This window comes from Siphateles boraxobius, unplaced genomic scaffold (genome assembly GCF_051911475.1).
Source record: "Siphateles boraxobius isolate OS27281-9 unplaced genomic scaffold, OSU_SipBor_1 24, whole genome shotgun sequence".
In the NCBI taxonomy this organism is placed as follows: Eukaryota; Metazoa; Chordata; class Actinopteri; order Cypriniformes; family Leuciscidae; genus Siphateles; species Siphateles boraxobius.
The window spans coordinates 3313456-3436498 of record NW_027508855.1 but is presented as its reverse complement, the minus strand read 5'-3'; the positions used below and the strand labels follow the sequence as shown (position 1 = coordinate 3436498).

Genomic DNA, 123043 nt, shown 5'->3' with positions numbered 1-123043 from the left:
TGTGTAAATGTGTTTATATGTTTCTTTTTTCCCCTAATGATCTTTTTAATTTCAGAGGAAAAATAAACCGCGCGCGCATCTATCAGGGGATTGGCTGTTCGCGGCAAACGTGACACGTTTATGTGCACGAGGCACGAGCAAGAGACGAGAGTAGTGGTGGAAAACGTGGCCAGGTGAGGTAGTGCATTTTGATTCAGCTTTCCTGAAGTCTGGAACCAGTAACGCTTGCAATGCAATGTTAATTTGTCAACAAAACTTTACCATGACAAGTTAGTAAATTTATAAAAAGAGCCCATCGTTGAAGTCCGTAGTTTACCAATATTAGCCTATAGCAAGTTGTGGAAAAGTTAAAAAGGGCATCGACTGACGGATAGCATCCAATTTTTTTCCCATTTAAATTTTCCCTATTAAAAGAATTTTGACTGGACCTGATAATTCATTTTTGTCATAACCCTAACAGGTAAACTCTACTTTTCGAATAGATTACACACAGAAACATGTATGATGAAATCATCTAATGTTTAAATTATGCTGTTGTGTCAAGCTTAATGTTAAATGCATTAATGTTGAATGGAAGCCCATTATATTTGTACTGCCAAGTGCACGTTTCTTTGCACATTTGCAGTGAGTTGGTATGTACTTTCTCTACCTCGTAGAGAGTTTTGTTTTTTGCACTTCTGGTTGGATTCTAACTGCATTTCCTTGGGCCTGTACTTGAACTCTGCACACTGACAATAACGTCGAATCTAATCTAAAAACAAAAAAACAACTGAACGGTTGAGATGCAGCTGGGCAAGTATGCCTCGAAAGATGTACTGCACCTGTTTTCATACCCGTATTTGTGCATTTTGTTGAAGTCTGCTATAAACTTTTTTTGGGGGTGTTCAGACTTCAGTCTTTAGTACTTTGGGTCTTTGTGCCTCAGCAATGAGGACTTGTTTGCTGTGTCCTTGCAGAGGAGAAAGTGTGCTGCATGATTGCATCCGTGACACTAATGGAAGACTTGACATTGAAGATGACGCTGGAAAGAAGTCCTCTCTCAAGTTAGTGTATTTATGCACCACATTGTTATGGATACATGCATTTGAGATTGCATATGAACGGAATGAAAATTTTCTCGGGGAGCACAAAACCTTTGTGAGAGAAGCAAAAGCATTGAAATTAAAATGTTTTCCTTCCATCTCATATTTTTTCAATCACCATGGCCCTTGGGTCTCCGTGTGTTAGACTATATTGCCTTATTCAAAGCAGTTTGTTGGTTTAGGTTAAAATAAATATATAATAAAATAAATGTGCCTCAAGTGTCTCTGAAAGTGATAGTTAACCCAAAACGTTGTGGTTTACTAGCTCTTTTTCTAAACCACATCTTTTTTTCTGTCATTTCCCATTAAGGTTCAGAAAACTTACATGGCTCATATGGACTGCTTTTATTGTATGTTTATGTAAATAATCTTTTCTTGGGTGTGTGGGCTTATTTTGTTCTTTTTGGACCATGTGTGAAAATCATTAAAATATTTTTATTTGTGTGTTTCATGGGAATAAATACAAGCATAAGGGTTTGAACAATGAGTGTCAGTAAATAATGACAGAATTTCCATTTTAATGAACCATTCATTTACTATGGCAGATGGATGAAATACTCTTTTTAGCTACTAGAAGTAAATGAAATTAGCCACTAGATGGCAGGATGTGACTCTAAAAGACATCTAAATCTAAATTTACACAACAATGAGGGACATTGAGTCAACTGCATAATCCAAAACTATTGTAATGAATATCAGGGACAAAAAAAAATATATATACAATTTTTTTTATTACTTTTTTACCAACAAAATTACTTTTAATAACCAAAATACTGAGTGCACCTTTAATGTTTCAGGTCAAAAGATGAATATAAAGATGGAAGGTGTGCCCGCTAGAAGCGTTCTTTGAAGTATTATAGCCCCTCTTGGCATTACCCACAGTGACCTCCAAACCAGTAGACTAAACCAGTAGACTGTAATAGGTCAAAGAATTCAGGGGACCCTGTGATGCTGTCTTATTGGTGATCACAGTACAAAATACGCCCTGCTTAATTCCATAATTCATTGAACTGACAAAAAGAACAGCTACTTATAATTCATTCAATATTAAGAAGTACTGATAAAATAGTGATATAATAGAACTTGTTTTTGTTAGTGTTTATGTGTCACAAAAAAAAACTATTTTAAAATCGTTTTAAAATATCGCGATAGGTGAATCGATTTTTTTCTTCCAGCCCTAGAGGGAAGGTGTTGGGCTGGTGCAGAGAGATGACATACTTAAAGCTACAATATGTAATTTTTTTCACGCTAGGAGTTCGCTAACCTCTTACAATAACAAAGGCGTAGATTGATGACGCAGTGATTAGCGAAATCATGGCACTTGTCGTCATGCTGATGGATCTAATAATGTTTATGGATGAGTGAAAACATTCATGTTTTTAACATGACTGTGGAATGAAGCAGTAAATACTTAATTTACGCAAGTCCGGCGGATATTAAAGGAATGAGGACATTTCATTCTACCAAACTACCCGGAAGTGCTGAACTGAACTAATACTCACACAGGTCAGTTTATTTGACGAATTAAACTTGTGAGGTAACACAGCGCTGTTTAATTTGATCTAACGTTACACTATCATACTAAACAGCATTTGAATGTGTTGAAAGTTATGTTTTTCTATGTGTTAGTTTGTTGGCTGTATGAGACTAGCAGTAAGCTAGATCAACATTAGAATAACATACTGATCATATTCTAACATTTCATCATGGTGAGCTATATAACATTGATTTGTTTTATGTACATTTGCTCACCCGTCTAATAAAGTACATACAAGAGTGGCGTTTCTGTCAAGTCGTGAAGCTTTGTCAAGTCCAAGTTTGCCGCAAAGCTCTCGGCATCACCACAATATCCGATTTTTAGTTCTCCTTTTGTCCCAAAGTCTGCTTGCCATGATCCATAATGTTTGAACGAAACAACAACAGCGTGCCACTAAGCAATATGCAGTTGTCCACATCTGTCGCCATGGTTACTATGGCAGTACAAGCGGAAACCAGGGATAACGCAGATATTACGTCATTGACAGGCAACACGTGACAAGGGACGGGCACGATTTAAAGCTGCAGTCGGCAAGATTTTTTTTGATCATATTCATTGAAACCAACACTATGCTCCGACAGAACAACATAAATCTGCCGGTTTTAGAAAAAAACCTAGGTCCCCTCAATCTGCCAGACTTGCCGACTGCAACTTTAAAATTGTGAATCTCTGAATTGTGAAATGTAAATGTTTCTCTGAAATGTAAGTACATTTTTGGAAAAAATATAACACTGTACAACTGGTTCTTGGATATTTTGATACAAAATTCTTACATATTGAACCTTTAACCATTTCCTGTTATGCCCAGTACAAATTGTATGATTTTGGGCTGTCCCAGACGAAAGATGACCAATAGTGGCGATTTCTGTGGTCATGGCTCCTAAACTGTGGTCCAACTGTACGTCGTACAGTGAAAGCGGGTTCAAAGTCGGCTGTTGTCACGGTTTTGCGACCAAAGATAGCCTGCCATAATTTTGTGAGTGTCAGAAATTTAGAATGAACATCTCACAGTGTGTTTGCTGCTACAACCAACATCTAGTGACTACCCAGTAAAAATGCAACATAGAATGGCGTATTGATCAACACGACGGTGCTAAAACATAAAACGACTTACCTCAAGCTCCACTTTACAAATTGGCGTGTCAGGTTGGCCTCTTATCCTTAGCCATCGTCACGTCCATATTCTCCTCTTTTGCTTCCTCTATTTTTCAGCGCACATAAATACCACAATTGCCATAGTGTGATTCATCTTGCTCTATTTGTTTACCACTAGTGCATTCTGATGACGTTTTATTCTTCTATACTAACTTGTGTTGTAGCCTACGATTTAATAGGAGTCTTCATCGTACAGTCTACATGCATGTTGTAGTACCCAAGTTTATTGGATCCATGTCGTACAGTGTGATTTGTAATGATCTTTTAGGATTGACGAAATCGCACAGTCTGTGGCACGAATCTCAACTTTACAAGTGCATCAGGTGACGCTGATTGAATGACTATAGGTAGCTTAGCCATCAAAGGTGAACATCTTTCAATTCGACCCCCATGGCTATGAGACAACTCAGGGTCACATGCCATACGCAGTGTATGCCTCTGTTCTCAGGCTGAATGAATGTGTGTGCTTATAATTGTAAGATAGAAAAGTAATGGTAAAGAAAAATGTAATACAGCTTTGGCTCTGTATTTTGGGAACAGAAAAAACTCCTAGCTTCTAGTGGTAAGATGAAATTCTTTGTGAATATGGTCCCTGGTCTTCTCCGCGGTTTCTGTCTTTTAGGTCTTGTGTTCACTACACCAGCACTGTCTGTTGTTCTGTTGCTTAGGGTTCTCTTCAAAAACAAAGCAATCCTGCAAAAGTCATGGAAATTAATAAAAGCTCATGAAATGTATCAAATTTAATATTTTTCTAGGTATTCTTTGCTCTAAAAATTTTAATTGGTTAAAATTGCTCTTGGGTACAGTATATGTCTACTGTATATGATTGTTTTTTTCAGTTATTTTCTGTGATTAGTTTGAACTGATTTACAAATCAGTCTGAATTAATTAAAAAATCAAACATTTAGATCGATTCGCTATAAATTAATCATTCAGACTGATTTGTGAATCAGTGCAAATTATTCACAGAAAATAACTGGAAAAACACTCATAAATCATAAGTTTGAAAGATTAAGTTGGGAATTGGTCGTAATATGAATGATTTTGAAAAACATATTCAAGCTAATAATCTATTCAATAATACTAATAATTGATTCAATAACACTAATAATAATAAAAAACCATTCAAATGGACTCAAAATGAACCAGTTAAACCAATTTGTGTTAATCTTATCCAGTAATCATAAATGTATGGAAAAGTCATGAAAGTTTATGGGTCAAAATTGTGGGGACTAATTAAATGGTGGAATGGGGAAATTATTAAATTGTGATTTTTTTTGTTTATGTGTGTGGGTCAATGGCCTGAGGGTGACCGGATATTGTTACCTTGAGAAAATTGTTCCTTGCCTTTGTCCTCCTTTGCCACTTTTCATTGGTTCAACCTTTCATTCAAAGTGAACATGTCTAGGTCCCTGTCTCTGTGCACAAACTCTGTCAATCCTCTTTCTCTAGTACCACACACACATACTTACACACTGCGAGCGCTCACTTGTCTCTCACTGCGCACAAGTGCTCTTTTGTTCTGTATGTTTCTCATGACCTTTGACCTTAGGTATCAGTCGGGTGCCCATTGGGGTCTAAGAGGTGTTCCCTACTGTGTGTGTCTCTCACTCGCACACACAAACCCTGACAAAGAACTGGAGCAACTGCAAGGACAGATAGCAAACTCTGTGAAAAGAATTATTGATGCTAATCTTCTTTTACCTTTATTGTCTGCATATGAAACACGGTTTTGAACAATTCAGCAACTCAAAAAAAGGGTTTGTGGGGAAAGAAACTAAAGTATCCGTAATTTAAATCAAAGTGACATTTTAGTGAGCTGGAACATTGTGCGTGGGCTGTGGTTTACACAGCAGACAGACTATCCTCAAGTGAGGATCTTATTGACCTGGATCTGTCCGACCTTGTCTAGCTGCAAACATCACCAAGCAAGTGTTTTCCAGAACGACAGCATTTCTTTCCTTCACTATTACTGTATTATCCTCGAATTCCCTCATGGTTTACAAGAAAAGTGAAAAATTGGGGTTTGCTGTCTAAAGGCCGGGACACACAGAACAGTTGGCCGTCTGGCCATTTGTTTCAGTAAGGAATTTGATCAAAAGTCATATTTTTTTTTTTTTTTTTTTTACATTTTATCTGACGCTTTTATCCAAAGCGACTTACAATTGCTATATATGTCAGAGGTCGCACGCCTCTGGAGCAACTAGGGGTTAAGTATCTTGCTCAGGGACACATTGGTGTCTCACAGTGGATTCGAACCCGGGTCTCTCACACCAAAGGCATGTGTCTTATCCACTGCGCCATCACCACCCTGGTTTAAAATTTAAAATTTTCTATTTAAAAAATCCTGATATAAAGTCCACAAAAATATTGAAAATATTAACCAGTGTGTGTATATATTGCTTTACTTTACTTTGGGGCACTTTCCATAAGATCATCTCTGACCAGCTATTAGCCTAACTGAAATAACACCATGCCAATCTGTAGGTATGGTGAAGGGTATGTGATGATGTGGGGCTTTTTTAATTCCAAAGGCCAAGGGAATTTTATTAGGATGCATATTATCCTGGATCCATGAAATAACTGGCCTTTTAAAATAAAAATCTGCCTGCCTCTATGGGAATTTAACATACGGGTGTCCTGACTTATGCAACCTGTATTTTAAGGAAGAACATTTATTCATTTACGATACATTATTCATTCACAAAGAAAATTGGTGTCCTTAAAGGTTGGATTTTTCCTCATTTTTAAATTAAGGCATTATTTTTATTCCTTTTATTAGTCAACTTTAGCATGGGTGTGTTCACTCATGCTATCCACTGTATATATATATAGTCCTTGGCAGTGATGCATGCGACAGTCAGGGTGGTAAGCTTTTTTGGGGCTTATCTACACTAGCTGTTTCCTTCCACCTTTTTTTATGCGCATTTTGGTATATTGCATCAAAAACTACTGGATGGAAACCAAACGCCAAGATGTGCACATATCTTAATGCACATAAAAAACTGCGGGAAAGAAACGCTCATTTGAGTCGGATACATTTTTTATCCGAAAAGAAAATGTGCGCATAAACTACCATGGGAACACATTTACCAAATAAATTCCTCCAATGTGAATTAAAAAAAAAAATCATATAACTTTGCGATGGGGCGGCATAACTGGACCAACCAGCGGACCAATCTCGTAGCACAGAATCTGAAAAGCTGTTTTGGTTGTTCTGAAATGACTGAGCAAAGTCTGTCATTAATTGATTTGGTATAATTGCCTCCCAGAACTGTCTTACATGACTGCGTTCCCAAAAAGCAGGCATCCGCCTCTGAAAGCAAGATAACACGTTTATTGTGTTTTGTCTGTGCGCTCTGAGATGCAAGAAATGTATTATATTTGAAAAATGTATATATACAGTGAATATATACTAGGGCTGCAACAACTAATCGATAAAATCGATTATAATCGATTATGAAAATCGTTGTCAACGAATGTCATTATCGATTAGTTGGTCTGCTTACGTCACGGGGAGCGTTTACGGGTACGCACACACACGCAAGGTCTCTCTCCCTCAGGCGCTCTGCCGAGCGCGCGCGCTACACGGTTTGGAGCAGTCTCTTCTGTCTCGCATGCGCGCTCTTGCTTGCGCGCTCTAGATTTCGGGAGTTTGAACTAATTCGCGGGCATCAGGGAGCCGCAATCAATATGCGGGAGACTCCCGGGACTTCCGGGATCTTGGGATGTCTGTATTTTGTCTCGAGCATCAGGTTGCGCAATCAGTTCGCTCGCAACGTAAGTGATGGATTAAAATAGCGCTACCGCAGAAATAGGTTAAATTAAAACGGTCTTTACAAAGCGAAGCACTAAATATAAAGGCAGTTAATAACAGCAGCAGTAAAATATTGTTTTTTAGTCACTGTACTCAGTGGTTTTCAGCGAATGCTTGTGCACTAATGCATAATTTCTCCTTTCCTTTACTCAAGCCTGTTAGCTTGCTGGGTAACGTTACCTCCATTCCGTTCTCTTTTTATAGCATTTGTCTACTAAGTTTTAATTGTTTTTCAAACGCGATCTACTGCGGCTCTACGTTCACACAATTGTTTTCAGTCTTTCTATATTTATTTAATCAATTTATCCTTATATTATTCTTTTATATATTATATATAATATATATTATATTCTTTATCCTTATATTCCTTATATATAATTAATTTTAAATAAAAATTAAATGAATTATATATTTTAGATGTTTTTAGTTTGTTTTTAGTTCAGATATTCACATCTGAACAACATGTCTGTGTAAATTTGTTTTAACAAAAATTGTGTTAAAACATAATATGTTGGATATCATTTTTTTAACAATAATCATGTTTGTCAACTTGCCATCAGCAATTATCATTAAAAACAATGCAAATATTGATATTAGTAAAAGTCAATGTGTGGCTTTTGCACTTTTTAAAGTACACTTTTACACATAAATACCCTGATTTACGGTTTTATTTAGTTATAATAAAAAAAAATCTAATTTAATTTCTATCCGATTAATCGATTAATCGAAAAAATAATCGTCCGATTAATCGATTATCAAAATAATCGTTAGTTGCAGCCCTAATATATACATATTCTCTTACTTTTCTTAGTGATATTTAGCACCAGTTTATCAGGAAGTGACGATTTTTGTTCTCTTCAACTGGAAATGGTGCTTTATTTTCAAATGTTTGATGTGATGTTCCAATTTTGCGCATAAGTTAAATTTGCAATTTTGGATGGAAACATATAGTGTAACTCTCGGATGTGGGAAAGACAGTGAAGGTGGCCTCGTCACAGAACAATACATGTTTTACATTGTCCACAGTCCAAGATTTCCACTGCTGGCACTATTGAAATTTATATTTGGCATTGGCACGATTGATCAAAGGTTTGACCATGAATATTGACCCTGTGGAGCTCCAAACAAAAAAAAAAGGTGGAAACAGGAGAGTCGTGGTGTGCATTTAATTCTGTAGTGATTTGGGCAGCTTTGTTTTTTGTATACAATACGGGTTAGTATCTTGCATCTCGGGATGCACGATATGTCCATTTTGGCAGATACCAATAACCACTAATTCTTTATATTTGAAAGCCGATAACCGATATATTGGCCGATAAATCTATATCCAAATTTTAATATAATTTTTGAGAGCCAACAAAAGCATCACCTAAAAGCCATGTCTCAAGCACTTCAGCATAAATCAAACATATACTGTACAGCACTGTAGCCTAGTTTGAACCAGTGTTTTAAAATTAATTTTACACTCATCTGGACAACTTTCTTTATCAAAAAATAAAAAAAGATTGCCTTACAAATAAATAAAATAATGCAAACAGGTCATTGGACAACATTACTTGCGTATAAAGAATCATTATTGCTTGACACAAATTTCATGATTTTAATTCAAATCTTGTGATTTGATTCCGATCTGCAAACAGCTCTCAGAAAGAATGGGTTGTCTGTAACGATAAGGCTGAGGCGGTCGGATCCATTTGCAGTATTTTATTGATACAGGTAAGCCAACAAAGGAAAGCAGTCATAAAACTCAAAAGCCCGTGGCAAGGGCGGCAGCAAACTCAAACACAGCATACTGGTTAGGGCAATCCAAGAATCGTACATCAAACAGGCAAAGGTCAGGGGCTGGCAGCATAGGTTAAAAAACGAGTTAGGAGTCCAAGTCAAGATATCAGAGCAGTACGAGAAAAACGAGCTAGAGAAAGCGTGTAGGTAAAACAAGACTTCACAAATGAACAATGAACAGAGCAATCCAGATAAAGGGGAGCTAAGGGTACACAGGTGATACTGATGCAATGAAGGGGCGATTAATCCGGAGATAATGAGCAGGGAAGGATAGTGGGAAATGAAGTCCTAATACACAGGAGAGAGGGATCTGGTGAAACCAGGAGGAGGCGTCGTCGAGCGTTCTGTGACAGAGCCCCCCCCCCTGCGAGCGGCTCCGGAAGCGAGGACCGGGTCGACGGCGGGGTCTACCACGGGGTCTTGGAGCAGGGCGATCTGTATGGTCCCGGTGAAAAGCAGCCGTTAATGTGGGGTCCAGGATATCCTGAGACCTGACCCAGGAGCGCTCCTCGGGACCGTATCCCTCCCAGTCGATAAGGTATTGTAACTCCCCGCCGTGACGTCTGGAGTTCAGGACCTCTCGCACCCGGAAAGCCTCCGCACCGTCCACCTCAATGGGGGGAGTCTGCACAGGAGCGGCCTCCTCCCGGCTCCTCTCTCTCCTGGGGGCGACAGCGGGTCTGAAAAGGGACACATGAAATGTAGGTGAGATCTTGTAATGAGCAGGGAGAGCCAAACGAAAAGAAACTGGTGTAATTTGACGAAGTATTTTAAACGGTCCGACGAAACTAGGAGACAGTTTCCTGCTCGGGAGCTTGAGACGGAGATCTCGCACAGAAAGCCACACCCACTGGCCGGGTCGATACCTGGGACCCCCGCGCCTCCTCTGGTCTGCCTGATGCTGATAACGGCGGACGGCGCGCTGCAGGTGAACGTGAGCAGCATCCCAGGTGGCCTCGCTGCGCCGGAGCCAGGCATCTACTGCTGGGAGGTCGGACGGCTCCCCGGCCCACGGGAAGAGGGGAGGCTGGAAACCTAAAACACATTTAAAAGGAGTTAGACCAGTGGCAGGCTTTAACAGAGAATTCTGGGCATATTCCGCCCAGGCCAGAAAGCGACTCCAGTCCTGCTGATTCTGGTGGCAGTACGTTCTCAGAAAACGAATCAGATCTTGGTTCAGACGTTCAACCTGCCCATTGGCCTGAGGATGGTAACCAGACGTTAGACTGACATTGATATTGAGCTTGGCACACAACTCTCTCCAGACACGGGAGGTGAACTGGGGACCGCGGTCAGTGACAATGTCCTCGGGCAAACCAAAGAGAAGAAACACGTGGTTGAAAAGAGCCTCAGCAGTTTGTAAGGCCGTGGGCAGGCCGGTCAGGGGTATGAAACGGCAGGACTTAGAGAAACGGTCTACCACGGAGAGAATAGTAGTAAATCCCTGTGAGGGAGGCAGATCCGTAACAAAATCCACTGCGATGTGCGACCAGGGGCGCTGTGGTACTGGCAGAGGTTGTAACAGTCCAGCGGGTTTGAGATGGGAGGATTTAACAGTGTTACAAACATAACATTGATGGATAAACTTTATGACATCAGACTGGAGTGACACCCACCAAAAGTGATTGGTGACTAGCTGTATAGTAGCTGCGATACCTGGATGACCCGCGCTGGGGGTGCAGTGAACCCACTGAAGCACACGGTGGAACGAAGAGACGGCCAGCGGGACATTCAGGTGGAGCGGGATGACTACAGAGACGCAGTGATTTCAGAGATGATGTCCCATTGGACCGGAGCCACGATTAGAGAATTGGGAACAATGGGTTCAGGTTTAGATTTCTCACAAGGATCGCCAAACTGGCGGGACAGGGCGTCAGCTTTGCCGTTCTGGGAGCCCGGCCTGTAGGTGATCTTAAAATTGAATCTTGAAAAGAACAGGGACCAGCGAGCCTGGCGAGCATTCAGACGTTTAGCTGACCTGATGTACTCAAGATTCCGGTGATCAGTGAGCACGGTGAAAGGCTGACGAGCTCCCTCCAGCCAGTGCCTCCACTCCTCAATGGCGGACTTCATGCCCAAAAGTTCGCGATCTCCCACGTCGTAGTTGCGCTCAGCAGAGTTAAGCTTACGAGAGTAGAAAGCACATGGGAACATTTTCGCCGGATCCCCATACCGCTGAGACAGGATAGCCCCCACTCCTGTGTTCGATGCATCCACTTCAATGATGAATTCCCTCCCAGGATCCGGGTGACGGAGAATAGGAGCGGAAGTGAATCTCTCCTTGAGCTGAGCAAAGGCCGCAGTACAATCCGCTGTCCACTTAAAATATTTCCCCCCCCCTCGAAGCAGAGATGTGAGAGGGGCCGCAATTACACTGAAATTGCGGATGAATCTGCGGTAAAAATTAGCAAAGCCCAAAAAGCGCTGCAGCTCCTTAACTGAAGATGGTTGGGGCCAATTCACCACGGCACTGACCTTGCTGTCATCCATTAGGACTCCGTCCGCGTTGATGATATAGCCCAGAAAGGAGATACGTGTCTGATGAAACTCGCACTTGGAGAGCTTGGCATAGAGCTGATTATCGATCAGGCGCTGGAGGACCGCACGGACATCCTGGACATGCTCTTCAAGGGAATTAGAATAAATCAAAATATCATCAATGTAGACGATAACTCCCTGATGTAACATATCCCGGAAAATGTCATTTACAAAAGCCTGAAAAACGGAGGGACTGTTTGAAAGGCCGAACGGCATTACCCGATATTCGTAGTGCCCGGATGTAGTAGAAAACGCCGTTTTCCACTCGTCACCACTCCGTATGCGAATCAAGTTGTAAGCGTTCCTTAAGTCCAGCTTGGTGAAGTAGTGGGCAGTACGGAGCATCTCTAGGGCTGCTGGGACCAGCGGGAGAGGATAGCGGTATTTGACCGTCACTTCATTAAGACCACGATAGTCAATACATGGCCGAAGACCCCCATCCTTCTTCTTAACGAAGAAGAATCCGGCGGAGACCGGAGATGTAGAGGTAGTGATAAAACCTTTAGCCAGCTGTTCGTCAATGTAAGCCCTCATGGCCTCTGTTTCAGGTTGTGACAGCGGGTAAACTCTTCCGCGTGGAGGTACGGCCCCAGGCAAAAGTTCAATAGCACAGTTGCCAGCACGATGAGCGGGAAGGTGAGAAGCTTCAGTTTCGCTGAAGGCCAGGGCTAGATCGTGGTATTCGGAGGGAATTTCCAGAAAATCCACTCCCTTGACTGCAGCGCTGTGGAGCTCAGTACCTTGGACAGCAGTCGTGCAGTTTATCTGACAGAATTCGGACCACCTGGATATTCTCTTGTCAGACCAGGAAATTTGGGGGTTATGTCTCACTAGCCAAGGAAGCCCCAAGATTACAGGATGCATAGGTGAGTGAATCGTGAAGAATTGGATAGTTTCTGAATGCTGTGTCCCGAAGCTGAGCGTGAGGGGTTGCGTGGTGTATTGCACCTCTTCAGACCCCAGGGGGCGACCATCCAGCGCTACAACAGTCACACCAGACTCACATGCGAGGAGACAAACACGATGAGTTTTGGCAAATGCAAGGTCGATAAAATTTCCAGCAGCTCCAGAATCGATCAAGGCTCTTATGTTTAAAGTCTGTCCTTTACATTTCAAAGAACTGTCCACAGAGAATAATTTAGAAGACTGATTAAAACTCACTGCAGCAGAATTCTTGAGCGCTGGATTAACCGGACAGGTGGCCCTCAGATGACCCGCCTCTCGGCAATACATGCAGAGATGATTACGGCGTCTCCTCTCCCGTTCCGCTGTAGAGAGGCGTGTGTAACCAATCTGCATGGGTTCTGACTCCGCGTTGGGGAAGGCACACTCGAAGAGACTGAATCTGATGGGTGTGCGTCGGGCGCGAATCAGGTTGTCCAAGCGGATGGCGAGCTCCATAATTTGGTTCAAAGATTTACCGTCGTCGCGGCACGCCAGATCTCCCTGGAGATCCTGGAAGTCCCTTGCGATACAGGAGCTTTAAAGGTTCTTCCTCCCATCCCGCTTGGGCTGCCAGAGTCCGAAACGAGAGTGTGTAGTCCGCTGCGGTAGAATTCCTTTGGCGTAACGTGAGCAGTAATTCTCCCGGATCCTTTCCTCCCGCAGAATGTTCAAACACCTCTCTAAATTGGGTTAGAAACTCATCATAAGAGGGTAAAGAGAGCTGACCTCCATACCAGACTGCAGTAGCCCACTCCAAAGCCCGGCCGGTGAGTAGAGAACACATGAAGGAAACGCGGCTCTCGTCAGTGGAGAAGGACTGTGTCTGCTGGTCAAAATACAAGCTGCACTGCAGCAAGAATCCCTTACAGGTAGAGGGTGAGCCATCAAATTTCTCAGGAAGGGATAATTTAGGGTGGTTTGAATTATTACTCACGGCAGGAGGAACGGGAGCAGGTGCAGCTGGACTCGGAGCTTGATTATCAGCCACGCTCGGCGGGGATAGCGCTCGGACGGATCTCACGAGCTCCTCGGTGAGATTTGTCAATTTTACCAACTGTTGCTGATGGGCGGTCAGCACATTCGCTTGAGAGGATACCTCGGAGGCCAATCGATGGAAATCTGCTGGATCCTGTTGTGGTGAAGTCTTCTGTAACGAAGAGGCTGAGGCGGTCGGATCCATTTGCAGTATTTTATTGATACAGGTAAGCCAACAAAGGAAAGCAGTCATAAAACTCAAAAGCCCGTGGCAAGGGCGGCAGACGGCAGAGCAAACTCAAACACAGCACACTGGTTAGGGCAATCCAAGAATCGTACATCAAACAGGCAAAGGTCAGGGGCTGGCAGCATAGGTTCAAAAACGAGTTAGGAGTCCAAGTCAAGATATCAGAGCAGTACGAGAAAAACGAGCTAGAGAAAGCGTGTAGGTAAAACAAGACTTCACAAATGAACAATGAACAGAGCAGTACAGATAAAGGGGAGCTAAGGGTACACAGGTGATACTGATGCAATGAAGGGCCGATTAATCAGGATATAATGAGCAGGGAAGGATAGTGGGAAATGAAGTCCTAATACACAGGAGAGAGGGATCTGGTGAAACCAGGAGGAGGCGTCGTCGAGCGTTCTGTGACATTGTCATGTCCACACATGCATTTTTTTTATTTCATGAAATCGCAGCATTTTGCGTCATATAATCGCATAGGCTTGACATCGTGATTGCGATATGAATAATCGTGCAACTAGCTGTTATTTCTTAAGATTCGAAAGCAACATAAGCTCGGGAACACTTCCCATAAATCCTGATGTACTTTGTACATCAAAAGAAGGATGGCGTCTACGCTAATATTTGTCTGTCTGTTTATCCTGAGGTTTACCGCAGTCTGCCGGATCCAGGCCCTATCCGGATCTGATGAATGACTTGCGCCTGGACACAACGACAACGCAGTCCTGAAGTGTCAACTAGTCTCTCCCCTGTGAAAGCCTCCTTCCCTTTACCATTCCGATACACGGAAGCGATAAAAAATTCTCAGAGCCACCAGGCACTGTCTTATGCAAATGAGCGGCCGGATCGCATTAAAGATTTTTCTGTTAGAACGGTGTCGTGTTAGCAGCCCCTAAGTTAATCACTAATGATCGTTGTGACGGAAGTGAAACATTCAAAACTAACTTTAGCTGGACAATAACTTTATTCTAGAGCTGCTGTAAAGCCAAAACAATCTCTGTTACTTTAATTTCCTATTATCACTGTAAAGCTGCTTTGAAACAGTCCATATTGTTAAAAGTTCTATATAAATTAAGGTGACTTGACTTGACTCGTCTTTCAAACATTTCATACATAAAATATAAAATAATTTACTTCCAAAGATTAAGTCAATGACATCCACGCTTGTTTCTTCAGGGGAGGTGTGACTTGGGTGTAATTTGCATGGGTGTGGTTTGTAGTACTGCGGGACGCAGACAGACCCTTCTCATTTGAGCCTTTCTTTTACTGTCTATGATTTGAGCTGATGCGCTATTGCTAAACATGATCACAGGTAAACTGAAGTGCTTTATTACAGTGTTAATTAACTTAACCAAACACATCCTATATGAGATAAATCAGATATATAGACACAAAATAAACATAATACTACAACTTACAATTGCACAAAACAAAAGGCTGCGAAAGCACTAGCGAATTCACAACATTATATTACAGTAGTGTTTTGTTTAGCCTATATGACAGATTTGGTTTGCACTTAACTGCGTTTTCTTTTTCGAAGTTATTTCAAATCGTATTTAAAGCAATTGAAATCCATCAATGGCGAACAGGGCGCAACTGAAGTGATACGTTTTCTTATCAGCCAATAAGCATAACATTAAAAATCAACATAGCCAATACCAATGTCGTGCATCCCTAAAGACTTCCCTTTCAGACAGCTTTCTCTTCCGTCGACAGTTACCTGTTGGATGTGGTTCATCCTTCATGGCGGTATGCCGACATTACCCTGGGTACCGTGCAAAAAAAATTTCCCTCTATTTTTTTTCTTCTAATTGAGCAAAAATGTTCTCCATTGGGCAGACATTTTGGCCAACTGAGTAAAAACATTATTTATACCAGACCTGTACAGCGTACGTAAACGCACAAAAACATAATTTAATGTGCCATTTCTAATTTATTTGACCCTTGATGCAACTTAATGATATATTAAAACATATTTTTTTAAACAAGCAGTCAATTCAGAAGTCTTTAATTAAGCACATTTTAGGTTAGTTTTTTTTCTTTCTTTTTTTTACAGTTCTGTTTTAACTGTACAGGTCTTTACCAAGAAATTTAATTTAATTTAAAAATCCCCCACAGGACAGTTGTTCAATTCTTTATAATAATTTAATATAATATGAAAAATTAAGAGGTCAGTCCGAGATGGTTTGGGACAACCATAATGTGTTTTTGTGCAGTCAAGTATATGCTACAGGCAGCATTAAACCATCAAAATTAAATGTTTGTTTATTGCTTATGAATTTCCAAGATTTTCTTTATCAGGGGTTTTCAAACTTTTTAATAGCAAGGATCCCTAAACAATACCCTTGTGAGATCAATTCTTTATTAGGCTTACAATATAATATAATAAAATATAATATAAACAACTAATATTATATCAGTTTAAATGCTTCAATTTGTTTTAATATTATATTATTACAATATGAAGTCAAACTGAAGCATTTCAAAATATATAATAGCTAAATATTTTCTCAAAAAGTGAACATGTGAATTTTATAGTTATCCAAACATCCCCGAAACCCATAACACACACAAAAAGTTTTTAAACTGATGTATGTAACTGAGGTATTTTGAGTTTGAATGCTACACCTGTGGTTGGTGTGCAATTTTTAATGTCTGAGTTTTGCTACTATTCTGTGCCCATCATTCGTTATTTCCCCCACATATAACAGGTATAGCGGAGGATCTTTCCGAATTTTAGAGAAGACCCGCCCTCTCCAATTTTTTTAAAAATGCACATGCGCAACACTATTTTCTCCCGAGAGGAAACGCCTATTAAACGTGTTGAGTGACCGAGGACTCAAGACATGATATGCAATGGAGAAGTAGCTTGTTGTATTTGTGTAATAAATACTATGGTGAACACATTGTAATTATCGAAAATGAACACACAAGGTTTTAGAATATTTCAGCGTGATACCATTTACCATTTGGTCACAAGGCTACTTTAGACAAATTGAGATGTTTAACGTGTCTACGGGGTGCATGACTTGTGCCAGGGCTAGCATCGCTAATCATAGCTTACATTAACTTTTACTAGCTGTGATTTTAAATGGATTTCTCGAAATAGTATGACAAACTTTACCTGTCTAGTAGAATCTTCGCGACTGCGCCATCAGTGGGAAGCCCAACCTGTGCTTTTAGCGCACGCCAGCGTGTGAAATATTCACCCAAAATCACTCTGGCCTTGTTTCTATATTCTGCGGCCTTTCTCTTCTTATCATACACTTTGTATACATTTTTTCTCTTTCGACCCTCAGCCATTTTCAAAGGAATGGCTGAAACCGTAACTCATCACACATAATACATCTGAAAGTGCGCATGCGCAGAAGGGACGAGCACTTACGACGGCCTTACGTAAACATATCACCAGAATGATTGACACTTAGGTGGACCAATAGTATAGGATACCCACCCGGAAAAAGAAAATCCTCCGCTATACCTTTAATCAAGCCGCTCTTCTTTAAAACATATACTTTTTATTTCACGTCTTTGTGTTGAGTTATCTGGTCCCCAAACGACAGTATTCTTACCATGACTTGCTTACTGCCGCTCACATCATTCTCTTTCTATAAAACCTGTAAAAATGTAAAACATTTTATGTGTTTTGGCCATTCATTTACAAGACAGCAGCGTTTTTTGGGTGGGTGAAAACGCAAACTTTTGAAAACGGGTTTCAAAGGGCAAGCTTTTGAAAACAGTCTCAGTGTAAACAACAAAAACGCAAATCTCTGAACATGCGTATTATTTGTTCAATCTATAGTGTTTCATTGGATCTAGTGGCCTGGCAGCAGAATACAGCATTTTTAGTCGTTATGCGGATCCATGTGAATGGGGATCATTTTGACAATGGTGTCGTTTGTACCCAGAAAGCTCAAAGGAAAAACGACTCCGTTTTAAGCGTATCGTTGTTGTGTAAACATACATACCCTTAGAGGGAACATTGATGCCGTTGCTCTCGATACACCACAAAGACTTGCTTTCCTCCTGGTCACATGTGCTCCAGTGAGATGCGCAGTTGCGCACCAACAATTTGTCCTCTTTTTGAACTATATGATACGTCTCCCATTATGTTGTGTGAATTGCAATGTTTTATGTGCAGCTGTGCTATTGCTCTGCTAATTCAATCTCCACACTTTGCTCTTACTGATGGAATGTGCAATCAGTGGAGATTGGCCACCAGACCACGTATATTAGTGCTGTCAAATCGATTAAACTTGATTAATCACATCTAAACATAAATGTTTGTGTATTTATATGTGTATGTTCTATATAATATATTTACAATAGATTTTATGTTAAATATGATTATCGCAATTAATCTATTTGACAGCACCAGTGTGTGTGTGTGTGTGTGTGTGTGTGTGTGTGCGCACACACACACACATACAAACCCATACCTCATCTATATATACCCAAATCATCAGATTACACTGCTCAGGCTGACCATGGTTTAGCGTTACCCATAGAGCCACTATGTCATCCAAGCTGCACTAGTCACAGTCTGCATGTAGCTGTCCTCAGTGTTATGCTTATTGCTATGATTCAGCAAAGCCAGCAGAGTGTACAAAACACAGACAGAATGTTCTGTCTGCTCGCTGGATTACTGGAGCTATTTCCAGATAGCACTCTGTAGTTTTCTTTCTGCCACACATACACACACATACAAGGTTTTTAAGGGTGGCCTGCCTCTGGGGACAGCTTTGATCTCTCTGAGTTAGGCTCACTGAGCCATGGCTCCTATACATTCAAAGCAACGATGGCTATATGTCTATAAGCCCAGAAGAGTTCTGTACAGTTTTTGGAATCATGAATTCTTAGAGCCTAGAATTCTCTAATATTTGGATGCTGGACTCCTTATGCCTTATACATATAGCAAACATGAAACATTCAGACTGATGAAAGACCCTGTCAGATCAAAAGCACTGTGAATAGCAGCACTGTTTTCAGAGATGGATCCAGGTTCTTGACAAGCTCTGGGTTTGACCAGCCCGACCGTGTTTGACTGTGGGACATGCTATATGTATATATAGACTCGTATACCGTATGAGTAAATGTGGGTCAGGAAAAAAAGAGGAGATTATGTACAGACAGATCTGCTGTTGGTGTCACTGCTGTGAGATATATTAGATTGAGGGATTTCTAGGACAGACATCAGAGAACATTTAGATTGCCCTAAAACACATACACACTGAATGTCCTCATTTATTTGCCATACACGACACACTTCCATTGCTATATGTGTAAAGCTTCTGACAATAATGCTAGGACAGTTTAGATATATACAGTATTATATAAATGTTGGACTAACTCTACATTATGACTGCATTTTAGAATAATAGTACAGTCATCAAAACTGAAATAACACAAAGTGAAGAAGGCTGGGAATTATGTAGTGACCAAAAGGTCAAAAACAGATCAAAGCTATCTCATGATTTTGTTGCCTGAAAGTAGTTACTTTTTTATAATTTAACTTTTGACTGGTGTTAACTGTTGTAGTGTAGAGTAACACAATTTGCGCACTTTTTTTCTCTTTTAGGCAAAACTGGTTTTATAATTTGGATCAGAGAGGGAGTGATAGGAAGGTGATAATGCTATTTGAAGACGTAGATGACCGTGGTTATGAAATCTCTAACATATGAAGGCATATACAGTATAGGTTCTCTTTGATTAGTTGTGTTGACACAGTAAGTTTGGTTTTGATCTGAAAACTTGATAAGTGAAATTCTTTGATAAGAGGATTGAAAAAACAACAGGTTTTTGAGAACTTACCGTTGCATTCCATACGTATATTAAGAGATAACATTTTCTATTGGCAAGTTCTCTTTTGTTGCACCTTTTTTCATTGTGAATGTGCATGTTAATCATGCTTATCAGTCGCAGATTCGAATCTCATATTCAATTCATCGGATATAAATGACTTTTGGGAATCAGAATGTGTTCAGAACATGAATATGTGATATATTTCTGTGATATTTCTTGTGAGATATATATATATATATATATATATATATATATATATATATATATATATACACACACACACACACACACACACACACACAGTATATTGTACTATATATACTGATGTATTATATAGTCATTGTAATAAATATCACTGTGTACAAGTGCAGAGGAAGCCTCCAGAGCTGAAATTCAGAAATGTTAATTAGCGGTGGGAATCTCTAGACACACCACGATTCGATTACGATTCAGAGGGCTGCAATGCTAAAACGATTATCAATGCAGCCCTTTTGTGTGCGACTACTTGGTACTTTTAAAGCAAAGTATTTATAATGACCCATAAAGAATTTACTTCCAATATATTTTATTAATAAAACAAATGGAAGTGATTTGGCAAGTCAACTGTAAAGTTACATTTGCCAGCATATGTCCCAACATCACAAAGAACCAACAGGTTCATAGACAACATAATAGAACATAATAACAACATAATAGAATTATGTACCAGCAGCTTTCATACAAAAATAATGCTTGTGGACATATTCTGAATAATTAGTAACATACAAAGCTGCTCTTATACACAACAAAATAATAAAGAGTCTAAGACGTATGACTTAAAATCAAAAACAGCTTATACAAAAAAAGTAAATGAACATCTGCAGAGAGCACAGTCAAAATGTAACTTTTTGTGACTTGCATTGCACTTATACACACTGTGACTGTGGAGGGCAGTACAGTAAACTAACGTATTACATACGTATAACAGATCTCTTTACAGCATATTGATGTGAAAAAAATAATAATACAGAAAGCAGCTCTCATTCAAAAATAGAAAAAAGGCCACAATGAAATTATGCCAATTTTCCATATGTTAGCTTTTAGCGAAGAGGGTGCCATTGGGATTGCGCGCTCAGCCATCATGTGTCTCTGTGATGCAATATTTGAAATGTACACAGTAGATTTCTCGCATCAAGTGTTCTCAGAAGTGAATTTAGTGATGAAATAGCATACGAAATTGTAGAAAAACGACTTACTGTTGTTCTGCCTTTCTGCTCCCCGCTCCTTCCTTGAATGCCGAAATGAATGCTGGGATATTTCTGCCGTCAAGTTCACACAAGTTACCAACCGATGCATCCTCGGTAAAATGAGTGTGTCAAGAACACTTCCAGGATTTTTAACCGTTCTTGCCAAAATGCAAACTTGTGTATTGAGACAGTACTTGGGCAGCGACTGATGACGTTTCACAATTCCACAAGAACACAAGTACAGACAAGAACGCATATTGAGAAACGGCCACTGTCTGGGAGCTGCACTTCCGCGTTTCAGAGTCCCGCCTTTTGAGTTCCGTCAATATTACGTTATTAGAATTTCTTTCTTTTTTTTTTTAGAAAATAAATTTTTGACATTTGTGAATCGATTCAGAATCGTCCACGTCCGTATCATGATGCATCTTCGAATCGAAATTTCCCCCAAGCCTTAAGCACTGACACACCGCCAGCGACACGCAGCGACAAAGCGACATGATCCCATTCATTTCAATGGAGCGCTGGCGACTTCCGGCGACACGAGCGACATTGACCGTTTGCGAATGACTGTGGGCGTGTCAAGCGACAAGAGACAAGCGACAAAAGTTGAGAAATTTCAACTTTATGCAAATGAGAAGCGACAACCAATAGGAAAGAAGCCTTTCAGTGGAGCTCACGTCAACGTCTCGAGTGCAGGCAAGACAGAAGAGTTCGAGAACGACTTCACTGTTTTATATGATTTGACTGTAACCACATATATGGATATAATAAAATGATGAATGGAAAAGAAACTGTCGACATCTCAGTGAGTTTAATTCATACATTTATAGTTCGAGTGATGTAATTTTATGATGCAAGTTTAGCACTGCTGCAGTTCATTTTACAGTTTCCCCTGCATTATGTTGACTATTAGGGACAAGAAAATTGATTATTTGTCAAATTCGAATGACGTTTTAGTAATTTATGACAGTATGAGTGAGTTTAATTTGTTGATTGATCGATCGTTAATCTAGTAAATTAATTTAATCCACTGAACACTGTTGTGGTAATATAAAAACACTCTCCCAACAGCATACTGTTTCTTTTGAGCCTAATTCCTAGTCAAATTAAAATTATATAGTTATATATATCACTTGTGATGGTATTTTGTATAGATATGGCCAGACGTGCAGTCTACCAATAACATTAGAGCGACAGCACTACGAACGCCCACAAGCGACTTCACAGAACAGAGCCGAGTGACATACAGCGACAAAGTCACTGGCGGTGTGAACGGAGCTTTAATGATAATGGCTGTTTAATTTCCGTTACGCGCTGTATCTCACGGAGTCAATAGAACCATCAATCCAACCATCAACACCAGATCACTACACTCCGCCCACTCGATCACTATCCCCTGAATTCTGATCACCTGCACCTCATCATCACACATCATTTATATTCCACCGATCCCTTCTCCTCAGTGTATGGTCTCGACAAGCGCCACAGACTGCTCACTTGAGTTACCTTCTTCTAGATTCTACTTACCTGTAGTCCCGATCTTCTCACCATCGCTGATCTTCATCATCCTGGTTCCTCTCATCCTCATCTGCCTGCAAAGATATTCTTCATTACTGTCAGCTAAGTCTTCACCAGATCTACTATGAGTATTCATCGCTCTGCCATTCTTCCCTCTGCACTTCTAATAAACTTGTTATATTCACTAATACCTTGTCTGTCCTCTTCTGATTGTGACACTGTAAGTGGTAGACCAACCACAACAGACTGAGCCATCTGACCAATCAGAGCAGAGTAGGCTATCGGAAAGCAGGGGTTTAGAGAGACTGAATCCTTTATTGAAACGTTTCAGACACTGAGAAATTAGGTGAACCTGCAATGTATATTATGAGGAATTTAAAGTGTGTTTTTTGACCTTGAATCCATGTAAACATATTGAAGGAGACATCCAAAACAAAGTTAGGGACCTTTAAAATAGAATAATAGGGGCACTTTAATGGTAAGTTTTATGTTATTTTCATACTGTTTTATGTCTGTCAATTGCATCTTAAAAGAAAACTAACACATAATAGACAAATAAATATATGCAGCAGCTTCATGCCCCATGCACGTTAATTGAAAGCTGTACTGTACCACTAAACTAACACATGTATAGAACTGCTAAGTTATTAAAAAGTGTTTTTATTTTTTTATTTTCCCCCATGTATTTTCTTGCCAATGGCACCAAGTATGCTGCCATGACTTCCATTGGTCCTTTCTCAAAAACACACAGACACACTGTATGCTTACATAACTTCACACGCTGTGGGGATGCAAACTCAATACAGTGCAAACAGTAAATTTTAATTCTTCCTCTCTCTCTCACTCACACACACGCATTGCATTTGCAGTGGACTTTGGCCTGTACCAGATGGCTTCTGCTCTGCTACAGGACTGAGTCTCTGAAAGGGGAGGGCAGGAGAGCAGAGCAGAGGAGGGTGGGGGGTGGAAGAGTATGCAGAAAAGTGGCAGTGGTCTTTTCACTGAGCGTTTGTGTCTGGAGCGTTCACTAGCTTCTACCGCTCTCTCTCACTCTTTCTCTCTCTCTCTCTCTCTCGCTCTTTTTACTCAGGGAAGAGGTTGAAACTGGATTTAACTGACTGAGGAAAGAAAGTAAAGTGAAAAAGAGGAGCAGAGCAGAACGTGTGTTGTACATGTTTTTCAGATATCTCTGCATGAATATAAAGAACGGTCCCCAAACGGAACGGACGGCTGAAGTTGTGGAGTAGTGGGTAAGTATATTTCTGGAGTCTGTCTGAGTGTTGTGTGTGTGTGAGTGAGTCCGTTTGTGAGGTTAGGTTTTGATACCATGAGCATGTTTTTCTCAGTACAGTTTTTCACTTCATGGCAATGGGAGGGTCTAAAGTTAGCACACAGGTTTTCTTCATTTAAACACGTGGCTTAAACGTGATTTAAATGTAACAGTATTTCACTTTGGGAGGCTTATGATCAGTTTTGAAGGGTAAAAAGACTATATTTTTGCAGACAAGAATGTTTGATTTGCACGCACATACTTGATAAAAGTACTGTTGACATTATGTCTACTCTGTGAAATCTGTAAAAGTGTGAAATATTGTGATCCGTGTGCATGTGCTATATGCGAGTTATGCTAAATATTGAATGAATGTCATACGAATTTGTATGCATGCGTGCGTGTGTCGTATACTCATCTGTAGTGTTTGCATGTGTGTTGTGGATGTGTATTAATCCTAACGGAGTGGTTGCTCACTGCTGCAGTGTATGATGGACTCAGCTGCCGTCTTTTCCTCGTTTGTCTCGTCTGTCTCCTTTGTTCAGACGTCCAGACATCTACTGCATCCAGAAATAGAGACTCTCTCGCTTTCTCTCCCTAGTGTTTTGAGGGGGCACACGCAGAGACATAGTTTCAGACGGCATCAAAGCAGTCCTCACAGCTGTCTGCATATGCCGTCGACTGATTGATAAGCCAAGCGACGCAAGAAAAAGCTCGGATTCGTTCTTACCGCTCCCTAATCCATACAATCGCTCCTCAGTTACTTGCTAAAGGGCTCCGAATTTTTTATGCTTATGCTGCATTAGCAATGTGTGCGTATGCACATAGCCTGCAAAAGTTGTTGGGTAACTTTTCTGGTTCAGGGGTGGTTGGGTGGTAATCTGCATGAGAGTTTGAAAATATACAGCATGTCCAAAAGGATATCCTGAGGGGAAACTGCCTAAAATAGCCATACTTTTTGAACTTCATTTCAAACTCTTATCGCAAGTTTTGTGCTTATGGAGAACGAAAGAATCTGTGGCAGAGAAACTGATAAAAGACAGAAGGAAAACAGAGTGAACAAGCAGAAAGGGAGGTAGAGATACAGACTGCGAAAGAGGGAGAGAAAAGGGCTTACTAGGAAGAGAGACACATGCGGTCTTTGCATGCCGTGCATTCTTAGTGGCTGACCCCTATGGAAAATAACAACAGGCACATGTGAAGGTCATTCAGTCATCATCCTCCCCTCTGACCACTTGCACACACACACTGGTCATGTAGTGGACTTTTAACACTTGCTTCGCTCACAAACCTTTCTGTCAGCACTTGATAAAACCTCCTAATTCAAGTCTTCATTGCTTTATTCGGTTACACAGAGACAATGAGAAAAGTAGGACAAAATCAAACAGAGGGGAAAAAAAGTGTTTCTTATTGTGTCTGATTCAGTCTGATCTCATCCCTTTCCTCCTCTTTTTAATCTGATTAGTTCTCAGGTTTTTGCTCAGCTGGCTCATACCAAGGAGCGAGAGGTCACGATGACTCCCATTGTGTTTGTGAAAGGAGACGATGAGGTCATGAGGGACTTTGGTCGTTCACAGGTCAAAGTTCAGATTACGGGCAGGCTGTGTTCTTGGTTGGATGCTGTTTTGAGTGGCTAAACTGAATAAGATGACGACTGGAGAACCCATTAGATTATATATATATATGTAAATGTACTTATACATATTTATTTATTACCATTTGTTAGAACGTGAATAAACTAAATGTTCTAAGTTTTTCTTTATGAATGGACGATGATGCAAATTTTTTATTTGTTATTAGCATCCGTGGGATTTTTGTGAATAGTCTACTCCCCTCCTTACCTTTGCTCTACTTATGTCTTCCAGCGCTGTTACGCAATGTCTGAAGATTTCACACTCTGCCTTGTAAAAAATGAATTATTTAAACCACAGTGATCATAAATAATTAATGAGAAACCATCTGCATATATGATCTATATGAACTATTGCTATTTAAAAAGAACCATGTGATCTTCTGCTGAGATGTATGAACTCAGTTATGTCAGTTTCACAATATTGAGAAAATTGAATTCTGATCATTTCATGGCATTTAGTTAAATTATTTTAATTTTACATTTCAGGCTCCGTGAGCTGATTTGGAAGCACTGCTGGGTTCACCACAAGATTTCAAAATAGTTGTTGATAGTGTAACTTGACCTCAGCCAATGGCGTCGCTCAGAGCTGCTTTAATCCCTCCCACATGTAAACAATGGCATGTTGCCCAGAGCAACTGCCAAAACTGCCATGCCTCATATGAACTGACCGAAAGTGCCTTTTCCCACCCCTCTCTCTCTCTTTGCCATATTCTATTACTCTCTTTCTGCTTGCTTTCTGTTATTAGTTCAGAGGAAGAGAAAGAAAAGAGTTGCACCTGTAGTCAATGTGCTTTTGTTCGGGCACATGTATTCCCAGTTGTATTTGCTTTGATTAAACAACTACAACATTTTTTATTCTTATTATTCTTATTATTCTTATTAGCTCAATTGATTGATGTTATCCAATTTTTAATCTTTTCAGGGGTTTTATAGCATGTTTAGTATAATAAAAGTAAAATTAGGCTATATTATTATCTAGCAAAAAAAAGGTAGACTATAATTGCTTACAGTATCATAATTACTTTTATCTCATGTGGCCTCATCTTATTTGTTGGGATACAAAGCAGTAGCTTCACTACTTGTGATTGCCTTTATGAAGAAAAATAAACAAGCATCATATTGCTCAATCCAATTAGCAAGTGCTTTGCTTTTTGCTTGCTATATTCAGAAGAGAAGAATGTGCCGACTGAAGCTCGACTATCAGCACGTGTTAAGTTGACTGTCCTGTGCATTACATTTTGTTCTCAGCTTATAAATGCAAAGGAGCGAAAGAGACTGTTTGAGCTAGATGATGTCTGACAGGCTGTATTTAAATTTAGTGTGTGGCAGCTAGAAGGGCAGCAATGCTGAAAATACATTGAGGACTATATCTGGTTTTCGATTTGCCATTATGACAGATCCCAGATGTTTTTAGTTTCTATATGTTCAGAAACTTAACAGAGCATACAGCTTAAAAGTTAGGAGTTGGAATGTTTTTTAAGATGTTTTTGAAAGAACTCTTTTTTGATAAATTTACAGTAAAAACAGTAATATTTTTACATTTAAATAACTTCATTTTATACTTTTAAAATGTAATTGTCAAAGCCAAATCGTTCATTTCAGCAGTTAAGCATCATTTCAGCATCATCTTTAGTGTCTATCCCTCAGAAATCATTCTAATATGCCGATTTGGAGCTCAAGAAACATATCTTTTTATTGCTAATGTTGAAATCAGTTGTGCTTTTTCAGGATTCTTTGAATAGAAGTTTAAAAGAACAGTAATTTGTTTACCATTATAAATGTCTTTACTTTTCTGATCAATTCATCCAAAGTGTTATCTATAGGGAATTTTTTTTTTTTTTACTGAACCCAAACTTTTGAACAGTAGTGTGTCTTACATTTGTACTGTTAATCTAAGATAGTTAACAAAAGTAAAATGACACAACATACCACAATAACATAATGTAAAATATATTGCTCGAGGAACTCTCCGGAGATCTCTCTGCACACTCGGTTACATTTGACGCACTAAACAGAAGTAGACTTTGTGACCTCACTATAATTGGCTAAACACAAACATTAATGATGCTAGCTGACAGATGTAAGAGCTGTAAGATCAGGAGGAGAATTCGGAAGAAAACAGGACAGATAAAAAAAGCGAGACTTTGAATCTGACACGGTTAGTCGTGTTGTAGATGAAGAAAGAGAGAGTGAGACAGATGCCTTGGGCTAAGTCTGACCCAGCTGTGTAAAAATACCATCTATACACTCTCAAACACTCTCATCAACTGTAGATTCTGTTTATCTCCCTGTGCCTCCAACCAAAACAGGGACACAACTCCCCATCCAGAAATAGATCTGACATAGTGTGCTGTAAATTACACTATAGAGTCCTGACAGTGTTCATATAGGTTTGGTTGTTGTTGTTGTATTTCTATTAGAATATTATCGGTATTGAGAGGAAGGCTGCTTACTACTACTAGATTTTTTCTCTTACTACAACTATTCTAGAGTTTATGGTTGTGAATGGTGCTACAGAGATTAGATTAGTCTACTGTACATGTATCCCAGAATAGTCCAAAGAATGACAGGAAGTGGGTTGCCACAGTTGCAGGGGTCAGGCAGGGTCAACTGTGCTGTATGTGTGACTGGATGAGACTGGAGGAACAGAATTTGAGCCGCTTATACTGTACACGCATGTAGCTTCTTGTGGAAATTTGACAAATGGTGTGACAAGGACAGTTCTTCACTACACCTTTATTCACAGAGCTCAGGCATATGTATATTTATAGTTGTGCATTATAAGCTTAAGTGATGCAAATTCTCACATATGAAAATATGTTCTGATAGTCATGCAAATGAGTATTTTGTATTGTAAAACGTTTTTTTTTTTCAATACTCAATGACAGCAATTTAAAGAAACATCAAGAAATTGCTCTTTCATAGCTCAGGAAAATATTCTGTAATTAGATAAATTGGTACCATATGCGTTACTGGAAAATATAAAATTTTCATTTAATTGTGATACATTTTTCGTATCATTTTTTGTACGGTATTTCCCCTATTTTTACATAACAATTAGCTGCGCTGTCATCTTACAATCAAAGTTCTTTAATCTTTAAAAACACTATTTTTTACACTGTGCATTGTAGTGTTGTGATGCCTAAATTAACTTTAAAAATTATTGATTGTAGTTTTTAGTGTTTCATTTTTAATTTATTCAGACAAACAGAATATTGTCCTTAACAAGAAAATTATTATTTTATCGTATTGACCAAAGTTTTAATGTGTGCTTTTGTTTTATTAGTCCCAATGAAATATAAGCTTTCAAAACTTAGTCTCTCATTTCCACCAAAATGGATCAATGATTTTGATGACATCACTCTACATTCTACTCTCAAATTTTCAGTCCAATCAAATGATCCTTAAGGGCCACACACACCGGGACGAATATCGGCGCGCGTTATTCGCCAGTGTTTTTCAACGCGCTTTTTTGTGTTCACACCCAAGCGATTTTCGTTGACGATGAGCCGAGTGAACATGCAAATTCATTCCCTGATCCTTTTTATTGTGCTCTCAAGGGTTTTTTGAACCAAGAACACGAGCTGTGTGAATGACTCCTTACCAAGAGCAGTAGTACAGAATGAGTACAGGCCTAAGTGTTGTTTGGTGAGTCGCGTTACCTGTAGTAGCAGCTGGGACTCATTTCGATGGGCAAAAACATGAAGGTGGGATGTCAAAGCTTTACATTTTACATTTACATTTATTCATTTAGCTGACGCTTTTATCCAAAGCGACTTACAATTGCTATATTTCAGAGGTCGCACGCCTCTGGAGCAACTAGGGGTTAAGTGTCTTGCTCAGGGACACATTGGTGTCTCACAGTGGATTCAAACCCAGGTCTCTCACACCAAAGGCATGTGTCTTATCCACTGCGCCATCACCACCCCACACACAACTTGGGGGGGCTCAAACACAAAATGGTCTTGCCGAGCACACATACGTAATGGCGAAGAAGATTTGTTCCAAAGCTTATGTTCCGACATCAACGAGACCAGCACCTCTACATTTATCTTGGCTTGCATCTTCTTCGTCTTCTTACTGGCAGTGTAGACACTACTTGGCGTATATCTTCTTCGCCATTACGTATGTGTGCTCGGCAAGACCGTTTTGTGTTTGAGCCCCCCCAAGTTGTGTTTTACTGTAACTTCAGAAGCTCCCGACACGTGAGCAAAAGCGCCATTCTCAATGGTCGGATAGTTTTTGACGAGGCGTGTCAAACCAAAAAAAACGAACCCGAGGCGTTTTTTTAACAAAATGACGCTTTTATGCGTGCCGTTTTTCGCATCGGTGTGCACACTCACATTGGCGCCCTTTGTTTAATCACAAGGCGTTAAACGTCGGCAAATATCGCGTGCGAAATTCGTCCCGGTGCGAACGGATCTTTACCAAGCGGCAACATTCCAATCTAAAAAATGAAGCCTACCCGGAAGTGCGAAAAACTGTAATACATTGAATATTCGCTAGGGGCAGGTCCCAAAAGGGAGCAAATGTCCATAGACTCCCATGTTAAAATGTCCGTTAAAATGTCACAGCATAAATTCATGTTTTTACAGGTTGGTCCCATGGACTTTTATTGTATTTTTCGATAGGTTCCGAGTGCCTGACAACTGTGAGGGGGGTGAATTGTTTTCTAACTCGTTAGTTTAGATCATATTTAGATATAAATTGTTTGACAAATAAGGGCATGGTTAACTTTGATTGACAGCGTGATTGACAGCTGATAACTGGCTGCGCCGAGTGGAATTCTTGAAATTTGACGTCTCAGCCATGATCTGACACAACACATCATACCACCTCTGTATCCTTTCTGAAAAGATTTTCCGAGATGGCGCCGCCCATACCCCCCATGAACGTCCTCAAAACCGTTCTTCAGAAAGTCTATGGGTGACGTCACAGACACTTTGTCCATATTTTTTTTACAGTCTATGGCCTTTACACTATAAATAGACGCTAAAGGCACTTCAGTGGGCCTTTAAAGCCTCAGTTTTTTCTTAGTTGTTTAGATGTTTCTACTAAAAGATCTTTCCTTAGGAGAAGATAATCGAAATAACTGACTTTTAATATTTTGATAAATCTTTGCAGTGTGTGAACATTATATGCAATTTATGAGGATAGAAACAGCAAACTTAAGCAAACAAAAAACTATTCTATAGGCTATAGATAATGAAGAGATCTAATTTCTTTTTTTCTTTTTTTTAATGAGAAACACACAGACAGCAGCGAAACAATTTGGAAATAGCACACTCCTGGTTTTTCCAGCTTCCTGCTGCACTGGGAGGTGCCAAAGAACACGTTCCAGTCGTTCTTCTGTGCAGTAAATCCAACCACAGAGAAAAATCACATTCCAGCGTTAATTCATGGATTAATTTCTGTAAATTTAACATCAGAGCACAGCACATGTTTCAGAAACATCTGTTTATGGCATTCTTGTTAAAGTCTTTTGTGTTTTTTGTGTATTTTGCAGATCTGAAACAATCACCTTGTCTTTGTTTACTCTATCCAGCAGAAATGTCTCTTAACACATCGTTAGAGTTTCAGCATTTCTTAGCAAAACATGAGTGCCTCTCTGTGTACATTACACATGACAAAATGAGACTGTGTATGAAAGTTAGCCAAAGAAGTTGAAGAAAGCTAAGTGACCGCTGTGTTTATTATACTGTCATATGTAGAAGTCCAGAGAAGCATGTGGCAAATCATGAAGCTGTACGCGCACAAAACACACACTGTACTCAACCGTTAGTCAACATGAAGTGCTGTTCACAACACATTAAATATATAATGTACGTCATTATTAACAGGCATTCATGTTGATGTTAACAGTGTCTATTTCTGTGGGAAACATAATATTAATTGAGAAAAAAAAGTAGAGTGGGACTTTTTGTCCATTGGGAATTGATTGTATGATAAAAAGTGTGTTACAGACCTGAATAAACGTTTGCAATACCCAAGCAGCTATTTTTCTGTTTGTTGACAGTATCCAATAGCCTGCAAGGCCTTAGTGACGTGGAGAAAAGGGAAAGTTGTTTTAGGAGGAAAAAAGTTAATGTTTTTATTTATTACATATTACTTAAAGCGGCACTATGCAGGATTTCTGTTTTTGTCAAACAGCGATCCCTAGAGTCGCTGTAGAGTACTTGTATTTAACGTTACTGTCGTAAACACCACTCACGCAGAGCGTATCTGCACTCACGGCCTTTGTCTGCACTTCATAATAATAAAGTAGCCTACCGCGTTAGGCTTACCTGAGCCTAAATGCCAGATGACACCAATAAAGTGTATCATGTACGTCGCATTATTTCGTAACAATGTCCGTTATGATGTTGTTAGTCATGATTATTGCAATTTATCATAATAGTTTGCAAATTGCGCTCATTTACACTATTTACAACGTGTAGGCTTATTTATGTCCTGATAATTATGTGAGATATTGAACACTGTTCTCATGATAATCGCAGGAATCAACTTTAACAATGAAAGCCTGAGCGAGTGGAACTCTTGTCCGGTTTCTCGCGCTGTTGGATTCTCGTTACCTTTTTGTAGACTCTTCCGACCGCGCTTTCTTCGTTTTTTTTCCGCCATTCTGAAAGGCCAGGTCCGATGTTTACTCGTGTCTGACTCCTCGCTCGGTCAGTCTGCCGTTTCCTCTTTCTCTGTACCTCCGACAATGCTTTTTTAGCTTTCTGCTTCTTATATGCCGGCTTTGCCATGGGACGACAGTTGTTCTTATAGCTAGCCGGATCCTGGATGGGGGCGTGTATGCGTGTAATGTGTGCAGTGCCGTAAAGCAATTCGTTACATCTCGAGAGCTGAAATCACGCGATACTTCCTGACGGCGGTCCGCCGGCCCACAGTTGCAAGTACGGTTTTTCCACTCACAGGCACCAGGGGGGCGAGACGACCACCATTCAACCCGAAAAGAGTCATATAACCATTCCAATAACTCCGAAGATGTTCAGTTAAGCTAAAATAACTGTATAGTGGTGCTTTAAGCCCTAGATTGCACTGGATTAGTATTATCTGGGGACCTCGTGTGACCGTCCCACATCTGAATTTCGTGTTGCGCATTTGCACGGGATAAGCGAAGACTGTGATTTTACTCAAATTTACTGACTTATCTCCCGGATATGATGTCAATAGGCTATTGCTTGGAAATGTCTTGTCTTTATAGGTCTAGCTGTATGATATATCATAAGCAGAATAATGTTCTTTACCGCATGCTGCTATACATGTCATCCATCTCCATCTAATCATTCATTTTGTTTTTGCTCTTCTGATGGTTTTCAGCTTCCTCTTTCTAAAAATTTTATAGTTGTATGGTGTATAGCGATATTACCCAGCACCCAAAATACTATCAAAACACTCCAACGCAACCTCCATTCTTCGCGAAAGATGGATAAAAAAAAAATATTATATAGGCCTGCCAAATCTTAGAGATGCCGGTTCGCTTTTCTTTTTTTTCTTTTTCAATAATAACATGCTCTGATAAATCATTCATAAGAAGACCAGGAGCATGCATTAAAAAACTATATAATACATTTTGATTGACTTTAGATGCTATTCTGCCCATATTTAGACCTCTCTGGTTGAAGAGACATTTGGTATAGCCTGTTTCTCAAAAGGTTTCTATTTTCAGGTAGAAAATATGACAAAATGTAAGACTGGAAACCCAACTCCCCTTATGACATCAATTTCAGTGGTAACTGAGAAGCCAGAATGCCAGTAACTATGAAAGAGCTGTGGGTTCTCTTAAACAGGTAAATGACTGAGGTGTCCATTCTAAACCCAGAAAGAGAAAGAACCGGTCTGGAATGTAGTTTGACAGGCAACATGAATGTCGATACAGTTTCAGGACATCTGGCCACAGTTCAAAAGAGGATTCATTGAGCAACTCTTTGAGGGATATTTTTCTTCATTCCTTTTAATTTTTTTTTTTAATTTACCATAAACATCTAGAGCCACAGAATATGTCTCTTATTTGACCAAAAGATAGTTTAGACTAAGAAGTGTCTAGGACGGTTTCCCTTTAGAACTGTTTTCATGTGTTTGTTCTAAATTCAAACCTAGTCCATTTTCAGCATGATCATTGTATGTAGAATGGACACATGACTTCACCCTAATGGATAGAAATTATGTTTTTACTAGCGCAATAATCAACAAGGGGTCCATGTTTTCCCTGCATTTGTCTGCCGCTCAGGAAAGGAAGGAGCCAGACATATGCGCGTATGTGTGTGTGTGTGTGTGCTGGCAGTGTCACATGGAGAAGGCATGTGTGTTTCCTCCCAGAGAGGCCTCCGCTGAGTGTATGTGTACGCATGTATATGAATGAACTTGTTGCACTGCAGCAGTTTCCAGGGTCACAGGGTGCAGCGCTTTCAGAGCGGCACTGAATGTTTACAGTGCTCACGCACATACATTCAAAGATATACATTAACCTACTCACCTACCCAGAGAGGCCTCTTAGGGTGGAAACCCAGTTCGTTCTCTCTAAAAACACACAGCTGTTTTCTACAATTTGATTCTTTGTGTTGTCCAGTTAAATAAATATTCTAAGTTAATCTAAATCCGGCGTTTGTTGCATAATGTTGATTACCACTAAAAATAATGTAAACCTTTTTTTTCTTTTATTACACTTTTACATTTAGACACTTACAATTGAAGTAAATGGGGTAAATTTGTTTGTTTTAAAAGCAAAACAAAGTGTTGCTTAATTTTATAAAAGCAATTCTTTAGCTAAGACTTGTGCATTATTTGAGCTATAAGGTGTTTGTTGTGGTGTTTACAGTCCTGTTTACTGTACGTTCACACCGCCGCCGATTTGAGCGACAAAGAAGGTCTGGCCGCCCAAGGACGCTTGTCAAAAAGTACGGGGAAGCTTGTTGACGCTTTCGCCGCTCTGACGTAGCAGGGTGAAGAGAAGTGTCACAACATTAAATGTAATAAACAGAAAAAACAAGCAATACATTGAAGAAACCTTTTATAATGACAGCATTTTTATAACCGTTTTGGTCACATTTGATCGGGGAAAAAAATAATAATTAGCTATTATTATTATTATCTGCATTAGTGCAATTGGTCAAATCGGTGTTACCGTGAGCAAATGAATTGCATTCCCGCTTGAAACCAGCGTTCGTAAATATTTCAATTAAAAGTTGCGCTCATTCTCAAACGTGTATCACTGGATCATCGTTAATTGCGAAGTTGTTGTGTTTGGTGCTGCTGTATTGTATTTTCGGTTCATGAATTATGACCATAAATGATAGGAAACCCAGCAACGGTGATGATTAGCTTATCCTCCATTTTCTCGGAACTAATGTTTTGGTAGGAACGAAAGTTTATGTTTCTCTGGAATCAGCCAGCGCGAAGGACGTCTATATTCCGATTGGTTGCTGGCTTTTGCCGCTGCTTGCCGCCATGCTTGCCGCAGAACTGCGTCATAGCTCATTACCATAAAGTTGAGCTATTTTTAACTTTCTGATTGACGTTCAAAACGCGACAACGATGGATTTGACGCTCCTTGCAGCTGAGAGAAGCCAGCTTCCATTGAAAATGAATGACTTCCGGTAGCTTTGGAAGCTCAAGTCGGTGGCGGTGTGAATGTACAGTTACTCTACGTTCACACCACCGCCGACTAATTATCATAAGATAAATTATATGAAAGTTTGAGACCAAAGAGAAAAAGGAATGACAACTACAGGAAAAATTGGAGACATGAGAGATAGACATTTAGACTGTAGTGAAATACAGAAACAGTCAGACTGTCAAAGACTCTATTGTCTTTATTTTGCTCTGGGCTCAAGACATCCGCATAGTTGTACCTCTCCATGGGGCCTTTGCACAGCTGTGTGTGTGTGCATGCACGGGCGTCCTCTTACGCAGTATGGGTTACAGTGTAACTGTCAGTGTTTTCTCTAGGAAGAGTGTTTGTCTTACAGGCCGCTGGATTGCCCTTCTGTTTAACTTGGTGAAGAAGATCATCCTCAAAGCGAAGGCCTTCAACAATACTGTACTGTAGTTTAGCTGTAGTTTAGCCAGTGTATGTGCTTGTAGAGTATGCGCGCGCGCGTGTGTGTGTGTGTGTGTGTGTGTGTGTGTGTGTGTGTGTGTGTGTGTGTGTGTGTTTGAATGTCTCTGCAAGTTTGTTTAGTGCCTATGCTCCAAGGAAACAGCAAGCGGTGGCCTTGCTCAGTTATCACAGTTATTATCTGTATTTACATCCAAGTTACGAAATTAATTTAGGTGAGAAAAATTTATGTCGCATAAAACGTTTCCAAAGGGAAAAAGTGACATTTCAAACCCCATGCTCGAGAGAAAATCATCACTTCTGTGGAAATTGGCTACTTCCTCTCAGATGTTGGCAAACATTTTATGGACTGGCTTTGGCTCCAACATTTCTAAATGACCTGAGAAACATCTTTTCTTTTTGTTCTCAGGGCAAATTATTCAGTTACACAAACTTGTTGAGGCAAAGACACATGACTTTTGTGATGCTTATCTAGGAATTTATTCGGTAAATGTGTTGTCATTGTGGTCAATATGCATGTCTTCTTACTGAAAAATACTTTAACCACCTGAAGCAAGCATATTTTATGTACGTTTTTTGCATTTTGGTATTTCCAAACACTATTTTTTTTATGTAGTGTCCATCAGTATTATTCACAAATTCATATGAAAACCAGACTGACGTGTTATTTCCTGTTTCTTACCCCAGCGTTTTAAAATTTGTTTATGCTAAATATGGATCCCATTAAGAGTTTTTCATTGTTTGTTTTTTTTCCCCAAAAGACAAAAACAATTGAATGAACCATATGAACTTGTATTTTATTGTATGGTATTTTATATGGTATTTTTAAATAGTATATTTATGTAATGTGTACTCCCCACATTAGCAAAAATATATGGAAACACATAAACATATGGATGTTTTTTTTTCTCTAGTAGTTTCCCATTCTTAAAATTTATGCTAAATGTGGATCCCATGAAGAGTTTTTCAGTGTTAGTTGTTTCTCTGGAAAATCTGTCCTATAACTGCTTGTTTTCCTGTAAAGACTTGATCACACATCAGTATCCACATGCTTGTTTAGTTTCTCACTGTTATAATCACTCTCAGCTCACAGTGCCAAGGGCTACATGATCAATAACGCTGAACTTGAAGACCTCAGATCCGTGGTCATAGGTCAGAATTCTGTGTAAGGGGAGTCTGTAAAACAATAGTGCCCTCTTCTGGGGAGAGAGGAGAGAAGAGAAGAGAAAAGGCCAGAATAAGGCCAGCAACAGATCAGAGACACTGCTCTAAGGGAAATAGACAGCTTTGCAGCAGATGTGCTCTTATAATAGTCCCCAATGGAAGCGAAACACCAAACCAAAATAGTGAAATCCAAACAGGTTAAATCCATCTTCAGAAAAGTAACATGACATTGAGATGAACACACTTGCTTGGCTTGTAGGCAAGTTTTGATTGCCTCTTTTTAATGTCAATGAACTTTTGATGTTTTAGGAAACAAAAAACTAAATGTAGCTCATAGTCACAGTATAGCTGAATGATAAACTAAGACACAGACATTCACAATTTGCACAGCGTCTCACACACACACACACACACACACACACACACACACACACACACACACACACACACACACACACACACACACACACACACACACTTTACTCATGTGCATTGGTAGAAATGGAGCTGTCTGGTGCCATGGCAACCAATGCGGATATCCACCCCAATTTCCCACCGCCTTCCTCATCAGAAAGAGAGAGAGGGCGATACAACGTTAATTAAAATGGAAGCAGGGAATTACCAGAGATTGAGGGAAAAAAAGAGAAAAGCATAGCTTCTACAAGATAAAAAGGTTACACTTTGCCTGCAATGCAAATAAAAAGGAAATGAGACGAATCTGGATTTCTGTTCTGTATACGAGAAGTTGAATGAAGAATGTGAAATGAAGTCCAACATAATTAAACAGGTTTTTCACAAATTTGACACAATTCCAAATAATGAAAAACTGCAATTTACAAGTATGGAAATATATTACCTACGTTATATATTTTTTCTTCCTTTTATATTCTTTCATTTTAATATGATTAAGTGGCCTTAGCCACTTTTGCTTGGGCAATAAAAACGTGTAAATATTAGTCATGCCGAGAAGCACAAGGAAAAACTGAAACATTAAGACGCACACACACACAGACAGGAAAAGCACCAACATGAGCTAAACAGGGCGCCAGGCCGGGGCATTTGAGGACAACGTGGGAGGAAGGAAAGCAGGGGGGAGGGACTAAGGTAGATTTAGAACAGGAGAAAAGAATAATTCCAGGGTGCACAGAGAAATAAATGAAGAGATGGAGATAGATTGTGGCTGAGTGAGAGATGGGGTGGGGGGGGGGGGGGGGGGTAGAGTAAATATCTGTTTCTGAGACACTCCTGAGACATAGTTTAAAACATTTATTTGAAGGTTTGACTGTAATTCTTTCACAAAATTGAGTTTTTTTTTGTTTGTCCCTTACAGATGAACCTGCAAATTCAACATGGAATTGAATATTTCCCACATAAGAGGTAAGAGCAATGTGAAATGTCCCTTGAAATGCATGGTTGCAGAACTGTAGTGAACCTGCAGGTGGCAGACTGTCACACCAGCGTCCTGTTGGAGCTGTCTTTTCAACTGTCTTAGAAACATTACCCAGCAGAATAGTGTTATAAAAAGGGAGTGGCTGGTGGTACCGCCCCTCTATAGTCACAATTCATGAGTCAACCAGATATGATCATCATAATTTGGTTAGATGGACAGCAGTTGTGCATGTGTGAGTCCCCTGTGTGCTCCTATAGTTGGAAAGGTATTCCACATAATACAATCTCTCTTTTATGTGTACTGTCCAGCTCTTACAGACTATGTGGAAAGCACAAACGTCTATTCAATCGTTGTACATAATTAACTAAATATTATAGAAGCCTTTTTCCATCTGAGAGTAAAAAATAAAAATGTAATTGTGGGAAAGTTACATATCAAGATACAGTTACATTGTGAGATAGTTACATAACAGAAAATGTCACAAAATACATTGACAATATATCTTGTAACTGTGACTTTCTTTCTCTCTAAATTTTTATTATCCCACAAAGTTGCAATTGCAAGATGTAAAGTCGAAAGACGTCATATGGGGAATCACATTGCGATAAAGTTGCATTAATGAGAAACACAAGATACAGTATGTTGTATTGGGAGATATTAAGTCAATCGTGAAATATAATGTTGCAATAATGAGAAAGTCAGAGTTGCGACACTGATTAAGAAAAATCACAATTTGTAGAAATAAAGATACATTTTGAAATGCAAAATTATGAATTATGAGAAACAAAGCTGTCAAAATTCTGAAAAAAATCAAGTTGCATTTGCAAAATGTAGAGTCACATTTTGAAAAATAAAGTTGCATTAATGAGAAACAAAGTTGCAATTGTGAGATGTAGCAAAAGTGAGAAATAAAAGTCTCATTTTGAAATGAAAAATTATTAAAATGAGAATAAGGTTGCAATTTACTCTGATACGAAAACAGGCATCCGTTAAATACTAAGGTCTTAGAAAACCTGCAAAAGTATTTTCTTTCTGAATCAACAGTAATTGTATCAGGATTCGATACATCTGTGCATTAAGCAAGAGAGTGAAAACATGACTCATAAGTCTCCTGGCACCCTCTTAGGGCCCATCTTTGCTGTGGGATAGCTGCCCATGGATGTGCCCAATCAAATAAACCTTAATCTCTAAAAGCCTCCAGGCCAAACAGGCCGATCCGGCTCCATCTAGTCCTATACAGGCAGGCCACAAGTCTGCCTGGGCCTCGCTTGCGAAGTCATGCCCACTGCGCCCTCCCTGCAGCGGGTACGGGACTGAGGGGAAATGTCCCCCTCCCTCCCTTCTTTCTCTCTCTCACCCAGGCCTGTTCGAGATAGCCAATAGTATATCCAACTCGGACAAAGTTAAAGTGGTTCGAGACAAGCTTTCATCCAATCAGAGCACACTGCAGTAGAGCAAGCAGGTGGGTGTGGGGGGGGGGGGGTGGGGGGGAAAGGAGAGAGACAAGGGGAAAGACAAAGGAAACGGAAGATGGAGGGATTGACTTGGCACAAGGGAGAAGAATAGAAATGGAGATAGATGGAGGAGAAAAGAACATGTTGTTTGACGGAGAGGAAGCAACGAGTATCGACTGTTGCTGCACTTATTGATCGTTCTCAAATGCTGTTTGTCCAGCACAGTCACAGAGACATTTATCTTCACGTGTGCACACACCCAGATGTTGTGCGGATTTTGTAACATTTGTGCAATTGTTGTAACAACCGTAACTTCCTGTGTTCTTTGAATAGTAACACCCACATTGTGAATTCTGGACCTCAGGGCAGGAGACAGACACACTCCATGCGTTTTCCTGCCAAGATTCGCCAAGTTCACTCACCAGTGAGAAATTGGTTAGTGTAGCAGACTGACTCCTCCGCCTCATATCGTTCCTCCTTTTCCAGCCATCAAAAGACGGATGACCCAGGCGGACCAGAGTTGATGGAGGAATGGGCAGAGAGCAGAGCTCCCACACACACTGAGAGTCTATCTATCCTTCTGTCTGTTTCAATAGATGAAGTGAAGAGAGGTGATTGAATGAATTCAGCTGCATTGCTTTGCATTCTGCTTCAGGACTGCAGAATCCTTCTGTCTGTTCATATCTCCATCTTTTCATCTTTTCTGTCTTCCTTCCATTTCCTGACTGATGTTTGTCTTCTCAAGAGTCCTCTCAGATACCACACACAACACATACAGGACACAGACGAAAAATACACAAAATCCAGTGGGGTAACATTATCTAAAGAAGAAGGTCATGTAAATTGGTGTTTTACAGATAAACTTAATTGAAAATTACAGAGAAAATTAACCTCTGAGAAACGCAGTCTTGCCCAAATAGGAATTTATTTATAGTCAAGTTTCAAGGTACTGCTTATTGTCTTCCATGGGAGAAATTGAATGAGAGAACTGCTGCAACATTAGCCAACGTATTATTCAGCGCGCTATTATTAGCCTATGTTTGAGACATCAACCACTGGTCGATGGCCATAATGTTATAAACAATTGTCCGTGAGCGAAATCTCTTCCCATCTGTTGTCTGATTGGCCTTTTGCACGGTTTCCTGGGTAGTTAAAGTGTGTGGAGCCTGCATCCATGTGATTTTCGTGGAAGATCGTTTCAAGGGTACAAAGAGCGTAAAAATGATGAATGGAACGGCCTACGGACTCGTAGACTCAGCAAGCATGCGCAATTTAAGTCCACGAGAACGAAAGTCCACATGAAGTGCGCCATTTGGGACAGGGCCAAACAAGAGTTCGGATGGCACGCAAGAGCTTGCTAGTAGCCTAACTTGACGGAAAGGAAAATCAGGACGGCAGAAAGCAACATTCTTTTTGTTTTCTTTATTTTACAAAAGCACAATGATTTGTTTTTATTGTGAGTGTACACAAATAGACAAAATAGACCCTTTAGACCTAGTTTCGAATGATGTCTTAGACTTATCCGTATGAGCATAAATAACATTTATTAAATATTTTAAGTTGTTTTCGCTGTTATAATCAGACAAAATCATTTGGTATTGTGCCGTTTGTGTCGTGGAAGTCTCACTGAAGTGTCCTGGAAATGGGAAGCCTCAGGTGCAGGTTCACTCGCTGTCTCCTTGTGGAAAGGTGAAGTAGGCTTAGATAATACCACTTTTTCTCCTCACTCATCTTTTTCGTGATTTCTTGAAAAGAACGGATTTTGTGCATCCGCCATTGTCACCTACCTCTACCTCAGGGGGGACTAAATTAATTAATTAATAAGACCTGTTCAAAATGAATGAAAAGAAACCTAACATTGGGGAGTTGTTACTTTTTCCTGTTGTACCAAAATCGCATTGAACCGTGACGCCAAAACCGAGGTACTGTATGTACCAAACCATGACTTCTGTGTACTGTTACTCCACTAATATTTACACATACAAAGAATTTGTCTTTGTGAGAGAAGCTTCCACAAAGTATTTTATTTAATAAAATATATTTAAAAAATATACAAAATAGACAATGTTATGTACAGGTATGTTATATACAAATTTAAGGAAATGTAAATAAGAGGTATGATGTGGTAAATAAATATTATAAATAGTGTTTTGTATTGCATGTTTATTGCCCAGTGGGGGCATTTAACTTTTCATAAGGTAGATGGCCTAAGGAAAGAAACTTTTATTGTACCTGGCTGTTCTGGTGCTCAGTGCTCTGTAGTGCCAACCAGACAGCAACAGTTCAAGTGGCCCGGATGTGAGGGGTCCAGTATGATTTTTGCAAGCCCTTTTACTCACTCTGGATGAGTACAGTGTTTGGAGGGTGGGGAGGTGTGTTCCAATGATTCTCAAAGCAATCCGGACTATCGGCTGTAGTCTTCTGAGGCCTGATTTGGTAGCTGAGCTGAACCAGACCTTTATAGAAGTGTAGAGGACATACTCAATGACTGCAGAGTAGAACTGCATCAGCAGCTCCTGTAGCAGGTTGAACTTCCTCAGCTGGCGAAGGAAGTACAACCTCTGCTGGACCTTTGGAGTCAATAGCCGCGTTTCCACTGCCGGGCCAGGGCCGAGCCTTGCTAGTGCGTGCCAGGGCCAGTCGCGTTTCCACTGACACTTCCGGTGCTTGAGCGGGGCTTACTTGGGGCCAACGGCCAGGATTTCTGGCCTGTCGAATACCTTGGGCCAAAGCGGGCCAGCTCGGGCTAGAGGCGTGGTCAAGGTAAAAGGCGTAGTTTATCGGTGTAGGGGAAAGTTATGGTCTGCGGCAAGAAGATGCACATTTCACTTTTTTGTATAGCGCAAAATAATCGCTGCTCGAAATGGGGAATCGCCTGTAACGTTACTGCCTGTCGAAGATACCAAAGCTCTTCTGAGCATTTGGGCAGAAGAAAGGGTACAACGTCAATTTGACGGCGTGTGCAGAAACGAGGACGTTATAAAATACATCGTTGCTGAAGCTAAGCATTCAGCTAACAAAGCTTTAAGTTCGGGAAAAAATAAAAAAGTTGCGGGCGCAGTACGAGGTGATTAAAATGCACAATTGACAAAGCGAAGCCGAGAGAAGGAACTTTCCATGGTTCGACTTAATGAACAGTGTGCTGGGTCACCGTCCTTCTGTTAGTGGCGAGACATGTCGGGACACTATGGCAGCCATGGCCGGTGATTTAATATACATGCTATCTTCCTAACTAAAAAAAATAATAAATTCATAATACCCGCTGAAATGGGTTAGGTTGTATGACGTATGATCCAGAAAGGCAGTTAAGGGCGGAGTTTAGGGCAGCGCTGCGGGGCTACTGGCCCGGCAGTGGAAACGCAAGCCCGGTGCTTGAGGCCCGAGGCCACTGGCCCGGCTCGGCTCGCTGTTAGCCCTGGCCCGGCCCTGGCCCGACAGTGGAAACGCGGCTAATGTGATTGTGCCACTTCAGGTCCTGAGAGATGGTAGTGCCCAGGAACCTGAATGACTCCACTGTCGCTACAGTGCTGTTCATTATGGTGAGTGGGGGGAGTGCTGTGGTGTTTCTCCTGATGAAGTTCACAATCATCTCTACTGTTTTGTGCATGTTCAGCTCCAGGTTGTTATGACTGCACCAGACAGAAAAAATGGAATCACTTAAAAATGGTAAAATACAGTTACAAGGTCTGTCCATGCTTGATCCACTAAATTATGTCTAACTAAATCATCCATCAAAGGTTTATGAGATGGAGTTGGTATAAACAAAAACAGAAAATGGCAAATGCAATATAATTATGCATTTTTTTTTTCATTATTTTATTAATTGCATTATTTTTGGTTACATGCCAATCTCATTATATCAGTGTTGGGATACTACTTAGAAATAGTACTAATAATTTGTTACATTTATATAGCGCTTTTCTGGGTACCGAAGCGCTTGACATGGAAGGGGGGAATCTCCTCAACCACCACCAATGTGCAGCATCCAACTGTATGATGCGACGGCAGCCATATTGCGCCAGAACGCCGACCACACACCAGTTTACTGGTGGAGAGGAGACAGTGATGAAGCCAATCAGTATATGGGGATGATTAGGAGGCCACGATGGACAGAGGCCAAGGGGCAAATTTGGACAGGATGCCGGGGTCAAACCCCTACTCTTTTTCGAAGGACATCCTATGATTTTTAATGACCACAGAGAGTCAGGACCTCGGTTTAACGTCTCATCCGAAGGACGGTGCTCTTTGACAGTATAGTGTCCCCGTCACTGTACTGGGGCGTTAGGACCCACACAGACCACAGGGTGAGCGCCCCCTGCTGGCCTCACTAACACCTCTTCCAGCAGCAACTTGGTTTTCTCAGGAGCTCTCCCATCCAAGTAGCTTGCCAAGATATAATCAACTCGTAATTTGTGAGTAGTGATTGTCTCAAGGTTACAAATAAGATCAGTGGATCTCAACCTTTTTGACTTGAATGCCCCACTTTGTCCAACAAAATATTCAAAAGCCCCTCATGTTGGCTAAGATATTTCCTCAGGAGTTTCTGCAGTAATTATGACAATGCTGCTTGTTTAAAAAAAATGCATTAACAGAAACTGTGAGTGTTGATTTATTAATTTTCAAGATTCGAATTCTGTATGTTCTTCAATAAAATCGATAGTTATTGAGGGGGAAAATTCTGTTTATTTTTTATTTTCATTAAGTTCTTTTTAATAGAATTAATTTTAAGTCACCCTGGGAATCTGTGGAAGTTTGCTGAGGCACTCAGGTTGAGAACCACACCCTTGGATGGTATTTTTAAGGCTTCTGAACTTAAACTAGGCAGGCATGAATGTGATTTTTTTGGATAGTTCTGCATTTCTATAGACTTAAAATCTTTGTTCCATCTGGATCAGAGTTTTTATTATTACTTTATGATTCTTTTAAAGCAGCACTGGAAGCCACTTGGGCAGATCGCCACATACTGCTCATACCAACACATTATCCCACTGAATGCCTGCCGAAGAATGCAGCACATCCCTCACCCTCCACCCCGCTATATCCCTCTGACCGACTTTCTACCATCTCTTTCTCACCAACTGCGAAGGAAAGATGAAGATAGAAATTGAGAAAAGGATGCAAGATTATAAATTCGAGCATAAAGTCTGTGAGTGGGAAGATATGTGGTTTGAGTGATGAATGACAGGTGTGTGCTGAATTTGATGAGTTATGATTCTGCAAAAGTATATGTATGAGTTGCGCATTACTCTTTAACCGTTCTGTGTGTGTGTGTGTAGGGGGTTCAGCTCGCCAAGATCTATTCTTCCTAATATGTGTTTGTGCTACAGGTATGACTCAGTGACGGATATGAGCAGGCATGAGGTATGTGTGCGGGTTTGTGTAGAGGATGTGACTCAGGAGGCATGCACTGGTTGTTCAGCTTAAATCATTCGATATAATGACATCTGGACTAATAACATTGTTCAGTAGTCTGAGCTAGCAGAGAAAGTGCTGTGACTCATACAGAAAGGCAGGGTGAAGCTCACACAGGCAAACAATATAACCCCAAGGGCCGTCATTCGCTAAACGTGAGATAATTTGCTATAAACATGAGATAATTCAGGGGGAAAACGCCTTGCATTGTTTTGTTATTTTCTAGATAGTTTATTTCATCTGTAAAATGTGTTAGTTGAAGTTAAGGCCACACACTCCTAAGAGACAATAACATAAACCTACTCATGTAATGTACACAAAATGTTACAACAAAATGATGAAAACGTTTTTGGCTGTGTATACGCATACTCAACAGTAGGAAAGCAGTATACTCAATAGGACTTTTCCAGTGTTTTGGTCAGTGCCGAAGTATTTAATATACTTCATATATAATTATTTTGGGAACGCTGAAGGAAATGACTTCAACTCAAATCTCATATATTAGTAAGCACAATCCCTGTGGTTTAAAACTGCCCTTCAGGCCATTCGTATTATGGTATTATATTCATAAAATAAATCCATGAAATTTCAATGAAATTAGTTTAATTATCTTGAGGTGTATAAGCAGGGTTTTTTTTGTGTGTGTTTTTTTTTCAGTATACACGATTATGTAGTGAGCTTCAGTGTTTTTGACAACAATACTGGTGTAATTTGATAACTACTTTCCAGGCGTGATCCTTTGAAAATAAGCAAATTTGCACCGAAATTGTACTATAAAAGAACATTTTTGAAAATTTGAATAGAAACTGATCTGAAAACAGAAACTTTAAACTGGAAAAAGCAGCATGCATATACATTTTAACTTAATGTCAAGTTTTATCATATTTGTGATATCTTGCCAGAAAGAGCCTGCTTTTACAGTTGATGAGACATGTACAACTGCTCTATATGTGTGATGAGATGCACAGAGAAATCCAGACGGGCAATAAAAGCACTCAGGCTGAAGATCAACGGTATTAGCATATTGTCAAAATTCAGATGTGATTGCAAACTCATTTTGCATTTGCGTTGCCTAATTGTGCACACACAAAGTGTGACAATTCAAATACTTAAATTTAACGCAAATAACATTTGCATTTCCCAAGATAGTCCTTTTGGATACTGGCTGATTAAAAAAGAGTGTTTCCCGTTCTTGAACAGATTGCAGGCTTGCGTTTGTCTGCCTTTTGCATTATATAAAGGGACTAACCAAAATGTAATGTAATACATGCAGGGCACAGAAGGACTTGTATTTGAAATTACAGTTTTATTGAAATAGTATTCATTTGGCACATGCATAACTGTTGTGTATACAAACATCTTTTTTTCTATACGGTTGTTAATTTATTTAAATGGAAAAATGTTGTCTTTTTTATTATAAAATCACACCAATGAAGGTAGTGACTGTGTTGATTGAATTGCTCTTTAATCAAAGCTAAAGCTAATTGGAAATGAGCATTTTTGCTATTGTTTTTTTAGCCCAGTGAGTTCAGATTTTTTTTAGATTTGGCTAAGAATGTTTTTACTGCATTACAATTAATAGGGCCTAAGTATGCTGAAGGTTTTAAAAAATGCCAAGGGCGTCATTACCATTTTTGTTTCATCTAATGATGTTCACAATTGTTATAGAAAAAGCATTTTACAGTTGGCATTAAATAGGTGACAGTTATATTAAGTGATGGGGAATAATGATGCCTAAATAATAGTACTGAAGTCTCTTGGCTGGATTAGTTGTTGTTTTTTTGAGTTCCCAAAATGTGGAACCTTGAAACATTTCTTGACTACATATCTTGTAAGCTTTAAAGGGAAAACAAACACAAGTGGCTTTTAGACATAACATTCATGCCAAGATATGATGAAAACTGGACAGGCCATCTGTGAAGTGATGGAATATCTCTTGCTTAATGATTTTGAAGTGTTCTACATTCAGGGGCGTATTGGCCATCGGAAATACCGGGAACAATCCCGAACGGCCGGTCCTTTTCAGGCCGAAGACCGGCCGGTGGTCAAAGATTTTTAATGATACGCGACCGGCCTAACCGGCCACTCAGCTGCAGCGGAACTGTGTGTGTGTGTGTGTGTGTGTGTGTGTGTGTGTGTGTTTCAGACCGGGCCAAGCCAATACTTTCAATCTGAGGGGGGGATACGAGCGGCCCCTCCCATCTTGGACTGATCCTCGTTTTTCCTGACATCCGATTGGCTCAAACTAGGCGCCGATCAAAGGAGTTTACGTTTGGTCATGTTTGGCGGGTTTGTGTGAATGCAACAGAGACGGATGGTAAAAATGGTGAAAAGAAGGAAAGAAGAGAAAGAAATGGGTGGGGCCGAAAAAATAATAATTAGAAAGAAAAAAATGTTGGCAGAAGAGGCAGCTAAATGCTGCAGTCATATTGATGAGTAGGGAGAGAAGGATGAGGAGGAGGAGAAGGGGGAGGAAGGAAAGCAGCAAGAGAAAGAAGAGCAGGAGGATGAGGAGAATGGAACCAGTACAAAAACAGTGACAGGTACAGGGGCAGTGTGCAGGGCTGGGTTGCCAATCATATTAGGCATATCAATCAATCAATCAAAGCTTGATTAAGGACACACACACACAAACACAAAATAGAAAAATACAGAACAATATTACATATTTACATGATAAAATGCCAATAGTTCCACATACTAGATAATAACCTGACTGAAGCACATATTTAATTAGAAAAAGTATTATTCTTAGTCATATTTATTACTGATATTCTTCTCATGTTCTTCTCATCTGTACAATCAGTAAGCAGAGGCAGCGTCCAGCACAGGGGAAGCTGAGCCAGGGAGAATTGAAAGTGAGGACACACACAAATCTCTATTGTATGGGACTGCAGTATTTGAGTGGGTATTTGTTAGTTTTTGTAACTATTTTATCACTCCGACTGACTGTACACATGACATGCTGGTAGTTAACAGTATACTGTGACTTATGTGTTCGAGATTAGGTTTTGCTGACCTGATTGTGTTTAGTGCAGTGGTGACTTGCTTAGTCAGATGTCATCCTAAAATTTCTTGAATGTCTTCAGTGTAATCTGATTCTCTTTATACAATAAAAACACAATTAGAATTAAAATAACTGCAAAAAAATACTTCTGCTCATGCGCCAAAGTCACTCGCATAAAAGGCCTCTCCATCTTAAAGTCCCGGGCTTAATTTCAGTCCCAGTACGTCCCTGTCTACATTTATTATTACTTTCAAAGATGGTGATAAGAAATCATGCTTTCCAGGACTTGGAGAGTCATGTAAATTTAAAAAGTGTGGGAACCCTTAATTAAAGTTGAAAAACATACTGTTTCTTTTCGCAGTGTAGTATGCAGAGACCATATGGAGAGGGTTGATTCCCCTGAAAAGTATAAACACTGTGAGCAACCCAACACATTTCAGCTGATGGCATGAGTTTTGGCCTGAACTATCTTTTTATCAAGCCAATTGAAGATGGTGCAGTGTTCAGAAAACCTGTTTGAGAACATTACATCTGGTGATTTTAAACAGTACAGTTGGTCATGAATTGCAGGATACTCTTTTGCTTGTTTCAACAAGATTTACATTGATTTGGTGCCAAAATGTTAATCAATTTAGTGCAGCTGTTTAGTCTATCACCCTTCCTCCATTCTTAATTGGTGAATGTGACAGACCTGTAAGAAGAGGGTGAGAATTCAGCAAAAACAGTTGAAGGTGTGACATCCCCCAAATCACGTTTTTGAGTCATAGTGGAGTTTGCTTGTGTAATGCTTCACCATTCAGTTTTCAGACCATAAAATGCAAATTAAAAAAAAACCCACAATTTTTTTGTAGTTATACTTCATCAATGGGTAATTGCCTGCTATTTTTTCCTTTTATTCAGTTTTACTTTTTCTAAATTGTGACTTTAGAAAAGATTTTGACATTTTCTATCTTTCCGTTTATGTCTTGCATTTTGCGCTGTGGGCAAATTGGTTTTAAGGCAAATCTTTCTTTCCCTTTATCTTTTCCCATTTCGTCCCTCTCTCTTCCTTTCCTCTTGTGTTACTGAGGGATCATGGTCCTGTCATAATTAGGCCCTTTCTCCGTAATATTATTCTGTGGCCCATTAGGGAGACGACAGGCACTTCTGCTCCCTCTCAGCTGAAACATTACAACTCTTTAGCCTTTGTAAAACGCACTCTGAGATTGACTCTTCTCTCTGGTCAACACCCCTACTCACTAAGATATCAGAGTAGTACTGTAAGCACTGACCGCACTGGTGATTTAATCACCGTCCAAGAAATGTTAAATGTGTTTACAAATATGGGTTTCTTAATGTATTCCAGAGTGTTGGGAAATGGTGTGTTACTGCCCTCTATTTTCACTCAAGCTCTTTGTAGTGCAATACAGAGTCACTTCAAAACTTGCATGTCATCCTGTTTTTCTCTGTTTTTGGTTTTTTTTAAGTTAAAGCCACAGAAACACGTACTGCGGTAAATGCACACCCTCTCATACTGTAGAGTCCTCTCACTTGTGAGTAGTGCTCAATGTTGAATAGTCCACCGAAAAATTTAAATTTTGTCATTATTTACACGCCCTCATATTGTTCCAGACCTGACTGAGTTTAGTCAACACAAAAGGAGAATTTTTAGAGTTTTCACACAGTTCGTTTCCATACAACAACAATTCACACTTTCACTGGCTACCAAGATCTAGAAATGTGATAAAGCATCATAAAAGTACCATACAAGTGGTCCGATGAATCACTGCATCCTTTTTTGAATGTGATCCTTCCATAATGTTGTTGCATGGCTTGAGAAGACTTGGAGAGATGCACAAGTCATAATTACCACTTTTATAGTTTTATTTTTAATTTTTTTTAAATTTTTTTATAGACTGTAAAACAATATGGATGTAATGTCCGTGACATCACCCGTAGGTTTCTGAAGAGCAATTTTGAAACCCAAAGTGGGCAAAGCTGGACGTCGCCATCTTGGAACATCTTGGAGCATCACTCCCGGATAACCAAGGGGCGGGATTAGCTGAGGTGACGTAACGGCTAACAGAGAGCAGACAAACGGCTAGTAGTGACAGCAGCGGCAATCCACTTGTCACTCAAGTGGCCACGCCCTTAATTTTCCAGAACTTTAAGGCTTAGGCCGTGTGTCCACCAAAGCTGTCCGCCTAGCTGTGGGCGCTTGAGAGCGTTTTAGCAGCGCTGCGTTTTTTCAGTTGAGACACTTCGTTGCATTGATACAGAATATCCGCAGCACAATTTACTTGTAACTGATTTCGCAGATAATTTATTTCATACTACAAATTAATTTTTTATCCATTTTGTTCGATAGCTCTGCTGGTTGACGTTGTTGTACAGAAAGAATGTTGCGACAGTTGGTCAGTGTGGTATTTGTCCCGCCCCTCCTCCACTGTGATTGGACGGCTTTGTAAAAAGTGACAGTGATGAGCGCAGCGTTTTACCCAAAGTTGAACATTTTCAACTCTCGGCGACCAATAAAAAACGCCGGGCGCTCAGCGCTTGAGCGTTAAATACGCGCTCAGCGCCTCGTTACGCTCATGGCGTTTAAAAAACGCTGCGCTCCAATTGAATACAATTGGAATTTTACGCCAGCTGCGTGAAAAAACGCTTTGGTGGACACGCGGCCTTAATAAAATTTAAACAGATGCATTATAAAAAAATTCCCTCACAGTTCTCATGAAGGACAAAATTAGCTATATAGACCAAAACCACTTTTTGTGTAAACATATTTTTTTCTGCTGTAAAGTTGGCCATTTTAACATGGGGAGTCTATGGGATTGACTCTCTTTTGGAGCCTTTTTAGAGCCTATCTCTAGCGGCCAGTCGATGAATTGCAGTTTAAGTAAGTCATTTCCGTGTTGGATTCAAAGGAGGTTGCCAATTTTTTTTTTTTTTTGCTAGACCATGACCGTTGTGATCTATCTATGTGAGCTGCCCTCAAATCTCTCCTTTTGTGTTCTTCATGGAAAAACAGCGTATGGTTTTGGAATGATACGAGGATGAGTAAATGATGACAGAATTTTCATTTTTGGATGAACGACTCTTTTAAGATGTTTGAGAGTGTTGGTAATTTTCTCCAGCACTTTAACAGTCTTTGTTGTTCTGGTGTTGGGAACTACTGTCCATTCATTTATTTCATGTTTCCATTTGCAAACATGCTTTTCTTTTCTTTCTTTTTTTTTTCTAACGAAATATTCAAAAGAATTTGTCTGGCAGAGAGGTTTTGCTGTATAACTATAACAGTTTGCAAGTTAACTGCAACCTTTCCTAACTGATTGCCAAAGGGAAAATAAAGTGTAAATGGTTTATTTAAATTGTTGGATGCTGTGATCACATCTGAATCACAAGATTTTTCACACATGTCCCTTTAGATCATGTGTGAAAAAAATGGGTCGGAGTTTGTTTATTATTCTGGGGTTTGCAATGGATTGCCTCAGTAGGTGAAATTATTGGCTTTTCTCTGAAAATCTTTTCTCTCTCTTCAAATGCCCATTAATTTCTAGACATGCACATAATCAGTCAACTATTCTGTCTTGTGACTAACTTTTATCTTCTTGTCAATCATAATAACTTGTCATTTGTCAATCAGACCACAAGAGCTTGTGGTTATTGTGTCATTAAAGTTATGGTTGCCGCAACTTCTTTTGAAGCCTCTCCTCTGACTTACTGTTTCCCCTTTAATCTCAGTTTTTATTTAAGCTTTTTGTTTTATTTATCTACCTAAGGTTAAGATTTGCGTGGAGGCATCTGGTCCTGGAACATCGCAAAAGAAGCGGTTTCACTTAAGGTTTCTGCATTGTTATGGTGGACGTTGAGCCAGTGCTGGGTGTCTAAATGGGTTTTATTGAAAAGGAAATCTGTCAGAGCCTGATAAAAGAGAATGGGCTCCTGGACATGAAGAATGGGTCAGAGGGTTCATTCTGAAAGGAGTGCCTTTTCATCACTGCATGACTCATTCTTTGTGTGTGTGTGTGTGTGTGTGTGTGTGTGTGTGTGTGTGTGTGTGTGTGTGTGTGTGTGTGTGTGTGTGTGTGTGTGTGCGCATGCATAGTATTCTAATACCCAATGTGTATCCAGAGAGTGTGTTTCCATGTTTTTTTGGTGTTTATTAAAGTGTGAGGGATAACATTTACGATAATGCAGCAACATATAAATGGTCCTGGAGCTGAAGTCAGGAAAATATAGACATTTTTTTGTGTGTGTGTGCGAGACATTTAACTTGAGAAGCATTGTGTGATTTTATGTGTGTGAGTGAGTGTGTGTTCTGGCTCACTGAGGTATAGTGCCCTCTTACCTCACCGCTCAGGCATCCCTGTGCGGAGCAGAGCAGTGTGAACAGAGAGAGAGAAAGTCTCACAGTGAGGGCATTCATATACTGCTAGCATTGACAAAAGAGATGAAGGGAGGGAGGGAAAGTGAGAGAGAAAGAGTACAGGGGATCAAACTGAGATTGTGGAGGCTTAAACATCAAACATTCATATTACTGTTATGAATGACTAATCAGCAAAAATGGGTGTGAATTAAGCCCAGATTGGTTTTGCAGACTAGGTATTAAAAATATAATTATCATCCAGCTATCCCATTACCTACTAGTATGGGTTGGGATACATTGTACCTTGATTATTTATCCTCAAATGGGCTTGTCCATTGTAGCGTTACCTTCTAATTCACTGTCTCTCTTTCCCTTCTCATCTTTATTCCCCTCTCCCATTCTCTAACCCCCCAACACCAACCCCTCCCCCCCTCCCATTCATCCATCCATCCAAACTGCCTAATCCTGCTCCTTTGGACACCAGTAAGTGCCCGTCCTTCCCCTCCTCTTTCCATCATGTTGATCAGGATTCCTAGAGTTCCAGTTGTGGCGCTGCGTCCCTCACAGGCCCTTTAGCTGGGCCCTCTCCTTCATATCGGGTGGCCTGGTTCACCGTGTCCTCAGACAACCCAAGCTGAGCACAGGAAAGGGGCCACGATCTGGGGGAGATCTACAGCTCTACTGCTCTACCGCTCCCTCTCTCCAAGCAGCCACAATATAGTTATATGGTGTAATGCCTCTGACAGCCATACAGAAAGATGTTTAGACATGTTTTTGTGATTGTGAGAGATTGTGGCTATACTTATTTGTGTATGTGTATATATATATATATATATATATATATATATATATATATAAAAATGTAAGTAAATTTTTTCATATTCATATACACACTATTTATATGATTGTAGTATTATTTAAAAAAATATTATTATATAGCAATTTTTACTCCTATTTAATAATAATTGTTTCTGGAATCCCTATCTATCCATTTATTGATCCATTTATCCGTCTCTGTCTGTCTATCTAGTACCCATCTATCTTTCTGTCTACCTGTCTATAATAAATAAACTAGTCTCGGGTCTTTTAAATATTCATTATTATTATTATTATTATTATTATTATAATTACATAGAAAAAGGTTTTAATCATATTTATTACAATTATTATTATCATCTACAGAGGAAATATATTCTTCATATTCTCTTTGTGGAGAATATATAAAAATATACTGTATACGGGTGGTGATGGCGCAGTGGATAAGACACATGCCTTTGGTGTGAGAGACCTGGGTTCGAATCCACTGTGAGACACCAATGTGTCCCTGAGCAAGACACTTAACCCCTAGTTGCTCCCTCTTTGGCGTGCGACCTCTGAAATATAGCAATTGTAAGTCGCATTGGATAAAAGCGTCAGATAAATGAATAATATATATATATATATATATGTGTGTGTGTGTGTGTGTGTAGCCTATAAAAATATATATATATAAAGTAACAAACACATTTTTTTGCAGTTTTCTGACTTACATATCACATTGGCAGAGCCGACAAAACATGCAGACTCAAAAATATGCGGTAACTACCTGAGACAGAGAAAGTGGCCATGTTTGAAGTACTTCTAGAGAGTGAGAGAGCTTGATAGGTTGATTGTCATTCTGCTGCGTCTATGTTACCAGACCAGCAGTCACATGATCAGTTAGCTTCTGTTTGATTGGAAGAGAAAGCAAAATCCAGTGTTAAATTAAATTAAGTGTCCTATGAGCCATGCCGAACATGTTTCAAACCAAACACTGTGCGGCATCACCGCAGGTCGATGCGTGGATGCCACTTCACTTGTGTGACTCAGCGGATTTAACGATCTAACAGATTCTGAAGTTCACAATTAGTAAAGTGGTCCAGTAGCCTCGTTTTTATGAGCATGTGTGTCTATGTGAGATGGTGCTCAGTATTCAGACCACACTGCAGACAGTCTCAGCAGCATAATGGGAGGTTGACTGTTGGGGGTAGAGGAGAGGAGGGGATGCGGTGAATGAGGGCTGAAGGAGGGGAGGGAAAAGGGGTAACGGACGTGGCGGTGCTCCAGAATCAATTGGCGGTGTAATGAGATGGCACAACGCCAGGTAACCATGGCGCTGCCCCCTCCGCTCTCCTCCGGAGTAAATTAAAGAGGAAAAGAGCATGGAGAGAAAGTGAGTTCGTTTCTGAGAATGACAGAGAGAGAGAGAAGGATGAGACGGAGATGCAGACAAAAGAAATCGAAAGAGAGAGACCAAAAAATAGAGATGGGGCATTGATAAAGGTAGTTCAATGTTAGAAGGTAAAGAGAAGAAAACATTTAGCGACGAGGGAAAAACAGAACTAGAGAGAGTAAGAATGCAGGAAAGCAAGAGAGAGAGGCACTTACCTCACACAATGAGCATTCCTGAATTCCTTTTCTTAAGCCCCTCCTCTAAAGAGAGAGGGGAGAAGGAAGGCCAAAGTTTAAGGCCAGAGGGCCTTTTTATATTATTATTAAAATTTACTGAGACATCTTTTTTACGGCCCCTAGAAAAGAAACTGGCGTTAGATGAATTAGTAGATTGTGTCCCCTTGAGTCCCAGCAACCACCTTCTCAGCTCTCTCTGTCGGTCTCTAACCCCTTTTCTCTCTTTCTTTTTATTTCAATTCAAGCTGTGATATGTATTCCCAAAGCACAGGTAAAATCATAATGCAATCATAATAATCTTAATCTCTTATGTTTATAATTGTGTAATAATAATAATAATGTCAGTGGCGTGGCTAAAGGATGAAAGAACATGGAATAAAAGCTCTTACATTCACCGCTGTTATAAATACGGGTTCAACAGTTTCAGAATTCAATGAAGATGTGACCGAAAAGGTTTTCCTACAGCTATAGTGATTTTGAAGATAAATGTCTGTTGAATAATGCACTATTCTCGAGTTGCTGCTCGAGATGCATCCTTCTAAAATATTCACCACAGAATATAACCAACCCCTTCCCTACTTTGGCACACGCCACATATCTGAACCCCCCTCTCTTCTTTTCTCTGTCAACGCTGTGCTGATTTTCTGGTTGGATGAGAGGCATCAGTCAGTTTGATTTTACTGAGACAGTATGCATTTCTTCATCAGCCCCTTTCTCCCTTTCTTTCCATCCTGCCGAGGGGCTGAAATGTGTTAATACTGTGTAGTTGGCTGTGTTACTTGCTTCTCTGATTAGTAAGCGTGTGTGACGGTTACTGGAGATGAATTGAAATTAAAGCTTGATTAATATCGTAATTAGGTTCCCCCCTCTTCCATTTCTTCCTGGTCCAACCTCACGCCTTCCTAAGAAGGACTCCGGCTGTTTTCTTTCTTTGTCTACATTTTTGTGTCTCTTTAGCCACCTGCTTGCTTCAGTCTAAAGGGGATTTAACTGTTTATGCCACTTTGGAAGATTTTATCAATGCAATTTGATTGTTGTTGGGGTTTTATACTGTGTTATTTATTTTGAATATTGAACAAATATTATTACATTACATACTGGACGTGAAGAAAAGTCATGTGCTCTAGTGTCCTAGTGAGTTGTGTATAGGCAACATTTTAAGATGTTATATACACATTACCGACACAAATGCTGTTCTAAAAGGTAGGCTAGGTATCTTTTGGATGATACAATTAAGCCCATATTATTTTTAAGATTATGGCCAATAACTGATAAATGGTCAATATTATAAATCTATAATCTACCTACTTGAAATAACAATTAGCTGCAAGTGAATTTAGGTATCACATCATTATAATGTACAGTATAAAAGAATGATAAATATTAATTTGAAAAAGTGCAAAAATACATTGTTTGACTTAGTAAAAACAAATAATCCCTCATGATTGTAAAGGAGGGACCTCTGGGGTGCTGTTTAAATTGTTGAATCTTTGTCATAATCTATCGCTATCCCTTTAAATTAGTGCTAAATGCTGATCTATATTCTAAAACAAGCAGAATCAATGACATACCCAATATAGGTCAAAACTCTAAATAACTAATAGTGGCAATCAACTGAACCAATAGGGTGCTGATACAGTATATTGTGCATCTCTACCCATCCCTGAAACTTTCAGGCAGCTTCATACAGAAGGCTATGTATTAGACACGGTGAAGGCAATCGCAAAATGGCAACAATCTCATAGAAAAAAAAAAAGTTTGGTCAACGTTGTCACTAAAAGTTGCAATGTAACGGAACTAGCAAAAGATATTTTTTCTGTATTGTGACGTTCATTCCAATGAATGGATTATTGAGAAAGAATAAAAGATTAGAGAAACCTGGCATATCGTCAGAAAGAAGTCTGTCGTCTCACAAGAAGATCGAGTTATGATCTAAAAATATTTTGATTTAAAAAAATGTTTGAAGCAGTTTATTAGATCTTAGGACAGAGCTATAGTTTCATGCACTGTGATGCTGATTGCAAATTCAGTTACTGGCACTTTTTTTGACTTTTATGTAAGGAATATTATATTTTCTTTGTAATCCCCGCAGTAAATATTGGTTGAGTTGTTGGTTAAAACCAGTTGAAACATCATCTTTCCTAAAGTTTTTTTTTTTTTTTTACAAAGGAGGTTACCTGGCTCTAATCAGATCAGTTCTGTGTCTTTGCTGCTGATCCAGTCTCTTGTCAGTTACATGGCACAGCATGAAATGCAACTACTATTTTTTGACCAAAAAGTTACTGAAGGCACTGAAATTACAATGGGATGAGATTAGTAGATTATGACTCCAAGTTTGCACTAGCACCGTCTTTTCTACGATGGTAATCTCCAGCCATTGCATCCTGGGAATGGAAGACAGTGACAACGCTGTATATCTGAGAGGTAGATTAATAGGAAAGACTGGAGTGTGGGTGCCGCAGTAGCACATGAGGAGAATATCAGACAGAGGGACGAGAGAGAATGGGAAAGAAAAAAAAGAAGAAAGAAAAGCAGTGGACAAATTCAGTACCAGCACAAAATTACAACTATCTTCAGAGGTGTTTGTATCATATTGGAAACTGTAGCTGCTGGGTTTAATCGCTTTCTTTTATACTGTTGTATTAAACAGAGAAAGGAGATGCCAAAAGCTAAAAAACAGGGAATTAGAAAACTGTTAATTATAAAGCTATTTTTACCAGATCTAATCTATTGATATTTAAAATTACTTCGACATAGTAAGATTGATTCATTCATATACATGTGTGTGTATATAGCACTGTATAGTATATAGTGTATATAGCATATATATATATATATATATATATATATAATAAAATAGGCTTAGTTATTGGCTTTGGAGTTGTTGTTTTTGACCCATAACCTTAATAAATAAGGTTGTGACACCAAAAAATAGCCTAACTCATAAATTTCAAATATTGTTAAAGACAATTAGTCTGCAGTAATAAAGTAAGAACAAATAAAGCAATAGCACAAATACAGTAGAACACTACAAATAAAATAAACGCTGCTCTTCATGTTTTTCAGGAACGTCTAACTGTAATTTTCCGGTAGAGAAAATAAATAATCAAATAGCATTGCATAGTCTTCACTGTATAAATATTGATTCATCCTTATTAAAGTTGCAAAAGTTATTCAGTCAAGAGCAGCGAGTGATTTTTTTTTCTTTGTCCTTTGTTGTTTGATTAACATTGCTGTCTGAGAAGCCGCTTTTTGGGCACATGCTTCAAATGTGTGCGCACAAAACTTCTCTGTCTCGTCTTCTAGCGCCTGAATATTTAAATTGGCAAGGCTTAAAAATATGTGCAAATGATACTTTTTTGTGATGATGCAGCACTGGCCCGATCTGACTAGTGACCGTTGCGTCGACTGTCCCTAGTGATGTTTAGGCGGACAGTCCTTGTTGTCAGGCCATGTGCGAGTATGTGACATTTAATGTGTTTACTGAATACCAGGTTAACAAGGATATTTAGATCCCTTCAGCCAGGTCCACATTAACATACATATCATATCTGCTCTGTGTTAAGATCAGGATAACATAAATGCATTACTTTGTTTGACCTTACAAAAATGTCAATTTGAAACAGAATTCCCAGACTTTCAAAACGGTTTTGCAAAGCACATATTTGATATTTAGATTGATTTCTTGGAAACATGCAACTTAATATAAAGATCTTTTGTATACTCAACTAGTTTACTTTTGTGAATGCTCAAAGAATCAGTAGATTTTTTTTCTCTGTTAACTCTTCCCTCACCATTGACTGAAATGTACGGCTTTGCGTGTTTTCACTGTTGTACAGTAGGGGGTGCTATTATGCATCTCCTGATCAAAAGACATGTCAAGAAGAAGCAGAAACAAGAGATATCATATGTAAGCAGATTCATAACGCGATCACCAACATTAAACAGCATATAAATCAAAACTGCCTAATGCTACCGAATGAAATGTCGACCCAGTACGAAGGAATCCATTAAGCTAGAGTAAAACAAGGCTTTTTTTTTGGTTTGTTTAAAAACTGAGGGTCTGTTCTTTCTTTTGATGTATTGGATATTCAGATATTCATACAACAAAATATTCTGGGGGCCATGAAACTTTTATGAAAATGTTAAAAAATGCTGTCGGTGGCTGGCAGCTTTGTTCAAAAACGCTGGCTGGGAAAGTGATAAATGAATATCTGGGGGGTTTTTGTTGGTAATTCAAGCAAAAGCAGTTTGTTTTCTGAATGCGTAATTAAAATTTAATGTTACATATTAGGTATTTCCTAATTATTTTTCTCTACCTATACTGAATTGCTTTATTGTCTATATTAAACAAATAATCATCAGAAATTCTCAAGTACTCAATATTTCTACCTCTTCAAACTAATTTCTGTGACAGAGAGGGGGAGAAAAAGAATTGCAAAAGCAAGTTGATGCTATTTTTTAGATGCTTGTCATTTGTTTGCTGACCAGGCAGCTGGTTAACAAGACAGAGGATTTTAATGACTCAAGTGGTCACCCATGTCTTATTCTTATCATGGGGAAGATTCATAATTTTTGGTTCTTTATCACTTAATCTATGTCTCTCTTCCTTATGTGTTTGTGCTGAGTGGGTGTTCTATCTTATGTTTCTCTCTTCTGGCTTCAGAGGATTTGACTCCTCAGAACCACTGCCAAGGCTCTTTCTTTGAAAACCAATAAGACCTCACCGGTATGTCACCATAAACAGGCTCGGAGCCATTGAGCACAAGACGACATTGTTCTTTCTGTTGAGGTTGATGATGCCCTATGGAGTCATTATAGGCGTTTGTGCTTTCAAGTGCTGCTTAGAATGTCTCAGACCTGCCCTCTTGTTGAAAATATACAGCCTCAAAGCTTTTTATTAAAATGTATCCATATTGTCTCAGAGCTTTTGCCACTGGTGAACTCACGTAGCTAAGGATGCCTCAGGTGATTTTATGGCACTTTACTCTAAACCAGTGGTTCTCAGCCTTTTTTGGGCCACCGCCACCGCCCCCTATCCATTATCCAGTTCCCTTACCACCCCCTCTTACCACCACCATGTTTTTGTCTTATCCTGAATCACTAAGGTACACCTATAATAAGTGTTTATATTGGGACTATTTTAAGGGCCATGCCGCTTTCTCCTTGTTTCCACAACGCTCCCGTAGCGGCTGTCGTTGCCATGCAACCATGAACTGCCCTCTCCATGACATGATGACGAGAAAGTATCAGCAAAGGATTAATAACTAGCCCGCCCTGTACACTGATCAGCTTTATTCATATGATCAGCTGTTCGCCAGAGCTTTCGTTGTTGTTACGGAAAGGCCCAAGCTGATCAGTTGGTTTCTGTCACATGACCTGCTGTGCGCTTGCAGCATTCTGAAAAGTTGAGATGTTTTCAACCGACCGCGTCTCTTCTAATAGCGACAGCTGTTGATGGAACGGCAACGGCAGCTGGAAGTAAACGGTTAACTGCCATAGTCAAACAACGCAAAAATCCCTAAGCAACAGTAAAGAGTACGGCGTAGGGGATAATTTAATCATTTGACCAAATACAAATAAAGAAAGTGATTTTAACAAGCAGGAGAGGGTTGCCTTGGGCATTTAATGATATACATAAACAATTACAATGCGACATAACATAAAACACAACATTAACTTTCTTAATCGTTTACGTAGTAGCGACTACAGCAAATCAGCTGTTCTCCCGTAGTAGACGGTTACAGTACAACTGAAGTAGCATATATACTCTAGATGTCGCCTTGGGGTTCTGCATGCGTCAAAACCGCCGCCATCTTGGAACAGGGGTCTTGTCATAGGAAGTAGCTAGGTAACGCTGAATTCATGGATGATGCCTGACTTTTGTGCTGCGTATGGATGTTCACGAACGAAATCTAAAAACCAGACAGCAAGGGATTACATTTCACAAGAATGTGAAATTTTGTACATTTTAAAAAAAATTCTCTGGACTCAATGATAAATACATGTCTGACCGTTGGAACGAACCAAAACAACTAGAAAATCGCATTCATGACAATTTACGTTGATTTTATTTCCGTTATACCTTTTCCTACATTGACGCTGATGCATTAAAGAGGAGGGGCTCCCCTGTTCCATGATGGCGCTCTATTGATGCATTCGGTCCAATGAACTGCCGTAGCCAAGGCGACATCTAGTGTATCTATCTATGGTGAAGTAGCAGTTAAAGTCGCGCATGCGCAATAGAACGCCAGAATGCCGTTCCACCAGAGGCTGTTGCTTAAAGTCCCTATTATTATTTTGAGCGCGCTTGCCGCGCGCCAACATTTAAAATAGCGAATTTGCACACGCGCATAAAACGCGATATGTGAATCGCCCCCCTGACTGTTTCAATGTAAATTAATAAATCATTTTAAAATGGACAAAATTGAGTAGACATCTAAAATTGTTGTGCAATTCTTGTTTTATGTTAAATGTTTGATTATTCATGTTAAATGAAAAATGTTGAATAAAATAGAACAATAAATGAATAAATAGTAGGCCTAAAAAAATAAATAGACACATGAGACACGTTTAAAACATAGTTTAAAGGGATACTCCACCAGTTTTTCTTATTAAACTATGTTATTCCCTTAACTAAGACGAGTTGATACATACCTCTCTCGTCTCAGTGCGTGCACTATATCGCTCTGTATTGCCGCAAAACTATGTTAGCACTTAGCTTAGCCCATGCACTAAATATGGGCCAAGCAGAGAAGCGACCAAACACTTCCACGTTTTCCCTATGTAAACACAGTTACTCGAGTAGTGTAACTTGACCTGGGCTGGTGACACAAAATAAACCGTTGCGCTTTTCTAAGCGTTTAAAATTGATGACTATATTGTATGGCGGAATACCATAACAAGTGCTTTTGAGCACTTCGACTTGGCGCAATAATATCTTCACTCGTGAAAATTCCTCTTACCGGCTCCCGCTTCCTCTCCCTCTGACATTTCCGTCAATACAACGAGAGGAAGCGGGAGCCGGTAAGAGGACTTTTCACGAGTGAAGATATTATTGCGCCAAGTCGAAGTGCTCAAAAGCACTTGTTATGGTATTCCGCCATACAATATAGTCATCAATTTTAAACGCTTAGAAAAGCGCAACGGTTTATTTTGTGTCACCAGCCCAGGTCAAGTTACACTACTCGAGTAACTGTGTTTACATAGGGAAAACGTGGAAGTGTTTGGTCGCTTCTCTACTTGGCCCATATTTAATGCATGGGCTAAGCTAAGTGCTAACATAGTTTTGCGGCAATACAGAGCGATATAGTGCACGAAATGAGACGAGAGAGGTACGTATCAACTCGTCTTAGTTAAGGGAATAACATAGTTTAATAAGAAAAACTGGTGGAGTATCCCTTTAATAAAGCCAACATTTAAAAACACTTTGTCAGTTTTTTTTCTTTATCTATTTGAAAATATGTTATTATAAACTCATAGGGGCAACAATTGAACTTCCGACTCTCTCCCATGCCACTCAAAGTAGATATAAGATGGGCTGTCATTGGACTGTAAAAACGACCGTAGGCTATACGGTCATTAAAGCGGTAATGTTTGCACTGAGTACTGCAAGAAGCTGCTTACATTAACCTTACTTTCGAAAAAAATATATACATTCATGATTTTTCATGAAAAATTATATTAGAATTGTACAATTCTATAATTAGGCCTAAAATACCTTGGTATTAGCTTGTTTTCATCAATGGTATAATTAATACAATTACTATTAATTGGGTTTGTCATGACTAATTTGTGTTCATAATCAGTAAAAAAAAAAAAAACTTCTAACAAGAATAAACATATGAACAATTAAATTATTATTGTATTATCAGCGTTTCGAGCTCAGATGTGATGGCGGACTTAATAAATTACCAAAATGTGATTACAGAATATATTTAAATTATCCATAAATGTAATTTTCTTTTTACAGTCTTGCGAGTTAACAATAATGCCTGACCAGTACATTATTTGGTGAACAAAGAAAACTTTTGGGCATTAGGCATTGGCATTAGTTAATGCCTAAAAATGTAAAAGTTTGAACTTATAAATAGAATTTAGTTTAATTAATTTCAAAACTCGTCACCGGACTGAATGGGAACATGATTTATTGAAAATATTTCAAAATATATAAGTAGTTCTTAATTCAATACTTTTTTTAATGGCTTTTCAACTTTCCATTCCTCCGCTGCGTGATTCTAGCCACCACCGGATTGTTGTCTGTGCGGATCAAATTTTTGAGCATGTAAATACTGATTCTTGTCAGCGCTGGAAATAATAGAGTCGTTGCAAAATAAACGATACATAGCTTACATGTTGCATTAAACTGGCAGATTTGAGAATGTTGTAGGCAATTATTTTGCAAGTAATTACATGTTTAATCTCATCTTGCCTGGATCTTTGGTGTAAACACGTGAACTCGCCCCCCATGAACACCTGAATGCCCCCTTTCAAAATTCTTGCTTCCAACGCCCCCCGTTGTTCTCTGAACGGTACCGCCCTGTTGAGAACCAATACTCTAAACCTATCTATGTCTACTTAACAGGTGTTTTGGGGAGTGTTTAATTGTATTATGTGATAAATAATTGTCTGTTCTGTCATAGATTTTTCATCTGCACTTTTTTTTATTGTTGTAATGGAAAAGATAAAAGTGAAAGAAAAAAATAGAAGCAACTTCCAGTAGTTGACCTTGTAACTTGGAAACCGTTATGCACATAAGCATAAGTTTAAATATAACTGTTAAGTAAAGATTTTAGTCTTCACAAAGGCATGACAGAACTAAGGCATTTTGCATACCCCTGTCATAAGATCATGTTGCACCTCTGTCTCACATTACAAGAAACATAAAACAACCGTAGGGCAACAAACAAGCAGAGAGAAAAGTGAATATGGCAAGCATTGTAAATGTGTTTATTCTGTATCTATATATAAACTATACCTATCTGTCTGTCAAACCTTGTGCTTTTCCAAGCTGAGTGTAGCACCTGCCGCTCTGCATATCCTTCTGAAGAATCCCAATGTTAGAAACGAGCGGATGAAGTTTATTTTTAACAAGGTCCATTTCAGACTGCTCTTTTTTTAGCAGTTTGTGTGGGCCATTTTAGCGCAAATTGTTTGAAAATGGTCAAAAATCGACAGTATGACAAACAGTATAAATGAATATATTTTATGTTCAGTGAGTTAATGTTTCACATTGCTCACACTCTCTCTCTTTGCATCCATCTCTTCTCCCCCTTTGTTCCCGTGTGGAACCAGCCGCTGCGGACACTACCCCCTATCCTAATGCCCTCTTTGTTCACCCTTATGTTGGAGGCCCGCTCTTAAAGCTTGGCATGGGTTAAGGCAGGCGAGAGGGTTGAGGGGGATGGAAGAAGAGCGGGCACAGGGCAAACAAGGGGCAGACAAGGGGGCTTGGCAGACACCTGAAAGTCAAATCTGCTCATTTAGATTCAAGAGGAGCAGGATGTGGAAGAGACTTAAAAAGCCTCTTTGTACCCCCCTCAACCCTCTTATAAGCTGCTACAGACAATTTCATTATGTTGCAATTGTTTACGAGCAGATGTCAACCTAATTTATTGACATTTAACACAGAATTATTAAATATTTATTAATATTAGTTTATTTGACATTAACTGTATATTTAATATCATACTGTTCAAAAGTTTGCTGTAGGTAATATATATATATATATATCTTACCTACACCAAACTTTTGAATATACTTATATATATATTAGGGGTGTGTGATATTGAAAAAAAATGATATCTCAATATTTTCTGGGATAGATTTTATCGATTACGATAATTAGACAATTTTTGTCATTTGTATTTGTTATTTTTTAACACAATAGTGTGATTATTGGTTTAGGACTACCGTTGACAGCTGACTCCTAAAGTTTTTGATATTCTTCATACTCTGTACTGTGGTCAGTTCATAGCAATGACAAGAAATTATAATTTCCATAAGTTTAAATTGATTTTTAATTTTTATGGGAATTTTCACCTTTATAAAGCCATTGTAACCTAATTAATTGAATGCATCATCTTTTGAATCAAATTTAATCAATAAATTTAATTTATAATAAGACAGAATCGGGCTGTTACCAATCAAATGAAATCAGTATCAACAAAATCCATCTTTGCAATGCAGAGGAAACACAGAAGCTGCATAAGTGGCATTTAGATGCATTTACACAGAGAGTTTAATGCAGCTTAGAGGGGATATGAATGCACCTGCAGTTACAAATGCATAAATTATGTATTGATGTTTTGTACATAAAATGTTGCATACTGATATTTTGATAATGAAAAGATACTTTAAATGTGAAATTAAAATCACCAGTAGGTGGCAGCAAGTCACTGTTAATGAGTGAGTCATTGAGTTTCAACCGATTCATTTAAATGGCTGATTCATTAATGAGTGAGTCGTTGAATCATTCATACAAACGATGTGTTCATTCAGTAAGGATGTTGCTCAAAGACACAAAAACAATCCTGTGGCTTTGGAGCTATTTTCCTTGGCAAAATGGAGCAAAAACAAGCAATACTGTGTCTAAAATACAGTCAAACCAAAAATTATCCAGACACCAGATATCACTTTTGATATGTTTTTACGAGTGGGTGCAGGACACTAGTTAATTTATGTAAGTGAGGATAGCAAAATTAAGTAAACTGTGACATATTATACCCACAAATTCTTCATAGAGAGGACTACCAGTAAAATATCTAAAAATTTGGGGCCAAAAATTATTTAGACACTTTGACCTGACTAGGTTTTAAGTGTTTTTTCTTTAATTGCTAATGCGACCTTTTTACACCACAGACTGAACAAAATTAAGCATTGCTTTGTAATTGGTTGACCTAAATTGGTATTATCTAATTGTGTACTTAAATTGAACAGCTACCTATTTCATTTGTGAGACAGTCTAACAGAAGGATGTTTTTGTTTTATTTTATTACCATTTTCTAAACTATAGCGAATAAACTGTGATAATGTGAGAAATGTTGAAGGTGTCTGAATAAATTTTGATTTGACTGTATATGTCACTTATTACTAACTTCTTGTTTATTAACTGTTGTATAAAATCAATTTGTAATCATGCTGATATTTGGAGAAAAAATGGCACTTTTCGTGTGATAATAACTATATTAAATGATATAAATATAAAAGACAAACAGAGATATTTTTGTCCCCTTATCTTGAATATTGGGGGCATTCTAAATGCATTTTAATAGACTAAATCGCACGCATGTATATACACACACACACACACACACACACACACATACAGTACTGGTCAAAAGTTTGGAAACATTACTGTTTTAATGTTTTTGAAAGAAGTCTCTTCTGTTCATCAAGTACTTATTTGATCAAAAATACAGAAAAAACTGTATAAATTATAATTGATATAAAATAGAAAAAATACAATTTATTTCTATGAAGCAAAAAGTCTGAATTTTCAGCAGCCAATACTCCAGTCTTTAGCGTCACATGATCCTACAGAAATCATTCTAATATGCTGATTTTCTGCTCAAGAAACATTTTGTATTATAAATGTTGAAAATAGCTCAATAATTCTTTGGAAACCATGATACATTTCTTTTCAGAATTTTGTGATGAATTGAAAGTTCAAAAGAACAGAATTTATTAGAAATGGAAATATTTTGTAACATTATAAATGTTTACTGTCACTTTGATATATTGAATGTGCCTTAAAAGTATTAAAGCTATGTGTAGTTTTTTAGGTATTTTATTATCTAAAATCAATATTTTTATTCATAAATATGTCCTCAATAGTGTACAAATACCTCTATTACCAATTATCTGACTTATCCTCGTAAACGAATAATTTATTATCTTTATATACATGTGACGGGTAGGTCCACGGAGGCTCCCATGTCGTTCCGCCATCTTGAAAAACTATAATAGCAGAGAGGGTCAAAAAGTACTAGCCGTTTCCACAACACGTTTCCGTTCAGAGCCAGCGTCACGTAACTGAAAGAAGCAGAAACGAAGGAGCAGAGCAGTGAGAGGCGCTTGTCACTGCCCCGGCAAGTTTAAAAGGCTGCATTGCACTGTTATTATTCATACTGTAACATTCGTTTGTTCGTTGTGTCAAGTTGCAGTTTGTTTGAAATAACAAAGCTGTTCACCCGAAGGAAAACTCGACGAAGTGCTATTAGAATACATCCTGTCATAGCTTTTTGGTACATAACAGCTACCGTAGATGCAACACGCATTTGAAAAAGCGAGGCGCTGGAGAGCACAATTCGTTTGAATGCAAAATACAATTTCACGCTAGATGGGAGAAATTCCTACACAATGTCCCTTTAAGTTCTCAAAACAAATCTAACTGACCCCAGACTTTTAAACTGTAGTGTATATTTAATAATTTATATACAAAATATATAATTTTAACATGATCCAAATTCATGTTTCATGTTTATTATTTATTGTTCACATCATGTTTCCACCTTTGGAAAGTAAAAATGGGGAATGAATATGATGTTGCACCACATGCTGGCTGCAGAATGTGCACCCCTGAAATGATTCCCCTCCTGCCATGTTGCACATCATAGATGAGTTGGGCTGCATTGCAGGATAAAAGGGAAGCCATATTGAGATCTCGTGAACCATTTCACAAGTAATTCCCATGTGATTCTGCAACTTCGCCAGATACACTCCTTTCTTCATGTTCGGCTATGAAAATATTTTTGTCAGGATGCAAATTCAAGAAATATAAAGTGTTTTATTCATAAAGAGGACAACAGAAATATATTTTTCGGCGAATGATAAATAATGTAGGTGAAAGAATCTCTGTGACAGTGAGGTAATAGCACTCAAATATGTTTGACTGTCTGGGGAGCGGCGGAACGCCAGCCAGACTGTGACCAACTGACACACTGACTCACACACACACACACACACACACACACACACACACACACACACACACACACACACACACACACACACACACACACACACACACACACACACACACACACACACACACGGGGAGCATTGGAGAGACTTTGCCAATGCCTGGATTAGGCAGCCATGTAAACAAGCAAATAGATATGGAGACAAGCAGACAGACAGGCACAGGCAGAGACAGATGGATGGACAGACACAGAGACAAAATGCTATTAATTGCATCCGATTAGCATGGCGGGTACAGCACCCCGTCTACAGCGGGCACTATATTTGATCGTGGGGCATAACAAAACATTTTTTCACTGTTGTTTTGTTGATCCAAGGGAGTTTGTGCCTTAAAAAAAAAGAAATGAGACAGATTTCAGACTGCTGCCCGTGGTTTTATCCAGAACAGGACAGTGAGCTGTGCTCCCTTTCGCTTGCTCTCTTTCTCTCTTTTGCTTGTAACTTTCTGTCTCTGCCATTTTGATGAGGTTGAAAAAAAGTGTATCTCTTTTTCTCTCTCACTACGTGGCGTGGATTGGACGCCGACTGGAAGGAAGGAGGGAGGAGTAGGAGCAAGAGAGAATGATCTGCTCGTGTAGACGGAGAGATGGCATATTTGCAGAAAGAGTAATGTGGTGTGAAAGAAGTCCTTTTCAGTCTTGACTCTTTAGACTGTTCTGTCGTTCGTAAAGCTGCTTTTTATTTTCTGCAATACGCTCAACCCCTCTTTCTGCATCTGCTTCTCTCCATTATAAACTTTTTTCTTAACGTTTTTATAGCTTTATTTCATTGCTCTGTCAGTTCGTTTCTGTTTCAATTCGTTCCTTGCTTGTTTTTAATCGCCCCTCAGTTGTTGGGAGTTCATGGGAGTTAAAGACAAAGGGAAACGTCCACATTTTGGCACCACTAAGGGGAGTCAGAACTGCAGCCAAGGACCCTGCTGAGATCCAAAAAACCCCAGTACAGCGAAGCGCCAAAAAAAAAAAAAAAAAGAAAAAGAAAAGAAAACGCCACCCTTTCCTTTGCATGGTCACAAATTCCACTCTCCCTGTAGCCAGGGCAGTGCCGCAGCTCCTCCTCGACCACATCTCACCGCATTCGACCTTTCCGCCTTCTCTTCTCAGTCTTCCATGGAACCTTTTCTGACCCATTTTTGAGGATTTTCTTTTTTTCCACGGTAAATACGAATAGGACCGGCCGCACAGGAGGGCGAAAGAGGGGACAGGGGCTTTTTCAATGTTTTCTGCCGATGACTTGGCGATTTGCTCTTGTTGAACTAGGGATGCCGTTTTTGGCTTCTTTTTCAAGCTTGTAGGTGCTGTACGTGTTCTTCCTTCATGTCAGGACGTGTTTGTGTATTAATGGTTTGAACTTGCGAATGAGCACTTTTGTACGTCCTTCTAACATGCTGTCTTTCTTTCCTGCTCTAGATTTTTTGCGGGCAATGAAATTGGCCTAGTCTGCACCCTAAGCCTGACTCCATATTGCCGCCAGGTGTAGGATGACTCTGGTATGGACATCAAACTGGTCATCACCATAGACAGACGTCCTCCACCGGTATGATACTTTCCTATGCCCTTTTTTCTTCCGTCCATTCTTTTTGTTCTTTTTCAGTCCGAACTTTTTCTGTATCTTGTTTACCATTGGGTTGTGTCATTTCTTGTTCGTTTAAAAGTCCGCCTTGATGTAAAAATAGTCTCCGCATCCACCGTTGTCCACATTCCATTACGCTCCATAAGCAAACATTTTTGTTTTATTTTGTACGTTTGGATTTTTTCAGTGACAAGTAGTAGACCACTAGTCTAATATCCGAAATAAATGTAGGTCAATTGCGGTCAAACATTTAACATACTTAAAAAAAATTGTTTTTACAGGTTTAGTTGTTGTAAGATATTTGTGTACACATACTGTTTGACGAATCACTATTCATTTGTTTCCAGTGGCTAGAAATCAGCAAGCAAATAACAGTAACGGGTTCTGAGTGGTCGTACGATGCTATGGAAACACATTTGAAATGTGAGACTGTGTACTGGATGCATGTTCAAGATTCGATTCACTAACAAATTATTTTCTTTTTCTCTGGCATTTCTCATAATACAATACACAGTGTCTCTGTGTAGAAATAGGTCAAGATATAATACGTATATATTTAACATTTACTCTATTGTTCTGGAATAACCTTTGATTTTCCTTAGGGAGTGGCACTGTACCATGAATCATGGCATTTCTAATTGCAGCTTGTTGCACCTACAACTTGTAGTACAGACTGGGAAAGCGCTTGATGGAGAGTGTGATTACTTATTTCTGTATTTTTTCAATTACTTATTGGCAGTAATGGGTAAACAAAAAGATACACTGAATGTGTGCGATTTAGTTAACTAAAACTAGCTAGACAGTTTAACATTTTAGGTTTATTTCTGCAAAAACGTATTTCTATACTTGCGCTTAAGTTGCATAAACACTAAGTGTAGATATCAAAAATAAATAAAGCGTTTCTGCTATTGCTGCTTTCTCAAATGTCAGTCACTGCAGTATATTTGATCCAACAGTAGTGGTGTTGTCTCATCTGGGCACGGCAAACACCACCTGTGTCTTTCAAACTGACCTTCACTCTGAATTATATGTTTTAAACTAGTGATTTGAAATACAAAGAATTTATGGTAAAAAGAATGTTGGTGGGTGCTCCCATGTCTCTAATTAGTTATTATTTGTATACAAGTTATTTTTGTTGAACCACACCCAATAATTTTGCATCAAATTATTTGAATAATTGCTTGTTTAAGTTGCAGTAATATTCATGAGTTTGTCATTATTTTTCTTGTCAGATCAATAAGACTTATTCTGTATGTTAGTAATATTCTAACCTCATTAAAGTAAATGTATTCATTTTTTGCAGATTTTTACCCCCTGAATTTTTCTGACCTGAATTCCACTGTCAAATTATATATTTTAATTGCTTATGTTGTTGTTTGCTTGTGGAAAGGTACATGGATAATTTGCATAGTTCTTCTCAATGTTCAGCAGCTGTACATATTTTTATAAAAAGCCACTCATTTTAGAGGATCAATACTTTCTCTGGTTATGAATTCCTAATCTTATATTTTATCTATCCTTTTCATGAATTTCAGGTGGTGTACATAATCTTCTTCCTCTGTATTACCTGCCGAGGCCATTATGTCTATTCAACAGTCATAAGTATTGGCGTTTTTTTAGTGCAGTGGCTATTATTTTTGGTGTCGTGTGAAAGGTGGAGTGGGTGTAGCTGTGACGCAGTGCAGTGATGCCAGCTGCCACAAACCCGTAGATCCGAACTTGTGATGACTCTGTGCACAAGCTCGTGTCTATAGGTATGTGTCTGCGAGGTGAACGCTACAGTCTTCCCTGCAACCACTGCTGTTGCTGACTAGAGCCTTCTGTTCAGGGTTGACACTTTAGCTGTAAAGGATCAATTTTAGGTGGCTGCATGAATGTTTGCATGTATTTATTAGAATTAATTGATTGCACCTATTTTCAACATTGAGTAAAGGAAGTTTTGCTACTTGCAAATGCGCAAACGTAAACAGTGGAGACATTTTCCTATCCTCCCCCTCAAGTTTTACAGCGATGTCTCGGGATGAGGTAGTAGGTTGTATAGTTTAGAGTTACAACATGGGAGATAACTGTACAGCCTCCTAGCTTTCCCCGAGCAGACGCCCTACTCTGTACAAGCTACAGTGCTAATGCTAACGTAACTAGCATCGTAACTAACATGCTTCCCTGACGTGCTAAGAGCAGTACAACAGTGATTATAAATGTTATATGTGGAGTCTATTGGTCTTTGTTGATGATGTAAAGGGCTTGTCCATTCACACTGAGGAGGATAACTATAAACTATAAAGTTTTAATAATCACTCTAATTCTATGAGAATAGGAAAGTCTGCAGCTCTGCGCCAAAGCTATAACGATAACAACACACTGGAATCACTTTCAGAATGATTTTCAGCCAGTCAGAAGCCAAACAACTTTAAGGAACTGGAGCATTTACAGCGGCAGACGACATAAATGCAACGCACACTCATAATAAAACAGCATGTTATCATCTGTTGGTGTGGACAGTAATATAGTTATTGTTCTTGGTGAGAATAGGCTTTTAGCTAGAATTACCATATTTGCTAAACCTCTAGTGTCAATAGAACCTACGTTTAGCCTATGTACATAATTTAACATTTAAACCTTTCCCTACATATTTAAATCACTCTAAAGCTTTATCCCCTGGCTGATTTTGTTTTGTTAGTGAATCTGTTAACATCATGCTTGCCCACAAGCATAGCATTTAATAAAAACAGCATTGTGTCCCCACAGAGAATAGAAATGTTACATTTCTATCAAAAGACCACACAGTTATTGCAACTGGGTGTTTAATATGGTATCCTACAATGTTCTGCACCACAAACACCATGTCTTAAAATACACATGGAAACTGTGAAAGCCTTATGTTCTTTACCATATCCTTATGGATTTTATATGACCATCAATTGTTCTGCGTTTCTCTCCTGCTTTGAAAACACATTCATAACTGGCAAAATGTCTTTTTTCTTTCTTAAGTGGTTATGAAAAGTGATATCAATGACATCAGGTACAAATTCTACCATAAAGGTAACTGTAGACCGAGTATTAGTTATGAAACCTGTTTGACTTTCTACCTGCTTTGTATGTATTCTATTACAAGTTTGCTTAATTTTATCAGCAACCAAGAGCTTTGAGAGTCATAATGCTATACTATGGAGACATTAGGCTGTTGCAATGGCTATTTTAGGGCAAATATTTGGTTTTGTGTGTTCATGCTTTTGTGGCTATTTCAAAAAGATGCCAAAACATGGAGAATATTTTGTGAGGACTTGAAAAGCACATTTGGTACCACCAATTTGAAGGAAGCAGCATCTGCAGTTCAGCACACTGCGTCAGATAAAATATGTGTTTTGAATGATAATCCTATATGTGTGCATGTTATGTTGTTTCAGTCAATGTCTTTGTTTTCTGTTTTGCTGTGCCGTGGTGAGGTTTGACCCAGGGGTGTGTGCTTGTTTAGGTGTGGTTGTTGTTGTTTTAGTTGTTTAGAGTTCATTTCTGCTTGATTCAGTGGTACACGTGCAACTTGCAAGCAAGTCTGTGTGCATGGAAATCGGGTTTATTAAAGCAGTTTGTATCAAATGATGTCATGAAATGGCAAAGACTTTGCTTGTCAATATTTACACTATTCAAAAATTTGGGGTCAGTTAGATAAAATGACAGTAAAGACATTTATAATAATCTTAAACAAATGCTGTTGTTTAGAACTTTCTATTAATCAAAGAATCGTGAAAAGTTCATGGTTTCCACAAAAATAGCAGCACAACCATTTTAGATAAAATCTAATTAATAAATCTTGAGTAGCAAATTAGTAAATTATAATTATTTCTGATGGATCATGTGACACTAAAGACTGCAGTAATGTTGCTGAAGATAAGGGATACATTATAATTTAATTATATTAACATTTTTGACTTCTTTCAAAAACATTAAAAACTTTTAAATGGGAGTGTATGTTATCCAGAAATGATTTAGCATGCACTTTTTCATGAATAATGTTGATAAATAGTCAATACAGACAAAATATATTTAATATGAATGATATACAGTATTAATCTGGAGGTCAGGGGTGTATATGCTCATCTCCAATTAAAAACTGAAATGTAAACAATAATATTAAGATAGAATATTTGGATAGCAGAAATATCCAACAATCATTTAAGCAACAATAGTAATAGCACAATGAGGTTTTTCTTTTTAAAAAAACATAACTACTGCAATAAGCAGTGATTTGAGGGAGCACTGCAGTCAATTAAATTCATTTCAAATGCTCAGATGAACCTTTGACTTACTTAATTTGACAGCTTAATTTCTACATTTAGTCTTGGTATTTTGTTGGTCAGTAGATAAATGATTCGATCAGTGTGTAAAAATTAAGAATGACTTGTTGGTATAGCGGTAACATTTTCACTTTTAGTATGATGAACTCTTAACCACCCCCATTTGACTTAATTTAATAAATCAAAATTACAGCTTAAAGTCAGTGTGTATTTTGTTTCATGATTTCACTAGTATGAGGCCGCAGAAAAGCGATAGATTGGAGTCTGAAAGCTGTTTGCTGGAACATTACAGCTGATGTGTTCCTCTACCGATGAAAACCGCAACTACATTTTTTTAAACATTGGATTGCCACTCATTAGATATTTAATATTTGTGTTATCTAAGGTATGCTAATATTTATGTAATGCTATGTGCATCTATATTATCTGTATTATGTACTGGGGACAAAATTGACAATGTCTCCACCGTAAACAACATCTGGTTAGTGCTGCTTCCTCTGAGATGGCATATGGTTAAGTGTGCCTAGCCTTAATAAATGTTGGAAGCCAGTTTATTATACATAATATACAGTTTCCTGCTTTGCTAACAGTGTGAGTCAGCAAACTTCTAATGCAGCTTAAGAAACACAGTGTGGATAAATAATGTTTTGAACGCTCTGCCACCCAGAATGCCGTAGGGAGAGAAAATGGTGCACTGAAGCCAAACGTGTACAGAGTTCAGCCTCATTTAACCAAAAACTGTGCCGTCAATGTGGAAAAACCAGCTCCAGAAATGCATGTCTGCAGCTAAAAAAGGCTGAAAGAACCAAACCACATTTTGACTAGCACAGTTTAGAATGCTCTGGAGTAACAGATCTGATTTGGATGGATAGATTGATTTGGACCACTTTTTCACCACGGAAATATCCATGTTTGTAAAATGAGTTCTCAAGGTCAAACCCTGCTGAAATATTATGAGCTTGAGAAATTTGAGAAACTGCATATATTTGACAAATCGGCACTGTTGTGAAATTAATGACTTAACACCTTAATTCAGTCCTTTCTATGCCAAAACCTTATTTCTGATAGATGTTTGGGATCAGTAATAGACATTAATGTGCTCTCTTTCTCTCTTTATATTTGTCCCACTGTCAGTCATGTCCTTAAGGCTGCTTATACACTTGGAAAACAATAGTGATTTTGTGTTAAAAGAGAAGATGGGACCCAGATAATGTGTTTCACCGATGACATCATTTTCTGAGCTAAAAAATGTCTGGGTTTATTGTTTCTGAATCAAAAATGTCAAACAGTGCAATTTTTTGTATGGTGTTGTGAGTGGTTTCCTTATAGGGATCATTCCACATTACAGTTGTTAAAATGAATAGTATTGGTAGTGTGTGTTTTATGTAAACTATACCATTCTAAATTTTGGCCTTGGTAAGAATTTTAAATGTTAAGTCTTTTGTCACCAAACTTGCATTTATTTGATCAAACATATAGTAAAACAGTTATATAGTGAAATATTATTACAATTTAAAATAACTGTTTCTTTTTTTATTACATTGTAAAAGATCATTTATTTCTGATATGGTCAAGCTGAATTTTCAGCATCATTACTCCAGTCTTCAGTGTCACATGATCCTTCAGAAATCATTCTAACATGATGATTTGCTGATCAAGGAACATACCTTACTATCATCAATGTTGATAACATTAGTGCTGCGTAATATTTTTGTGGAAACTATTGTACATTTGTTTCAGGATTATTTGATGAGACAAATAGTCCAAAGTTAGGTGGTTAAAAAAGCCGCAACTGAAATCCAATTTTTTTTGTGCAAAATTGTAAATGCTTTTACTGTCACTTTTGATCAATTTATGTGTCCTTGTTGATTAAAACTATAAAAAAATTATTGTTTTCTTTAAAAAAAATTCTTACTGGCCCCAAATTTTTGAATGGTAGTGTATGACAGTTGACTGAATTTTGTCAATATGTATCTGTATGACCTGCTGTACTGGCTAATGCAAAATATTTAACTGTTCGAGATTTTTTTATAGTGAATCTGAAATGAATTTTGTCAGACAATTTAGACCAAAGTAATTTAACCAAAATTTTAAATGTATAAATGTATAAATTAGTTTTTGTGTGCATTAATGAGAACTGAGACATCACAATCTTGCTCTTTTCCCGTTGTGCCTTTGAGTAAGCTATTATGAACCATCCACATCGCCTTTCTCTTAGATTTTTTAGGTGTGTGTGTTTATGACCTTCACCTGCAGTTTGCAGTTAAAGTGCAGTTTGGGGCCCTCTGTTGGCTAATACTAGTACCTTAGTTATTGTATTATTTACACAGATATAAATCATGAGAATGCAGATGGATAGAGTGGAGCTGGAGTGTGTCTGCTTTACACAGCACTGTAGCTTCTCTAAGTGAAGTACGGCAAGCAAAATGGGCCGAAATGAATCTCAAGGTGAAGAATGTGAACTGGTACTATAATATAAATGTGTGCTTATGTCCAGGAGAGGGAAGTCTAACACCATTTCCACATGAGGGACACTGCCATAAGTGTGTTGCGGGCGTTTCAAGCTAGCAAACGTCAAATTTGAAAGAGTCTACATAAAGAATATCATAAGTGTTAAGCCGTGAAATTACTGTGAATGCGGACAGGAGAGAATATAATGTGTGAAAGTAAAGTGCATGTGAAATTTTGTCTGTCGCTGATTAGAGCCCATCGGAGGTCTCCTCCACCGCAGTCTCCCTGTGTCCCCCCTTTTCTCTCCTCTCCACATCTCCCCGATTCCTTTGCCTTCTGTCATTCTCGTTCCTCCTTTTCTCTGTTTTCTTCCTCTTCTCCCTCTGTTGTGGCCGCGGCGCTAGCCAGGCGGTATCGAATGTAAGCCAAGCACATCATATTTTCATGTGTTCATGCCTCTTTTTATCCTCTCCCCTCCCTTTCTCTATATTCTCCGTTTCTCTCTCTCTCTCTCTCTCTCTCTCTCTCTCTCTCTCTCTCTCTCACTGTGCTTGCTCCCTCCCTCTCCTTCTCTATTCTTTTTCTAGTTCCCTCCCTCCTGCTCCAATCTTCAGTTCAGCTAGAGAAAGAGAGGGAGTGAGAGTGGGAAAGAAAGAAAAAGAAAGAAAGAAAGAGAGAATGGAATAATGGTGAGCGATGAGGGGAATTTCGGCGCTCAGAAACTTTTTCTTCCTCCGAAACAGAGAAAACATCACAGGTAAGGGCATTTGGAGATGAAAATCTCCTCTTTTTCTCTGTCTACCCATCTCTCTCTCTGTTCCTTTTATTTCCTTCCCTCTCTTCTTTCTCTCAGGGGGTAGAGGGCCTCTTGCGCTAACTGGTGTCAGCTGTTGCAGGAAATGAAGGGATCACTTCTATCCCAGTCTTTCTCTCCTGCTCTCCCTCTGAGCCTCGATTTTTCATTAGACTCGTATCCCGCTAAACACGCTCAGTGAGATATCGGCCCGCTCAGACAGAAAGATGAATGGGTCTCAGATGAAGAGGGTGAGGAAGAGTCGTTTCGCCGCTGTTTATTTTCGCTGCTTTTTGACTCGTAGATCAGATGTTCTGCCTTTTTTTTTGCCACCTCGGGATATGGTACCCGTCGCACAAGTGACATGGGGGTGAGAGACTGCATGTGTGTGTGCGAACGCTCCCCACTCCCTATGCTGATCTCTCATCTTATAGCCCTCTGGGTAGAAGTCTGGTGTGTGTTGCCGGTGTCGTGGCCTTACTTCTCTCTCTCTCTCTCTCTCTCTCTCTCTCTCTCTCTCTCTCTCTCTCTCTCTCTCTCTCTCTCTCTCATCCCCTTTCAGTTTTCTGTCCTATAGGCTGATTAATCCGGATACCTTTTCTCCCCAGATTCTTTGTTTCCTTTGTTCACGTTTTCCTTTTTCAGCAGCGCTCTGCTGCTTTTTGAAATTCCCACCTTTTTTCCCTCTCTCTCACGTTCCTCCTATCTCTCTCTCTCTCTCTCTCTCTCTCTCTCTCTCTCTCTCTCTCTCTCTCTCTCTTTCCTCTGCGGCTCTCGGCTCCAGACGGTGGGCAGACATCAGCCTGTTAGTGCCCTCTCGTGTCTTTTTACCTGCTATCTTCTTTTTATTTTGTATTCGTGGTGTGTTGCGTTGCATCATGGAATGAGCAGCATAAAAAAGCATTATTTTCTCTTTCTGTCTCTCCTTCTCTGTCCTCGCAGTCTCACAGGCGTTCGGAGGACTGCAACACCCGAGGCACGGTCAGTCGCTGCCGCCAGCTCGGTGAGTTCACTCCCCTCCTCTCTATGTGTGTGATTTATACAAGAGCTGACGTGACCCAATAGTATCTGTATATGAAGTATTAATGACAGTATTGCGCTGTTCTCGTAGGTTTGAGAACTTAGGATTCATGTGAATATCATGTCTTTTTCAGCCTTTTTATAATTGACTCTGGCTGTTTTATACTCTAAAACCTCATTGCAGATGAGTCAATGTCTCTTCCACAATAATTCATATCGGTGTACAGAAAGGCAGGTGCTCGATTCGTCTTATGTGTGTGTGTGGCCGGCGTGAGGGGTCTGTGTGTGGCACCACTTCTTCACGCATGTCCTCGTCCGCCGTGCGCATGTGTGTTTGCGCGTGAGACTCGATGTCTTTGTTTGCAGTCCATGCTGATGGGCGTGTGTGTAACTATGTTGTGTTGCTTTTAAGTAGCCGATTGCAGTAAATGTCGAAGGGATGGCGAATTAGAGAGAGCGGAGGAGAGAAGGACGAGACAACAACATAGACACAATGGCGATCGCTCGATTCTCCGCGCCGCACCGTGCCCCTCTCCTTCCCTGAGACCCTAACTTGTGACGTTCTGCTTCGATGTCCACGGGTTGGGTTCTCGGGAGCTGTGAGAGGCACTCAGTCATCTGCCCATCCAAGAAGGACCAAAGGAGAGGACAGCGAGAGAGATTGTCCGAGCAGATTGAGTAGGGAAGGAAGGACGGTCAGGAAGAGGGACACTAGGGAAGAGATAGGATTGAGTGAGGTGAAGGTGGCGCAGTGTGGGCCTGTGGATTGTGGTTCAAGAGTTTAAAGGTTAGAAGGTGAAGACAGAGAGAGTGAGAGATCTGTGTTTTTAGGTTGGGGGGACGTTGGGCCATTGAGGGTTTGGCCCAAACAAAGCGTATGTTTAGACTATGAGTCAGGACACTGAAATGGCTGTGTGTGTGCATGTCTGTGCCACAGCCTTGTCTGTTACGCCCTCGTTCCGCACCCATATTTGTGTGCGTCTTTTTGTGTGTCATTTTTTTAAAATCCAAATTCTTCTTTCCATACAGGAAGTTCTCATAGATGGACATGTCCAGTGACTTCGGTTCATGTATGCATGTCTGTGGGTTTTATCCACCAATTTGAGAGCAGCACAAAGTACTGTTGAGAGCGTGACATTGATAGCTCGGTACACTTGTGTTTGACCTCATACAAACCCTCATCGTAATTAAAAATAAACGCACATGTTTTCTTGTTATTTTCGACTACAGGCTATATTTTTCCTGCGACATGTTGACCGGCATATTCTGATATTCGTCATATTCACAATTGGATATAGCCCACCTTTACAGCAACATATGTTTGATTATTTTGATGCTCAGAGGATGTAAACGTCATAAAATAGAGAGAAAATAGTGTGTCTGCAGCAGAAGTGCATTGTGTGTATACACAGCATCATGTGTGTTCCTACAGACATCGTGAGTAAGACAACCATATCTCTGCTAGTGCTCCAAATCTCACTCATGTCTCTCACTCTTCAATGGTGCTTGATGTCCTCAGTCAAACAGAGGCTATACATTTTGAACTGAAGCAAGAGTACATCCTGGGCTTAAACAGTCCTGCAGACTAGATTTTTATCTGGAAGACTGACTGTGGTGTTTCAAATGGTGGGGATTATGATATCAGTTTATTTTGAATTCACCTTATATTTGTGCATGTTACCCTTGAAGTGAAGAAAAGCAACATTATTTTTTTCCTGTTTTTCTGCTTTCTCTAACCCCGACTGTATTTTTCAAACAGTGTAGAGCCGAGCGATGCAAAATGATGTGTTTATTTTCAAAGATTGGTTGCCATATTAAGCTGCTAAAATGGTAATTTAAAGGGAGTTGCAATCAGCAAAATGAACAACCCATTTCTTGACATCATTAAGTGCCTCATTAAACTCAATTTGTACTATAACTGGAATACTATGCTTGTATTGTTAAGTTGGCACTATACATTTTATGGATGTCTGTGGATATTTATATCGGCTTTAGAGGGCATGACAGTTATGAAGTAGATGAATACTTTCATACTCACTTTTACCTCTATTAAAACGCTTCTCTGCTGTTCTTGAAATACAGTTAAAGATTATAATTTTGATTTATTGACTACATTGATGGATACATCTGTAGATTATATGTAGTGTTGACCATATTTGAGTACATAGCAAATTTGTGTTTCAAGTGTGTCATCATGAATGTTCATTGTGTTTGAATATGTGTGTATGTGATGTGTATGTGCCGTGTGGTTTGTTCTTAGATGAGCAGTGTTTCAGTGTCTTATTACATTGTAGAGCATATAGTCTATGTTAGTGCATCGGGTCACGAGAGGCAAGGAAGAGAGAATATGGTGCATTGATATAGAAGATGTGTATTAGGTTTCTCAGATAATATTGGCATTGAATAACTTCTATCATTTAAAATGGTCTTTATAATGGAAATATTAATTTAAAAACCAGTTGTGATTATTTTGTCAAAAGGATATATTTTAAGCTATTAGTTTAATGTGATACCAGTGATTTATTAAAGGCAATAAAAATGGATACATATTTGTTTTAGATGATTTGATGTTTACAATAGACTAATACTGTTCTTCCAATATAATAATGTATGAAGACTGCTCCTATGTAGTGAGTAAATTTTCTATATAAACAAACTCTGTGTATACTGTATGTTCACGGAAACATTTTAATCAAGCCTTGCTAGATTAATATTATTCCTGACAGGTTATATATAAGTTATTGTTGCACCTTCAGTTAATTTTTTAAAACCGAAATCTTACACGAACGCATCTTTAAATATAAGACTAATCATATATAGTAAGCACTGTCTTTGTAAATTAAAATGTCAATTAAGAATAAAAATAGGTGCATGTAATCCTTTCTGAAGTTATTTAAACATTAGGACAGATTTTATAATACAACAATTATACAAATATCAAAATGCAACAGATGTTAAAAATACAATGAGAAGCATGTTTTTCTTGGTCGAGGCTTAATTATTGGTCCGTGAAGCCAATATATTTATGACAGCATAGTGTTTTCTCATATCAGGGTTTGTTATAGTAACCGTTTTCCAGTTCAGGTGAGAATTTCTTGAGGGATTGTTCATGTAAATGTTTCAACATTTACGAGCATATATGTTCGTTATGGTTTGTTGTGTGTATTGTGGTGTCTAGCTTCGGCGAGGGCATGCGGCGAGGGCATGCACCCCTCCTCTCCTCTGCAGTGCTGGATGAAGACTATTGTTCTGGTGCCCTCGTCTTCCTCTGGCACCACACCTCACCCACCATGCCAGCCCACCTCATCAAACAAGTATGTGTGTGTGTGAAACTGGTGCAAGGTCAGTGTCAAAATGCAGTGTGACTGTTATGATGGAAGATATTCGCTTTAGTCACTGTGGTTTGGCATGGAAATTTCACCTCTTGTGTTTCTCAGCATCTCTCATCTGTATGGAGAGATGCAGTTGTGCAGTGGAAGAATGCTGCTGAAGTTACAGGCTTCTTAAAGCGTCACTCCACTGATAATATCCACACACACACACCATTCCTCCCACACACACACCCTGTTCCTCTCCCTCACTGTCAGAATCATGGTAGTTGGTCTGCAGTGCCAGCACACGCCCCAGGAACGCCCTGATTTTACTGCAGTACCAAAGTACCCTGAGCAGTTTCACACACATAAATCCACGCACTCCACCCGCAATATGATTATGAGGATAACTAATCAGCTCATGTCAATGTATGGTATAATGTAATTGAAAGTTAAAATGTCTTAAAATGTCAAAGTTACACTGTCTTCGACTGTCATCAGCTTTAAAGTTGATACTCTTATTGTTATACTTTTTCAGGGAGTATTTAAATTGCGATTTACAGGGCTGGAAAGTCATTGAATATAGGAAAATCTTAAAAGCTTACAAATCTTAATTTTTAATAGTGAATATAAATTTGTCAAGTTTTGCCCTTGTCAAGGGCATTTCTTGTTTGGCTTGCATTTTTTTAATTTAAAGATTGCTTAAAGAGTGAAATATCGCTTTACATAGGTTTAATATGGGGACATTTGTATACCAGAAAATTGAGTAATTCAAATTGAGATCCGCAAAGCAATCTCTATGAAAAGATTTCTATACAATCGCAAGTGTTTTGAAAAGTCGTCTTCGTTTAGTTTTTTTACGTGATTTTTAAAGCGTTTTATGTCTGGCCATGTGTGCATGTCTGCGTATTTTGCAGTAAGAAGACACCGTTGTCCCTTTCTCACAGACGTTGTCCCACACAGCCATATGTTCAAAGCTGGCATAAAGCATCCTACATATTTCTCTATAGTCTGTCCATCTGAGTATGTCCACACAAACAGAAAAACAAACACTTACTAATAATGGTGAATTACAGTTGTCAGCCATTTAACTAGCAGCAAAGACATGCAAGAAGTATACATTTGACCGTGGACTCATTAAGAACCGTGGAGAAAACTCAAGAAAGAGCTGGGAGAGAGAGAATAGCAGCTCAACAGTTAAAGCTCTTTTGTCATTTAGAATGTGAAACAGCAGGAATGTGACTAAATAGCAGTTTTTGGTAGACATGCCTGACTGCAGCTCACCCCCTCAGTCCAGCTGATTTCTCTAAATCCAGCACAATGGATTAACAGAGCAGTCGGCCACAGTCACGGCCACTGAATTACTGGAAAACTGCATGTGGATGTATATGCAGTCTGGAGGGAAAATGTATTTGAGTCTGTGTGCTGCATTTGAGGTGGATTAATCGCATGTAGTGTTTTTTTTTCTTTTTTTTCTTGTTCGTTCATTCTCTTGTTTTCAATCTCTGGCTCTTGCATGTGCCCTCTCTCTTTCCCTCCCTCTGTCTCTCTGTCCTCAGATGGCTCCTCAGCCTACTTGCCTATAACAGAAAACAGCAGAGTAGAGTCAGCATCCACAGTCAGAGGCACAAGCACCAGATAAATGCCCCCTTTAAGTGTGTGGGTACTGTATGTACATATGAGTGTGTCATTCAAGTGCACCTTGAGTATGCTTTGTGTTTCTTTGTTTATCTTTCTGTCTTTTCCACAATGCACTGAGTAAAGCAATTGCTGGGCCCAGATGGAATCTGCAGACATTTTTAATATTGTCAGTACAGATTTTTTTTTTTTGCGGAAAGTGCGTCCAATTCTTTGTAATAAATTTAAACATACTAAAAAAATACTAGTAGCAGTATTACTGGCAAAAAGGTGATTCAATTTAGCCAAAGTAAGTAAACATGCAGTGAATGTGTGCAAGACCATTTCTATGTAAATCTGTGGAGATCTGCGGGTGCAGATCGCAAGTGGGTCTGGAAATCTGCATTCTATTTATAATGTATAAAACATTTTTTTCCCTTCTAAAAGATGTTTGATATTAATGTGTTTGATCGTTTTTCTATGTATTTCTTCTTCCTACTTAATATATATTTGTGTCTAAATCATTCTTCCTGTCTCACTCCATTTCACAGCCACAAGCACTGAGAATATTCCTTCCTCTCTCTCTCCCTCTCTCTCTCTCTCTCTCTCTCTCTCTCTCTCTCTCTCTCTCTCTCTCTCTCTCTCTCTCTCTCTCTCTCTCTCTCTCTCTCTCTCTCTCTCTCTCCTCTCTCCCTCTCTCTCCCCTCTTCCCAACCCTCACTCAGTCAACTAAAGCCCTTTCATAATGAATGGCAAGGTACGATAATAGCCTTTCGGTTGCTATAGTAACCAGACAGGAGCTCAGTTCCTGCTGTATTTTTTGTCCTTTATTTTTTTTCCAAGGGGGCAAATGACAGTGGAATGTGAGGCGAAACCCTCCCTCTCACTTTCCTTTTTTCTCGTTCTCATACAGTCACAGCAGATTCCCTCTGTTCTTTCGTATTTGCCTGTTCTCTTCTGCATACTTAATATGACAAACAGGTTCATCCGAGAATAGAGTTCCATATTCTATTAGAAATGTAAAATTTATTTAAAAGAATAAACATGCTATTTTGTATTTTTACATTAACAATGCAATTATGCTATTTCTTAAAACCAAGTATTTTTCTCATGAAGCATTTTAAGCATGTTTACATTTATTTCAAAATAGTAACTATAAAAACACAGTTACATATTTTAGATTTCATCTATTTAATTTGTTCAGCTGTTCTTTTTAATAGTCTTAATTATTGTTTAACAGTCACTTATTTTTGCATCATCAAAGCTTGCTAAATACTGCAGGTGTCATGATGGTCACAGACAGACGCAGATTGCTCACTAAAAAACCCTCACAGATTGTGTTTTTCACGTCTTTTCAGGTGATTTTAATACATTAAGTTGTGATATCTAAGTGGGGGAGTTGTTCTCTTTCTTTATAATTGGTTTTCACATCAACACTATTATTTGTTCATTCAAACCGATTCGCCGACACGGAACTCACACAAAAACAAGAGAAAGGATTTATCACCAGAACATCCAATCAAAGTGTGATGGAATCATTGACTCCTCTAACGTGACTTTTCCCCATTCATTCTCAATTACCCCCCACCAAACCCACGGCACGCTTCTGTTAAAACTCAGTGGGCTCAGGTGAGGCTAGATGCTTCCCGCCGTAAATTTAACCTCTCGTGGTGTTGTTGGACAGTGTCAATTTGAAATGAGTGAAATTTGCGTTGCTTTATCTTTGTACTGTGGATTATTTTCTCATCCAATTTTTTGAGGAGGCACTGCCTCCCTTGCCTTTTTGAAGGAACGACTATTGTTTATTTTGTACAATTTTATAAAATATTGTTTTGTATCTATAAATGTTTTTTGCTCTAAAAATGCCCTAGCTTATTTAGCTTCCTTGTAAAAATCATTTAAAACTTGATTATATGAATCGTTTCTGTGATGCTTTGCCTAATATATCAAACCTAATTCAGTTCTGCTGAACGGTTTTCTACTCATGACACAGGATACACAATGGAGGCATTTTTTTTTTCATTTGCATTATGAGTTACAGTAAAATAAACATGGAAAAGTGTACAGTTTCAAGGTGCTGATCATTTTTATGTGAATTCTGTGCCCATTTTTTCCATTTGTCTGTACAGATCACATGTTCAGAGGCAGCAGTGTATTGTGCCCATGGCCTTAGCACCTATAGTGGGGCGATAAGTGGTGGACACAGATTAATCATCAACACACAAGCAAACATGCGCGCACACACCCTCTCCGTGCAGCTGTTGAAGCTGGTGGTGTCACCATAGCGACAGCAGTGTGCTACTGAAGATCCCAGCCAACAGCTGCTCTCGGTAGAAACTGTATTGATTGAGTCTTCTCAACTCCCACTTCAAAATGTGTATGTCTGTTAGCGGCCAGCATCTGCGTATGACACCGTATACAAAGATTTGGGTTGCAAACATATTTTTGTACAATAATTGCGAGTCTTTGAAGTGTTTATATTATAGCATTGTGAATCTGAAGTATGGAGGATGCATTCTGTGTATATCCAAGCATGTGCAACAGATGGATCGGACAGCTCATCATATTCCCGGTCTAAAGCATGTCAAATAGGTCCCCGATACTTGTCTTATTGTCCGTCCCCTTTCCTCTCTTTGGACGTCCCAGAGGACTGGTGCACTCTAAGACTTCCTGCGGCCCTTTAGAGGACCTCTCGCTTCCCTCCCCCTCAGCAGCTCAATGTATCATCAAAGAAAGGATTAGTGTGGGCCAGCCCAGGAGACAGACTTGAGCACCTGACAAATTTAAGCTTATTAACTACAGAAAAAAGGGGGAAAACCTGCCCAGGAAGCACTGAGGGATGGAGGGTGAACTCTGGGGATTGCTGATCTGTCAGCATATGGCTTGATGTTAGGTGCTAGCAATGCTGATATCTTTGCATTTAGAGAGTGTAGCTGTGTGTGAAATCGCATACTGTTTAGTAGGAACTAGATTTGATTTGAAATTTATTTTGCGACCGTTAAAAATGTGTGTACGATATGGTATGAATGTGTGTAGTTGATAGAACATCCGCCATGTTGTCACAGTCATGTGACCTAAAGCGCTTCACCTCCATTCGCAAATCCTCTCCTGTGGTCTCATGGCATATTGATGTGTCCATCGAAAGCACACTTTAGAATCTCGACACTAGTAGTAAGTCATCCGGGTACTTTTCGCCTACTGTTTTATGAATGCTATGAATTTGGACAAACTACATGGCTCACATACTGTTTTTCGCCTACTATATAGTATGGAAGTTGGCATATTCGGACACCGAGCGTATCTGTGCTCTTTCTCTGATGAGGTTCACCTGATGAATGATGGTGGGATATCTTGGTTTTTGTCTTCACACATTATTTCCCAACAGTGCTGAAGACGGTCATGCCTCTACAAGGATGGGAACTGTATGAAATTTAATGATTCTCATTCTGATTCTTATTAATGATTCTTTTGAATATTTGGGAAACAGAAATGCAATTCTGTGGCCAATTGTTGTGATCATTTCAATAATAAATGTAAAACAACAAATAATAAAAAGTGTAGTCACAAACTTTTCCCTTTTTTTAAATACCACTGACAAAACTAACAGTGTGTTTCTTTAAGTACATATTGTCATATGTGTATTCAGTTAGAAACAGCTTTGACCTTTTCGTGATGTACTAAAAAGAACTCTCCTAAGTGAAGAAAAGAGTCTCATGAGAGTGTTTCCCTTGAGAATCAGACTTCAGTGATCAGGCTGTATGTTTCTGATTCACTAAGAAGAATCAGATCGTACAGAATGAGTCATTTAATTGAGAATCGGACCACTGATCAGACTGTATGTTTTTTATTCACTAAAAAGAACCGGATTATATGAATAATTTACTTGAAAATCAGACTTCATTGGTCGGACAGTTTCGTTCTGAATTCTGACACAGTGAACACTTTCAGGGTGAGAAAAAAATTAAACAGAATTGAATGTCATGAAAATCACTTGTTTCTGTTATTTTTTTTAAGTGGTTCTTAGTTCACAATCCCTAAACCTCTATAATTCCTTATCCAATTTTTGCTTATCAAACCCAAACCAGATGTCACACCATTGGACTCTCACAAACTCCTCTGTTTATGCTTTGTACTCTGAGGATATGCATTTTTCAGAGAATTAGACATGTCTGTGCAAAACATGGATGAATCTTTTTTTCCCTTCCTCTAAAGGAAGTATTTTTTGTCAAACCCATTATATATTTCCCATCAGACTCATGTGGTTAACATGTGGTTTGTCTTGTCATTCAGCTTCCAACTTCAGTTTTATTTTAGAAGGTTCTCTTGGACAGGGTATTAATAGCACTAAAAACTTACTCAAAGCTTAAAAGTTGAATGAATATTGCTACTTAACATTTTTAGATCTCGGAGCAAATTACTGTAGCTAAAACAGTAAAACAGTACTGCTACGGTCATGGATTTGATTCCCAGAGAATGCATGAACTGGAAAAGTGTCTGCCAAATGCATAAATGTAAAATGTAAGCTTTCTAAAACTTTGCCACCTTTCTTCTCAAAGTATGTGTTCTTAATGTTATTTCATGTTTTTGTCTTTGTGCCTCACTTAGATTTGTTACCTCATGAATGAAAGCATGCGGATGGACATGCATTTACTGCCAGTAAAATCCATGTAAATATTAATGAACTCCAGTGACTCCATTCCCGTATACAAAACTCTCGACACACCCTTATTATAGTCACTTTCTTTCAGTATCTCTGCTGAGAAGGGGAATGGATGGTCCTGAGTTTTGCCAGCCCTCATAATTCAATGTTAAGCTTATCATGGCTGAGTGGCTTTTTATCCTGGACTTGTTCGCAGTTGGCGCTGTTTCTAATCCTCTCCACACGTAAATCTGTGTCCCTTCAATGTGCGTTTCTTTCCGAGGAAATTTCCATAGCAAAACTACAATAGTTCAGGTTTTTTTTTTTTAACTGTAAGAATGAACAACAGGGAAGTAACACAGTGGAGAACAGTGTTTGGTAGTAAAACAATGATAATCAAAGCCATAAGCTATGTTTATGTTAATGATAACTTGAATATGTTAAATGGATGCTAGACGGATTATGAGCTGTTGGAAGCTTTCAAATGGGAGGCAAGATGGCAGTATGAAAGGGCTTGAATATGCAGTGTGTAGGCTGTTCATATATGGGGTAAAGACTTCAGCTGATAGAGTCACTTGCCATTGCTTGGAACAATAATATCTCTGTTTACTGAATCATATCCTGTTTAATTTGAATGGCATGACAGAGAGAATCACAATGAAAGAGAGAGATTACGAGTGCAATTTGCAAGAGTCTCTATAGTGATATCACATTGAAACTTAAAAAATTAAAATAAAAAGGGGCAATGACATGTATTTGTTTGTGTTTTTTATTATTTTAATCTTCCTTGAGGTTCACTTGTAATTTGCAAAAAATATAGATATATATTTGTGACGAAATTATTAATTTCCACCCTCATTCTGTCACTCTGTCTGAAATGATCAGATTTTAAGACTCATGTCTTTTAAGGCTTGTCAGTAAAAAGCCACAGTTATGATTGACTAATGCCTCCTCGCAATTGCACATGAAATAAATCATTTACAGAGAAGGCATTATGAAATAGTTTACTTATGGTTTGAGATTGACAGTAGCTGCTGTCAGATCCAATACAGTTGGCTGCTCCATCTTTTAACAAAAGTTACTTTCTGAACTCGCCATTAAACTGTGGCTTTAAAAACAACAACAATCTGCAGTCAAATGCTCCGAACAAACATATAATGGGAACTTTGTATTTATGTGTTGTTAAATCTTATCATGTTCTTGTTCTTACTGTATGCTTTACCTTCAGACGGTCTGTCTCTCTGACTGTCAGGATTCTCTCTTTCACTCTCTGCCGCAGATTCTTTCCATCAGCTCCATAATTCTTTGTAAATGCAGCTAGTGAGACATTTATTTTTAATTCCTTACAATTATTGTACATTTTCCCAACTGTTACACTTCCCGTTCAGATTTGTTTTAAATGAATACAATTAAAAGTGACAGTAAAACATTTATAATCAATAATATATAATATAGGCTATCTGTCTATTCATCAAAGAATCCTGAAAAAAAAAATCAGTTTCTACAAAAAAAGCACATAAGGTTTCAACAGAAAAGTCTTGAGCACCAAATCAGCATATTAGAAGGATTTTTGAAGGATCATGTGACACCAAAGACCTCTTTACCAAATAAATAAATGCATGTGAAGTATTGAGTTTCAATAATTCTGTAATGAGAGAAGAAAGAGACCTCTGATTTATAAGAAGGGCATATGTAGCCTGGACTAAAAGTCAATTGTGCAGCGATTGACCAATCAGAATTAAGTGTTCTGCCTATATGTGTATTTATTGCAATATATGTAGGATATATTTGCAAAATTTAAATGGTAGAGGCCATATTGCATAGATACAATCAGAGCATCCCATATCATTCTTATATGAAACACACATGGGCAATTATTAATAGTTCAACTTTTGACCTGTATAATGGTTAAATGTGGCCTGCAACCTGTGGCTGTTAATGCATCAGGATATTTCTCAAGTGTAATGTAGATCTGCTTTTGTATCCATAGCAACAGGTCTTATTGCACCATTATCCTGCACATGTCACAAGGGTGATGTTTAGAATATATGCAATGTTACATCCTTAAGCTTGACTCAACTTTCAATCTTGATGTTTTAACTGTGACTTAATGGGGCTGTTTAAAATCGACGCGTCCGCATGAGCCCAAAGGTGCGTGCGGCAAAAATGGCATGATTGTAACAGCGTGCGCGCGCCTCCGCATCCCCTAGACACCATTTACTACACACAACAGGCTTTTTTTCTCCGATTTTGAAAACTCTTCGCGATCAACTTAAATGCTTCCAAGATCGACTTGTCGACCGCGATCGACGGGTTGGTGATTCCTGTAACGTTACTGTTTTACGGTCAATGACAAGAGTACTTATCAGCCGTCTCACGAACGTAACCAGCACATTTATCCCCACATAGCAAAGCCATAACACAGCGAGGGAGAAGAATTAAGTTACATGAAACAATCCAACTACATATTTTACACCACTGACAAGGGAAAAGTCACTACTCACTGTGTTTATGGCTAGCTTCTAGCTTTCTGCTGCTTCTCTTTCAAGGAAGTGACGAAACGCGCTCTGTAAAGCTGTTTGTTCTCTGTCGGCTACGGTAGAAACATGACATCACAATATGTCGAACTTCATAGAAGGGGGTGCCCACGGTTATAGATGTCTCATTCTAAGGTAATAAAAACATTATGGTTTATTAAGTAAGTTCTTTATACACCACTGAAAACATAGTTATGGATGTCATATTGCATTTCTGTTAACAGATACTCAAAATTATTACACATTGCACCTTTAAAAGCGAGCACTTATGTCTACTTCAGTTTGTACAATTTCATTTGACTTCAAAGCAACAATATTACATAGGATGCATTTCAGTTGAGAATTTTAAATAAAAGTGTGTGTGTGTGTGTGTGTGTGTGTGTGTGTGTGTGTGTGTGTGTGTGTGTGTGTGTGTGTGTGTGTGTGTGTGTGTGTGTGTGTGTGGAGGAAAAGGGAAAAGAGGAAGGAAATGTGACACTAACGGTGGGAGGAGAGAATGGGAATGAAAAAAATATTTTTATTAGCTAAAAAAAAATTACTGTACATTTTATATGTACTACATTTCTCTTTAACACACACAGACAAAAAGACACGAAACATATTCATACAGGAGCACAGTAAGAAAACATGCTTTTCATGAAGTGGGCTCTAGTGGCACTTCTATTTCATATTTTTTTAATGTGTTCAACTTATGATAAATCAAACAGTCATAACCAACCCATTTTTAAATCATAAATAATTGCAGAGGTCACAGGAAATATAGTGTTGTTGGCTTTAATAATTCATCTTTCACTGAAATTACATGTTTTATTGCCCAACTGAGTCACTTTGTTGTCATTAAAATATTGCCTTATGAGATTTACTTGAGGTATTTTAGTAAATATTTCTGTAAAATTAAATAATTTTGTCATTTACTATACATAATACATGTCAAACCCTTATACCCACACATCCAATAGTCACTTGATATGAATATGAAGAGCTAAACATTTCAAAGTACTGCAGTAATATTTGTTTATCAAGTCAGTTATAGGTCCGATAATGAACCAGACATTTCAATACTAACCTAATTTAGTTTCGTAAATACAAATAGTAATGGTTTTAATTATGCCTTAGTATAACTTGACCAAACCCATAATGTGTTAAATATGAAATATATATATGAACTTTTGCTTTTAACTGAATTCATTGATTTTAATAAAAGCTGTTAACAGTTGCATGGAACCATTTAACATGCTGTAAAGTATAAATAAATATATCATTTGATTTCATGAAAATGTATCATCACCCACAGACAAACACAAAGCACATTAGTCATAAGTTTTACAGCTTATGATGCTTCAGGCTGTCACAAAACATGATCAATAAAATACTCTGTATAGTGTTGCGTATTTTTAACTTTATTCTCATCTCACAACAAAGCTTTTTTTTTTTCTTACAAAACCCTGAAAATGTACACAAATGGTCAGAAAATATTTATTAAATAAAAACCCCTAGTGATAGCAAATACTTAAAGGTTGTTTGGATTGCTTGGCACAAGTTCAAAACCAAAGTCTCTTTTATACCTATACCTTTCTTATTCCTTTGCTTACACTTTTCTGTTTCACCACAGATATTCAACTAAGGCTGAAACCCTAAATGGATGGTCATTGGCATAACATGAAATAATGTACAAAAAGTTTGTTGATATGCTTGTCTGTTCTTTGTCAGTGGTATTCTGGTAAATGTGGTATTCTGACTGTATGTTCAGGCATCCATTCATCTTCAAAATCCACACAGTATTTCACATGGGGTCATTGGTTCAGATGCATCATGGGAGTGAAGTGGGTGGGCAGGGGTGCACATTATGTGCTTTTGCCTCAGGAGAAGTCAGAGGTCATTGTGCTCTCTTGACACTTAGTCATTTCTGGCCATATGTTTAATGTACTGGATAGGACTACAGGACACATATACTCAAGGACTAAATTTAGTGCTTTCTGAAATATACGTGTATGCTTTGCATTGTGATTTTGGCTGCATTGCACTTATTAAAACTAAAATTACTTCTTTTTTTTTTAAATGTTTTTATTTTATTTTCCATTGTGCTAAAAAGGTTAAAAGATAAGGTAATTCAATATTGATTTTTCTTTTTTTTTATACAAAGCATTCATTTCTTCAGATTGTATACACTGTGGAATGAAATGTATTTACCTTTTAGAATGGAATTTGAACACTGTCCTCATAATATTATATAAAAAAGGACATTTGAAAAATTGTGTTGTCACAAATCATACAATGGTTCAAAATTCCTAACTCTCACAGTTCTATGTTCTGCATGATTAAACTTTCCATTATCAGGTATGCATTTATTAATTTTTAAACCGAATTGCTGCAACGTTTCTACATGGCATGGTAATGCAAACTATTTGAAATACTTTTTAACAATAGCAACCATTTAAAATCAACAAATTACATTTAAATATGCTAACCAATGGTTAATGAGACCACCATAAGAGACTGAAATCCAGCAAATGGAATAGTGTCATTAAAATTTTAGGTTTTGTCCTGCCATTTAGCTTTACAAAACGTGGTCATTTGAAATACTAAAACGAAACATGGTTAAAAGAGAGAAGTGACGATACTGTAGGAGGGGTAAAGTGGTGAAACAGATCAACACACAGGGAGATGAAACAAATTTACTTTTGTCAGTGGCTTGTGTTTGCATTTGTTTGAGGTGAAATGGCTCTGGTGACAATGACAAATGACAATGTGCTTAAGAGTGTGTGTGAGTGTGTGCGTGTGTGTGTATGTGTGTTTGTGTGTGTGTGTGTGTGTGTGTGTGTGTGTGTGTGTGTGTGTGTGTGTGTGTGTGTGTGTGTGTGTGTGTGTGTGTGTGTGTGCGTGCGTGCGTGTGTGCGTGTGTGTGTATGTGTGTGTGTGTGTGTGTGAGGCTATGAAAACCTTCCACCATGGCAAACCCCATTTATTGCACATGAGATGGAACTATATAAACCTGTTACAACTCATTTAAACAAATATGTAAATCTGTTTGATTTCAATGTCTCCAGAGTGAAAGACAAACATGATTTACTACAAAGGAATAATTTAGTCTATTATGCTTATTTGCAAGGTGTCTATTACAGACTCGTTTTCTTTTAGTAGTAGTGAAATATTAATTGCATTAAAAATATAATAAAAAATTATAAAATTATAATTAAAAAATAATATTAATAACAACAACTTAAAATTATAATTATAGCCAGTCTAAAATTAGAGCTGATTATTATAATATTTTAAAACATTATATAAAGACATGCATGTATAATCTTACAAAATATTTTAAATAAATTATGTTATTTTGAACTGACTATTCTACAAAACATAGTAAGCACCGCAGCCGCTTTCAACATTGATAGTAATAATAGTTTCTTGAGTAGCAAATCAGCATATTAGAATGCTTTTTGAAATAGTGTGTGACACTGAAAAATTCAGCATTGCCTTCGCATAAATAAAAAACATTTTAAAATATAAATAGAAAACAGTTTTTTTAAATTATAATAATTTTTACTTTAAATAGTTCAGCCTTGGTTAGCATAAGAGACATCTTTCAAAAACACACACAAAAAAAGAATTTTACCGACCCCAAACTTGTTAATGGTAGAGTATACATATTATAATTATTATTATTATTTTATTATTATTATTATTTAAATGTGCACTAAAGTTTAAAAGAACATACATTTACATTTACAACTGTTATCATTGTATTATATTATTCATGTATAACAGCAGACTATGGGGTATGTTGTTTTTATGAAGCATAAACATTGCAACATTTATATGCATGTATTGGAATCTGTTATGACAACTTGATTAGCTTCAGTTTCTCATGTTGAGAAATCACTCAAATGATGATGGTAACACAAACTTTCAAAAAGAATGACTCTCATACGGGCACAGCAATCGTAGACACCGTTTCATTGTTGTCCGTATAGTTCTCCCTCTTTCTGGCCCCTTTGTGCAAGCTTTTCATTCCCTTGATATTCCTCTCATTTTACATTTCCCCCTTTTTGTGCCACAGTTGATTGAACAGCTTTCTAATTTCCCCAAATACCTCCATTGGATTCCTTCTATCTCTTCATCATCCTCTCATAATCCCTATTTCTTTTTCTTTAACTTATCTTCCTTTTCCTTTCCTCTTCTACCTTTACTCGAATTATCTTTTAGCAGTGTCCTACTACTGTGCTAATCTGCAGAAGACAGCTTTTTCCTATTGTGTGTTCATTCCCTCTCTTCTCTTCGAAGTTCTTTCTTCCTCCATTGTTTCCCTTTATTAATCATATTTCTCATATTTAATTTATCTTGTTTCATTCTGTGCTGTAATTATGCTCACACATGCACCTTTTTCTATATTTATAACTTGGTAAAAATTAATTCTGGCACCACCTCAACTCTTTTTTCTTTGATAATAGAACAGTGAAATATTTGAGGTTTCAGTTAAACAAAACAGAAAATACAAAACTAATAGACACATACACCTGTGCAGTCCAACACTGCCTTTGGGGCCCTGGCAAAGTCTTGGTGGGTTGCCATAGTAACCCTGACCACCAACAAAATGCCAGGTGTCTGAAGACATACTGCTGGCGCCACTGGGTCTCCAGCCCCTCCCTGCATGGGCCGTCTCACTCTACAGTCTTCCCATGATGCCTCCTTGTCTCTGAGAGGCCAGATAAGCAGAGGACTGGGGGAATTTTAACTCACTGAACTTTACTTTTCATGAAAAGGGAATTATTTTGAGCATATTTGCAAGAAGAAAAAATGCTTTTGATAAATCAATATGACATGTCAAAGGTTGCTGTGCTTGAGTATTCAGTTTTTGGCAATAGTTCTCACTCTTGCCAGCAGCTTATTAGCAAATTCCCCATGCCATCTTCCTGTGGCTAGCTTGAGGTCATCATTAAGCAGCTGACAAATTAGGCTGACACTTCCCGACCAGGGCGACTGTGGGCTGTCTGCAGCATCTTTACTTCACGACTGTCACTCTCTCTCTCTCTCTCTCTCTCTCTCTCTCTCTCTCTCTCTCTTACTCTCTCTCTCTTACTCTGTTTCGCTCTCTTCTCTTCCCGCTCTCCTTGTTTTCTGAGATCTCCTACAGTCCGACCTGGCCAAAGGCATTTAGTTGGCGGCTCTCCACGTGGCACAAAAGCGCCGCGGCATTCCTTCTGTCTGTGGTTAATCTGTAGTGTCAGCCCGCTTTGGCCGGGCCGCACTGAAGCACAGGGAATATTAAAAAGCCCAGCGGCAGAATTCCTCTGGAGCAGAGATGAGGAGGGAGAAAGAGCTGGAAGGAGGGAGAGAGCGAGGTCAATTAAGGTTGGGTGGTACGGCCAACAGCAAAGCGTGAAGTTTCAATTGCGAGATGAAAACGAGGAATGGTTCACTGGCAGGAAGATGACCATATAGGTGCATATGAACTTTTAAAGTTTACTACAGGCACCTTTTCTTGCACTATTAAATCCATGAAACCAGTATATTTTAGAAAAAGTATATTTTTAGACCATGTTTATGTACCGTTTGTCTTGGTGTTTGTCTCCCAATTGATGAAATAACATAAATCTGCGTGCATTATTATATTAGAAAAATATTTGCGAGCGTGTCAAATGGTGGGACACTGCAGTCAAACTGCAGGACACTTCACGTTATTATTTTCACACGGTTGATAACAGTTAGACTCCAGTGTACTATTCGCACAAAAAAGTAAAGCTTTGGCTTTTTATATCCATATTAACTCAGAAAATGTCCCTTTCTAGTATGTGTGAGGTGTCACGCTGCAGGACTGAATGAATCAACATGGAACTGATAAACATAAGTAAAATTAAATAAATTTACATAAATATATTAAATATTAACCTCTTTTTTTAACTCCCAAACAGTAATTTTTAGGTAATGTAAACCCATTATTAATCAATCGAGAAAATTGTCCCTATTTTACAGAAGAGGAGTAGGAATAATAAAGTAGGAATAATAAAAAAATAAAACCATTTTGAGATTAAAGTCATAATGCGCAATTAAACTCGTTAAATTTCGAGAAAAAAACTCGAAATACAATCTTGGAGAATAAACTCATTAAATATCGAGAATAAAGTTGTTGTGTTTCGAGAATTTTTTTTTAAAATTTTGAGAAAAAAGTCGAAATACATCTTAAGAATAAACTCATTACATTTCGAGAATAAAGTCGTTGTGTTTCAAAGAAAAAACTTGTTAAATTTCGAGAAAAAAAGTCTAAATGAAATGTAGAGAATAACGCATTCGATCAGTGTTCATTGCATAGCCTACTGATAGAGGACATGGCAGAGTTGGATCACTTTGTCAAGCTATATTTTAGACTTTCTTTCACTAACAAAGAAATACTATCAACTTTAGCTAATTATGACAGAATAATAATTAGCATACGAACTTTAAAGAGTCCAATTTGTGTGATGCACTCGCTTTTGTCATACATGAAATGACAACCAGTGACATAATAGTGAAATGAAATGACAGTGAAATTGTATTTCGAGTTTTTTTTTCTCGAAATTTAACGAGTTTTTTCTCGAAACACAATGACTTTATTCTCGGAAATGTAATGCGTTTATTCTCAAGATTGTAGTTCGACTTTTTTCTCGAAATTTTACGAGTTTTTTCTCGAAACACAACGACTTTATTCTCGATATTTAATGAGTTTATTCTCAAGATTGTATTTCGAGTTTTTTTTTCTCGAAATTTAACGAGTTTAAATTCGCATTATAATGACTTTAATCTCGAAATGGTTTTATTTGTTTTATTATTGCTTGGCCCTAATCCTCTTCCGTACTATTTAGATATTAACAGTTTTAAAAAAAAAATGTCTTGTCGTTCCAAACCTGTAAGACTTACGTTCATCTTTAGAACACAAATTAAGTTATTTTTAATGAAATCTGAGAGATTTCTGTGCCTCCGTTGACAGCTACGCAATTACCAGTTTCACGCTTCAAAAAGTTAATGAAGAGATCGTAAAACTAATCCATATGAATCGAGCGGTTTAGTCCAAATTTTCTGAAGAGACACAATCACTTTATATGATGAACAGATTGAATTTAGTTTTTTTATTCACATATAAACATTCATCAACATTTCCAAAAGAACCAATGAGGTTCATTCTCATGTGTTACACATCATGTTTGAACATCAGCAAGAACCAATGTGGTTCATTCTCGTGTGTTACGCAGCACGTTTGAGCTTCCGCAAGAACCAATGTGGTTCATTCTCATGTATTATGCAGCACGTTTGAACTTCCAAAAGAACCAATGAGGTTCACTCTCATGTGTTAAGCAGCACGTTTGAACTTCCTCAAGAACCAATGTCGTTTATTCTCTTGTATTATGCAGCACGTTTGAGCTTCCGCAAAAACCAATGAGTTTCATTCGTATTATGCAGCACTTTTGAGCTTCCAATAGAACCATTGAGGTTTGTTCTCGCGCGTTAAGCAGGTTCGGATGATCTTCTTTTTATGTTCGCTGATCAATGTTTATATGTGATTACAAGACTAAATTAAATCTGTTCATCATATAAAGCGATCGAGTCCTTTCAGAAAAATTTGGACCACTATCCACCTGAAGTGAAAGTTTCCATGAAAATCTAAAAGATTTAAGTCAAGTCAAGTCACTTTTCTTTCTATATAGCACTTATACAATACAAGGACAACAACTAATTTTGAGGTAGAATAATCAATGTTTCATTACTGCATTATATTTTAAATTAAATTAAAGAGTTGGTATTATCTACTGTAAACTAGTTGATTCTCTTCTTTAATTGGATAACATCATGTTAAAACAGAAATGTTAAATTAAAAATGTTTTTGTTGTAACACAATTGACTTTGAGAGTGACTATACATGCACACAGTATTTTTTAGTTTTTTAACTATTAGCCCTCTTTGTGTTTGTTAGCTGTTTCCAAATTACATATTTACATTTGTTCACCTTTTTGAAATTTTAAAAGTAAAAAGTAAAGTTGGTCTATGATCATTTGTTTCTTATTTCGTTTGATATTTTGATAGTTTAAATTGGGCAATTTATACATTTGTAATTTACCCATACTTTTTTTGTGCTGCTGTGTGAATATAATTTTTTTTGTCCCAGGCAGTGTGCAGTTTTAGGCTCATGTTTTTGTGTGTGTGTGTGTGTGTGTGTGTGTGTGTGGTGTGTGTGTGTGTGTGTGTGTGTGTGAGAGAGAGAGAGAGAGAGAGAGAGAGAGAGAGAGAGAGAGAGAGAGAGAGAGAGAGAGAGAGAGAGAGAGTTTGGCGGGATGTTTGCTCCACAGCGACTGCCTGCAGAACCTCTCCCAGGGTCAGCGAGTGCATGCTGTTACCCAGAATCCCTCAGCATAGTCCTTCAGTGAAACTAAAAACATGCTGCTCCTTTAAGAGCATGAAACAGGAGCCGGCTGTGTGCCCCTACCAGAGACACACAGTCAGCCAAGAGAGAGGGAGAGGTGGGGGGAGAGGTGGGGGGTGGGGTGGGGTAAGAGTTTAGGAGAGGGGTGGGGAGGATAGAGAGATACAGACAGAGTGAAATGAAGGTAATGAAATGAACGATAGGAAGAAGCCAAAGATGAGGGGCAAGAAATAAGGGGATGACAGAGAATGAGTGGGAATCAAAGAGGAACCGACATAGGTAAAAGTAATGAGCCGAATGGCAGAAAAGAGATATGTTCTCCTCCATAAAGCTGTGCAGTTGCTATTATTTGTATTGTAGTAGTTTGTTGTGCTGAAAGGAAACAGTCACTGTTGTTGCTAGGAGAAAAAAGGTGCCGTCCTCTCTTATTGGCTACGAGTAGCTCCATTATCAAATCAGAGAGCTCTGGTATCACAGAGAGAGAGAGAGAGAGAGAGAGAGAGAGAGAGAGAGAGAGAGAGAGAGAGAGAACGAGAGAGAACGGGCCACACTACAAGACCTGATTAATATGTTAGCCATGTTTTATGGGTTAAAATAAGTCTGGGAGTAAAATGTATTGATAAAACAATAACATTGGAGTCTATGTTGCTGTCTTATTGCATGAGACTTTTTTCTCTTTTTGTATTTTCCTGGGATTGCACTGTCATTTCTAAGTGTAGGTGCTATCAGGCATGCAATATTCAGTTTTATGGTTTTATATATATTTTTTTTTTAACATGCTTGCTTGACTTTGGTGTGTTACAAGCATGTTTCTTTACAGACCTTCAACTAAAATACAATATACCATAAAGTCCTACAATAAGTCACAAATATAGGTTCAAATGGTTATTTTCTGGAATTGCTTGTCCTCTAGGCCCTATAGTTGTTATGGTAACCATATGTATAAGCATCAGTATGTTAACATGTCTAGCAAGGACGTATGTTGTTTATTGTTTACTAAATAGATGTTTTTTTGTGTGGAAAAACTATGTTAAATCCATATTTTCACTACTGGTGGCTAATACCTCAGGTTCGGTGTGGCATTAGACCATGTTATTGTGCATTTAAAGACATTTGTTGCCAACAAAATGGAAAAAACACAGATACACTCTTTGCAAGATATTAAGCCACAAACACACTTGTTTACTGTGCTTCGGCTCAAAATGTAAGATATCGAACTGGACAGAGACATTCTTCTGTAATCTTCAGTCTTCAACATCGGGGATCGTCTACAACCTTTTTTCAGCCAAGGAGCCCTTGATGGATATGATAGATGAAGCAGATCCCCTGCTAGATGTTTTATAACATGAAAACACATATAGTACAATAATAATGAATTCACATATATTGTGAATCATCATCATAATAATAAATATTCTTGCACAGCAAATCAGAATGATTTCAGAAGGATCATGTGACTGAATACTGGAGTAATGATGCAACTCTGGACCTGTAGAGTGACCTGGATTTTCACATCTGGTGTTTTGGTCTGTGACATCTAGTCAGATGGAGGTCATTTTGACATTAAGCATGAATTCACATGCTCTGTAATGATACACATATGTAAATTCATAATTTTTATTTCAGTAACATTCTGTGAGCCATCAACACTATACAGGTGAAACTCAAAAAATTAGAATATCGTGCAAAATTATAATTTTGATGATTATGGCTTACAGCCTATTAAAAACCCTAAATTCAAAATCTCAGAAATGTTGAATATTACATGAAATCAATAAAAAAAAGGATTTTAAATACAGAAATGTCGGCCCTCTGAAAAGTATGATCATGCATATGTATTATTTATACTAAATAAATTAATTTCACCTTTTAATTTGAATTACTGAAATACACAAACTTTTGCACGATATTAAAATTTTCCGAGTTTCACCTGTAAATAAGGACATTTCAGTACTTGTGCCTGCAGTGATTTCTTTTTTTAAATCAAACACAGCATTGTATGATCAGAGTTGTTTGCATCAGGAAAGTTTTGCAGGAATATTCTTTACTTTCTTTCTCAGTCCTTTGTTCCCTTCTTCGTAGATATTTGTTTCCGCAGTGTGTCGGTAGTTGTTTGAAGTGGAGGTTCAGCAGCGGAAGCTTTGAGTGCAGGTGTCTGAGTGGGATTTGCAGGGCAAAAAGGCGAGCGCACACACATATATACACAGCTGTCTTTGTTGTGACCACCACCTGGTTTGTGTATTGGTTCAGGTCCCACCGCTGCTTTCGATCACTCATTCATTCATTCATTCATTCAGTCACTCATTCACTCACTTCTCAAATTTTAATTAATAGTATCTTTCTTTTTCTTACACTCTTAAAATTAAAAGGAAGGTTCCCAAAGAGCCTTTCTTAAAAGAACCTTTTTTTTCTTAGTGTGAAGATTATTTTAATAATCCGAAGAACCTTTTTTCCAAAACGGGTTCTTTATGGATCTATACATGCCAATAAAGTACCACCACACCAACACTGAAGGGATTGGTCTAGAACAAAAGCTGAAGTGTGGATGTGTAGCATCAGTGTCTCTGCTGGATACCAATCAGAACAGTGTTTAAACGCAAAAAGAGAGGGATGGAGAGACACAGGGACAAACAACCCATGCTGTGTCTCTCACACAAACACACATACAGATACAGGGACAATAACAGCACTGTGTACAAGGAAAGAAGATCCGGCAGGTCGAGATACCACAGGAGAGCAGTGCCTCTGTCTGTCTGCATCTGCTCTGCTCTGCCTGCTGTTTGATGTGCAGGGATTAGGGGAAATCTGAGAGCTCCCAATTTAGCCGAGCCACGGAGATGTTCACATGCAAAAGCACATACACTCACACGTTACACACATGTCTCTGTATGAACTGAATGAATGCACTATTGGTTATTGAAAGCATTTCAGTTATATAGTTTGTTGCATAGAATGAATGTATAAGGATTTTTTTACTTCAGGTTTATTACTTAACACAGGCATACCTGCTATTAGTGTTTGCTGCTACCTAGTGGACAAGAAAAGTATAGCCATCAGTCTCTCTGTTGGATGCACATGTCGTCAAGATTACCTTAACAAATGTGTATTAGAAGGTGAAATTATGTGGAAAAAACTGGACACTTTACCGTTTTGCTTGCTTTGTAAATGTTTTTTTTTTTTTATAAAAGTGGACTGTAGGAATTAAGCCATGCAGCAGATAACATACAAAGTATTGTGAAAATATTTATCACAATAATTGTGATCATCACGTTACAAATTAGAAATGTGTAAAAAACCATAATGTAATATAGATGTATATATATATATATATATATATATAATTAAACAAATTTAAAATGTAAAAGACATGACATCTTTCAAATTTTTGCAAAAAGGTAGAAATTTGATACAATGACATTCTGTATGGTGATAATCTGTTGTCATTTAAAACAAATAATAATTATGCCTATATTGGCACTTCTGGGCACTTTTTTTTTTACAAAAATGGTTGTGTATTAGGAATTACATTCAATGCAATGAACTTGTTTTCTTGATGGAAGTATAAATATTCTAACAGCAAATATTAACCATAGCTGCACAAGTGTTATGCTCACGTTTGCTTTTAGAGTAGAAGAGGACAGCCTTGTATGAAACACGCAGTTCGTAACTGATGCTATATTGAGCAAATACACTTAGTTGCAAACATTGCAAAGGTGTCATATTGTGGTATAAACATTCAGTCCACAATTTGAAAAATGAAAACAGAAGAAAAGACAGACTGAAAATTAATTGAGAAAAAAAATGTGTATCAAAACCCTGAGCTTTTTGTGAACATTTATCATGGTGATATTATTAGGGCCATAAGTACTTCTCTCTTGTTTAGTTACACTACCATCAGTCCTTTCTGACACAGGATTCAATAATCTGTTTTTAGCCTCATAAAAACGCCTCTTTGCAAAGCTTATATTACATTCTGACAGGTCTACAAAAGCCAGAAACAATGCAATGTTTGTATCTCCCCATTTTATTATTCTTATTGTTAAATACAAACAATAGCCTCTTCTGCTGTTGTTTAGAAATGATAGTATCTATTCTACTTCCTCCTCATTACATCACTGACTGGGTGAGCCAAGTTACTGAACACCAAATCAATAATGTATGCAGTTTTTGCGATTGTTTCAGTAAATGTTTTTTTTTTGTAATTAAATTTGTAAAATTGTTCATACGAAATAAATTCTTGTTTGTTGTATTGTAGTTGAGGTAGAATTTCTCACAGAAAACTAACTGGTAACACTTTACAATAAGGTTTCATTTTTTAACATTAGTTAATGCATAAAGCATTAGGTGACTAACATGATCTTACCATGAGCAATACATTTCTTACTGTATTTGATCATCTTTGTTAGTTAATAAAAAAACAGCTGTTAATTGTTTGTTCATGTTAGTTCACAGTGCATTAACTAATGTTAACAAATACAACTTTTGATTTTAATAATGTATTAGTATATGTTAACATTAACACAGATTAATAAATGCTGAAGTGCAGTTTAACTAATTTTAACTAATGAAACCTCATTGTAAAACGTTACCAACTAACTGTTACTAAAGTGTGTTGTTCTTTTAAAAAAAATATGCGATCAATCTGTGGAGGATGTCTTTGGACTAGTTTCATAGAAATATTATTCTGTTAGTCTCTTGCTTTCGATAGTAGCAGCTGTGTAGTGTATTAGCCATTTTAAAGAGCTACTTGTCATTAGATGTAATTTTGTTGGAGGGATACCAAGAGCTTCAAGCACTGGAATTGAATACTCCATGGAATCCATAAGGAATGTTGACAGGCACTTCAGCTCTTCCCAGTTCATCAAACGTTTTGGCATCTAGGACTAAGAGAAATGTGCTCTTATCCTGCAGAGAGAAGAGAAAGAAAGGGTTTAGAGTTCAGACAAAAGACCCATTTATAACAAATGTAATTTCTCAACTGACTTTTCTTAGCACGTTTCAATTTCTGAACAGGTGATATATAGAGCTAATGTTTGTTTTTAATTTTTTTTTTTTTTTTCACATTCAGGGTACCTTAACTGGTGTGATGATCACAGACAGGATGACTCCATCGTCCTCTTCCTCAGCATTGGGTGAAGGAATGAAGACAGGCTCTGATGGGTAGAGATCAGGTTGCCGCCATACCTGTAAATCAAATCATTTAACAAACATACAAACACTCTTAACATTGTGAGACAAATGGAAAAGAAAAGTTTGACTGCTGTCTTATATTACATTTGTTTGGACTTTTTGGTCATTGTAGGTATCAGTCATGGTCTGTACCAGTTTATAAGCTATTGTCATAATTTGATCTCACCTTGAACTTTTTGCTCTCCAGATCCATCTTAATTAAGGAGTCACCCACTAGGTGGCGGAAGCCACAACCATAGTAGTATCTATAAGGTTTGGTGTTATATTTGGCATAGTTAATATGAGGAAACTCCAAGCCACCATAGTCTTTCAGGTCTTCACCATGGAGATCCTCAAACGTGCAAAACACCTGTGAGAGAGACATTATGTAGTCCTAAAAGAGCTGAAGACTCGCAAACACCTAAATGCACCTAAATTTTGTGAGACGTATCAATCACTGTTATCTTAAAACTGTGAAGGTCTCTACTTAATACACCAAGTCTAAGTACTGTAGTTACAGTACTGTTCAAAATAAGTCTCTTATGCTCACAAAAGCTGCATTTAATCAAAAATACAGTAAAACAGCAATTTTGTGAATTATTAAATTTAAAAATTATTTTTATGAATATTCTAAAACGTAAAAATGCTGAATTTTTAGCAGCCATTACTCCAGTCCTCATAGTCACATGATCATTTAGAAATCATTATGCTACTTTGGTTAAACAAATATTATTATAGATGTCTTGTATATGAAACATTTCTAATTATTAACAGTGTTAAAATTGCTGTACTGCTTAACATTTTTTGTGGAAACCATGATACATTCTGTGAGGAACAGAACATTCAAAATATTATAAATGTATTCACTGTAAGTGTCCTTGCTAAATAAAAATTCTGACCCCGAACTTTTGAATTGTGATGTGTGTGCCAGTAGAAAGTCTGGCAAATATAAGCAAACAATACTATAGACCAAATTCCATGAAGTACTGTGAAGAAAAAACAAGCACATAACACACACATAATGCTGTTGTAACCAGCACAAAGACAACACCTGGTTTTTAGTTCGGGAGACAGCGGTAGCGGTGCTGTCAAGGCGTGTGTTGAGATTCTGTTCCAGTGGTGTTTCACTGTTGATGTTGAGAGGAAGCACAAAACGACGGGGAAGCGGCCGGCACATGGTGTTATACATCTGACAGAAAAATAGAGATTGACAGGACAAAGAGACTGTCATTTAGGTGGTGATGGCGCAGTGGATAAGACACATGCCTTTGGTGTGAGAGACCTGGGTTCGAATCCACTGTGGGACACCAATGTGTCCCTGAGCAAGACACTTAACCCCTAGTTGCTCCAGAGGCGTGCGACCTCTGACATAAATAGCAATTGTAAGTCGCTTTGGATAAAAGCGTCAGCTAAATGAATAAATGTAAATGTAAATTTAGGTAGTAATAATAATAATAAAATTGTAAAATAGTACTACTAATTTACCTAATAATAATAGCAGTAGTATTGTTAACAATGTTTTTGTAAATAATAATACACCTGCTGGCATATGGTGTTATACATCTGAGAGAGAGAGAGCAACAGGACTGACAGAATGTAATTTATGCTATAATAACAATAATTATCAGTAGTATTAGTATTAAGATAGACAGAGAAAGAGAGTAACCTCATCCAGTGCCTCTCCTGATTGACGCAGGTTCTGGATGAGGAAGTTGTTTATGGCCTGGCCGTCGTCAGAGCAGCACATGTCTAGCATGAGGAATCCATCCTGCTCAAAAGCATTGATCTGATGGAAGGTGGACAAGGCCTTGGTGTAATACTTCACTGGCATCTCCTGCAAAGAGAGATGCAGAGTAGTTGGCTAAATTGTTAAGAAATCTTTAAAAAAAAGAAATCCTTAAATATAATCTGATAATGCATTTATGTTCTCAATCAGATTTGATTGAACCATATGAAGCACAATCAGTGAACAATTATAGAATAACCTCATAGTGCCTCTGTGAGACTATTGTTTTGATTGTTGTCTTACCTTACCAGTTTGTTTGTCAATAAGGTGGAAAATGGTTTCCTGGTTGGGGTCCCAGTAAACACCCTCATTTAGGGATTTCCCCCTTAGTTTACCAGTCACTATCTTAAACAGATCCATCTTAATAGGCTGCTCGATGAACACTACATAGTTCTCTGACATGCCTGAAAGGTTCATGAAAATAAAATGTTTTTTCAGTGCTGCACATTCATATGATCGCTCCATTCATACTATATGATTACACCATTCAGAGTGCCTAGCAATAAAATGACATGACTTTAAGAACATACAGTGGATGTGCAATAAAATTACACATGATAGTCAGTCATTGTTGAATGGCTAACTGTCTGTCTAGGATATCTGAAGATAATAAAGATTTCTTCACTCACCAAAGCTGTGATAATAAGAGGGTTTGGATTTGTCATGAGGGGCGATAGAGCATAATATCTTGGCTCCCTCTAGAGTATCCGTTGAACCGTTTCTTTCTGGGGGCACCTTGATGATGTTATAGAAAGCCCCTATAAAACACATCAGAGCACAACATCATGCCTCCTAAAGATCGGTCAGTATAAAAGGAGAAGACCGGAACCTAACCTTTGTTTGCGTATGAGTTGCCCATGTTGTAAGCCGTGCCATCTGGATCAATGTGTGGATGAGCAGTAGCACCGTTCACAGCAATGAACTTACTCCAGTCCACCTACAAATAATCATCCTTCCTAAATTAGACATGACTGGTTGTTAGTCTAGGTTGGTGACTAAAAGCTAGTTATTCTTCATACCTTCTGTTCGGACTTTAGAGTATCTGGATCCACTCTGTGCATGTAGTTTGTCTCTGTGCTGACGTAATAGTCACCCTTGTATTTAACAAAGTTGACGCTGGCATTATCTGTTGGCTCTGGAATTAGAGAGGGGAAAAAAGTGCAACAAATACCTTTTATTTATTTATTTTTGGACTAATGGAGGGCAATGGATTTAAACCCTTAACCTTTTTGACTCAAAGGACCCTAAAATTCGAAGGTATTTCTTATGTAATTTTGACAAAGCTGCTTGTTTTCAGACTTTTTTTTATTAACAAAAACGGGGATTATTAATTATAGGCTATTAAAGGTGTAGTATATCTACGGAGCTCCTTCAAGGTGCTCTAAGCGATGTCGGGTGACGTCACTTCTTGTTGACGCTCGAAGTATTGTCAAACAAAACGGAGGCTAGCTAGACCCTCGCTCCCTCCTCCTCATCCATGCACTAACCCCCCAAACCCCACCCCCAAATCCTTCTTGTCGGTTATTGGGTGGAACAGTTTGTTATGTTTCGTGGTGCGGATTAGCCTAGTTTGTTTTTGTTGCCGTTTTTGGAGCCTGGGGTGTCTGCAGAGACCGCGTTTTTTTACAGTGTGTTCAGGGGACAGGCAGCTAGTGGATAATGAGGAGATGTTTGCTGTATGTGACAAAAAATGTTTTGGCCTAAAAAACACGTGACATTGCTTAGAGCACCTTTAAGGGACGTGGTGGTGGAAAAATGTTTAGGATGGGAAACATTTTTTTTTCCAAATCTTTTGCGTTCCCTCGCAAAACTTTTGTGTTCCCCCGAGAAACTTTGCGTTCCCTAGCAAAACTTTTGTGTTCCCCCGAGAAACTTTGCGTTCCCTCGCAAAGTTATTTGCGTTCCCACGCAAACTTTTGCGTTCCCTCGCAAAGATATTTGCGTTCCCAGGCAAAACCTGTTGTGAGCTCGAACAGACACTTCCTGTTTAATGTCCCGCTGGCAGTGCTTCAGAGATCCGTAGCGTTTCATAGTGTGTGAACTTGGTTGGACTCAAATATAAAGAAATGCGGATAGAACTTATAATAATGCAAATAATGATGGTTTTTGCGGGTGCGTGTCTGATTTTACACATAAATAGAGAAAAGTTGCTCAGGCAAATTTGACGCGTGCATGTCTCATGTATGGTGTGGTAGTGGTTGTTTGTCAAAATGAGCGAGAAAGGTTGACATGGAGCACGCTAAATCTCTAACCACCGTGGAATCAACCGTTAAAAAAAAACACTGAACAGAGGAGAGTCTGCTGGCGAAAAGAGAATGCGACAGAGCTAGTAATAGGTAGGCTACAGCAAGAATCAACATGGGCTTGGCTTAACAAGAACCAAGGGATTTGAAATGTTGTAAAAGTGACGCGGAGATGACGTTTTATTACTCAACAGGTGAGTATGGTATTTTATACCATATGAAGTAGCTTTCTGACAGAGTTAATTAAAGCATTATCTATTGTATTATGGGTTGTTGTAGTGCTGTGCTGGAATTTATTTTACTGTGTCTATTAATGGGTACAGTAACGTAATCGGCTAGTCAGCTTGAGATCCTTTCCATCTAAACAGGTTATGTCTCTTAAGCCTAGTAGTAAATGTTTTATTTAGTATGAATAATTTAGTTTATGAAAAAGACTCAAATTCATCCGCACAGTCACGCTGAGCCGAAGCACAACCAAAACAATATTCTTCTGCAAAATGCATGCGGGTTTTGTTTTTTTACTGTTAGAAGACTAAAAGTTGCATAGTGTACCTTTAAATTAACTACAATTAATTTTGCATTTACAGAAGTTTCAAGAACTGTGCATTATTCAATAAAAACAATATTTATTGCGGTGGAAATGATTTCAAAAGGATTTCAGTTTCACCTTGATTTTTTGCATTTTAATTTAGATTCAAGTTTAAATTAGATTAGAGATAACAATAATAGTTTATTATTCAAACACTCTTAAGTCAACCCTTTTAAAAGAAGTTTGATGAAGTCCCCTATGGTCCACAGCCCCCTGGGTAAGAACTACTGGTTTAAAATTATGAAATTGTTTTTACAGACATTTTTATTTACAGTATATTTCTTTTCATATTGATTTTAGTTGTGTAACCCACATATCCAAATGCAAACCTCATGATGGCATTAAGTTACACTCCCACCATACTGAGAGCTTAATGGATTTTCTCTCGATCCTATGGTGGGTTTTGTTTATTCATTTTTTAAGGCATTGATCTTAAAGATGGCTGTGCAATATTTGATCATTTTAAAAGATCCATATTTAATTGATAATGATCTCAGTTATAGTGTCCAAAACATTCTGCCAGTTCCATCTCAACACTTTTGTAGCCGTGTCACTTTAGTTCATCCTAATTGAGTGCTTACGGTGTCTGATTTAAATTTGTTCTCATGATTACAGACATATAATTGTTTGTCTAGGACATACTTTAGACACTTTCCACTGACCACTCCTGTTGTGCTCTTGAGCAAGGCCCTCTAAATACATGCCTCTTTACTCTTTCAGAAACAGAAAGAGCTTTTTGTAACCTTTTTAAAGCAGACAGCTATTCGTGATGTTTACATTTGCTAAACTGATTGAGATCCGTTTCACCAGCCCTCCTTACTATCATTCACACATTTATTTCAGCATCTATACGTACTTATCATCTCAAATCTGGACAGGAAGCGCTGAAAAATGTTCTTGCAGGGATCTGGTAGAGCCAAAGTGCCAAACTCTGACACCATGATGCGGTTCCTCTCGCTGTTCTGCTTATACGAGTCGCTGCTCAAAAAACGGCTTCTGTATGTCACCTCGCCGTCCTCGATCCGAAAGCGATGCATCAAGGCCATGCCATCAAACCAGTGGTTATAGCTGAGGAAAAATTGACGTGAGCAAGAGTGAGCCTGAATATGCATGTTAGAGTTTGAAAGACATATCATTGTGATCAAAAAAATCACAAATCGAAATTTACAATAACAACCTTGTGTGAAAGGTTTCATTAGTTGTCCCTAGTTTGGTCACTACCTCCACCACGGCATATCCCAAATTACTGAATTACACCTTTCCAAATGTCATTAGCTGTATAGCCAATTACTAACTACTAACCAAACAGAGATTAGTTCTTTTTTTTTTTTTACTATTCCTTACATTCCAATGATGTTCTTGTAAGATAAAAATAAATCACCATATATTAACAGTAGAATAGCCATACTTACTGCTCATTCCCAAACTCAAACTTTCCTGGACCATTCCGCAGCAGACTCCCACGGATCCAGGTTGGGATGGTGCCCTTAACTGTGGTGGGGATGGGCTCAGGTGTGTCCTCTACCGAACTTACCAAGGGACTGATACTTGGCAGCCCATGTACTTTTGGGAAGTATGTTCTCTGAGCAGCACCTGTAAAAATAACAAATGATTTACATGATATACAAAATCGGATTATTTGGCTAGTTGACAGAACAGAAACTGTTCATAAAAATAATGAACAATAGATAATGTAATAAAGATGCACTTATGAATACAAAGGATCTAAAATTATGATAATGGTAATAAAACGTCATTTTATAAAGAGAACTGTCACTTTTATATGGAGTTCCTCAGCAATCTAAACTGCAAGGTTAGCGAACCCTGAGTTATGTTAAATTATATAGCCGTAGTAAGTAACAGATTTGCAGACATACAACTTTGCTCTATCCATCACGATTTGGGTCAGCTAAAAGAACAAAGGATTGAAGTCAACAAATGACAGAGCTGAAATGGCAGAGAGTCAGGGATATTACAAAGAGAAGTATTACCTTTAGAAAAACAGTCCCTCTCCACACGCTCACATGTACTGGGATACTGATACACCAATGCATAAATAATGAAGCAACTAAATGGACATGCACAGACGTTTCTTTCAGAGAAGTCAAAGTTTAATTCAGCTATTCATAAGCTGAGTCTGCAGCTAAATTTAAATTTCATTTGTAGTATGATATATGACAAATGATAACACTCAGACTCGAAGTATATCACCCTCTCTCATATGAATACACAGGAATGTGCACTGCCCTCATTCACTGCATTGCTTCAGGCACCCACAAATGCGAACAATCACAAAGCCTGTGCATTAGCGTACAACAGAAAGTTACACTTGCAGATGTGCATCCATGCAAAAGAGCTCTCATTCTTACCAATTGTTTGAGGCTTTCTGTAGGACATCCTGTAGAGAGATGTAAGGCTGCACCCTTGATCAGAACAGAGGATGGAGAAGAGTGTATGACAAATTGTAAAGAGCAATAAAAACTATGTGCACGCAGAAGGGAGGAGACCAGCTTTCTTTACGTAAGTCTGATCTTTTGCCAGCTGTTACATCACACGATTACGTGAAACAGCAGGGGAGGGGAGGGCCGTGAGAGAAACGACAAGGCTGAACAGTGTTTATGAGAGGACTTGGATAACACTAAAAAACGCACTTAAACAGGTATAGGCTATTCATCATTAGGAGAAATTTGCTTTGCATTATTCCATGCAAAAGTACATATGGTACAGGGTTCATATGCATTGTTCACATTAAAGAGATGAAGAAAATGTGTCATTAAGCATTATGCATCATAGTTGTTGTGGTTATTGATAATTATTTAAATATTTCATGTCATATTAAAACAATCAATACAAAAAATGACATTAGCCACTTGTTACAATAAGCTAAATACTGTGAAAGTTTGGTTCAGACTTAGATCAACAAAAACCAAATCCCTCAACTAGTCTGGTGGTTCTTGTTTTACATTCAACCAGGGGCGGAGCGGGGGGGGTGGCTAATTGGGCTTAAGCCCCGAATGGTTTGTCAAAAGCCCCGAATCTTTTAGGTTTTTTAAAATAACTTCAAATTTGTTTAATTTCCTCTCAGAATTTCTGATGGAGCGGCAAAAAATTAAACAATGTGCGTGGTGGCGGGGTAATGCATCGCGCATCACTCAGCTTGTTTGCCAACTGCCAATAAAAACTAACGAAGAATATAAATTAATCTTCTTCGCCGTTGTCATCAGGGGTTGGCCGCTTGCGGGCTGTTGTATGTTTAAACCGGCGTCGTAGCGAGCTTACTGGCTAACCGGCTGAAGTTATTATGGACATCATAAAGTTTTTTTATACGGAACACTAACAGTAAACCTCACCGGCCGGAGAGAGATTCAGAAGCAGCGTCAGACGAACCGCGGACAAGTGTTACATGTGAATCTGCTGTTATAGGCCTAACACTGGAGTTAAGTGATGACAACAATTCCAAGTACAGATGCATCAATATCGTCAATAAGTTATTCCCCCCCCCATACTTTAATTTAAAAAGTAAATCTTTAATATATTCTAGATTCATTACATAAAAAGTTAAATATTTCAAGCCTTTTATTGTTTTAATCATGATGATGGGCTAACAACTCATGGAAATCAAAACTCCAGTACGCCTATCTCAAAATCTTTTAGAATTTTAGAACAAAGAATTTTTTATACGACCTGACAAGATCTCTAATCAGCTAATCAACTCAAAACACCTGCAAAGGTTTCCTGAGAATTCAATCTGTCAGTTTTGTTCTGGTGGTGCAGCACAATGACCTTTTCCACAATATTACATTTTTTTGAGATGCGCCTGTAATAATGTAATAAACATATTAGTATTTACATAATTAAAGGAATTGTTATGGTGAACAGTGATAATGAATAAATGGTAGCAGCAGAGTATTGCTAATTAAATGAATATCACTGTCCACAATTTTATATGTAAGCTTTTTGGGCAACGCATCATTAATTTACTGTAACATATTGCACAATATCATCAATATTTAATGCAGCAATTCTGAACAAAAAGTATACATATTTAATAATAAGACACAGGTCTTTGGAACTTTTATTGCACACATGAGACTTAAATTATTCTCAGCGAGTTATGGTGGCGTTTTGGCCCCAGTCTAAAAGGGCTGCTATATAAGTTTTACACGCCACCAGATACCACTGTGTTTTACCTATTTAGGCAAACTTAAAAATAGTCAGATAATGGTTGCCTCTTTTTAGTTGCCAGGGGTGAAAATGAGTCATCCTTAACATTTTTGGTGTTTTGGATTCACTACAGCTGGAGAACAATTACATACAAAATAGGTTGTAGGCTCTACTCTGTGATTTTTTTTTTTTTTTTACTGAGTAGGCCTAACTATCATAATTTTCCCAGGTAGTGTATAGATTTTTAGGCTTTCTAATATCTCAAACAGCCTGAAAAATAGTGCATTTAGCTGACGTAAATGGGGAAAAAATCTCCAAGGGAGTATGCCCCTGCCTGGACCACCCCTAAGTTTGGGCTAAGCCCCGAATGTTTACATCGTCTGGCTCCGCCCCTGCATTCAACAGATTTTTACTTTTGATCACTATTTACATTTAAGCAATGCTAAATGCAAGTGGTAAATGTTTTACTTATTTATCTTCAGAGTTGGGTATAACGCGTTAAAGTTACTGATGTCAATTAAATTAAGTTACTTGCGTTACAAATGAATTGTTAAGAAAAAAAAATATTTAGTAAAATGCATGTCTAATCACGTTTGGCCGGCTGCGTCAGTTAATGAGCATGCGCTTCAATGAATTACCGGAGAACGCGCTTCATGAGGCACCCAAGGGGTGCTTCTCATTTCTTATTTGTGCATCCTCGTTTCCTTTCCTCGCTTCCTTTCCTAGCGTCTCAGCTCCTCCCCCTGTAGGTTTTGACGGAAGGACGCAAGGAAAGAAAATGAGGACGGAGGGATCGAATGAAAGCTTTTTTTATACATTGGAATACTTGATCACTCGAGCGTCACTTCACTGCGTCATCAGCTGCTCTAAAAGGATCTGCCCTTATGTTGTTGAAGTTTGTTTATTTAAGAAATTCATAATAAATAATAATAAAGCAAGATACCCTGTTGAAATATGTGTAATGTGTGGTTTATATAAACTGCAAAGGTAAAGTATACATTAAAACAGATTGTGATCGATGTGAAGCGGGAGGAGAGTGTATATACGCGCGTCACGTTTAGTCGATAAAACTCTTCCGCATACGATACACCTGTGTATCCTCGCTCATGACCCCTCTGGAAGCCTCCTCACTCCTCGATCCTCAACTCCTCGCGGTGCAATTAGAGAATTGAGATGTCCTTCAAGATGGCTGAGCTCGATCGGTTTCCGGGTCATAGGATGGAGGACAGAGGAACGAGGAGACGAGGAGGGATATTGAGAAGCACCCATAGTCTCTCGCTCTCTCCCTCTCCGCCGTGCGCGCGCTATGCGGTTTGGAGCATAGACATCATATGATGTCTATGGTTTGGAGCAAACACAGGGTGCTTCTCAATATCCCTCCTCGTCTCCTCGCTCCTCCATCCTATGACCCGGAAACCAATCAAGCACAGCCATCTTGAAGGACATCTCAATTCTCTAATAGGCTTTATGCACAGCTTCACTACTTCCTGAACTTCAGCCAGTCCTTTGTTTCCTGTCTGTCATTATTGGACAAACTGATTAGTCCAGGTGTGCCTGATTATTGTTACTGAGGCCAGGCACACCTGAATTAATCAGTTTGTCCAATAATGACAGACAGGAAACAAAGGGCTGGCTGAAGTTCAGGAAGTAGTGAAGCTGTGCATAAAGCCAATTGCACCCATCATTGCACCGCGAGGAGTCTAGGAGTGGGGCTTTAAGATGAGTCATGAGCGAGGATACACGGGTGTATCCTATGCGGAAGTGTGTTATTGACTAAACGTGACGCACGTATACATTCTCCTCCCCCTTCACATCGGTCACAATAATTTGAATTATACGTTACCCTTGCTGTTTATATAAACTATCTCACATATTTCAACAGGGTATCTTGCTTTATTATTATTTATTATGAATTTCTTAAATAAACACACTTCAACAACATAAGGGCAGATTCTTTGAGCGCTGCTCATTACGCTATGAAGTGACGCTCGAGTGATCAAGTATTCCAATGTATAAAAAAAGCTTTCATTCGATTCCTCCGTCATCATTTGCTTTCCTTGCGTCCTTCCCTCACAACCTACAGGGGGAGGATCTGAGGCGCGAGGAAAGGAAACGAGGATGCACAAATAAGAAATGAGAAGCACCCACAGTCTCTAATGTCTCGTATGCGCGCTCTTGCTCGCTCGCTCTCTCTAGATTCCGGGATATTTTAACTAATTTGCGGGCATCAGGGAGCCGCGCTATCAATATGCGGGAGACCCCCGAAACTCCCGGGAGACTTGGGATGTATGCAATATTAAATAAGAGAAATAACTGAGTTTCACTTTGTAGTGTATTCTTGTAGTTTTAATAGGTTTTCAAAGTAACTTGAAAGTAAAGTAATTAGTAATCCGATTACTTTTTACATGCAGTAATCAGTAATGTAATCAAATTACAATTTTAAAGTAGTAATTAGGCCTAGTCATTTGTAGTGGATTACGTTTTTTGAGTAACTTACCCAACACTGATTATATTTGTGTTTTACATATAGGCTACTGTCATGTGTTGAACATTTGTCTGGAACTAAGTTTCATTGGCAACAAAAGCTAATTGTCACTGCTCTTGGTTACAACAACAAACAAAGTTATGATAAAATGCAGAAATAATCAATAATAACACCTTACCTTTTCTAGTCCTAAATGCATTTTTAAGCACACTTGTTGGCATGATTAATGCAAATACAAGAGAATGCCGTTAGCTTAAAATTCTTATTTACACACGACGGAGAAGTATGACCCACTTTACTTACACTTTAACCCTAATAAACTCATTCACTTCCTGGTTATATCATTCTTTGGCACACTCTGATTCATTGTTTTGAGACTGTGAAGTATTACTATGCACAATAAAAGTCCATATTTATGTTTATAATGACAAGATATTTGATATTTGCATTCAAATTAAAGATTATAGGAGACTTTGTGATACAGAGGACAGGTTATCGCCTTCTTTAGAAAGTATTACAAGTATTTCTTTATAATACAAAAATAGAAGGTAGGTAGAAGGTAGAAACGAGGACTTTGACTTTGAAATGGACAGACGTTCCCAGTCTTAGTGCTTATATTGGCTGTTTTTAGTTTATTACTTTTTTGTGGTTATTGTAACTCTGCGACTGTTGTCAGGTGATCATTATCATTTCATTTGTTACATGTCTTATAATGGCTATTGTTATAGCTTTCTGGTTAAATGCATCCAAACTAACCTTGACTAGAATTTTGAAAAATAAATATTTATTTATACTACGATTGCATTTAGTAGTCAAAGTCCACAGCAGTCTTGAATCATTATTTACCTTTTATTTTTATTCTGTGAAAATATCAAGGTCCTACTGGCTTTTCAGAGAGGTGTTCAAACACATTCAAATCAATCTTAAAAAACATTGGTGCCAAGTAAAAAAAGATTTTGGTCAAATATCAAATTGAATTTTTATTATATCATATATTTGTAGCCTACTGCACCGGCAAATCCCTGCTGATTCCTACTGCTAAAGGAACAGTGAGAGAGTCAAATAATGTAGCATTATAAGTTTAAAAAGATGATTTCTTTTTCTTTCAGTTGGGGTTAGTAAACTCCAGCCATGAATCAACTTAAAAAGCTATTCAGAAAAAAGCAGTAATGAATCTTAGCAGTTTATTCACTTTACAATATTCACTTACAATAATCTGAATTTGCTCTTACACCATTTTAATATTTTTAAGACTATATTATCATGCTTTAAGTAACAAATACACAAATGTATTCACAAGTAATGTTCTTGGTTTTATTGTAAACAGATGCGACCTACACAGACAATGTGATTACGAACACGCATTCCCAATAAAACTGAAAAACACTGACCTCTGCTGGAGACCAACAATAACTGCTGAAATAATAAATACTAAATAACATGCCATAGAGATTTGTCCTAAACACACACACTGCTTATGTTCTCAAATACCAAAAAGAAAAACTAATTATCAACAACCATGGTGGCATGGTTTCTGAACATTTTTAAAGTCAGATTTAAGCCTTTTTAAGACCTGAAGAAATAAAAATGAACATTAGAGGTGTGCAGCTGACAAAAACATGTATCTCGATATTTTGTTGATAATAATTAGATGATATTTTGCTGAATGTGTTTTTTGTGCTTGTACCATGGCTGGTTTAGACGGCTGACTTACAAAGACATTTATATTATTCATATTTTATGCGGTGGTCAGTTCACAGCAGTGACAGAAATTAACTTTTTAATTAAGAGGCAATATTATCCCTTATATTGATTTCAGGGGCATTTTTACCTAAACTTATTAGATGTATGCGTCATCTTTTATGTCAAATTCTAACATTCAAATTCCATTCAATTATTAGAATAACACAGTATAGGGCTCACAGTATAGGGCTGTTACCAGTAAAATTAAATAATTATCAACAAAATCCATCTTTGCACTGCAGAGGTGACGAAGTGGCATCAGAAGTGGTATAATATATTTAAAACATATTTAATAATAATGCTATGAGATATTTACTTTATTATTATTATTCAATATTTAAATATAAAATGTTTTCTAAATTTAACTTTTTAATTTAAAAAGGGGTTCCTTTAAATATTAAACTGAAACGGCCAGTAGGTGGTGGCAAGTCACTGTCTTATGAGTGAGTCATTCATTCCACAAAACTACGCCCTTGCAAAAATGTGAATCACAATGTTAACTTATTGTTCATTTAACTGTTGAAAGGCGATGACATAAATATCACATTTGCAGTCATGCTGATATGTGGGGTAAACGGCATTCTTGTTTGTGTGATATTGTAATAGGCTATCTAGCCTACATCATATGATATAAATATAAGACATACCCATCTGGGCATAAATGCCCGTGTATCTTGAATTTGGGGGGCATATAACTGCATACATCACACATGGAAGCACGAGTGACAAACTCGATGTCACCTCGCATATTAAAACAATAATAATTACGATAATCGGCGTTACATATCGTAGCCTACACCCATACCCACATAAAGAATAAACTTAATTCTGGACTAACATTTACCCATTTTCTTCTTCTCTCTTCCTTTTGCGTGCAGGAGATAGGCTATAAGATCACTTTCCTGTTTAACCCTGTAAAGCTGCTTTGAAACAGTCATTAGGCTACTGCATATAGCGAATAGCGATATATATTTAATGGTGACTTGACATTTGCAAAAGAAATTAATTTAGTTTAAGAGAGTGAAAAAGTTTGTGTGAAAGAGAATTATGTTTTTTTTAATCATACAGAGTAAATAATTTACTTCTTATTTTGTGGTTTAAAAAATGTGTTGTTAATGTTAATATAGGCCTATTTATTTTGTTAATTTTATAACCCTTAAATGGTTGAATTTGTGTTTCACTGTCTGCCAATTTCTGGGCCACAGCTGGCCCGGGTACCCAGCCGCCTCTCAGCCAGACCTGTCTCACAGGGCCTGGGCCAAATCAATAAATAGGGGTAGAGTGGGGGAAAATGCCCCCCTGGGGTAAAACACCCCCCACCTGTTTTTCCCAAAATAACCACTAGAGAGAATCAAGATACATTTTTACTATTGCTATGCACTACGTTGACAACGGGGATATTCAAATCTCCATGGAGACGCTGACACCAGCGACGTATTTGAAGAGAAGAGGATTACATGGAAAGTGCTATAATTTTCAGATATTAGTAAACAAGTGTTTAAGAGAATATTATTCTGCAGGATATCACAGTGATGTGTGATAGGTGAATAGTGAAGTCTGCAGTTTGAGAACATATGTTATTTATAAGGAATATAATTATATTAAAAAAAATAAACAATTATTTAAAAAGTCATAGGTTGTGGGGTAAAACGCTGAAGGGTAAAACACCCCCCAGGGGGCATAGTTTCTCTCTTTCATAATTATAACATTCTGTCTATCAAATCCTTTATTTTACACTTTAATGCAGTATAACTAGGTGGTAATATCAAAATATTTGAACAAAACATGAAAAGATTACCTAAAGTGAGCATTAGCTAGCTAGCTTGGTGGATGCACTGATGAAAGGTGGTTAGGTGACCCAATGATAGAACATGTGGCTTTTAATGCATGTAGGCTATTGGATATATTTCACTACATAAATATACTAATTTATAAGTTTAATATGTATTTAGGGTTTTCTGTTTGTCTTGATGATAGTGGTTATCTACCCCATATAGGTGTAGAAATCTTAATGTTAAAATTTTTTAAAATGTTATAATTTTTGCTATTTTGGACATTCCTGAAATAATAGTTATAAATGTTGTTGCATTACTTGCTTTTTACTTTTAGAGATTAAAAACTATAGTCTGTTCATTTTGCTGTTGATCTATGAAGCAAATTTGGTTGGTAAGAAAGGGGGGATTTTACCCCACCTTGGGGGGCATTTTACCCCACCGCTGGGGCAAAACGCCCCCTTTGTATAAAAATATTTTCAGTCAAAATGCTAATTAATTATGAAGGTTGAGCAATTTTAATGTTTGGTGAATAACTCCTCCCATAGTCAGTCAAAACTGGGATGGCAATTCTAGTCACATTTATGTTTTGTTTCACAGAAATGTCACATTTTCCTTAAGGGGGGCGTTTTCCCCCACTCTAATCATGTTATAGTGCTTGGGCCAGACCTGGGCCATATCAATAAATAAGAGTCATTTAACAGGGTGTGGGCCACATCTGGGCCAGAGGAAGTTGTTTGAGTCCGTTTTCAGTGTGTTGGGCCGAGGAAACAAGGGTGAGGCCCAGAGGTGGGCCAGACACATTTTGCTATGTGGGTATGTTTAAGATTTTTTTAAATGAAAAGAGGGTGGTGTTTTACTAAATATTTTGTTTTTATCGTTGATGAAAGGCAGAGTTGTATTTTATACCATATTTCGTTTTATTGTTGCCTAAAATATACATAATGAGATAACTGGAGTAGCCAGAGCGTGCTAAGTGACGCGATCAAGAACGCAAGACTGTGCAGAGTCCATTTGAAGAATAACCGGACTTGCGTCCTCTCGTCCTCGGGGGTTCGTTCTCCTGAGTCGAACTTGGCAAGTCTGAACTACCAAGGCAACCTTGTCATGACGTCATATTTCTGCGACGGAAGTAGTTTGATTTGCGTCCATGCCTGTCAGCGAGACTGTGAGCATCTTGTCCTTCACATGCTCCTGTGTAAATAATCTGTTTGTTAAGTCTTGCCATGGCTGATTTTAATTCTAGCTTTGACATGCATTCGGCTAGTTTATCTGAAAACGCGGAATCTGCGGAGCTCCAGCGTCTGATTGCGGTGGAGCAGCAGAAGGCTCAGTTTCAAGCCCAGGTAACTTTTCAGTAACGTTACCGCTTTACTGCCATTCAACACCAGTATTAGCAAGTCTGATGGGTTTAACAGTGTTTAACGCTGTTTTCATAGGTTCACAACTTTACAGATGTTTGCTGGGATAAGTGCATGGAAAAACCGAGCTCTAAGTTGGATTCACGAACTGAGGCTTGTCTCGTTAACTGCGTGGAACGTTTCATCGACACGACGCTCTCAATCACCAACCGCTTCACGCAGATGGTGCAGAAGGGCCCGCACTGAGTCAAGCACACCGTCCTCAAGGACAACTGGAACATGTTCTTTATGTTCTTGTTGTGCGTCCTGGAGACTGTTTTACTGCGTTTTAAGGGTCTGATTAACCCCTTTTCTCTGTCGGAAAAAAATGTCCCAAAGCCCTTCCTCATAATGTTATATGCGTATAGCGGATCTATTAATGCAGTCTGCAGCGAACGATTATTTTAGCTGGAAATGATCAATAGCATAGTACCCACTTCTGTAAATCTGACTGGTTTGATTGTGAATAAATAAATTATACTTTTCAAAGTAATGAGGTGAAAGATCTTCTATTTTCCAAATGGACAAATATATATTATTATTTTTAAGAAGGGCTTTGAAATTGGGAATCACTATTTACAGCACCACATCAGTATCCAACATGGGACTTTTATTGGCTAATACTCAGAGATTTAAATCGTGCAGTAACTTAAATGGATGGTGATAGATTAAATCAAAACTGACCATTCATATTTTGTTATAGAATATTTCAGCATTTATTATAAATTTAACTGTGAATGTCATCTGCACTTATAATTTGTATTCAAAATAACATACCCTACTTCTTGCAGCTACATTTTCTGATGAAGTGTTTACTTGTGTGAGGCTGGGGCAACCTGTCAATCACAGTGATAACAAATACAACAATCCAATCAATTCCCCATGGAATTTTCTGTTTTTCTTGGATATAAGTCACAATATGGAAGAAAAGATTTGTAACTTCATGGTGACTTAGGATACCTACATTTAATTGTAGCATGAAAGTTCTAGTGGTTAAGCTTTCTTTTTTTCTTTCTGCAGTACAAAATAATACATTTATTGGTTATCGACCATGAAGCATACTTAGTTATCGGCTTATTGATATTGGCCAGAATTTTAAAGTTAGTGTATGCAATGAATAATTTTTTGCAAAATATCTATTTGTTTATAATTGTGATGTTACGCAAAACTGATGATACTGACAACCTGTCATCTGGCACAAGGTTGATCTCCATGGAATCTAGAATTGATGATTGAGGCCATAGTTTCATAATACTAAAGTGTGATAGAAAAGTTCAAGATCCTCATTGCAGCATGACTTTGTTGGTCAATACTTTCCTACAGAAATTGTCTCTTGGATTTTCATCAGCAGTCAATTAGACAGACAATGGCACGAGATAATAAAAAAGCTCATACACACTAAATCTTGCAAATCTTCAATCAGTTTAATCAGATTCTGATCTACTCTAAAACCCCAAATTTGGTTTTGCCTTCTAATCCAAAACAATACCATTTTGTAAGAGGACTCCTTACAGCAGGATTAATCTTAGGGCAGCAGAGGTCTGCTTCTTGGCTTTGAGGCGATGCCCTTCTTTGTTGTTTAGTGTGCTCAGTACAAAGTGGCCTTTTATAGAGCTGTGTGTGTAAATCTTGCAGGCAGGGCTGCTTTCAGCCGTTCTAATTAAAGTCAGGAAGCAGATAGGTTAGCTTAGTGCTCTAAATTGATTATCAGAGCATACAGGAAGCCTTCAGGGTCCTCAAACAGAGCCTTTGATGCTTTGAAGGAAATGGACTGGACACTGTACCACACACTCTTGGAACAAAAAAAATCTTAATATTAAACAACAGCAAAAAAATATTCTAAAATCCATAAGTTATATGGGATCAGATTTATAATTTGGTTTTATAATTTTTATTATTTAGTTGGTAACAGTGTGACACCATACACGGTAGCCTACTTAAAAATTTAAGGCAACTTTTCTTTTTTTTCTTTTTTTATAATCAACTTGGGTGTTTAAGTCATTTCAACTTAAATTACATTAAACTGACTTTACAAAAAGGAGTTGAATCTTGTATAACTTATATATTTTTTCAATTGCTTGACTTTATTTTAATCTTTTAAACTTATTGATCATATTTTTTTACAGTGTAGTTTTTAATATTAGGTGGACCATTGTTTAAATTATCTTTACTCAACCTAGAGAAATACAGGTCCTTCTCAAAAAATTAGCATATTGTGATAAAGTTTATTATTTTCCATAATGTAATGATAAAAATTAAACTTTCATATATTTTAGATTCATTGCACACCAACTAAAATATTTCAGGTCTTTTATTGTTTTAATACTGATGATTTTGGCATACAGCTCATGAAAACCCCAAATTCCTATCTCAAAAAATTAGCATATCATGAAAAGGGTCTCTAAACGAGCTATTAACCTAATCATCTGAATCAACTAATTAACTCTAAACACCTGCAAAAGATTCCTGAGGCTTTTAAAAACTCCCAGCCTGTTTCATTACTCAAATCCGCAATCATGGGTAAAAATGCCGATCTGACTGCTGTCCAGAAGGCCATCATTGACACCCTCAAGCAAGAGGGTAAGAAACAGAAAGACATTGCGGCGTGGGATGGAGGCAATCAGCCTGTGGCACTGCTGAGGTGTTATGGAGGCCCAGGATGCTTCGATAGCGGCCTTAAGCTCATCCAGAGTGTTGGGTCTTGCGTCTCTCAACTTTCTCTTCACAATATCCCACAGATTCTCTATGGGGTTCAGGTCAGGAGAGTTGGCAGGCCAATTGAGCACAGTAATACCATGGTCAGTAAACCATTTACCAGTGGTTTTGGCACTGTGAGCAGGTGCCAGGTCGTGCTGAAAAATGAAATCTTCATCTCCATAAAGCTTTTCAGCAGATGGAAGCATGAAGTGCTCCAAAATCTCCTGATTGCTAGCTGCATTGACCCTGCCCTTGATAAAACACAGTGGACCAACACCAGCAGCTGACATTGCACCCCAGACCATCACTGACTGTGGGTACTCCAGTGCTGCTTCTCTGTAGCCCAGGTTAGGTGCTTCTGCCGCTGTTTCTGGTTCAAAAGTGGCTTGACCTGGGGAATGCGGCACCTGTAGCCCATTTCCTGCACACGCCTGTGCACGGTGGCTCTGGATGTTTCTACTCCAGACTCAGTCCACTGCTTCCGCAGGTTCCCCAATGTCTGGAATCGGTCCTTCTGCACAATATTCCTCAGGGTCCGGTCACCTCTTCTCGTTGTGCAGCATTTTTTGCCACACTTTTTCCTTCTCTCAGACTTCCC

General features: G+C 38.3%; 2 protein-coding genes and 2 long non-coding RNA genes across 5 annotated transcripts; 3 read left to right on the top strand and 1 right to left on the bottom strand.

Annotated features, from left to right (window-relative positions):
• Window positions 1-23569: 23569 nt before the first annotated feature.
• LOC143748709 (uncharacterized) lies at window positions 23570-104468 on the top strand. Of its 2 annotated transcripts, XR_013206829.1 has the most exons (4): window positions 23570-23871; window positions 38082-38128; window positions 69180-69306; window positions 103466-104468. It is a non-coding gene; the product is annotated as an uncharacterized LOC143748709 (long non-coding RNA). The 2 variants fall into 2 exon arrangements; XR_013206830.1 differs by lacking the exons at window positions 69180-69306; window positions 103466-104468 and adding an exon at window positions 52847-52929.
• Window positions 76719-78400, top strand: LOC143748708 (uncharacterized). Its single transcript, XR_013206828.1, has 3 exons — window positions 76719-76845; window positions 77824-77884; window positions 78317-78400. It is a non-coding gene; the product is annotated as an uncharacterized LOC143748708 (long non-coding RNA).
• bco2a (beta-carotene oxygenase 2a) lies at window positions 102406-115193 on the bottom strand. Its single transcript, XM_077240824.1, has 13 exons — window positions 115012-115193; window positions 110554-110607; window positions 109597-109777; window positions 109041-109252; window positions 106372-106487; window positions 106187-106289; window positions 105982-106110; window positions 105596-105756; window positions 105233-105400; window positions 104618-104755; window positions 103754-103936; window positions 103471-103581; window positions 102406-103302 (listed from the first exon to the last, which is right to left on the bottom strand). Exons 1-13 carry the CDS (start codon window positions 115052-115054, stop codon window positions 103186-103188), a joined length of 1716 nt encoding a protein of 571 aa, XP_077096939.1. The 5' UTR covers window positions 115055-115193; the 3' UTR covers window positions 102406-103185.
• A 4271-nt stretch (window positions 115194-119464) lies between these two features.
• On the top strand, window positions 119465-120636 carry timm8b (translocase of inner mitochondrial membrane 8 homolog B (yeast)). Its single transcript, XM_077240757.1, has 2 exons — window positions 119465-119694; window positions 119788-120636. The coding sequence occupies exons 1-2, from the start codon at window positions 119575-119577 to the stop codon at window positions 119953-119955; spliced, it is 288 nt and encodes a 95-aa protein (XP_077096872.1). The 5' UTR covers window positions 119465-119574; the 3' UTR covers window positions 119956-120636.
• The last annotated feature ends 2407 nt before the right edge of the window (window positions 120637-123043 follow it).

Excerpts from the sequence above, each read along its gene's own strand:
- bco2a (XM_077240824.1), bottom strand. The coding sequence starts at position 115,054 with ATGCCAACAAGTGTGCTTAAAAATGCATTTAGGACTAGAAAAG. Across the intron at positions 110,608-115,011 it reads TGCATTTAGGACTAGAAAAG|GGTGCAGCCTTACATCTCTC; the intron begins GTAAGGTGTTAT and ends GTTCTGATCAAG. Across the intron at positions 105,757-105,981 it reads CTCTTATTATCACAGCTTTG|GCATGTCAGAGAACTATGTA; the intron begins GTGAGTGAAGAA and ends TGAACCTTTCAG.
- timm8b (XM_077240757.1), top strand. The coding sequence starts at position 119,575 with ATGGCTGATTTTAATTCTAGCTTTGACATGCATTCGGCTAGTTTATCT. Across the intron at positions 119,695-119,787 it reads AGGCTCAGTTTCAAGCCCAG|GTTCACAACTTTACAGATGT; the intron begins GTAACTTTTCAG and ends CTGTTTTCATAG.